The sequence below is a fragment of the Alosa pseudoharengus genome, unplaced genomic scaffold (genome assembly GCF_046254945.1).
Source record: "Alosa pseudoharengus isolate Yale_2024_CS ecotype anadromous, Long Island Sound unplaced genomic scaffold, YU_APseudo_1.1 YU_APseudo_1.1_scf_23, whole genome shotgun sequence".
Classification (NCBI taxonomy): Eukaryota; Metazoa; Chordata; class Actinopteri; order Clupeiformes; family Clupeidae; genus Alosa; species Alosa pseudoharengus.
Genome location: NW_027468685.1, coordinates 16,301,594 through 16,445,772, shown reverse-complemented (window position 1 = coordinate 16,445,772; position 144,179 = coordinate 16,301,594). Strand labels below are relative to the sequence as shown.

The window sequence follows — 144,179 nt, the reverse complement described above, 5'->3', positions numbered from 1 at the left end:
ATTAGTATTACCGGTACTAGTTGTTTCTTCAACCAGTTCCATGTGTATGCTTATGTGTAAGCATGTATGTATGTGTGTGTGTGTGTGTGTGTGTGTGTGTGAATATACCACAGCGGATGAAATGAAAGCTCCCTCAACTGGGTAGCTTTAATGTCAACACCTGGAAGACCAGATAGAAAAGAGGACAAAGAGCACTGACCACAATATTGATATTGGCTATTTCTTGCTGTAGCTGTCGATACCCTAATACCCCAGATCTTACCAGAACATGTTGGGAGTGTTACTGATTCTGTTACTTGTCTTAGGTCAGTGGCCCTCTCTCTCCACACTTAAGTTGTGTCTAGAATAACAATGGGGATTTGTGTTTCCCAGAACAGCAGAGTTGAAAAAGAAACAGGATGCTCCATTGATCTCGGCCATTAGTTAGTTAGTCTCTCTGAGCCCCGGGAGGATTTTTGCTGGGAGCTTCTTTTTCTGCATGGCTTCATTCCTGAGGGACATGACGGGGTCTTGGCAACCGAGATGGAACTCTTCTCTTCTTCCCCTCAATTCCCCTAATGCACGGAGTGGTCAGCGTACATGACCTTGACGCTCAGAAACCCTTAGAGAGAGAGAGAGAGAGAGAGAGAGAGAGAGAGAGAGAGAGAGAAAGAGATAGGCGGCCAGCTTGCGACACAATGGAGCCTGCTGATAGAAAGTGGGTGGTGATTTCTGACAATTGATCCTTATCCACCCCTAAAGTAAAGAGACACAGCAGGAACACCCATCACCCCCCCCCCCCACCACACACACACACACACACACACATACACACACACACAGCCCACCTGTCCATTTCTCATTGAGATTGAGCTTCTCAGTTCCACTCACACTCCGCCTTGGCAACATAACGGTGTCATGTGCACTGAATTTGAGGCGGTGTTCTCAGATGAAAGCACATTAAAAACGGGCGAGACAAGCACTTTGCTTGTCAGCAAAAATTCAGCACTAAAGGTGTAAGAGATCAATATTTTCTTTAACAAGTTAATGGAAAGTTTGACACCGGTGGATATTTTTTTGCTGTAATATTTGAGATGAATGATGATGGACTTAGACAAGGTGAATGGACCTGCACTGAAAGTTCTGGAACACCAAAACCTTTCAGGCTGAATTTGTTTCTGTCTGAGGACTAATGGTTAGGGAATCAGACTTGGGTTGATCCCTGACTAGTTAGAAATATATGGGTGGGAGGAATGATTGCACTCTCAGCACTCTCCCATATCCACATCCACAGATTAGGTGCCCTTGAGCAAGGTACCTAACCCCGAACTGCTCCCCAGCGGATCAAGGGCTGGCCACTGCTCCGGGTCTGTATGTGTGCTGCTAGTGTGTGTGCACTCATGGTGAGCTCGCTGCCTAGTATGTGTGTGTGTGTGTGTGTACACTACCCCTGGATGGGTTAAATGCAGAGGACAAATTTCCTTCAGGACAATAAAGTAACTTAAGAGAGGAGTTAGCTGGTTGGGTGACAGCTCAGGCTGTTTTGCTCTAGCAGAGGTCGGGAGAGATACAAGCGATGGATGATCTCATTAAATGTGCGGGCTACAGAGTATCATGACCCCTCACACTCACACAGATATAAATAACCCTGAGTGACTAGGATGAGGCTGGAGAAGAAGGTAATCGGTGACAGACAGTAAGCTGTTCTTCTGTATATTTCAAGTTTCAAGTCCCAGCGCAGGCAGTTCTGATGTCAAATTGAAAGATTAGTAGGTTGGAAATCATCAAGAAAATTCTCCTCCATATGCATCCATATACAGTAAATCAACAACACGATGACAATCTTTGTGTGTTTCCTGATTTTATCTCTACAACACTTATTTTCTGCCGGACAGATGGTGTTGAAAGTCTAATATAAAAATTCTCTGATAGCATCTTTCATAGGGAAGCGTGGTGTGACATGATTTATGAAAAGAGATTGTCGACACAGGAAAGTAATTCCCTTAACCATGACACCTCTTACAGGATGTAATAACCTGCTCATATAGATGCGGTGGTCAACCATAAGGATGCTTAGAGTGCATTTCTTGGCTGTTGTGATTCCATCACAGCCTTGAGATGTCTTAAGCAGGTTGAATACATTTGTGGATGCCTTGCCTTCTAGATCAAGAGAGCAGGGTGTAGTGTCCCTCTCCAGCAGATGGTTATCATCGACCCCTCACCTGTAGATATTAAATGAACCATCTTGCAGGAGAGGGAAGAAAAGCACCATTATTACAGTCAGTACAAAATTTGATGTATGAGCTGAGACATTCAAATTATATTAGCCTAAAGACAAGGAGAGGAAAATGAAAAAGATATGAAGGCTTTAAAACTGTAAAAAAATCCCCCTATACCTTTAAGGAAAACTGTTGAGTACTGCAGTTTACATAGAACAAATTTCAAACAGATGATAATGTTTTATGAAAGTATAAAGTTAAACAACACATTTAGAAGTGTTTGGATAGCTAAATTTCATGACAGAATTCAGAAATTTATTTACCAGGGTTAACATAATAACTCTTCATTAATTTCCATATGCTTCATTTCAACCCAAACACTGAAAAGGGCAATATGTGTTTAAATCAAATACTGTGTCCCAAAAAAAGTCTAAAAGTGAACTGTGTATTATTATTGTTTAGTATATATTATTACCCTTGCACCCAATACAGTGTAATTGAGTCCTTTTGGCTGTGTGTGTGTGTGTGTGTGTGTGTGTGTGTGTGTGTGTGTGTAAGTTTGTGTGTTTGTACATCCACTCACATAGGAGCAAAGGACTGTAGTCACCTGACTGCTTTTGTTATGTCTGTACATCTTATGCATATATATTATTTAGTTTGATTTAACAACTAAAGTCCCTTCTGTCTGTGTTGCCTGCTTTGACAGCTGTTTATCTTCCGGGCGGTGAAAGCAGAGGGGGTGGACTTCGTCCAGTGCGTGACCCACGGAAGCTTCCAGCACCGCTGGCAGGAGACGGCCTACAACATGTTTCACTTCGTCACCCTCTACGTCTTCCCACTGCTCGTCATGAGCTTCTGCTACACGCGCATCCTCATTGAGATCAACCGGCAGATGCATAAGAATAAGGCCACTAAAGGTACCGTAGTCAACGGGGTGGTGATCAATCTTCTCTGCTGGACACATGTGTCATGTTTTTGCGATGAAAGCGTTCATCCATCATGACGCACCCAGAAAAACAAAATCAATCAAGGTGTCATGAATGGGAATCGATTAAGTTGATTAGTTGACTCACTGCAAACCTGGGTTGAAAATATTCTCGCTTTATTGGGTGTGTATTGATTTAGAGGGCGTGGAGTAAGGTGTTGGTCATTATTCTTGTCTCTCTCTCTCTCTCACAGGAGGCGGAGAGCCCTGTCTGAGACGGAGTGGGACGGACATGATCCCCAAGGCGCGGATGAAGACCTTGAAGATGACCATCGTGATCGTGGCCTCCTTTGTGGTGTGCTGGACGCCCTACTACCTGCTGGGCATTTGGTACTGGTTCCAGCCACAGATGCTCCAGGTGACCCCGGAGTACGTGCACCATGCCCTCTTCGTCTTCGGCAACCTGAACACCTGCTGCGACCCGGTCATCTACAGTTTCTACACGCCGTCGTTTCGCGCTGACCTGGCGCGATTTTGGCGCAGGCGCCGCCAGAACGCCTCGCCGAAATCCTTGGACCACCTGTCGGGGCGCAGGGGCGGAGCCAGTGGGGAGGCGGAGTCAGACATGGCCAGTGGGGATCAACCGAGTGGAAACATGACCTAAAATGGCCCGAGAACTTCCCGTGTGGACGCCGCGGACTTCAGGTACAGGACACGTAGCCGTGTAGGACCAGTGTTGAACCAATGTTGGACCAGTGTGGGACATTCTCCACCATGAAATGCCTTGCAGCGTCTCCTGTCTTTGGGGATATCGTCTTGAGTAGGCCTGCTGCCTATTCATGTTATTCTCTTGCTGTAACAGACTGGATAATTCCATTGCCCTACATGTGTACTTTGCTTCTGACTTGCAGTAGTGACGATGTCTCATGCCATATGGCCTTCAAGATTACCTTACCTCAGTATTTAGTGAATGAATGAATGTTCACTGATGATCGCAAAACTGCTTGGGTCTCATTACTACCTATCAGGCTTTAATGAAATATTGCAGCCTCACATGCCTAAGACATGCTGAATATCAATCTCCAGTTGCCCATGTTCATATTCCAGTCATCAAGGTGAAAAACAAAATGGATGCCCTATTTAATACACTTGTTTACTCCTCAGAAAATGTTCCACATTCCAGACGCATGGAACATGCAACATAGCAGTTTCCAGTTGCCCATTTTCAGATTCCAGTCATCATATTGGTTGAATGACTTGGTTTCAATGTTACCCTATTTGATATGCCTATTTACTCCTCAGAGAATGTTCTACATTCTAGACGCATGACACAACGATCTGTAGAACAGTATAAAGCACAGTTTGTTGCTTGTCACCTTTTAGAATGTAATTTATTATGCTGTAGATCAATGTATATGGACACATTTATCTGGGTAACAATGACAGGTAAGTATCTCCTTTGAAAGTGTACATGTTTCAAAAGTGGTATTTAAAGCATTCAGGTACTTGCCAACAGAGCATATGCAGTGTTCTCTATGAGCTCTTGGTCTACATGCCAGTGAAATAATTTCTAGGTACTTGATGTTGAACTTGTTCAGACCTAGTTCAGATTGTGCAGTTTTTCCACCCAAACATGTTCAATTGTGTAAAAAATGATATGCATGTCTTTGACAGGAACTATGTTTTTAACCTATGGTGTTAAATGTGTGAAATTGCAGTCTATAGTGGTATTGGGTCATATCTGTGAGTAACTCTGAATGTAACTGCCATGTTGTTGTAGTAATATATATGAGTGAACAACTTCAAGAAACCAAGTGTTGGTTATCGTGTCATTTTTTCTATCGAAAAGAGGTTTTAAAGTTTACTGGCACACTATGGAGACATTGTTGTTACTAAAACATTACCACTCCATAGGCTTTGAGAAAAAGAGAGAGAGAGAGGGAGAGAGAAACAAACTTGCTTGAAGCAGTGAGCATGTAAGGTAGTCTTCAAACGTTATTATCTCCAGTGGAGCAGATGTTTAAGCTGGATCTGTGGTTTGTGAATAGGAGATCTCGTTAGACTACTAGAGGAATCCTGGGTAAGTCATTTGCAACTGCGGGGGCAGAGGAAGGGGCATTAATAATGAAACAACACAGATAGTGAAACCCCTGGAGCGCTGATGGAGGAAAAGAAAAAAATGACAAGAGAGAGAAGGAGAGAGAGAGAAAGAGAAAGAGGGAGACAAGGAAAAAGACAGAGTGAGAGTGAGGCAGTGAGGGGAAAAAAGAAGAGGCAACATGCTATTCCGAGCTTATTTCTATCTTATTTGCTGCTCTGATGTGCATCACCAGGTCTATAGGGAAATAAATCTCCAGCCCATCTCGCCAAAAATAAGTGTGTGTGTGTGTGTGTGTGCGTAAGTGCGTGTCTTTGTCTTTGTCTGTGAGTGGTGTGTGTGTGTGTGTGTGTGTGTGTGTGTGTGTGCGTGTGTGTGTGTGTGTGTGTGTGTGTGTGTGTGTGTGTGTGTGTGTGTGTGCGTGCGTGTGTTTGTGTGCGTGTGCGCGTGTGTGTGTGTGCATGTTTGTTTCTCTGTCAGCCAATCTTGTACAAATCACAGAGTGGTGGGTCCTTGTGTGAGGACAGGGCCGTGGATGGGCGTGACAGCTTGCATTGTGGCATCTCTGCTGAACTGCGACAGCGCTCTGGCAGGAGCCTGCATGGGAACCCTTATCTCAGAAGACCCTCACGTCACTGTCACAATGCGGCAAACACACACACTTGACAGGCACGCACACACACACACACACACACACACACACACACACACACACATTTCTTGCTTTCACACATATACACACTGACGCAGAGACAGCATATATAAACACACACTCAGCCACACATACACACACACACAGAGATCCTCTCCACCCACCTTTTGCATTTTGTATGCATGACGCTGGTGAAGCGCCTTCACTTGTGCATTACTCCCCCTTGTTGTCTTTGTAGATGAGCAGTTCATCACCTCCAATTATCTGGAAGAGAATAAGAACAATAATTCATTTCAATGAGATGGCCCTTACTTGGTTTATTAGACTGTGATGGGCCTTATTTGCAATTATAAGCTCCATTGAAAGCAAGGGGCAGTGTAGAGATACTGAAGTGTGCCTCCAACATTCATATTCAGAACACCTAAGAATTGCCCTTGAAAAGACATCTATTTTTAAAATCGATTTTACTTCATCTACTATGGTAAAGTGTGTATGTGTGTTTACATATTTCATCAAAGGTTATGGAAATTGTCACACATAGTGGCCTGTTAGTTGTCTTGGATGTAACAAATAATATGCATTGTAGCTGGACTGGCTGGTTGTTTTTAATATTGTGTGTAATACTGATATTCGTTTCATACCAACCAATTCATGTCATCCTAGTCACAACAGTCGGTAGATACAGCCAAAACATCCTTATTATTAGTAGTAGTGGATTATCTGAGTATAGTACAAAACTAACTAAAATTATAGTTTCACCACGCTTCTGGTAACAATCCAGTGCTACACAGGAGAGGACTAGGTCATGCAGTAAAAGGATCAAGGATCACTTTTCTACATTAAAATAAGCTAAACATCTGTGTGCTTCAGTGATCTTTTCCTTTCTACCAGCTGGAGTAGTGTTTGATAAATGGAATTGAATCTCACTACAATCTGCAGTACAGCAGTCCCAGAAGAGGTTAAATTGGTGTAGGCGCTCCATTACTAGTTAGCATTGTATAAGGAAAAATGCCTGTGTTTTCTGTTCACTTCTTAGTGAGATACTTATTGATTTCCATATTTTACATTCTCTGGTTCAATGCGCTGGTCAATGGCTGGAATATGCTTCTGTTGCTGTTTGTGTCTATTTTCCATGGTATGCCTCTGGAGTCCAAGGTCAGGGAAGTGTTTGGTTACCAAATCAATCTATGCAGATCCCCGCAAACACCTGGGAACTTGGCACAGTGGGGCGATTTTGAGGTGAAATTATTCGGATTGAGTCCCAATGTTGGACTTAGTTGGTTGATGACTGAGCTTCCATTCTTGGTTTCTTTGCCTCATGATTTCTCTTCTTTTTCTTGAACATCCTTTTAGCCAATTCATACTTATTCACCTGCATGAGAAATAGAAAGGGAATTGCCTACAGGAGACGTAAAACAGTGGCATTTTTGCTTTACATGTACATTAAACCCCGAGCACAATGATGATGTCAGGAGCACAGAACGTCAACACATTAATAATGAATCTTAAACTTTATGTCTGTCTGTCAATCTGCCTTATCTTGCTAATGCAGTGTTGTTTGTGTGTGTGTGTGTGTGTGTGTGTGTGTGTGATACTCTTTAGGCAAGCATGCGTCATCACATTACTTCTTTTTTTTCAGTGCAAACGTTACAACAGAAGCTATGATAAAAGCTTATTTGTGGTGTTGTTAAACTGTTACATAATTACAATTAAATTTGATTAGTTCTGTCTGTCAGCCTGAATAACCTATATGAGAAAAGGAAACACTCTATTGTGTAAGTTTTCCCATAAGATGCGTAACTGTATGATGGCTGTACTATGGTATAAACCCTTTAAATGTGATACCAAGAGACAGATGATGTAGAACTTGTTGTCCATCTTCAGAGATCTCCACCTCTTGGGTGAGTAATTAGCCAGCTGGTGGGGGGTGTTGAGTAATCTCCATCATCAGTCACAAAGGAACATCATACCTGCCAGACTGTCCCGGTGGGCACGTCTCGTAGCTTATTCTTTTATCTTGCGTCTGGGGAACAGTAGTCTGGAATTGTTCTTGAAACCTCTTTTATGAATACATTCTGTCTCATTTCAAGGAGGGGCTGCAGTGTTTGGATGGAACTTAGGCTACTAACTTACTGACTAAAAATCCGTCTAACTATTAGAGGGTTTCAAATGTTTTCATTGTAATGATATTAGCTTAGACTGTATTCAGAGTCTTGTATAGAAATGTACTTTTTTTACATCACACATAGTTGCACCATGGGGGTGAGCTCTGTTTCACATTCAAACTCAGCAGTTCAGCAGTTGGGATTTGATAATGAAAGTTCATTGCTAGCCTTTTCAATATGGATCCCTGAGGGTCCTGCTGCCTATCTGGCTGCTCTGATATTAATAGCATGCTCCTCACCACACAGCCTCTGTGTCAGCACACCCCAACCCCATTGCTTCAGCACCTCTGCTTCTGCCCTTTCCCACCTTTTATCATCATAACCTTCTTCTTCTTCTTCTTCTTCTTCTTCTTCTTCTTCTTCCATTCTACCCCACTCTGCAGTGGGAGGACCTGGGGGACACACAGCTCTTTTGAGTTTAGAGCCCCATCCCTTCACAGGCTCCTTCATCCTATTCAGTCACATTCTGTGCTGTGTGTATGGAACCAAATGTTAGGTCTTTGATCTGGTGTAAAAACAAACTGTGGTTGGGTGCAAATGGGCAGTAGATGCTACCAGGGAAAAGCTTGAAATTGCATCCGGTCAAAGCACTCTTTCAAGGCCACTGAAGCTCAGTTTTAGTCTCTGTATACACGGGTTTCCCGTTTACCAGCAAAACTAGATGCGCGCGCAGCCGTGGGGCAGAAGACGCTTGGTGGCTAAACGAAATAGTTGGCTGCTGTAAGCTACAATCGGATATTTTTGTATAGCCCTGTTGTTTCAATGATAATAACATCTCATTTCAGACTTTATTTCAGAGTTTGTTCATTTGCATTATTAATATAGGCCCTAACATCGTCTTTTGGTGTTTTTGGCGAAGACATGCATTCCGTTAGGGATATTGAACATACTGAACATTCTCTAACCATCATGATTTCGAATCGGTGCAGGTTTCAGCACAAAAACTCATTGTATTCTTTTCATGAAGAGCACTGCTCTATGCTGTTCTATGGTGCTTTCTACCTCTTAGTTGCGCACACATGTTTTCGTGACGTTGCATAGAAATCCATGTATAAGGCTTTTGTCTTTAACCACATGTGTTCTCTAAATCTTATAAAGATTGTTTTGATTTGACATGACAGAAAGCTATGTTGACACGTTGAGTTGCTGCTCTTTAGGGCCTTTGGAGCGTGTGTTTTCGCTGTTACGTGGGTGACACCAATCAAGCATTCTCACCTCTGGCTATATTTTTTCGGTGCATCGATCTGCAGGAGATCTTTCCCGAGTCTGCTTTCAATGCAAGGATTTGCAAGAATAACACTGCACATTCACATGCTCCCTAATTAAACTCTCACTAAAATCACTCACTCATTAAAAATTCCATATGTAAAAGCGTTGAAAGTGCATGGGAATTGATCCTGCCATGCCAGTAACCCAAGTTAAAGTCAGATGCACGAGGCCCAAAGGCAATAAATTATGAAGATGTATGCTTTGGTTAGAGAGAAAGACACATTTGTTCAAGAAGATAGAACATGTTGGCAACCATGTTGTTTTAACTCTTTCCACTATCCGCAGAACATTAAATAAACTATAAAAATGGTTCAATACATGTCGAGATATGAGATGTTCTTTCAGAATAAAATGAAACCCAAATGGATCACTTCTGAATGAGGAGAGTTGCTGAAGTTGGAGGTTGGAGTGTTGCCTCACAGCAGGTACACTCTATTCTCAGCTCTCTGTGACTTGTGTGAGTCATGAGCCTCCTCTGCGAGAGCCTGAACTGATAATGACTGAACAAATCATAATATGACAAAGTGTTACACCAGCATTCATTATGACCATGTATTTTACAAAAGAGGTGTCAAACAAATGTTCATATATAGGCTACAATATCTTCTTTTTCTATCTTTGTACATGTGTCATTAAATAGAATACTGGTCTGAAGATGATTGACAGAGTAGAGAGATGAGAGTGAGATGGAGAGAGAGCGAGAGACAGAAAAGAGAACAGGAGAGGTTGATGCAGTGAGGTCTCTGACTATGTAATTGATGATAAGGCTGTCTGTTGCAGTGAAGAGCTTTTCAACCTCAGAGGTGACTAGATGGTGCGCATCAACCTATCATGGATGGCTGAGACGAGAGCACACATAGACCATAATGATATATATTTATATATACAGCATTTTTGTTTAGCTCTTTGAAATTTGGGTAGGTGGTTTTACATTTATGGAAAAAGGGTTGTCTTAATTCTTCATATTTTTTACAGCATAGAAGAAAGTGCTCCTCTGTCTCAACCTTCCCTGCCTGGCAGTGACCACATGTTCTTTCTTCTTTTGGCATCCAGGTCTTTCTATGCCTACCAATTTCAAGGGTGTGGTCACTGAGCCTGTACTTGGTCAGGATTTGCCTCTGTTTTGTATCTCTGACAGAGATGAGATACTCTGCCAATTTATAATCTCTTTTTAGGGTTAGAATTTCATCCTACTTTGGCTTGTTGTTTGGTCCAATGTTCCAAATTATCTTCTTTTGCTTGTTTGATGATTTTATTGACACAAATTTGTAGTTTGGAAGCAGATGGTCTGAGCGTATTGTGTATTAGTTGTTGTTACTGAATTAGTTAGCTTCAGTACCAGCTGGCACAGGGGACTCTTTTCTGGGTTCAGTTCCTGGGTTTTTAATGCCTCAAACTGGAGAGTGTTTTTGGGACTAGATTTCAGGTGCATCTAGAATTTTAGGGATCATTTTTGAATAGGTATAGCCAATGGGTAAAGGCCTAATTCTGCTCTACATGCGTTGTTGGGTGTTTTAGTTTGAACTTTCAATACAGTTCGGCAGAATTCGGCATGTAGGGCTTCTGTAGGATGCTTGTCCCATGTAGTGTAGTTCTGCATACAGAGTGGACCCCAAACCTCACTTCCATATAGCGCAATAGGCTACATTATACTGTACTGTCAAATAGTTTGTACCAGATACTGACTGGTATATTTATATTGTAAAATTTGGATTTTATAGCATATGGGCTCTGCAGCCTTTTTCTTTTAGTGCATTAACTGCCGTGCTGAAGCTTCCTGATGCAGTAATGAACAGACATAGGTAAGTATACTGCATTGTGTGCTGTAGGACGGTGCTACCTAGGGTGAACATGTGTCTGTGTTCCTGACATCTCTCTCTCTTCCTGACATCTTCCTGACTCTCTCTCTCTCTCTCAAATTCAAAGGAGCTTTATTAGCATGACTGTTTGGGTGCAGTGTTGCCAAAGCCAGTGTTACAGATAACACAGTAGAATCACAAAAAAAGGAAATAGACATACAACAATGAGGGTAAACATGTGAACACAGAATAAACTCTCTCTCTCTCTCTGTCATTATTCACTCACCATCTCACCCACTCACTCATTCTCTACAGTATGTACAAATTGACAGGAAGAGCACACACACAAAATCAAGTATGCATTGACTGAATGGGATCCATCACAGAACAATCGGATGTGTTCGAATGAGGTTTCTATTATGAAGACTCTTCTGTACAAAGTCATAACACATGTTTGCTATGTGATGTGAGACTGTCACTTGAAGTTAGACAGTATTAGACATTATTTCACCATTGAGGCAAACTGCACTGTCTTTGATCAATACTGTTGCTATTGGGTATGTGAGATCATGTACTAGTGTGGTAAATATCAAACAGATGTCAAGCAAAGAGCAGACCAGTCAGCCTCACTCTAGAAGCGATGTTTGGTGGTGAATGCGAATGCAATACTCCAGCTCAGAGAGACTTCACAGAATGAAATTCTGTGGTTAATGGTCTCCAAGGTGCTGAGTGGCCCGTTTATCTGCTGCCTTTGTTATCTGCGCCATCCGAGCAGAGCCAAGCATCTTTAGTCTCAATTAGAGACTCTTTCTTTTCTCCCTCCTCATTATTTGTGTTAGTGCTAAGCAGACTCAGGGGAGACTGCAAAAACTCCTGCACTTCGCCTAGAAAGAGGCCTCCTTTGTTTGTTTCAACATGGTCATTTTCAACCACAACAAATTACTTTTTTTCCCCCATTTCTTCTAGTTTGGAAAGTCAGCTACTGAGATGCCAGAGCCAAGGACATTTTCTTGGACCACAAGCAACATGTTATTGATATTTATTGGCATCAGATGACATTAAGACCGCAATCAAGTATGGCTGTTTGAGATAGCAGACTATTTTTAGTAAGGTCGGCATGTTAGATATTGACTGATTGATAAGGCAGACTGATTGAGAGATATAAGCATAAAATCCTAATCAGAAAATCCCAACATGACACTCTATTCGACACTGTGATGACACTCTGCAGATGACAGACGAGGAAGCTAAAAGCAGCTGGGATGTGCTCTGAGCTCCATGGCAACTCTGGCGTGGCAACCTGATTATGAGCCGGTTAGCATATGCGCTGGTGCACCCCTCACAGCTGCAGAAGGGAAGAAAGTCACCTCTACAGCCTTTCACAGATGTGGCATTTGTGCCTAAGATGTAGAATGTCTAAATAGTAATAGTCTGATGAGAGAAAATGTTCCATTAGTGTGTTTGTGTGTGTGTGTGTGTGTGTGTGGCACATTATTAACAGATCTGCCTACCAGTAAAATCAGTTTCTTATCTTTTTATCTCGCACCTGGCCAGAGGGCAAGTATTGACTTTTTCGGATGATGATCTGATTTTTCCCATGCACCCTTCCCAAATGTGCTTTGTCTTCAGATTGCTGTGTAGCCGAATACCTGAAGACAAGGTCGTCAGTCTGCCCACGGTTTTGTCGATGCTCCCCTCACTCTCCATTCTTTTAGCTCATAATATCTTTTATGAAAGCACTCGGAACAGAGCAGTGAAAAAGAGTTTTGTGTCAGTGATAGTACCACAGAGACAAACTTTGAAATGGTTGAATGTGGGTTCTTCTGAAGGACACGCTGCATCTTTCAGAGCTACTGAAGAGTTCATATTTCTAGTTTATTTTCCTCTTCCATCTCTCTTCTATCCTCTCTGTCATGGGGAAACCTTTCCATCCTAACCAGGGTTGTAGTAGAGGCTAAACACAAGTAACCTCTGAAATTTCAGAAATAGAGTTTATCCACCTCTTATTAGAATTTATCCACCTCTCAAAAGAGTTTATTCACCAATTGCAACTTTTAACATTTAAAAATCACACTGTATTATCCTAATTCACAATATGTACACTCATCAACACTCTAGGAAGCATTTCATACCACTGGTATTGTTATAAACATTGCATAATAACCTCCACCATCATCAATGGTTCTTAATGCCTTTTTAAAAAATCTGATACCGCCTGGAGCAGTCTACCTTACCGTGATCACAGAATTCATAGTTTACCCACCTCTTATTTAACCACTATACCCCTGATCCTAACAGAGAAATATAAGTTTGCTTTCAGGAAAGAAATTACTGCAATATCCCAGAGATAGACCTTAGTGCTCTTCTACCCTCTAATGTAATATATTCCCAACAGTAAAGTAATGAACTCAAAGGCTAAGGAGAGTTGACATTACTCACACAAACTCACTTTCTTTGAGACTTTGTGTGACTATTGAGGTATTGATTTCATTTTTCAAGAAAAAGGGGACAGGCAATCTTTGTTAGGGGGCAGGTTTGTTTCAAAAGTAAAAATATGCTTTTGTTTGAAACATTTACCATTCCAAAACTCTGTCACAACTATGTTTACTTGATCTTGTGAAATGCCTTACATAAACTACTTTTTGACTGGCTAATAGTCTTTAGCTTGACAAATGACTGCAATTTCTTCATGATGAATGGTCACAATTACAGCATTGTGCAGTCAATAGAAACAGTGTACACAGTGTATACAGCTATTGAAATAGCAAATGTTATGATTTATTAACCAATGCTTAACATGGACCAAACTGATAGCAAATGGGGCAAGCACATCTCATAGGTTTCACAAAGTCATGAGAAGAACTGCTCTTACTCTGATTCAACTTAAAGAGTCTCTTCTCCACAGGTCTTACATTCACAGTCTGTTTTACTCAAGAACACTAGTCACAAGGTAATAGTAGGCCTAGCATTAATAAAATGCCCCATGCTGGTACCGGTAATACAAACATGCCTCCACACGCCCCCATGGAGTTCAATCTTGTGCTTTGGCAGTAGCTACTGGGGCTAGAATGCTAGTTATGCTAGCTATGCTATGCTAAAGTGTATGTGGCTCAATACAATTAATCATTCAGGAGAAGTCTGTAACCAGGGAGACCCATGCTGTAATAAAGGCATACCTTTGCATAACCTCCCTCTCTGAGCTCTCCACCTGGGTACTGCTCTAAACAACAATTCTAAGAAAACATTTCTTTTCAAAATATAAACAGGGTTGTCACGACAGGCCATACAGGAGGTTTTATGCGTTCACAACTATGATTCCACCTTAAAGGAACCAAACAAATGTGTTTTTCATGATCGAACGTGACATTTCATTTTGACATTTAGCCTACTTACTTCACATGGAATGGGCCAGACGCATAGATGACTTGAGCCTCATTCATCAATGCACATGATTAGAAAAAGAACCTATAGGTCTTTAGAGTCTCAGCACAGCTGTCAGGCTGAGGATCTCTGAATAGAGCCATTCCTCAGGAAAGTGCCACCTCCTGGCGTGTCAGGCCGATTAGGTTGAGCTATGGAGCAAATGCCAGCTCCCCCATTCTCAGCCTTTTCCCCTCTGTTCAGACCCCCACTTCCTATTCCATTAATTCCTTCTCGTTACACCCCCCCCCCTCCTGCACACACACACACACACACACACACACACACACACCCTAACCCTCCTTCCTCCTTTCATTCTGGACCATGTCCAATCTTAAGCCTTCTTGCCAATTACCCGTGTGGACTGTGGAGTCAGTGGAGTGAGTGAGAGCAGGTAAGGTCACGGTAACGAGAGGTTTTCTGCTCAACCCGCTGAAGGTGATTGATACCCTGCACAGCCTTTTCCTGGCTGCTGACGCCACTGGGGTTCAAAACATAACGGGTCTACAGAGCAGTGCCGTAGCCACGCTCACGCTGGTTTTACAATGACGTGCAAGTGTGTTTGTGTGTGTGAGAGAGAAATAGTATTGAGACTGGCAGGTTGACAAGGTCAGAGATAATTCTTGTGGAGAGATACTTCCATGTGTGTAGGGGAGTCTTTTGAACTGGCGGCCAACAGATGCGTTTTTCTTCATCTGACTACTCTCTTGACCTTTCGTGGCATACAATCACATGTCCTCCCAATTACAGCCTGCTTTTGAGTTTGACTGTGTCTCTCTTTGTGTTTATTTTACACTATGCCTCTTTTTTATTTTTTATTAAATAGGGCAATCAGATCCCCTTTGTCCTTATTCTCATGGCCAAGTGAAAGCCTTTGGTTTATCTCTTGCCTAATAGACTGGAACTGGTGATATGGGGGATAGTATTTGTAGGACATGTGAAAAAAAAACACAAATATAACCACAAAATCATGCATAAACTCATACACACACACTCACACACACACCACAAAATATTGAATTACAGTTTAATTTCTGTCAGCCTCCCATGACACAGCTCATTACATCAATTAGCAGAGGCTGGCGGCTGTCTGCGTGCGAAACACCTTGTGAATGTGGTTACCTGTGTATGATTAATGGATACAGCCGTCACTAATAGGTTTTCCAGTGAATAATACTGATATGTGGCGAGACAAACCTTGTTCTGGGACAGGGAGATGTCAGCTGTTGCTCTGTGTGCAGCTTTACATTTTGTATTATTTTTTAATGAATACTAAAATTGTCTGAGGAGTAGCTTATTTTAGTGACTCTGAGGAGTGATGTGCACAAACACCTTTACAATGTCCACAAGTTTTCCCTAATCACTTTTAAAATGTCAACTTTTCCACAAACACCCTTAGTACAGGAAACAAAGCCCCAAAAAGGCCTTAGTTATACCTCCACCCGAGGTAGAACAAAACACAACCATGTTTTTATATCTTTGATATGTCTAGTTTATGAAAGGGATTTTTTATATCTTTGATATGTCTAGTTTATGAAATGGATTGTTGTATACAAATATTTTACTGCACTATACTCGTTTTTTGGATGGTATTTCAATCCTCCCCAAAACCAGAAATTGTGAAAATTCTGGATACTGCAAAAAGGACATTATTTGCTTTGTCAAATGTATCTTTGGAAATAATTATCAGAAACTCACCAAATTTGGACTGTATGTCCACAGGTAGTTGTTTCATACAATTAAGTGCTAAAATATTTTTTTTTATCAGTATGTAGCATATACCCTTCAACATACATGGAATAAAGGCAGTAGTCTTTGTAGTGTCATGTTAGGACACAATTGTGTATGATGGTTGTTTTAAAGGATTTAACGTGTGCACTGGGCTATTTTAAAGAATTATCAGTCAATGTGGGTGCACATAAGGACACAAAACATGTCTGAACACACATGCATATGTTTAAATATGTTTATTTTAAATTGCTGTCAAACAATTGTTGTCCTACACACTTCGTCCCAGCCACCTTCATCTATGTCTTGCCTGCAGCATTTGCATCCTTCTGTTACAGTACCCTCCAGAATTATTGGCACTTGTAGTAAAGTTGGCTAACTTAATAATAAACTAATAATCTTTTGGTGATTTATTGTACTCTCACAATGAAAACAATGAGGAAAAATCCATCCTTGAAGGGAAGGGAATTTATTCTGAGAAAAATTAAAATCTCATAAAGAAATAAATGTTTTTAACGAAAACACATTGCTCACATTGCTTATTGGCACCCCTAGAAAAATATTATATACAAAACCTAACAGAAGCATTTTCCTATCTAATTTAACTTTCAGAAGTAGTTCATGACTTTCTTTTTCACTAAGGTTTAAAAATAAAGTGACACAGAGGCTAAATCCTCTAGTCATTTTTCAACATCGGAAAGACAAGACACATTTAAATAAAATGAAAGTGTGTTGACATGTGTAAGTCAGGGAATGTCTATAAAAACTTTGTCTAATCAACTGGAAATGTGACAAACATGCTTGGATTAAGACCCATGGTTATCTTGCCCCCACGTACAAGATAGGTAAAAAAATCCATAAGAACCACTGTTGGAGAGTTACAGAAAAAGGTATCATCTTGGGTCACCAAGTCCTCCAAAAAATCTTTAAAAGTGACCTCACTGCTAATAGATTATTTAGAGGGCATGCCAGATAAAAGCCTGTCCAGTCATTTAATTACCAATGTAAACGGCAGGAGTTACTGAATGGTACAGTGACTTTGTTTGGAAGTGTGGTCTATTTTCAGATTAAATGAAAATTGCGCTCTTTGGCTAGAAATACTTTAGGTGTGTTTGGCGTACATAGAAGAATGACTATACTAAAAAGAAACCCATCCCTAATGAGAATTATGGTGGAGGGGCTGTGCTATTGTGGGGTTGTTTTTATTCCCAAAGGCTTTGGGAACCTAATTAAGGTGCATTGTATCATGAACACCAAGAAAACCCTTTTCAAAGTTTCAAACATTTTTAAAGGAAATCTGTCAATCTCTGCCAAGACACTAAAATGGGTCATGACTAGTGGGTCATGATTGGATCATTCATCAGGTCAATGAACCAAAACAAACGTCCAGATCAAGACAAATATGGTTTACTGAACACAAAATCAAGCATTGCCATCTCAGTCTAAACTCCATCTAAACTCCATAAAAAAAACAGTGGGGTGAGTCAAAGAGAGAATGCACAAGTGTGGACCTAAGAATCTGGACGATTTGGGGAGAGTTTGTAAAGATAAATGGTTTTACAGTAAATCCCTTGCTTTGTATTTTCTAACTTTATGGGGTGTCATAGGAGAATGTTTTATTGGCAAAGGGAGGCTTAAGAAGGTATTACAAGCAGGGATTTTTTTACGAGATTTTCCTTTTTCACAAAATAAATTTTTCTTCCCTTCAACCTTAGGATGACAGCGTTTTAAAACCCAAATATGTATTGCACATGATGAAATAATCTACCAGGAACAGGTATATTTCTGCTACTCTTTTGTGAAAGGCCACCCAACTCATCTGAAAATGATTGGATCCACAAATAGCCCCTCATATTCGCCCCGACAGTCTGCATTACCCACTAATTGGAATGGCAAACATGTTTATTATTTAATGTGATGAATGAACATCAACAGTTACTGGAAATGTCCACCATAACAAACAGATGTGAATATGCAGTGGCATGCCAAGGTAATTAGTGATAAATATTATTACTGAATAATATGCTTTGCCTTTACAGCAAATAAGGAATGGTATCCAAATGTTATTGGTACAGATGGACCTTTGTGAGAATTAGACACTTGCGCTGTCTTAACTATAAGGGTTTCAGCTCAACTAAATGCCAGGAATATGCTTTTCTTAAGAAGTACCTGGATGTAGCCTATTGTTATGAAATAGTGTATGCCAGTGTATGCAGTTCACTATAGACCCTTTCATGGAATTTTCATTATCAGCATCATAGTTGGCCCCACAAGACTTCCTTTTTAACATTCCATATGTTATCTTAATGCAGAGGAAGTAGATTGGGGCCCAAATAGAATGTTCAAGCATTGTTTTTGTTTACCTTGTTGAAAGGGTCCATAGCAAAGCCCATTTCTTTTCCACTGTGGTGTGATGCTGCTGACACAAGAGAGCCCAACACGCTCGGCTGACTCATTTTAAAGGTACAAAGTCATAATCTTGTGGTAAGAAATGTGGTTGCTCCGAGTTGGAAGATTAACTGGATTGCCTGTTGGCCCTTTGGAAAATTTCCCAGAATGTGGCTTACCTCTGCACACCTCTAACTAACCTGCCTGTTACTGGGATTCATGATTTCACACCCCCCATCCCCAAGGACAGGATATACCCACCAAAGTGCACAGCTTTTCAGTTCTCTGTACTGCACACAGAGCAGGGGAATGTAGAAAAGACCTCTGTCAGCATTCAACACACATCTTTGAATTATGTTCAATGCCAATCAAGTACATGCAGCATCACAAAGGCAAACATTTATTTTTCTTCCATGACGTGTGTGTGTGTGTGTGCGTGTGCGTGAGAGGTGAGAGAGAGGGAGATAGAGATAGAATTTGACTGAGAGTACTTGTATGTTTTTGGTCATGTGTGTGTGTGTGTGTGTATGTCTGTGTGTGTGTGCGTGTGTGTGTGTGTGTGTGTGTGTGTGTGTGTGTACAGCTGAAAATGTTCATGCATGACTCTACAGCATGCCCCTGTCACCATAGGCCCCTTTGCTCCCCATTTCATCCTGCTGACAACAGCAGATTCAGCTCCCTCCACAGACCCAAGTCCTCCACCCCTCTCCCTCTCCTTCACTGCCACTGTCTCAGTGGCCTTAATAAGAGAAATGTGTTGTCCGCTGATAAATAATTAGTGTTATGCATGGCTCCCCAGGGGTGAAACAATCACCCTACACACATCCCTAGAGCCGGCAGCCAATGAGGGATAGACCTGTGGCAGTAACACCCTCATTTGCGCACAAAACACGTTACAGTACGTGGGAGGTGCAGAGCGCTGCAATATTTGAATGCTTAGTTATACTATGTGATGTTATACGGCGACGTATCACAGGTTGGCATGAATGATATATGAGTTCTGCACCCCAGGATTATGATCCCTGTGAAGTACCTCTGCAAGGTCACGGGTATGGGGGAAAGAGTAATGACCGTGCTTGTCCAAACATCACTTTGACTGAGTAAACTCCAGCAATGAGTGAATATCAGTTGTGGTTCTTTGCAAACTAATCAGGTTCATCGGCGGAATTACCATTTCAGTAGAGATGCTTTTCCAGCTGCCTGCTCCCATAAGTAGAAAATATGTGGAACTGCAAAGTGTATTTACTTTGAGAGAGAGAGAGAGAGAGTGGAGAAAGAGGCAATCTGGGCATGAGGTGGTGCAAGGAAAGGTTCAGTGCAAGGAAGCCAGGAAGATGATGATGAAAAGGAGAGAAGTAAGCAAGGAATGAAAGTGAGAAAAAAGGATATGTTCAGAGAGAAGGTATGAAAAAAAAAACCCACTGGCCGCTGTTGGAGACCGAGCCAGAGGGACAAGGTGTAAACACAGCCACAAGGCATCTTGGGAAGGCAGAGAGGAAAAAGATGGAGGGAACGAGGGAAGGAGAGAGGAAAGAAAAAAGAAAAGGATGAGTGAGCACTGGCATGGTGGGCAGCACAGAGGCAGGTCTCAGTAATGGCTCCTATTGACAGAAGTGGCAGCGGCTGCCTGCCAAATCCCAGTGCAAACATGGTGTTAATTAACACACCTGCTGCTCATTATCCAGGCTTCCCCGTCCTGTACCTAAAGAGGTGAGAGAAGAGAGAGGAGACAGGAGAGAAGGAGGGTAGGGGATACAGGACTGATGGACATCTTGTAAAGGGAAGCTAAAGAATATACAGGGGTCTGTGACAGCTGGGAATGGAAAATACATGCACACACACACACACACATTCACACAAAAACATGCATGCACGTATGCGCACACACAGAAAAACAATTTGAATACTCTCAAATACCCATACATTTATAACCCTCCCAACCCCACCCCCCCCCCATACTACCTCACATATCTTCCCCTCAACACCACACACACACACACACACGCACACACACACACACACACACACACAAATGACCCAGCCAGCCATGCTTTGTCAGCTGCAACACTGTACAACAAGGTCTGCCCTCACACCCACAGAAAAGCTACTTGCTATGTGCCACCTTCACTAACAGGTTCACTGGACATTCCCTCTCCCATTGGCACCAAATACAGCAGAAAGGCCAGTTCAGCACTCCCCCAATGACAGAGGCTGTGTTCTGGTCACACAGGCTGCTGCGGTCACTGGCTTCATTACACTGCTAAATGTCAGTCCCATCCCAAAGACTGGGAAAAGGTTAGGATGCAGTCCTCGGGCCTGTATGGGTGGATATGAGGCCACAGCTCCTGGCTACACGGCAAATCTCCTGCAGACAAAATTATTTTTAAAATTCATTATTCCAGATTATTGCACCAATGACAGGGTAAGTCACTGCAGCCACTATACTCAGAGATACCAGGCTTAGTTGGACTGGTGGATCTATGCACATTTATGGATTAAATACAATTTAGTGTCACACACTGATGCATTTAACGGCAAAAATCAATGTTATGATGTCATGTATTGCAGTCTTGGGGGTGACTATTGGCAAGTTTTATTGGTTTAAACACACAAATTATGGTATGGGAAATGGGCTACTGGCTTTATTGGCAACTTTAATTTCAACACGCTGACACGGTGAAGATTTTATAATTGAATCCCTTATGGATCACACAAATTATCTGCTAATGTGGGAACGAGACAGTAATTAATATAGTGACATTTTTATCGAAGTATTCAATTCTGCACCATCTTATCTGCCCAACCTTAATGCATAGCAGGTTGCGTCAACTTGTATATTCTTTCTAACATGAGCCCTGATGAGCACATGCTAATATGTTGCATCTAAGGAAGTAATGTGTTCTCCTTACTAATCAATAAGACATGGGCAGCCGTGGCCTACTGGTTAGCGCTTCGGTTGCCGGTTCGAACCCCGACCAGTAGGCACGTCTGAAGTGCCCTTGACGAAGGCACCTAACCTCTCACTGCTCCCTGAGCGCCGCTGTTGTTGCAGGCACCTCACTGATTAGTGTGTGCTTCACCTCACTGTGTGTTTACTGTGTGCTGAGTGTGTTTCACTAATTCACGGATTGGGATAAATGCAGAGACCAAATTTCTCTCACGGAACGCTCTAGAATCTTTGCTTGGGAAGGAGGGACGATATCTGAGTGTGCGTCTGGACCAATAACCCACTGAGAAGGAGACTGTGCTTAAAGCAAGGACAGGCTCAGACAACAGAAGGAAAGAGCACACATTCATGACAGAAAAAAGTTGTTTCCAGCACTCACTAATGGGAAGCCATTTTCTGAGGGATCAGTGCAATTACTCATTTTCAATACCTCATTTTCTGTTGGAGTCAGGAAGTTTTCTCCGAACGGTCTCTTCTGTCGTCAAGGGTGACTCAAGCTCAGCTTGTTACAATAGATAAAGTGCAGAGAATCTTTTGGGTGAAGCTCCCTCCTGAGTTTGTATCATCTGGGCAAGCTACTCTGTGTATTTGATTGTCTCCACTTGACAGGGCATTTAACAAGCAAATTAACAACAAAATTAGACTAATTTGAGGAAGTTTAATCTTTCTCTCATTATGGCAACATATGTTTTTATCTCTATAGCCCTTGTAGTCTGTAATGAATTCATCAAAATTATAGCCATCTGCACCTGTCTACTTTATTTTGGTAATTGTTATGCAGCTTAGAGTCATTACTGGCCCTTACCACCTCTGCTGGTCTGTTCAATTGGTAAATAAAAATGAAAACAGAAATAAAATGTGACCAATCACCTTGGTCTTTCATATCACTTCCCCTTAAGGAGGTGCACAGTTCTTCAAATATTTATTGTGGAGACCTGATAAAATTGAAGGACATGCTGAGACGATGTCCTCAACAATATAACTATTTCTCACGGCCCCACAGGTTCCTATGACAGATTCAATACCCTCCACAATTAAATACCCCAAACAATCTATTGAGCAACTCATTTGCCATCTCTGGGGAAAGCCTGGGAAAATGAAATCCTTGGACCACAATGGCTTTTTCACTTCACTTTATTCCTCATTGATGTCTGTGGAGAGATACTAAGGGTTGGGCAGCACGAACCAGCCAAGGCCAGATCTCACATTAACCCCCCCCCACACACACACACACACACACACTCACTTTTACTTCCTCTACCGCTGTGACGCAAACCAATCACACACGCATTAGTCTCAAGCCATTATGCCTCATGTCTGACTAATATATGGATCATTTGTTTGTTTATAGCAAACCTGTGTGGCAAACAACAGGCGGCCTCAGAGGCGATTCTAGAGTCTGTGGGGGCCCTACCGAAAAGTGCTATCACCATTATATCACCATTAGGTTATTATGTTAAATAATAAAAATACAAAAAGCGTATTAAAAAAATTCTTAGATTTTGACATGTATCTCACCACTGCAAGCTGGCAGCTCAACTTGACTTACATGTGTGTAGAGCAGACTGTCCTGAATCTGGCAATATTATTGCCATGGTGGAGGGATTCTCTGGGGCTGAGCAATTTACAGACATATGTGGCTGCACCTTAGAAAAAATAAAGGGCATTTTTTTAATTTAGTGATGAAAAAAATGACCTTTCTGTGCTCCATATCTGTGACTTGACCCGAGTTTGCGTGTTATCCTGTGTGTGCCTATGATGTATGCACTCATAATGATTCTCTACAACAGCTTTTTACTGCATTGCCATGAACAAAGTAGAGGCAAAAAGGGGTTTCTTTGTTGAACAAATTGGCATGCAATGTGAGACTTGAATTGAATGCCATGCAGGAATTTGCTAGGATATCATATCGGATTATGAACATGCTAGGAAATCATATCGGATTATGAACATGCTTTGCCATAGAGAAACACACAGATAGCGTTGGCTTATAAACATGCTTTGCCACAAAAACAGACAAAAACGTGGGGTAAGTCCAGCTATGAAGTTATTATTTTGCTGTCACTTTGTCTGTTTTATAACCCAGAAGGATGTACTTGGTATCGAATGATAGCTCTGTGTCTCCTCTTTCATCTGACATGCGTGGCATATCTATCCGATCACGGGTTTCAAACAAAAGTAATGGGTGTGCAGCGTTGGTTTGTGTACATGACGTTATTATTTTGTAGTCACTTCGTCTGTTTTTATAAGGCAGAAGGACCGTGGTACCAATGGATAGCCCTGTGTCTCCTCTTTCATCTGATATGCTTGCCATATCTATGCGATCACAGGTTCGCGGGTAATTCAAACGAGAGTAATGGGTGCGCAGGTGAACGCAGAGAAGTATAGACTGTAAGATGCAATTTGATTTAATTTCATGATTTTTTTTTCATACTTGATCGTATAGGCAAGTGCGTAGTCTCGTTGGAAAACCCCACTTCTGCTCTGTCACGCAATAGATGTTTCACCTTGCTGCGATGAACAGTTTCGGAGCAATGTAACAAAGAAGAAAGGGTGTTTTTTGACACACTTTGCGTCAATCGGATTCTAAAAATGTATGTATGCTTGGTCCTTACAGCTTCGCGATTAACATGTTATGGCTGAGCCCAAACAAAACGTTAACCATCTCCTTGCTTAACTAGTTGTAACTGTCGCTAGCTAGCTGAAGTTTACTGTCATATAGATGTAGCAAACCATGTTCAATCTTTCTGCCAATTAACATTAGCCTAGCCTACTATAACTTCATTGAGTAGGCTAAATGCCAAACTCCGATGTTCAGTCATCACTGCAGTGCACCCTCGATTAACGTTTACCACAGTAGCCCAAATATGTGCGGATTCCTTGAACTCTTTTGAACACAGATCCGCTGTTTATAAGGCCATAGCATAGGCCTACACATGTACAGATGTACAGCACGCAAAATATATAATTCAATCTCTATGGACGAAATTCTCGCTTGACCCACCGGCAAACGCGCTGAGACCAGGTCGGGGGCCCCCTAGCGGCTCGGGGCTCCAAGCAGTTGCCTGCCTCGCCTGTTGACAAGGTGCGCCTCTGGGCGGCCTCCATTAGAGTTAACATATGATGATGTCACGATGTGGCGAAAAATCCGGATCCACAGTAAAGTAACAGAATAACCTGTAGGCACACTCAAGAGACATCTAAAGTCTGTGAGTGTAAGTATAGTATAAAGACATCTTAGAGAAGGTGACGGAGAGAAAAAAAAGAGAGAGAGAGAGAGAGAGAGAGAGAGGATAAACTATGTTCAGTACATCACGAGACTGACAGAATAACTGAGAATAGGTGGCTGCTGTGGGCAAGGTTAAAGAAGAAGATGCAGACATGGTTGAGACAGACGTCCCAAAGGTATTCTCCATCAATAGCACACAAAGGCACACAAACAGGCAAAACAGAAACAAAGGACTAGAGCTCGAGAGAAAGACTTTCAGAGGTCACATTCGACCTGCTATAAACAGATGAACTGCACATCCACATTTGTATACACATATCTATTCATATGAATAGGCTTAATATGCATATGCATCCTGTACTGGTATGTGTTACAGGACATTACACTCATACTAGTTAAACAAGAAAATTACATAGACAGGAAATGACTCTTCACAGTAACAACCAACAATTATCTACCTCTGGAAACGGCACCAGATAATAATGGAGAATTCCAAGCAGCCAGCTTATGTTAACAGCCTGGTGATAAAGATTGGCAGAGAAACACAGAAAAGCCAGCCATGCTGACGTATGTCTACACCACTCTGGTTTTGTCTGCAGTCTCATTCACAATTAGCGCTGCCAATCGCTATGTGCGGCGTCCCTGATTAAAACATTTCAATTGAGTAGCTCCAGGCACCATCATTTCCCTGTGAGAGCAGCAAGAGGCTTAAACAACAGGGCAATTGCTTTAATTAGGTTTAAGTGCAAACTGATAAAAAAAAGAGTGAGTGTTCCTTGAATAGGCAGTGTGTGTGTGTGTGTGTGTGTGTGTGTGTGACATTCTCAATTAGTTTGAGTTTGTTTTTGCAACACTACCATTTTATCAGTACTTGTAAAATGTACATGTTTATGTGTGTATGCATGTTTGTGTATGTATGCACATGAAAGTGTGTGTGTGTGTGTGTGTGTGTGTGTGTGTGTGTGTGTGTGTGTGTGCATGTGCATGTATATCTCTGTGTGTGTGTGTGTGTGTGCACTGACATAACAGCTATCTATTCTATGCCTGCTGTAGGGCAAAAATACATAGTTGGCTCCCTTGTTGAGAGCAAGGCATCCAGCACTGGAGAATGTAACTCCAGCTGCTGAGCAGATCAATGCTGCAGTCACTGGTGTGTGTGTGTATGTGTGTGTGTGTGTGTGTGTGTGTCTGTGCATGTGTGGTCCTGACTGCAGCAATGCGGCAACAGACACTCTTTCATCACACTCTTTTGACTTCCAAACAGCGGAGGGTAGATACACACACTGAAGGCGCTAGTGAGCAGAGCAACACTGATTGCCTACTGGAGCAACAGAGCATCTCAGAGCAACAGTAATAGAAATATGAAATCTACTAGATAATGAGTTTTGACACCTCTATAACTCAAACACACCCCTTTGCTTAGGCTGAAACCATTGGGAATGGATGTATATTGAGATGTATACACAATAATACAATATGGAAGCTTTAGCAGTATAGTATAGCATCCAGCTCTCATCTCATAGTATAGCATCTAGCTCTCATCTCATCTCATAGTATAGCATCCAGCTCTCATCTCATAGTATAGCATCCAGCTCTCATCTCATCTCATAGTATAGCATCCAGCTCTCATCTGATCCAGCTCAAATTCTACCTATCCCTTTACTCGTCTCTGTGTCACCTTTCATTGACTGGTAGCGTGGCCAAAGGACTGTCTCCTTAGAAGGGGCTATGTTGCACAGATTGGGACGATAGGGACTTACATGGCACTGTTTCCATGGTAACAACTCACGTAGTGTGCCACTTGACACTTAGGTATGCTCATGTGTCTTCTCTTCTCAGGGCATAGCAAAGGGTGTGTGGCAAATAGCTCAGCTTTATATGTGCTTGTCTGTCTGTACACCTTGTGAAATTGTATAAGTGTAGGACTGTACATCGCGGGCCACGACCGTATCGTTGCACTGTCAGTGAAGGAGCTCCGCAACAATGCCACCTTTACTGCAATTCATCACAATGAAAAGATCAAGACAGACTGGTTCTCCCCCCCCCCACACGAACAGTGCGCTACATTGGAAACTGCCATAAATAATTTACCAAATACACCTGACATAGTTGTAATTAATGAACACACCAAAGCCATTACAATAATAGAAATTGTTTGCTCTTTCGATGCTTACATGGACATCTGCTATGCTTCAAAACTGTTAAAATATCAACCATGGTACAATGTTTTCAATAACTCTGGCTACTCCTGTAAAATCATTGCCCTCATTTTTGGTAGTTTAGGCCATGTGCACAAGATTAGTGTAAGAGGCCTGCAGATCTGCGGACTACATAAGAACAAGGCCAAGAAACTGACAAGATATTGCTCTGTATCAGCAGTAATTGGTAGCCTCTACATCAGGGCCGTAGTCACCATAGACATTGAGGGGGACGTGTCCCCCCCAATATTCAAATATGACCAAAATGTCCCCCCCAATATTCGGACATAGAAAAATAAAGAAAGAATAAAGCGCTATACTAGGCCTACAGGAAACCAACACGTATCTGAAATGTAATCAAACGTAAATAACGCACAAATTAGTGACCTATGGTTCCAGAGTAGCCTACACCCCTGAGTGGTTTGTCCTGGTGATTTTCCGTTTTTCGTTAGTGGCGTGCGCTATCAAAAGCTTCCATTTACTGCACCCTACTGCGGTAAGGTAGGGCTGTCAACAATATCGCAAAAGCTACCGGAACAATTTTGACAAAACTTCTTGGAAAGGTGTAGCACAGGCTAAAGAAATCCCATACATGTTTGGAGCCGATTAGACTGAAAGGGAACATGTTCCATATTGTAGCCTATTCTCGCAATGATAGCGAAAGTGAAACGTTTTATTTTAAATGATGAATTTGTGCAAGCCTGTGTCATTTCTTTCACGTCTTTCAACATCAATAATGCATTCATATGCTAGTAGTAATGCCAGAAATTACCGTGTAGGCCTCTTAGAAATGATTGTTGCATCTTGCATATTATTATGACCGCCGCGCAGCGAAGCGGCGGTCATATAGGTTTAGTCAGATTGGTTTTTTTTTTGTTTTTTTTTGTTTTTTTTCTTTTTCGCATGTCCAAATTTCTGTCAATGATTCCCGGGACACTGAAAGACCGGGGTAGACGAAACTTGGTGGGCATGTAACCCCATATGGATAGCATGGAACCATCGTTTTTCGTTTTGATCTGTAGCCCCCCCACTGGACTGCACCCCCCGAAAGGAGGGTAGGGCAGACACAGTTTTCTGTGAATATCTCGAGAACCGTAAGGTTTAGGAGGACCATTTTTTTTTTGTATGTTGATCTCAAGGGGCCATGTCAACCCATTCCATAACCACTCATTTCATGTATAGCGCCACCTAGTTCAACACAAAAAAGTAAAAATGAGGTGTTGTAATCGCAGGTATCTGTGACCTAACATAGTCAAAACTGCACGAAATTGGAAGTGTAGGATCATTATGACACCCTCTGAATGCACGCCAAGTTTCGTGGAATTCCGTTCATGGGGGGCCACACAATAAATTCATTTATGTTACTATACACCAACTGGCCTGTAGGTGGCCGGAGACAGTTTTCTGTGAATATCTCGAACCGTAGGGCCTAGGAGGTCCACCTTTTTTTTGTATGTTGATCTCAAGGGGCCATGTCAAACCATCCCATTACCACTTATTTCATGTATAGCGCCACCTAGTTAAAAATTAAAAAGCAAAAAATTAGGTGTTTTCATCACAATATCTCTGGCTGACATGGTCAAAACTGCACGAAATTGAAAGTGTAGGATCATTATGACACCCTCCGAATGCATGCCAAGTTTTGTGTACTTTCGTTCATGGGGGGCCTTACAATAAAACAATTTATGTGTACATTTAGTGACGTACACCAACAAGGATTCCCGGGACACTGAAAGACCGGGGTACACAAAACTTGGTGGGCATGTACCCCCACATGGATAGCATGGAACTGTCATTTTTCGTTTTGATCTGTAGCCCCCCCGCTGGACTGGACCCCCCGAAAGGAGGGTAGGCCAGACACAGTTCTCTGTGAATATCTTGAGAACTGCAGGGCCTAGGATGACCATTTTTTCCGTATATTTGCCTCCAGGGGTCATGTTAGCCCAGTTCATGTGCACACATGTGCACAAACAGATACACACACACACACACATTCACAGTAATCATGACACATACTCACACAGTAGACATATGTACGCTTCCATGCACAGGCACATACGCAGGCACGCACGCACACACACACACACACACACACACACACACCCACACACACACACTCACACACACACACACACCCACACACATAACATAAACATAACACAAACAATCAAGAATTTCTCATAATTATGAACAGGCAAGATGGAGGTGGGGTTGTATAAAATTAATTTTACATGTGAAATCTATGAACTAATCATGTTTTGGTACTTGTTGTCTAGCAGATACCAGTGAGAATTGAGTGTGGATAATGCAATTTAGTGAGACAGTTAGAATCATATAGGCCTTTCAGCGTGATTTCTTTTTGTGGAAAAAATGTGCTGGACTGGGCGGCGGTCATATTTTGTACCGCTCTGCGGTACATCTAGTTTAGATGTGCACTCAATCGCGCATCCATGCAGGCAAAACGTGATTAAATGTGGCGACGTTTACAATACGTGATAGTTAATGTGAATCGCGGGCAATAACCAAAGAAAGAAATTTGCACCTCCATTCACCAATTAAAGGCTGTAGTAGGCCTAGTGTTTCTACATGTTGGCACAAAACGTCATTTCTGTCAGAAGCCAGTCTATAATGCATACAGGGGTAACATGAGGTGAGTCAGACAGAAGAGGGGCCTGTCTTAGTAGCCTATTCCTGAATCCTGTCCCTTTCAAACTACGTTAAAATTGTGTGATTAGCCGCCAGCATAATAAAATCTAAATTAAAAGACAAAATCTTATTAGGCTCCAAACCTATGAGTCTAAGCCTTAGTTTAAAAAAATCTTCAGGTGTAAATAATAAGTCAAAGAACCACATTCTGTGTAATATAGAGGTTATCAAAAGATACTCTAGTTTGTAATTTCTTTTAAAGTATACATTTTGAACACAAATGGAGTCACAGGTCCATGGATGTACCAGTGAAGTTGCTTCTTCTCCACCCTTCTCTTTTCACAAAACTCACGGGGGGGGGGGGGGGCATTCTGTTTGGGGGTCCCTCAGACCCCAACACAAATTTGGTCCCCCCCAATGTTGACATCATGACTACGGCCTTGCTCTACATATGGAGGCATAGGTGCCACCTTTACCCCTAATGTGCATAATGGACTGGATATTGGCTGCTGTTGTACACCTTTCTATCACATTTGGATTATGCCATGATATATGCTTATCTTCTAATCCAAATAAAGAATTTAAATGTGTGTGTGAGTGTGCACATGTATGTGGTTGTGTGCTGTGTATGTGAGCTTGACCGAGCTTGACCGATCACACCATCTCCAAAACAATTGAAGATGTTTGCTCTCTATGTGGTGTGTGGGCTAAGACACACGGTACCCCTGGGACTGCTGGGTACATACACGCTGAATGAATGAACAGAGACATGCACCAGGTCTCCGTCACCTCCCCCTTTCAAAGCCACATTAACAGTCCCCACACAGGCTCCACACCCATCCCACATTAATACCCAATGACACTAATGGCTCGCGAAACAGCCCCGTAATTGCAATCAAGCCGTCAGAACGCGGAAGAGGGTGGCGGGAGGGCTTCGGATGGTAAATCGCAGCCACCCTGATGACCCTCATATATGTCCCATCATCCATCAAGACCCAATAACCTGATCAGGCCGTCCTTCAGTCACCTCAGAAGGAGGAAAGGAGGATTGGCCAGCCCTCTGTTGAGTCACCCTGCAATGCTCTCCAAGGCCTGGGGTCTTTGGATGTGTCAGTTGGCCAAGGACAATACCAGAGACTCAAAGCAGTTGGGAGGCGCTGACTTGTCTGTCATGTCAGTGGAGTCGTGCGTGAAATATGAAGCTGACCAGAAAGCAGATTACTGTTAACTCTCCTGTGTGCTGCTGAAGATTCGTAATGTCTCTCATACAAAATGTATTGTTTTTACTGAAGATGAAGGGCCATATCGTATGTCCGGCGGAAAGTGCGATGGAAGGCTTATTCTTATCTTACACCCAATAAAGTCAATATTTCGCCATGCGTTTCACTTTTATTAAACCTTGCATCCAGGGTATGATTCGTTCATTCACTTTTCCATTCTTGTGTTACTGTCCTTAGTTAAATAATTCGTTTATTTCACATTTCTTACATGTTTACATACATGCATTCATGACGCATTCATATACATATGCACTTTAAGTTTAGCTTTTAGTTCCCAGGGCCTTTTTGGAGTAAATACAGCCCCACAAAATCACAGACCCTCCACAATTTTTTTTGATTAGGCATGGGGTTATTTTCTGTATAGTTATTCTTCTATGCTAATTCCACCTGTGTTTCTTGCCAAAGAGCTCAATTTTCATTTAATCTGACAATAAACCATGATTCCAGACAAAGTCACTGTAGCATACACATTTACATTTGTAATTAAATAACAGGAAAGGCTTTTTACCTGTTATGCCATTAGCACTGAGGTCACTTTTGAGACTTGGTGACCCCAAGACGAGTTTTTTCTGTAACTCTTCAACAGTGGTTCTTGTTACTCCTCTCAAGTCGAAATCACGAAACCAAGTCGTTCTTTACTATTTACTGGCATTTATCACCCGGAGAGAAGAAATACTCTTTTCTGATTGGCTGGTGGGGTGGCTATTAATTCTGAATAACAGGACACCGTTCCATATCAATGCTTATGAATGGTCACTATAACAACCATAGTAGGACAACGGTTGCAGCGCTCTAGAATCTTTGGTTGCAGGCTTCCCAACAATGGAATCAACTGTAAACAAGCTAACTGTCCATGCTAAAGTTGTACAACAAGCTGAACTAGTGAGCTTCTTTTAAACAGAACCGCGTGTTTCCTTTGCTTTACAGTGGCAACCGGGTGATAAGCGGGATAACGGCCTTCGAGGTGTGTCCAGTTATACGGAATTAATGGACTCGGGCGGAGGCAACGTAAGTTACGCATGTAACTATGGATCTGTGAGACCGAGGGATGACCGTCACTACGGTATAAAAAAGGAATGATCACCTTCGTTCTGCCTATCACCGAGACCATATGTCAACAAAGTCATGCCCATGACCTCCGGAAGCAAAACGACTCGAGCTTGTAAATAGCGGAGATTGCTCCCGGTTCAGTCTCCTACCTTGAGCGCCTCAGGATGGTCCGAGCGACAAGGATAGTGACGGTCATCCCTCGGTCTCACAGATCCATAGTTACATGCGTAACTTACGATCTGTTTCGACCTCACTCTGACCGTCACTACGGTCTAAAAAAGGGATGACACATACCAAAATGTGTCTGACACATACCAAAAAGCTCTAAGCTAACCATTAAAACCTCGCTCGGTCACGGACATGAGGGCAGCGTCGCCAACCGGAGCTGGGCGAGTGACGTCCACCCTATAAAACCTGGTAAAAGTGCAAGGCGTCGCCCATGAAGCCGCTGCACAGATATCGCTTGCTGGTACCCCCTTAAGGGCAGCCCAAGACGTAGCCATACTCCTGGTGGAGTGAGCCCTTGTACCCGAAGGGACCGGCATTCCCAGAGCCCGGTAGGCATGGGAAATAACCTCAACCAGCCAATGCGACAGCCGCTGTTTGGAAAGCGGTAGTCCCTGCTTCGCCGCCCCATAACAGACAAAAAGTTGAGTGTGTTCCCTCCTCAACGACTGCGTACGGGCCAGATAAGCTCTCAAAGCCCTGACTGGGCACAGAGTGAGCAACTTGTCATGCTCTGCCTGTGAGGCAGCAGACGGCTGGAATTGGGTCAGCTCCAGAACCTGGTTGATAGACTGCTGACTTAGAACCTTAGGCAGGAAGGCTGGATTAGGCCAAAGTGACATGCCAGTGCCCCCTGCCTGCCACCTCAGGCGGTCTTCGCTGACGGAGAGGGCGCACAGCTCCCCGACGCGCCTGGCCGAACAAAGAGCCAGGAGAAAGCTAGTTTTCATAGACAAAGATCGCAGATCTGCATCTAAAATGGGCTCATACGGGCCTTCAATAAGTGACCTTAAAACAGTGGGCAAATCCCAGTTCGGTGCCCGCAAATGCGCACTGGACGCAACCAGCGGGCCCCTTATAAAAACTGACCAATCAGTGGATGCCTACCCAAGGGTCTGTCATCCGCACCCTGGTGAAAGGCTGAAATGGCCGAGGCATAAACCTTCACAGTACTGACCACCTTGCCTTGATCCAAATAAGACTGCAAGATGCACTTGTAGCACAGGGCAAACCGCTGGCTCAAGACCCAAGCTGGCACACCAATCCGAAAAGATCCTCCACCTGAGTGCATAGCAAGCTCTAGTAGAAGGAGCCCTGGCGTTGTTCAGAGTCTCCTGCACAGACTCAACTAGCTGTTCAATGACGGACTCTGCAGGGGCCAAACCCACAGGCGCAGGGCACCTGGGTCCGGATGCCAGATCTGCCCGTCTGCTTGGGACAGAAGATCCGCCCGGCAGGGTAACTGCCATGGCTGACCCTGCAGGAGCCGGAGAAGGTCTGGGAACCAAGGCCTCACCGGCCACCGTGGAGCAACCAGCAGAACTGTGTGTTGGCCCTCCCTGATCCTCCGCAGGACCTGAGGTACAAGAGGGGATGGAGGAAAAGCATACAACAAGCCTGTCGGCCAGTCTTGTGACAGAGCATCCAGGCCCAAACTGCCTCCCTGTCCCACGAGAGAGTACCACTCTGGGCAGTGAGTCGTTTCCGCCGACGCAAACAGGTCAACTTGTGCAGTACCATACTGAGCCCAGACCTGGCTGACCACCTCTGGGTTCAATCTCCATTCCCCCGGGAGTGGCCCGGTCCTCGAGAGAATGTCGGCCGCCCTGTTCTCCACGCTTGGAACGTGTACTGCCCTCACGGAAGCCAGACGCGGCCATGCCCATGACAGCAACTCCTCCGCCACCTGGAGGCACCGCCGGGACCTCGTGCCGCCTTGGTGATTGACATGATACACTGCCGAGGTGCTGCGGGGCGAGATGGATGGCCTTCAGCTCGAGGACGTTGATGTGCTCTGACGTCCAGGAGGGAGGCCACACGCCCCTCGCTGACAGCCCTTCCCAGCCAGCTCCCCAGCCTGTCAGAGAAGCGTCTGTCGAGATGACTTGCCTCTTGTGAGGAAGGCCCCCCAGTGGAACACCCTGGAGCAAGAACATCCGGTCCCTCCAAGGACGCAGGGCTCGGATGCAAGCAGGAGACACCCGCAACTTCACATGCCTGTCATCCCTCGGGTGGAGCTGAAAGGCATTGAACCAACACTGCAGGGGGCGTGCCTTCAGCAGGCCCAATGGCAGTACCGCAGCTGCCGCGGCCATTAAGCCCAACAGCCTCTGGACTTTGTGGGCGGTGACCAGTCTGCCCAGCCGAAAGCCTGTCAGAGCCTCGGTCAAGCTGTCTGCCCTCCGTGGAGTGAGAGACGCCGTCATGCTGACCGAGTTGAGGAGGACACCAAGGAAATCCGCCTGCTGGCGGGGCTGCAAATTGCTTTTTTTCCAGTTAACCGTGAAACCCAGGGCCTGGATATGGGTCAGAACTGCTTCGGTGTCGTGCACCACCTGCACCTGAGATGGGGCACAAATTAGCCAGTCGTCCAGGTACGGTAGGATCTTTAGGCCCTGGACCTGCAGGGGGGCTAGTGCGGCTGCCACCACGCGAGTAAAAATTCTGGGGGCCAGTGAAAGGCCAAATGGGAGGACCTGAAACTGGAACACCCTGCCTTGGAAGGCGAAGCGGAGGAAGGACCTGTGTGCTGGGCAGATAGGGACGTGGAAGTACGCGTCCTTTAGATCCAGATACATAAACCACTGCCCTTCCTGGATGGACCGAATCACTATTCCAGTGTGGACCATTTTGAATGGCAGCACCTTGAGGTACTGGTTCAAGGGCCTGAGGTCGAGGACCGGCCGGTAACCTCCGTCTTTTTTGGGCACAATAACATATTTGGAATAAAACCCAGTGTGCTGTGCGTGCGGCGGTACATCTGAGATGGCCCTTTTCAGAAGCAACTCCTGGACCTCCTTGACAAGCACGGAATTTAAAAGGGGGTCCTTCAGATGTCATCTTGACCCCTGAAAAACGTAGGGGGCTGCCGTCAAAACTGTAGGCGGTAACCGTGAGTCACCGTAGCCACAACCCAAGAGTCTCGCACAATCCCTTCCCAGGAGGTCCTGGACAGCTGGGATGGGCAATCGACGGGCAGCCCCGGATCCCTAGGCAGGACCGCCACCGCGGCCTGCACCTCTGCCTGCGCTTCGTCGAGGTCTTCGCTGTCCTCTGGGCCAGGGAGTTGGGGCTGAGGTCTGGTCTGGTGCACGAAAGCGCCGGTCCCGTGGGGCAGCATAGTTGATACTTACCTGTGGTGTTCGGGCGGGCTGCCACCGCCCATACTTACCTGATGCTGCCCTGTGGGGAACCGGAGCCCGCCTGTGGCACACACGCTGACCAGTTTATCTAGAAGCGCCAGCCTGTTCCACTCTGTCCAGCACCCCCTGGGAGTCTGGATGGAACACATGCCCAGGCACCACGGGGAGACCCAAAAGGTCTGTCCTGATGGCATCAGGGAGAGAGGTTTGGGCAAGCCACACCTGTCTACGGCACAACACCGCAGAGGCCATAGCACTCCCCACATCACGCGTCAGCTGGGAGTGGGCTGACAGTGCAGCATCCACCAGGGCCCTTGCATCATGGTCCTCCGGGCTCATCGTTTTTCGCAGAGCCGCCAGAGTGATAGCCAGGGCGTTGCCCATACGGGCTGCCCGTGCTGATGCGTCAAAGCAGTGAGTGATGAGACGATCCGTCTTGGCACACTCCTTACGCGGGCAGCGTGGATTGGGAGATGCATTGGCAGGCCCCAGGGAAGTCCAGGCGGCAATGGACTGCTCGACCGGTGGCATATCCCCCAGCCCCGAGTCAGCCGGATAGGCAGCCTTCGCCAGCTGACGGCAACCTGGATTGAATTGGGGGCGCTGTAGCGACTTACCCCATGCCGTCCGCAGCACCTTTGTGTAATCTCCTGCCACGGGTATACAGGGTGGTGGGCTGCTGTGCGAGACGCCTTCCCAGACGCCCCCAAGGGAAGCCATGTCTGGCATAGGGGCCTGAAGACCCAGGATCTTGGAGGAACTCAACACCCGTGACATCAAGGAGCCGACGGTGACCTCCCCCGGCACCGTGGATTCATCAGTTGGCTCCACCATGTCTGAATGTAGCTCATCCAAGAAGCCGTCCCCGCTTACGTCATCGATCGTAGAACGAGGGGCATGGAGCGACAGCACATCCACATCACCCAGATCAACATCCGCACCATGGCTCTCAGGCCTGGATGGGGAGAGACCTTCCTGGCCAGGGGGCAGAGAAGAGGATGACGTGCCCTGGAGACCCTCCAGCCAGTCCATCTTCCTAGCCAGAGTCTAGAGAGCTGAGAGAATCTGAAGCGACTCCGCGCCATTACCCTCGGTCACGGCAGCTGGAGCCGAGCGCTTAGCAGGTCCAGGGACCTCCACCTGATCATGCCTGGAAGGGGACTCATGTTGCCGTTTACGCTTGTGCGTATGCTTACGGCCATGCCTATGAGAGTGGGATGGTCGGTCGGGTGAGCGCCGCCTGTCCCGTCCACGCACGTGGCCACATGCCTGGTCAGCCCGGCGGAGCCGTTCCTCCCTAGGAAGGTCACAGGCTGCGCTGCAGGGGCTGTCAACATCCTCCAGGAGGTGGGCGGCCCCAAGGCAAGTGGGACACTCTCGATGCAAGCAGCAGCCCGTAAAGAGATACAGCAGTGGTGTAATACAGTACACGGGTGGCCTGAAGCAGTGTGCGGACACGCTTAGCAGGCTCACACTGGCCCAGCTAGCTGCGGACAGCAGCGATGGGGTACACAACAGATACACAAAGAAGGCGGCCACCAGTGCGCGAACGCACGCGCCGACGTACACCAGTGGACAACTGGAGAAAAGACACACAGCAGCCCGCACCTCGTGCAAGACTGCACCTAGCAGACACAAACAGCTAAACTTACCTTTTGCAAGTAGCCTAGCACACAACAACAAAGCTAACAAGAAGCACACAGTAACATTAGCGCCTAAGCGGCCGAGCACATACGCGCTGATCAGGCCCACACAGGTTCCGGCTGCCAGAGCAGTAAACAGAAATAATACAGTGGCCCACGCCGGTGTGCGAACGCACCCAGCAGGCTCACACCAAGCCCAACTAGCCGCGAACAGCCAGATAAGGTACACAGTAGTTAACAAACAACAACCCGGAAACCTGGCACACACAAAAGGAAAATAACACTGAAACGGCGGCCCGCAGCAGTGCGCGAACGCAGGCAGCAGGCTCACACTAGCCCCTCCGCCGTGCGGTATGGGGTGAACTCAGGAAAGGCGTCAACAAGTTAAACAAAGTTAAACGAAGTTTCCTGAAAAAAACACAGGTTACTGCCACATGCAGACTAATAAACACAGTCAAGCAAGAAAGCAGTGAAAGTAAGTACTCACGTATCACAGGTCTCAGATCAAGGTGAGAGACTGAACCGGGAGCAATCTCCGCTATTTACAAGCTCGAGTCGTTCTGCTTCCGGAGGTCATGGGCATGACTTTGTTGACATATGGTCTCGGTGATAGGCAGAACGAAGGTGATCATTCCTTTTTTAGACCGTAGTGACGGTCAGAGTGAGGTCGAAACAGATCTCCCCTCCGCTGCGCGTCGGGGAGTTTTTTGCCCCTCGCCCTCGTCCATTAATTCCGTATAACAGGACACCTCGGCGGCCGTTATCCCTTACTTATTTACACGTATGTACAAAGGCGTGCCGTGAGAACTAAACATACAGAAACAGAAATACATGAAAACATAAATTACATTCTCATAGAGACCACATACATAGCGTAAAAAACCTTACGATTACACAGACAAATACAACTTTGTCAAGCTAGCATTAACATCTATTAACACAAAATAACAGCAAGAAAGCAACTGTACCTCATTGGCCGCTTTTACTTGAGAGAAATAAACCAACGGGTCTTCACATCTTCATTAAACTTCATTTCCATGTACTGTATGAAATACACCAACTTTCTTGCATACTGTAGACGCTGTCACTCCCCGATGTGAGTCGCTACCCGATGTGAGTCACGCATGCTCAGATTGATAGGTTTTACGGCATAACGCCAAGGGATCCGACTGAAATCCATAAAATAATTCACTTTTCTGTTTCAAAAACGTTTTAGCTATCTAAGATTGTTTGGTTGCTAACGTTAGCAAACGCCATTCAAGTGACAGCCTTTGTTGTGCTTGATTGCTTACTTACTTGCCAGCAGTGAACAAACTTCATAATTTTTATTGATATTACAGAAGTCTCTCGCTAGCAGGCTACTTCAGCCTCTAATCTAGAACTGACATTAGAGATCATGCCGTGAAAATGTGATGCCTTACGCTAAATAATACATTACTGCTGTGTAGGCTAATGTCATTATTCTGTGGCTAACAGCACAGGTAGTGGCAAAGCATAGATATATACACTAGATGTCGCCTTCTGCTTCTCAGCATGCGTCAACACCGCCGCCATCTTTGTACAGGGATCTGAATCGCTAAACTAGTTCTCCTGTATTGTCAGCGTTACCTATTTAGCGACGTACGTCCCCAGCGATAGAAAACCTTTTTAGCGATTAGCGACAAATTTGGGAACTTCTCACAATGATGGCAGATCGGCTTCTTTGTTGTTGAAACGTAAGAAAATCACCTTTCTCATGGCTTTGTCATTTATGAATTCAGCTACATCTCGTTTGCCCATGGCACTGACCCATGATTATAAAAGTAACAACTGGCGTAGCCTATGTAGTAGCAGAGGTAAATGTTCTACAGATCTACAGCAACTTCTGGTGAGATTACAACTTACATGAGTAAACGAGACGAGGGGTATGTGGCCTCAACCAGAGCCTGTCTACGAAGAGCCTGTTTACTTTCATTGTATCGAACCTGGTTGCAGTTTACTCATTGTTCCTCTAGGGGCCGCCGCTAGCTAGTGCAGAATGAATGGGAGTCTATGGGGCTAGACGGGTAAAATGTATCTTTATTATCGTCTTAAGCTTAGTTTTCTGTAGACTCAACCATAAATACATGCCTGTCAGTTGGAACAACCCAAAAAATTAGATAATTGCTTGAGATTTTGACGATTTATGGTGATTTTATTTTCGCTAGATCTTTGCCCAGATTGACGCTAATGCATTATAGAGGAGTGGATCACTGAAGCAAGATGGCGTCTCGATTGACGCATTCGTTCCAATGAACAGCAGTAGTCAAGGCGACATCTAGTGTATATATCTATGGTGGCAAAGTAGCAAAGTGACGCATGCGCGACTCACATCCGGTAGCGACTCACATCGGGGAGTGACAACGCTCTCAAACTGCGTGGTCCAAACGGTACCAATCCCTTCAAAACAAAAGCCCTGACACTGTCTCTAGCTTCAGAACTTTGGTTCCGGCATGAGTCAGAACGCACTCCAGGCTTAGACTTAAAATTCCAATGAAATGAACACACAAATAATATGTATATATTTTAACATTAAATTGTTCTTACTTCTTAACTATTTATTGATGTATGTATTCATGAACTAATTTATTTGTATTTATATTTCTTAGCCTATTTATTTATTCAGCTGCCCTCTACTGCAACTACAGTTCTTATGGAGTGTTCTGCCTCTCTTACCATCCAACTCACTCTGTGTGGGGGCAAGATCAACATAGGTCTTTGTCCAAACAAATTTGTCACATTTCCAGGTGATTAGAACCTTTTAATTACTGTTTTAGCATTTTCAAGTTTTGATTCCCTGACTTACAAATGTCAACACACTTTCTTTTTTATTTAAATTTAAATTTAGCGTAGCCTATGCTCTTGTCTTTCCCATGTTGGGGATGTAACCTCTGTATCACTTTCATGTAAAGGCATGTAGGCCTAGGCTACTGCTGAAAGTTTACAGACAGTAGCTTATATTAACTTAAAGAAGTTGAATATAAATAGAAAAATGCTTCTGTTAAATTTTGCAATATTAGATGTTCTAGGGTTGCCAATATTTCTAGGTAATGTGTTTTTGTTAAACATACTGTAGGCCTATATGTCTTTCTTTTTGAAATCATGTTTCTTCTTCTCAGAATGCTTCCCTTCAGGTTGGATTGCTACTGCTGTCAGTGCATTGAATCCAATTCAGTTAACAAACCAGTTCAACCAGTCATATGAAAAAGTCAAACACACGTATGCACTTCTCGTGTCACAGAGGCTATCGAGTAAAGTCGCTGACGAATAAGGTCATTTAGCCTAGACTAAGGAATCGTCAAAGACAGGTTAGGCTAGTCCTAATACAGAATGAAATTAAGCTCAGCGGCATGGTTGTTTTTAAATGCAGTGATGGTAGCTAAGGTAAAACCCATAAGCTACATTTGCCAGATTTCGAGCTATCTTGGCGGTTTGCATGAATGCTGCGGACCACGGTGGATCTCTTACAACAGGACAAGTAAGTGTGTTTTGACTGCCTGTTACTTTAGTAGGCCTATGTAGGTCAAAGATTAGAGTGCAACCTGGCCGGAATTATTTTACACCTCACTCATTCATGTAGGGCAGCCAGAAATGAGTGCTATAATTAAGGTGTGCCTGGATGCAACCTGGAAATGTAAACACTTATCTTAGTGCTTATCAGTGTCTCAAAATTAACGTGATCGAGTAATGACAAAACCGCACGCTAAAATACGCTACTCGCATATAATTCACTGCACCATGATTCATTTCAAAACTTAAAGCAAGACCAAGAGTTTTTTGTACCTTAAAATAATGTTTCCAAATTCGTTTCAGTGGTTCATCAACTTGTAACAGGGTGAACGGCACTTCTGCATTTGCTTCGCAGCCCTCTGGGTCGTGCTATCTTGTCTTGTCTTGGTTTTGCTTTGGTTATTCGTTATGTTGGTTTTTGTTTAGCTTGTCTTGTCCTTTTGTTTGTGTAACTTTTATGTTTATTTAGTAGGGAGGTGGCTCTGGGGGGGGGGGGGTTATTGTAATCACATGTGCGGTGTTTCTGGTGTATTGCTTGTAGCTTTGCTGTGTGCCTTTGCTGTGTAACAGAGGAACCTTTTGATGCTTGCATGATATTGTTGTGGACTTCCATTCAGAATGTAACAGGGTGATACATAGGAAAGAGCCAAGGGGCAATCACAGTAGCCTAGCCTGACTACGCCACCCTGAGGCCTAATGCATCAGGGAATCTTTAAGAGATCGTAAGAGATCGTACCTCTAAACCGAGACAGCTCTTCCAGGTTCGTAATTACACAGAGGAGACATGAATTCCAGGAAAGCAAAGGATTTATTAATACACAAAAGGTTGGGCAGTGGAGATCTGAGGGTGGCAACTATGGAAGTCCACAGAAATATTATACATGTGTAACGGATGCCAGCTAGCTTAGCTGTGCTTGTGGAACGTTGGTAAAACCTCACTCCCCGACGCCTCAAGAGTGCTGCTGGCATGCAAGCCAGTAGCCTGGGCCAGAGCCATAGAGAGAAAGAGTTGCGACACTCTTTGATGTCACCGCCAGTGCAGTCACGTGGTTCGTGTAAACCGCTATAGTTCCAAAACATACGCTGGCTGTCATGTTCTTCTATGGGACAGACAGCAGCGATTGCGTTATTTAACGGTAAATATATATATATAAACATACACCCTACTACTTTTTCAGCTGTTATTGCATGATTAGATATTTGTTAATGTCAGTTTTGCATTTTGAGAGGCAGGGTGACAATGAAAAAGCTGTATATTACTTAGATACGTTTTACATTTTTGGAGGGAAAAGCTTATGTTCATGTTCGCATGGACAGAAGTACAGGCTAGAACGGCTCTAACTTAAGTTTTCTTTTCCATATCATTCATGTGATGACAGATGTCTCATGATTTTCATTTTATCGCAACTGGGCTGTATTATTGATTACCGTGATTTTGCTTATAAATTCCGATTCAGCCATTAGCTTACCTTCGTGGTAGCGTTAGGTCTGCCGTGGTCCATTCAGCATTCGCCTAGCAGCTAGCTCACTTCTGATAAGTGGTCACCCCCAGACCACAACGTGAAACATGATCATGTTAAGACTAAGAATATAATTTTAAGATTAAGCCATTCACATATTATCAAAAGCATTATGCTTATATGTTTGGGTCTATAGGTAAGTGCAGAGCTATTAAGCAATTAAGTTTGGGAAACAAATTAGTCACACTACTGTCTGAGTAATAAACATTTTAAAGCTCATTATGGCTTATGATAATTTTTTGTGTAAAATAATTTGTATTCCTACATGCAATCCAACAGCCCTTTCAAGGGTGTAATTAAACAAACCTTATTTCTACTAGCATCAGATACACAGTACTCAGCTGACTAGCTAACACCGCCAGGTTCAGCAGATACAACCTAAAAAAAACGTCCTTAATCAACCTTAATGATCCTAGTAATCTAACATCAATAATTTACTAAATAAAATATGTCAGAGATTCACTACTGAACTTCGTAATTTTTGGTGTAGCGATACCTTCTTCACAGCTCGCAAAATTGATAACTAAGTAGCAGGCAATGACTGAAAATCGGTTGTCTACCAAGTTAAGAAAATATATATAAATTGCACTGTGCACATACAAATAAATATAAGCATATGCACCATAAAGGGCCTATTTATATAATATACAGAGTTGACAATTCAAAAGAGGTAGCTATTTAATGAATTTACGCCTGGATATAACGTTAACGTTACCTTTACAGAGGGCGAAGTCAAGCTAACAAACTAGCAGGCAATCGGTGGTCTACCAAGATAAAACATATATATAATTACGCTGTGTACATACAAATAAAGATCAGTATTTGCATCATAAAGGGCCTCTGATAAAATATAAACAGTTGACAGTTCAAAAGAGGTAGCTATTTAATCAAATTACCCCTGGATATAACGTTACCTTCACAGAAGGCAAGTCAAGCTAACAAACTAGCAGGCAATCGGTCGTCTACCAAGATAAAATATATATATATAATTACGCTGTGTACATACAACAAAAGATCAGTATATGCATCATAAAGGGCCTATGCTACAATATAGATACTTGACAATTCAAAACAGGTAGCTATTTAATCAACTTATCTCAGAAGTTACTCGACAGTCAGCAATGGAAGTGAATGATGTCCAACGCCATAGAATGGCTTTTTGGAACTACGTGAGGCTGCATACCCAGGAAGTAGGCGGCAAAAAGCGTACAACGGAGTCCAATGGGAGTGTCGCAACTCTTTCTCTCTATGGCTCTGGCCTGGGCTATTGGCTCAATTGTTAGCGCGCTCTCCTCCCGATCCGAGGTGCTGCTGTTCGCGGGTTCGAGTCCGGGCGTCTGCAGGGCTGAATCGTGCAGGTTCAACACAACGCAGGTTACACATGCAAGCATAAAGAAAGGTTCACCTGTTACACAGCAAAGGCACACAGCAAAGTGATAGCAATAGCCTACACAAGACCACACGTGTGCTTAGAACCACCCTCAGAGCCACCTCCCAACTAAATAAACATAAAAGTTACACAAACAAAAGGACAAGAGAAGCAAAACAAAAACTAAACATAACAAATAAGCCAAGACAAGACAAGACAACCTAATAACCGCGTAAGTTTGCCAGATCGGGTAGCGGATCTGTAGTTCAATGGAATAAGACATAAAAAACTACAAATTTGACTTGCGTTTGATGTCGCAATACATCGTACTTTCAGAAATCATGCAACATATTCTACCTTGTCTGTGGACATTGTTATTTGCAAAGCCGGTGCTGGATAAACAAATAGCGTGCGTGCAACAGAGGAAAAGTTCTTTGGTGTTTCTTTAAATGTAGGGACCTGTCTGTCTAGCTTTGCTTGGCTCCTAAGGTGATGAATAAAGGTAGGCCATAGGTAAAGGGGGGGGGGGGGGTACATGAGATTGTTTTTTAGATGGTGACAGTTGTTGGAAACTAGCCTATACATCTGATAAAACATATAATTTCACTAAATCAGTGATTTATTACATTTGTGGGAAGTTAATGTAACAACTTTTTTACCTTCCCACTAATGTAATGACTATGACCTGTAGGCCTAAATGTAATAATTATTGGTTTATTAGGCCTACCTTGGTGGGAAATTATTACGTTGCTGGTTTATTACATTGGTGGGAAGTTATTACGTTGGTGGGTGCTACAAATGCTTCAACGTTATTTGATGTCAAAGTGACACCAAAATGAACAGGGGTCAATGGAATGCAAACTCCAAGCGGTCTACTCTTAGCCTCAGAGCCTCCTTTAGGGGGTACACTTTCAGAACATTAGTCTACCCCCTTGCTCAAAATTCAGTTCGGCAACACATGATGTTGGCCATTCAAAGTAAATAAGTTCTGGTAACAGAGAGGGGCCATGTGAGCCCACTGTAAGGTCACATCCAAAATGCCAATAACAGGACATTCACAAGAATGGACATTTCACAATAACACATTTGGCCACTTGCTCGTATAGTGTTCTAGTTCTACACTACTGTAGGCCTACATCACAATCCACTAAAATCTCCTTAATTCATAGCAGTCATTACATTTTCAGGAAGTGAATGCAGGCATCTGATAAATTCATGTGATGTGTCCGATTAGTTGAGCCATATCGCTGATATGTCTTGACCTATTATTTATATCAGTTTACTGAACCATGCCATCTTTTACCGGACTTTGGTAAAAAGAGGTCTTGGAAGTGAGCTGTAGTGTGATGTTTTTATCCGCAGGTCTGGAGATGGCTGTAAGCAACAAACTACTTGGCCAGCATTTGGCATCCTCCATAATCTTGAAAACGGTGACCAGACACATGGAATACCCGAACCCTAAGAAACCCCTGGTCCTCTCTCTGCACGGTTTGCCGGGCACTGGGAAGAGTTTTGTGAGCCGTTTGATCCCTGAGAGCATCTACAACAATGGAATGCAGAGTAAATTTGTGCACCTGTTTACAGCCACATTAGATTTTCCCTACAAGGAATATCTGAAAACTTACAAAGTAAGGCAGTCAAGCAAGTTTGCCTTACTTTTGACTTACCTTTGCATCTGTCCTAACATTCTTTTTGAGTGCTCTCAGTATTTCTGACATTCATGTCCAAATGTATTTACCAAAACAAAATGATGGCAATGTTATTTTTGATAGGATCAGCTACAGCAAAGGGTGAAAGGGGCCGTTACAGAGTGTCCAAACTCCATGTTCATTTTTGATGAGATGGACAAAATGCCAGCAAACCTGATTGACAGCATCATGCCATACCTGGACTACCAAGAGAATATTGATGGGGTGTCTTATCGTCAGGCCATCTTCATTTTCCTAAGGTGTGTTAAACTTCCTCTATACCTAGTATGGTTTCTCCCACAGTAGATGTGTACTCTACACAGAGACTTTCTAATGAGGAGACACAGCACTCAAAGAAGAAATGCATGGGATTCATTCTTAATGGCAATATGGCAGTTGTCTACACACACTGTATATCCCACCCCTTCCTGTATGCCTCCCCATTGACTTGAATAGGAAAATAGCTGCCTGATAACTGCCTAAAGACTTTGGTAGGGGATTAAGAACATTGATTACTGTAACTTGATTTGCTGTTTTTGTTTTTTCTGAGAACATATCAGTTCTGATTTATCAGTCTTGTTTTACTGATAGGCACGGTAATTGCTTTGCAAGGATATGCATTGGCTGTCCAGCCAAGCCTGGAACCATGAACGAACTTTAGGGGAGTTCCAGGAACTTCCTCCATAATCATTGACTATACATCTTTAAGACTTTTTTGGCTTAAATATGTGTGATTTGTGCGACTCGCATATCTTGTATCTATGTGTGTATACAGCAATTCAGGGGGGATGGGTATTGCCAAGGTGGCCCTGGACTTCTGGAAAATGGGTCGTAAGAGAGAGGAGATCAATCTGATGGATTTGGAGAAGGATCTTACTCTCTCAATCTTCGACAATGAAAAGAGTGAGTCACAGATATGGAACCCTGATTAAACTTTTTTACCAGATGTACTTCATAGGTGTCCCGAAATACAGAATTAATAGCCACCTTACCAGCAAATCAGAAAACAATATTTCTTGTCTCTGGGGATAAAGGCATTTAATTCACCAGCTAATGTTAGCCATCCCTCAATCTATTTGTTTGTTTAGCCTTTTGGACTTGTACAACCCCAAATCAGAAAAAGTTGGGACGTTGTGTTACATTCTGTAAAAACAGAATGTAATAATCTGCAAATCTCTGAAACTCATATTTAGTTGCAAAGAGGACACAGACAACATCTTAAATGTTGAAAATGACAAATATGACTATTTAATGGAAAATAAATGTTAATTTTGAATTTGACCCCAGCAACATGTTTCAAAAAAAGTTGGGACAGGGGTAACAAAATGCTGGAAAAATTGTGTAATGATAAAGAAAACAAATAAAGAAATGTTCCACAACTATTAAGGGTAACTAGCAACACAATTGGGCTGAAAAAGAGCATCCCAGAGAGGCAAGTATTTGGGAAGTTCATTGTCTACAGGACATAATTAAAACATTCAGAGAATCCAGAAAAATCTTTGCAAACAAGAGATAGAACTGAAAAACAATATTGGATGGCCATGGTCTTTTGCACCTCAGATGGCGCTGCATCAATACGGAGCCCGGGAGAGCTGGTCGTGATAATTTGTGAGCACGTTTTCCTTTAATTGAACCCTCGAAAAAATAAAACATGAGCACGTTTTCCTTTAATTGAGCCCTCGAATTAATAAAACGTGACCCCGTTGTAGGCCTAATTTGAGCTCTTGAAATATGTATTTCGTGCTCACATTTAGTAATTCCTGACATTTTCTCACCGCTCGCTGTGCTGTGGTGGCAACTTCGTGTTACCTTGGCATGGACTAGGCCTACAGCTGTCTGCGACAGTTCATATTGGTAATGTGATGATAACCGTAGCTAATTAAAGCCTTTAGGTGGTCAGGATGGTTTATAGCAGAATTCTACTCTTTGTAGCAGGGGCACCTGTGGTGTCAACCGCCAGCTATGGAGACCCACAATGGGGAAATTCTACTAGGCTACACGGGCTCTGTTGTAATGACCGATTTCCACTACCTCTTGGATTGTTGACTAAAGCCTACGTTAACTGTGAGGTCTAGAAGTAATCGAAGCACACACAGCGACAAGCTCCCAAACAATTACAACACGTAGACCTACTGCTGTTGGTACAAAGGCTACTGCGTATTAGTAGTAGCCTAATACCCACCCAATACAAGAAGGTTCCCTCTAGCGCCCGATGGGCCTCATATAACCCACCCGCACACCGATATGATGCACACAACGAGGTAAGCTTTGATACGGACTATGAAACGGGAGACATAAACAGTAGCGTTCACGATGCTCAGCTTCTCAGGCTATGTAGCCCAGCTCACACCGTTCGAGATAAACACCACAGCTCTGCATAAACTTGGACCTTAAAGGGGTGGTTCAGGATTTTGGACATAGGACCTCATTTCCAAGTAAGCAAGTGTGATATTTATCAGTGGAGACCGTTTTCAACACGTTTCATTCAGTCCTTCTAATTGCAGAGTTCGCAGGTGCTAGGCTAGCGCAAGTCAACGGTATGTGCTAGCCTGCCACTAAAAACAGTCTTACCCACTCCAAAGTACACCCGAGGCAAACAAATTATAACGCCAGACTATCGATGTAAATGTCTGTATTGATAGTGTTATTTCTAACGTTATTCTATCCTTGCATTTCAACGATCGCATTACATTTTGATGGACTAGTTTCTTAGCAGCGGCGGAATTATACTTCTCCGGTTAGTAGTACTGCGCCGAAAAGTAAACAATAAAGCGCACTCCAATGGGGATACCTAGTAGTAGCCTTGGTAATAGCAGTCCGCCGCTGAGTTGCAAAATGACTACTAACAACTTCAGGGACCAAAGTATAACTATTGCAACGCGATGCAAGGGTAGTTGTATTTCTTACACTATTCTATCAACACAGACATTTACATCGATTGTCTGGAATTTGCCTCAGGTGTAGTTTAGAGTGGGTAAGACTGTCTTTAGTGGCAGGCTAGCACATACCGTTGACTTGCGCTAGCCTAGCACCTGCGAACTCTGCAATTAGAAGGACTGGATGAAACGTGTTGAAAACGGTCTCCACTGATAAATATCACACTTGCTTACTTGGAAATGAGGTCTTATGTCCAAAATCCTGAACCACCCCTTTAACAAACACTCAAAACTTCGGCAAACATTCAGCTGGACGAAGATGGCAAGGGGCTTGTGCAAACACACACAATCATCTGCTCTCCCACCTATAGCCTACCTAACAGGCTATATCCAGGTGCACTGCAATCAATGAGATTCCCCCTACGTCACTACAAGCGACACACCTCCCGGCATCATTCCCGGGGATACCCCTTGACACCACACTACATTTTTGTGCACACAATTTAATTTCTTCGAGCCCACGTTTTAATTATTCGTGGGTGCGTTTTAGTAGATCGAGATCTCGAATATACTATAACGTGCTCATGTTTACATGTGTCAAGACAATATTGAGTGCACGTTTTACAAATTGTGGCCACGTTTAAGTAGATCGTGCACACAATGTTCTATGACCATGTTCACAAATTGTGCTCTCGTTTTAATAAATCGTGCCCTCGTTTTAGTAAATGGTGCACTCGTTTAATAAATTGTGCCCTCGTTTTGCTTAAAAGAGCACAATATAATAAATTGCGCACACGATTTAGTAAACTGAGCGCACAATTTAGTAAAACGAGCGTACGATTTAGTAAAACGAGTGCACAATATAGTTAAACGTGAGCACAATTTAGTAAAACGAGCGCACAATGTAGTAAAACGAGCGCACATTCTCTCAACATGCAAAACATTTTGCGATGACACCTCTAGGGCTCCGTACATCAAAACCCGACCTGTTTCTGTAAAGAAAATCATTGTATGGGCTCAGGAAAACCTCTGATCAGAGGCGCAGCTTGTCAATAGGCAAACCAAGCAACTGCTTGGAGCCCCGAGCCGCTAGGGGGCCCCCGACCTGGTCTCAGTGCGTTTGCCGGTGGGTCAAGCGAGAATTTCGTCCATAGTGATTGAATGATGGATTTTGCGTGCTCCTACCCTATTGTACAAACAGTACGTGCATATGTAGGCCCTATGCTATGGCCTTATGAACAGCGGATCTGTGTTCAAAAAAGTTCAAAGAATCCGCACATATTTAGGCAACTGTGGTAAACGTCAATCGAGGGTGCAGTGATGACGGATCATCGGATTTTGGCATTTAGCCTACTCAATGAAGTTATAGTAGGCTAATGTTAATTGGCAGAAAGATTGAACATGGTTTGCTAAATCTATACGACAGTAGGCCTAAACTTCAGCTAGCTAGCGGCAGTTACAACTAGTCAAGCAAGGAGCCGATTGACAAAGTGCGTCAAAAACACACACCCTTTCTTCTTTGTTACATTGCTCCGGAACTGTTCATTGCAGCGAGATAAATGTGCATTGCGTGACAGAGCAGAAGTGGGGCTTTCCAACAAGACTACGCACTTGTCTGTACGACCAAGTATGAAAAGAAAATCATGAAATTAAATCAAATAGCATCATATTTACAGTCTATACTTCTCTTCTACGTTCACCTGCTCACCCTACTCTCGTTTGAATTACTCGCAAACCCGTGATCGCATAGATATGGCAAGCATATCAGATGAAAGAGGAGACACAGGGCTATCCATTGGTACCATCCTCGATCCTTGGTATCGATCCTTTTGGCTTATAAAAACAGACGAAGTGACTGCAAAATAATAACGTCATGTACACAAACCAACGCTGCACACCCATTAGGCTACTCTCGTTTGAATTACTCGCGGACCCGTGATCGGATAGATATGCCACGCACGTCAGATGAAAGAGGAGACACAGAGCTATCATTTGATATCAAGTAGGCCTACATCCTTCTGGGTTATAAAACAGACGAAGTTACAGCAAAATAATAACTTCATATAGCTGGACTTACCCCACGTTTACGATTTTTTGTCTGTTTTTGTGGCAAAGCATGTTTATAATCCAACGCTTTCGTGTGTTTCTCTATGGCAAAGCATGTTCATAATCCGGTTTTGAGATCCTAGCAAATTCCTGCATGGCATCCAATTCAAGGCTCACATTGCATCCCAATTTGTTCAACAAAGAAACCCCTTTTTTGCCTCTACTTTGTTCATGGCAATGCAGTAAAAATATGTTGTAGAGAATCATTATGAGTGCATACACCATGCACTTAAAAAAATATTTTAGAGATACATGTCAAAATATAAGAATTTTTATAATACGCTTTTTGTATTTTTATTATTTAACATAATAACCTAATGGTGATATAACATAATGGTGATAACACTTGTCGGTAGGGCCCCCTTGGAATTTTTGCTTGGGGCCCCCACAGACTCTAGAATCGCCTCTGCCTCTGATAACCATTGGCTGTGTGCACAGTTTGATACTCAATTCAAAAATGTTTAACCATGCAACTGCCAAGATTGTATTGAAACATGATACAGAAAGTACTACCATCTTATTTGGGCCTGAGCCTACAGTATGGCCTGAGTTTGTTTAAAATGGACTAAGGTAACATGGAAAAAGGTCCTGTGGTTAGACCAATCAAAATTTGCCATTATTTTTGGAAATCATGGACTCATCTGGGCTAAAGAGGAGAGGGTTCAGTTCGAAACCCAACATCTATGACGCTGTGGAGGTGCATTAATGCCTACGGCATGGGCATCTTGCACATCTGGTTATTTCAGAAAATACTGCCAAAATGAATTCTGCACATATTTAAACAGTTTCTCCATACAGGAAGAGTCCAGGTGCTAAAATGGTCTGTCTGCAGTCCACACTTGTCAAATTAGGTGTATCATGGAATGAAAAACATGACTAAGAATACCCCATATGTTGAGCAACTGAAATCCTAAATCGGGCAGCATGGGACAACATTTCATTCTCAAAACTCTAGCAACTGGTCTCATCAGTTCCTACAAGTTTTGCTGTGGTAAAGCAGCACAGTGGTAAATATTCCCTGTCCCAACTTTTTTGAAACATGTTACTGGCATGAAATTCAAAATGAACATATATTTACCATGAAATAGTACAAATTTCCCTTTTCAACATTTCATATGTTGTCTTTGTCCTTTTTGCTGCTAAATATGGGTTTTACGAGACTTGTATATTATCACATTCTGTTTTTATTTACATTTTACACAATGTCCCAACTTTTTCTTATTTGGGGTTTTAGGTATGAAGGGCTAATGAAAACACTGCAATAGGTATAGGTGACACAAACATTCTGCCTTTACCCACGGCAAGTTTCATGTAGAAGCTGTTTAAGGGCAACTAGCTAAACAGCTAAGATTCACCCATTTTCTTACAAAACCATCTACTCTAAAGAGAATGCATGGGGAGTGGGGACTGACTCTAAAAAGGGGGTTTCATAACATTTCATTATGCTGAGCTATGTTATGCTGGCCATGCTGTCTGGCTTATAGGCCTATTGTGGTCTCTATAAGTTATTTTAGTGACACGTTCTTATTTTACTGTACCCCAAAACATTTTGACTTGCATGGCACCCCTGGAGTGAATTGAAAATGTCCACTCCAAAGTATTACATGTTTGCTCAGTTGAACTGTCTGACTTATATCTCAGTGCCATGACCAGGTCTTTGTGTCCTTTACGTACCTGTTTTTGTCTTCTGCATTGTCTGTTTCTCACTGTTGTGATGGAGGATCTGTTGACTTTTCTCTTCGTCATATTGCCCTGTGTGCTATAGGTGGTCTGTGGCGTTCTAGTATGATGAGTGAGCATCTGGTGGACTTCTATGTGCCTTTCCTGCCTCTGGAGCATAAGCACCTGGTTCAGTGTATTTTTGCTGAGATGGCCGCCAGAGGCTTGAGGCAAGACCAGGATGTGGCGGAGAGAATGGCCAATGACTATATCTTCTTTCCCAACGAAGAGTACATCTTTTCTCTGCAGGACTGCAAGATGGTCCCCAGACGTTTGGATTATTACTTGTTGTAACACTTCAAGGAAGTGTTCATTCTAACCCCTTGGTGATATATGCAAATGCTGAGCAATGTGACAACTTCCAATCCAAGTGAAGGGCATGTGACATACATTGCTAGTGGAGCTAATAGAGAGCAGTATTTATAAAACTAATAGGTTGAAAGTAATTGTAGGTGAATAATTACTTAATATTGATCTTAGACTGGCGAACTTCAGGAAAAACTCAGGAATCAGGTTTATTATGTTACAAGCTGAGAGAGAGTACAAAAAAGGTCTATGGTCTATGTAGGCCTAGCCCAGGCCTGAGGCCTAGGTTGGCCTGTAGCCAACTTATCCTCTCTTCCGCTACATCCTTAGTCCAAGTCTAGAAAATCTGATCTGACAAACATTGCAGTTTAGTTACTTTTAAATGTTTTTAAACAAATAACAAAATGGCGCCAAGAACAATCCAACTTGGTTGGCTCTTCACTTGGTATCAGACACACCTACTCACACCCACTTCACACCTATATGAATAGCATGAGGAGAGATATCTTATATATCAGAAATATCACTTATAGAATGTTCCAAACATTCTCACAATCACATCATTACAATCCTTGTAATGAGACTATCAAAATGATACCAGACATGAATACATTTACATTTCATGATACATGGATAAATTATATCAAGGTAGCATCCTTTGTCTTGTGTAAGTGAAAGGCCTTAAACCAGCACATTAGCATTCCATTGGGGGAGGGGATGGGGTCTTTGTTTAAAACCATGAAGGGTTACATGGCTAACTAAAAGTAGTCTTGAAGTTAAATTATTATCCATAGATTTTATTGCTATCAAGGTTCAGTATTGTTCAAAACTCAATGTAGAGAATAAGAGAGACACTGATTTCGAACCTCTTCAATTCAATCCAGTTGTACAATTAGAATAATACTTCTGTCAGTCAAGTACAGTATATACATCTGTAGCTAGCTGGTAATTGTGCATGACCTTACCTTTTAAATCAACATATGTGAGCTTCACATATCTGGCAACACATATCTGACATAGCCCCTGACATAACTGGTCTCTTTAAATGAACTACAGAATTGAAACTACATGTTCTATGTGTGATGATTGTCGAATGCATTTCCACTAGAATGACAGCTCTTTCTTTATACAGACAATGACTCTTGCAAGCCACACTGTACTGGGCTTTTGGCCAGTAGACACACACACACACACACACACACACACACACGTGACACCTGTTAAACTCAACTCACGCATGACATTTACTGATGGTAAAATGAAAATACACCCAAAGCTGAAAATCCTTGACAGGAGGGATATGAAACTAGCTGTCAGAGCAAGGCCTACGTGACTACATGCACAGTCTATGTGACAGTATGCACAAAATGAAAGCAGTCATAGAACCACAGCCTTCCTATTTGTGTGTGTGTGTGCACGTGTGAAAAAGACTGTATATCTTGTCACTATTCCTCTAACTCAACTAACTTACAGTTACGTGACTACATGAGACTATGTGACCGCATGCACAAATTCAAATGAAGGTAGACATAGAACAACCGCCTTCCTATTTGTGTGGAAATAGGCTGGTCTAGTCCACTGAAATGTTTCCACACTATTAACAAATCTGTACAGAAAACAGTACATATAGCCTTACCACATTTACATTTTTTCATTTAGCAGACGCCTCTATCCAAAGTGACAAAGGGCCATTTTCATCAGAGCAACTCGGCACAGTGGCCGACAGGTGCAAACAACCTGCTATTTATGACAACACATGCAAATCGAAAACACTTACCAAGAGACAAAACACAAGCAACTTAAGCAAACATCTTCATCAATTTTACAACAACACAAACTGCATACCTATCATTCTGCAGGTGGACTAAAACATTTTGCACTTTAGCAAGGGGTGAGTGTGACCTTACTTTAGACAGTCTTGACTAATTTTTATATACAAAATTCAGTCAGTCAATCAACCAAGTTATTTAGTAAATACACTTTACAAATGAATCTTAAATTTCATCTTACATTCATTATGGTATTTCATTTAGAAATGAAAAATTCAGGAAAAAGAAAATATATCAAGGGCTCTAGTACTCCCCCCTCCCCCCAGTTTGACGTCCCTGTCAATGGGCCAATAATACTTTTTTAAACAAGGCCAAAGTTAGATCAGATATATTTGAGCTTTTTATAGGCACAGTCTCAAAACTTTTTTAATACATAGAAACATGTGTCCACAGGTGGGCGCACAACATGCTCACCTTAAATCAAAACTATGCAACAATTGACTTATTTTTAAGATATGATAGCTTCAGCGAAAGTTCTACTAGGAAGACTCGTAGTGTAGCTTTACTCCTCCCATGCTTACATGGAGCCAATCATAGCTTTGCCTACTTTTCGGGAAAGCCCTGCAATCTGATCATTCACTCATTCAATCAGCGCTAGCCTATAGGAATTCAGTGGGCTCTTTAAATATGTTCCACCTAACACTGCTTTTGCTTCTCAGTACGCCGACTTTGACGTCCCCTCCACCTCCCCTCCAGCCTCCTCTGCCAGCAGTCCACGTCCACCGGGCATGGTCTGCCTACCACATCATCTTCCTTCAGCCACCGCCACCAGTTGGTCCCCGTCTCGTCGTGGGGGGGTAGGCTCCCTGCCCCTGCCTTCATCCATCGGCAGGAGACGAGATCCGCTCATCGCTGGACGGATCCAAGACGGGGCCTACGCCAAAGACCGTTACCTATTCAGGACTCTATCATGCTTGTATCCAAGCCGTTCCTTTACTAATTAAATTGTCAACTGATTCTATTCTGTCTACTGAGTCTTTCTGGTAGAAATATTTTCCTTAGCAACATGGCATAATTTTAGAAATCATCTTGACATGACAATGTCATAAGATAAACACGCCTGCTGTTCCCACTGTAGCTGTTCAAGCTATGTACAGTGTATTTCTGTGGTTTCAACCCATATGGAAATGTAAGAAAAATGATAAGACAGCTCTTGTTTTTTCCCTTTCAAAGTTCTGTTGGAAAATTGTATATTTTCCAAACGATATTTGATAATGAAGAGGGAAAAAATGCCATTCTTGATTTTTAATGACTACATATAGGCTACTATTACACTAATACATTCCTTTTGACAAGGGTCAAAATCTCCAGAAATGTCATTCTTTCACCAATGTAGATGGAGTCCTGTGGAGCTTCTGATTTTTATTAAGGGACAATATTGTGTGGACAATAAGATTGTGTATTACATCTGATCAAAATGGGAAACAAATAGTAATAAAGCTTAAGATCCCAGGTAAAAAAGTAGTATACTTTAGTGTGTTAGAAATATGATTAAAGTACATGAAGTATAAAGCAAGTATGCTTACACGTTTTGTACTTTATGTAAAGTATGTTTAATGTGTACTTTTAGAAAGTATACTTCAAAGTAGATGTTATTAAGTTCAACTTCAGTGTACTAAAATTAGATATACTTATTGTGCAATATTCAAAGTGTTTCTGTAATGTACTTTTTAAAAGTGTACTTTGTTGTTAGTGTATTTGAAATGGTAAAGAAGTTTATTTAGTTTAAGAGTATTAAATTGCTAATACTTAGAGTTGTAATATAGTGTACTTATGGAAAGTATATTTTTTGGTAGGCCTAATACATTGTTTGTATAGTTTTATAGTCATAGTATTAAGTTCAACTTCAGTGTACTAAAATTAAATATACTTATTGTGCAATATTCAAAGTGTTTTGTAATGTAGTTTTTAAAAGTGTACTTTGTTGTTAGTGTATTGTAAATGGTAAAGAAGTTTATTTAGTTTAAGTGTATTAAATTGCTAATACTTAGAGTTGTAATATAGTGTACTTATGGAAAGTATATATTTTTGGTAGGCCTAATACATTGTTTGTATAGTTTCATAGTCATCTCACCTTTAATAAAATACTAATGTGTGTAGCTTTTAGGCCTGATATGTCAGCCGCATGGATGGCAATGTGCAATAACCTAGCCTAGAGACATACTGATCTATCAGTTTTGGTCATCAAATAATATTTTTTCTTTTGTTGATTTTGTGTCTTAGTAAGGTAGTAGCCTATACGTTTGTGATGTAGTAGAGGTTGTGAGAGGATGAATGTGGCATTTTGTTAAATTTATAGGCAACACAGTTAAATGTATAGGCAGTCCAGTTGACCAATAACATGGCTGTTTGAATTTGAAATGGAGTGGGCGGATCTGTGCAGCTTTCGAGCAAAACGTGGTATGAGCAAACATTAACGTTATTTCATACAGTTTATGCTTGTAACTTTATTTGCAAGACAGATGGACTGTAGAGACCAGAAAATGCATACGTTTACGGTCCGTATAAGGTTACAGGTTTGTCCAAATTAAAGATACCATAAATTCTAGTCATGCCAGAGACGTTGGTCCTACAGAGCCAGAAGGACTCGTCATATGAGATAACAAGGACTGAAGCCAGTTGGATCTAAAGTTATTCGTTATCAGGTGAGTCCCAAAGCATATTGTTAAATGATTCTGATGTCGCTTACTCTTTATGGCCTTCGGTAGTCTTTGGAGAAGTTAAATTGATGGCTTAGCAATCTTTCAAGAGTTTGTTTTTATCCTTGGTAGTACAAGCTAGCAATGCCAGATCACGTTAGCTAATTTAGCTAACGTTAACGTCATATACGTCGACCAGATCCCTATCAAGAAGAAAACTACATTAGCCTGCTTTGTGTTTGTGGGATTATTGACAAGCGTTGGCTAGCACTAACGTTAGACAAACTATGATGGAAGAAAGTGTGTTCTTTATTAAGCAACGTTTGCCTAAAGTTCACCAATGTTCTTTAATATTATGTGTGGTGTAGGCTAAGTTAACTCACAGAAAGGAGGATAGTGCTAGGCTAGTCACACTTACATTCATTAGGCATGCTAATGACATTGTAGCTGTTTTTTTCTTTAATCGTGGAGACATCTTTTAAAATGAGTCTACAGGACAAATTACAGATAGATAGATAGATAGATACATACTTTATTGATCCCCAGGGGAAATTCAAGCATGCAATTACATGCATTTTATGAAGTAGAACGTTTTTTTCCACTGTAAGGATCCTAATTACCAGGCTGATGATAATCTTTTCAGTCATATATTGACTCTTGATCAACTACTAAGTGTGGGCCTATTGTGGGCCTACTGTCACATGTTGCTGCTACAACAACTTTTGATTATATCTCTAACCTTTGCCTTTTCCACAGGATAAACTAACTAGGAAGCAGGAAATGTAATTAATGTGTACCTTGTCATGTCTTGATTAATGCACTCTCACTACAACAATGGTCTCAAGTCTCATCAAAGTACTCTCAAATCAGATGACCTCCAATCATGTGATCCATATCAATGTAACTAACCACAAACTAGGTAGTATTTAAGTGAGGTTCACAGAGCATTCTGGGAGCTATTCTGTAGTCAGAATCTCCCGCACCACTAAGGTGTGTAGTCATCATCCTCTGAGCTGGTATGGTCATTCTCTGATTGTTTCATATGGTTTCCTAAATGTTCCTTTAACCTGTTCTCGTAGTTTTCACATTATTCATTTAGATGTACCTTCTATAATGTATTGGATGAATAGCTTGTATCTGACAAATAAATTGTTATGTTCTGACCCGCATAGCCTTTCTATTGTACTTGTTAGTCCAGAGTAGCAGTTTAGGTAACGTTACTAGCATAATGGACGGTTGGGATTAGTTATCACCGCCGTAGAAACTAAATCAGCTGGGAGCTGGCATGTTATTATGAAATGACCAAGCATTACACAGCGGTGGACAGTTTGTCAGCGATGGTCCTAGATTGGTCGCGAAAACCTAGCACAGCCTGACCCCCTGTAGCATAGGAATTTGCTTGACTGTCTAGCACGCTGGTGAGTATAGCAGTCCGGATCAGCATGTAACCTCTGACCACTTCCAGACCAAATACGTGTTATGTTTAGGAACCGCCCGAATTAATCGGCAGTTGGAGGAGACCTATAGTATATATTCCTAAGCTTGAGCGCGTGTCACAAGAAAACGAGTTAGGCATTCTCATTAACAATATGTATTGTGGGCGTATCAACCCACTAAGGATAGCAATGTTACATTGAACCGAAACTTTTCCAATACTGAGCGGAGTCAGATTTATTAGGTTTAACAGGGGTTTATAATCAATTGATATATTTCCAACAGCGCGCGGACAGCTTCACGATTTCCTTCGACCACTCCCAGTTCCCTCATTGGTCCTGACGAGTGACGTCATTACACCACCATTGATATTAGAGGGGGAATTAAACCTGGTGTTCTACCAAGTTAGTGCTATGAAGCTTAGGCTACATGATTGATATTATGCCTTGGTTTATGCGATAGATTTTTTTTATTTTTTATTATTTGTGTTTGACAGAGCATTCAAGTTCATTTCATGGTAGTGTTTGTAATTTACCTAGTTTTAATCTGTAGCCTAACTATGTTTTTACAGGTGTTCCTGGACAGTTTTGAAACCGAGATGTCTGAACGCCTCAAATAATCAGCAGTAAAGGTAAATATTCTTCATCCAGGACCTTATCCCATTACTCTTAAAGCATAACTCAAGCCAAAATGCAACCTAGGGTCTTTTTGTGAATGTACCTGAGTCAAACTTTCGTTTGAAAGCATAATTAAGTCAGAAGCGCCACCATTAAGCTTGACTGTATTGTCGTTTCTGGGTCAAATGCCATTTTGAATGGGAGTCGTAGGGGCAGAACTATTTTGATACATGATGATTTTGATTCATGCATCAAAATAGTAGGCTAGAGCCCCTACGACTCCCATTTAAAATGCCATTTGACCCGAAAACGATAATACGGTTGTATTGGAAACAAAGGAATCTAAGGTAATCAAATGCAGAAAACAGGGTGGTTGCACTCATATCGGTGCCAAGGTGCACAACGTTTTAAAGAAAGACTACCTGGCCAGGTCTACCCATACCAGGATGGCAAACAGATGGTGTCAATACCTATTTGACCCATAAAAAGTAAATGTCAAATAGGTACAGATAATCTGTATTAATCTCATAATTGCCAATGGATTTCTGTGTAAAATATTGTTTATCTTGTAAAATGTTTTCCATCTTCTTTCTGTTCACAGACAACAGAGACAAATTCTCTAATACCAAGGTCAATGCATTTGACTGCTGTCCAGCCCCGGGTTGCCACCGAAAACTTTATGCATCTTGGACTGGAAGATGGTGTGCTAGTAAGGAAGCTAGCTACCACAGCTTTTGCCACCACATCTCAGTATTGGGAGGGAAGTTCACTCACTGCACAACTCTACCAGCTGTACCTTTCCTCCTCAGCCATGATCCGTAACCACCATGGTTTTCTTTCTGGGCCAAAAGACTGCAAACAAATAAGCAATAAATGATCATGCATTACACATTTAGCCATGTTAGACTGTTAAGTTGTTGGCTGTAGGCTGGGTGTCCAGTAAACAATTTCAAGCTTAGAGGGCAAATTCTCTCACCTAGGAGGGTAAACAACTTTTGTTTTTCATGAAATCTCATTGAATTGATGGTCTACCAATGAGGCTGTAGAGTATCGCGACACAATAGTGGCAAAAAGCACTTGCGCGATGAAACATGCATTCGGGTGTATTATATTATATATTATTTCACACACGTAGATATTAAATGTGTGCGCGCAAATTCTCTCTGCGCGTGCGCACTCAGAGGAAACTGCTCCCCAAGCAAGGAAAAAAATGCTGCGAGCGAGGAGGAATCTGACCAGCGCTCCAAACAGCCACTCGAAAAATCTATGCATGTGAAATAATATAATACGGGCAAATGCATGTTTTATCGCGTTACCACATCCAACTTGAAAAGATATGCTCAAGAGATCCATAACTTTCAGAAAAATGTTTTACTTTTGTTATGGATGAATGTTATGTTTTGTTTTCATTCATGTCAATAAAATGTTTTTCTCATAATCAAAGTGTAATTTGTCATGTAACAGAATAGGTAGGAGAGTACTAATAGTACAATTTTAAAGCACACTAATATTATACTTAAATTGCATGCCTTTATAATGCTTAAAGTATCTTAAGACTACTTTTATTAACATAACTGCAAACTTTCAAGGCACTTATTGTAGTCAGGAAGTACATTTGAAGTTAATTTAAAATATTACAGAAGCATGCCAAATGAATAGAAATGAGGATGATAAGAGTGTATTCAAAATACACTACTACACTATTATTAGTTATATTGTAATGCCTTTTAAGTTGGTATTAAGTTGCACTTAATACATAATTCAATACACTTAATTACACTTGGATTTGACGAAAAAAGTACAAACGGTACTTAGTACACTTTCAAAAAGTATACTTTTAATAGTTTTTTTTTTTACCTGGGATATATTTGTTAATACTAATGTTTCTATTATTGATGAAACATGTCCTTCATTAATATGTTAACGCTTATATGAAAGTGAAAGTTAAGCTATTTTGTAAATGCACAATGGCAAATATTTGCAATTTGGTTTTATTTGGACTGAATGAATGGACCTGAACTGACAATTGATTTCCTCATCAAAATGTTCACCAATAGCCAATGGTAGTAGTCATTTGCCATTGTATACTGATCTGTAGCACATAGAAGAAAACAATATATTTGTCCTCTACCGCTACAGCGCCCGTACCACATTTGGGTCCAAGTGTCCACGGGGACTCGGGTTCGAAAATGAACGAACAAAAAAAATACCGCTATGTAAAAACAAAAGAAGCAAGAGATGTAGGCCTATAAGGCTGACCAGGCTTAGAGCTGATTATATGGTTATATGACATCTAAAGTTAAATGAAATAGCTCACTACTGCATATGTTGGCACATTCAGGTATTCTTACGATCAGCCATCTAGATGACTTTCAACTAGTCAACTTTATCAAATCAAAACTATTGTGTGGTTATATACACAAACAGTGAGGGGTTATGATAATAAAGGATGGAGGAGGACAACATCAATGTGCTGGGAATGCTTATCAGAATATGAATATTAAAACAGGGTGCCAAAATAGTGTCTGTCTGCTAAAAGTCTTATATGTTCTTTGCAGACATCCCAACCTGCAAAAAGTAATGTCAGACCGGGACTGGCCTACATCCATGGGATGCCTGTGTTGAATCTCACCGTCACGCAGCCGTAGTGCTTCTCTTCAGTTATGCATAAAAGAAAATGGCAAAACGCTGTTGGATCTTCGGAGGAAAGTGGTCGATTTGCTATTAATTATGTTGCATTAGCCTGCAATTATAGCCTAATACAATAAAAGTCTGGGCACACACACAGCAGTGGGTAAGCTACTTATTCTTTCTCAATTCTCTCTCAGCCTACTACAAGTAGGCTAATGTTACATAGCCCACGTTATTGGCGTATGAACACAATAATTAGACTCGTTTGTTTCACTTCGACTTGGTTGTATTGGTTCGTCAGGCCATTTCCGCACTCATAGCCTAGATTTGCGGAAATGGCCTGACGAACCACTTCAACCAAGTCGAAAGTGAAACAAACTTATGCATTTCACGCGAAGCCTGTCCACAGAGGCTATCAAGTGGCCTATTAATACATAATGAAATTAAGATCAGCGTTATGGTTGTTTTTAAATGCAATAATGATAGCTAAGGTAAAACCCATTAACTTTCCAAAAAGCTACACTTGCCAGTTATCAAGCTCGCTTACCGGCTTACCATTTTATACTCCACGTGAATGCTGCGGACAAAGATGGATCTCTTACAACAAGACAAGTAAGCGTGTGTTTCTTACAATTGCCAACCTGGCAGGCTTAACTTGACTAAAAACTTATAAAGGCCAACACACTTTCATTGTATTCCTTTTTCTCAGAATAAATTTGCTTCCCTTCAAGGTTGTACCATTGTTTTGATTGTGAGTTAACGATAAATCACCAAAATATGATTTTAATACCTGTTTTAGTGAACTTTATCTGAGGTGCCAGTAATTGTGGAGAGCCCTGTATCTGTTATGTTTAGTTAGAGGTTGCATCAGCCTCCTCACATCTGTTTGTTCTCTTATCAGTTAACCGAACCATACCATCTTGACTTTATGGCTCTGTAAAAAAAGGAGGACTTGAAAGTGAACTGTAGTAGGCCTATGATGTTGACTTTATTCATGCAGGTCTGGAGATGGCTTTAAGCAGCAAACTATTTGGCCAGCATTTGGCATCTCCCATAATCCTGAAAACGGTGACTAGACACATGGAAAACCCAAACTCCGAGACACCTCTGGTCCTCTCTCTGCACGGCTTAACAGGCACTGGGAAGAGTTTTGTGAGCCGCTTGATCGCTGAGAGCATCTACCACAATGGAATGCGGAGTAAATTTGTACACCTGTTCATAACCACAGAACATTTTCCCCACAAGGCACATCTGGAAACTTACAAAGTAAGGCAGTCAGCCTTACCTTTCCAACTGTCCTAACACTTGGCATTCAGCTGTCCTAACATACATGACATTCATGTCCAAATGTATACCAAAGCAAAGTGATGGAAATTTTCTTTTTGATAGGATCAGCTAAAGCAGTGGGTGAAGGGGAACGTTTCAGAGTGTCCAAGCTCCATGTTCATTTTTGATGAGATGGACAAAATGCAAACAGACCTGATCGACAGCATCAAGCCATACCTGGACTACCACGGGACTATTGATGGGGTTTCATATGGTCAAGCCATCTTCATTTTCCTCAGGTGTGAGACATTCCTTTTTGCCTGGCATGGTTTCACCCACAGTACTCCACACAAAGTTGTCTTGTGGAAGATCAATGATTTCAAACAAGGTCAACAGTGTTGTAAGAAAATCATTTAACGAGAGTTTTACGATATTATGTTTTTTGAGAACATATCAGTTCTGACTTTTCAATATTGTCTGCATGCAAGTACTTACAGTACATCTTGTATCTATATATCTATGTGTGTAGATATCTATGTGTGTATATATCTATGTGTGCGCAGCAATTCAGGGGGGACGGAGATTGCCAAGAAGGCCCTGGACTTCTGGAAGACAGGTCGGAACAGAGAGGAGATTAACCTGATGGATTTGGAGAAAGATCTTACTCTTTCAGTCTTCAACAACGAAAAGAGTGAGTCACACTTTATTTAGCTGGATTTCTTATATTTTCATATTATTATTTTTTTTGATACTTTTGTGTTCCTAAAATTATGTCATAGATCATAGTTGAAATAGTAACTCACCTGCACCTGGCTATTTCACTATGGTATCGGTTTCTTCATGTACACACACTCACGCAGAACTCTGAGGTTGTTGTGCATGTCAGGGTAGGAGAAGGAGTAGCGGTGTGTTGCGGAAGTCAGTATCAGTCCTCTTTCAAATGTGTGTGAAAATGAAAGGCAATTAATACACACTCACTCACATTTGAGTTACTAGTGCAGTGCCAATTGAAACATGCTATTACTGTAGAAAACCTGTAGCCCAATTACATGCCCGCAGGTAGGCCTGCTTTAAAAAAAATAGGATGATAGGGAAAAACAGAATTCCAGTATTAGAATACCAGAATTCCAATATTCAATAATGCTTATTATTGAATATTATATTATAATAAATGTGCAATAAGCAGAATTTAAGCATGGCTACATGTGACATTTCTTACAGATCAAAATGACATAAGCCTAACAGCTGTTTTGAATAGGCTAAAATATGTTTAGCCTATTGAATAACTTAATGATAGAGAAGACAATTATGAATCAGTGAAATGATACATCATCACATGATATTTGCAACGATGTGACTCAAAAACTGGTCTGATTATGCTGATTATGCTTCCATGTGTGGCATTCTCAATTGTCCTGAAATTCAGGACCTTGCAGTCGGAATTGTCGTTTGTTTATTCAAAGTTTGAAGACTGTCCAAAGTAGCCTAGGCTATTTGAAGTGTCAGTTTATTGTACATCATGTTTTACATGGTTTTGAATAGTCACTGCATACCTGTGTTTGTTGGCCGTAGTTGCAATATCCGCTGACTGATTTTAACACAAGCAAACCGCATTCAGGGAGTCTTTATTGTTGAGGTAAGACATGATAATCACAATCACCCACACATCTTGCAATTACTTAACTTTTTACCTGCGGATTCAATTCTGCCAAATTTGGTTTATTCTCTCTGGTAGCCTGCAGTGCTGTGTGAGTGAGAGAGGGAGTGGCTACAGTAGAGCGGCGAAAGCCAATGATGTGTTTCTTTTACTGAAATATTTAATGCATATCATTTGTACTGTAAGTAGATAAGCTGTTTACACTTACGTCATGGCATATACGCTCATAAGATCATCGCCCCACCCATTCCATTCCAATGTAATACAGTTTACTCAGTTGAACCCTTTCTGACAATGTCAGTGCCATGGCCAGGTCTTTGATACTGTGTTTTTTACTGCCCTGTTTTTATCCCCTGCATTGTCTGTTTTTATCACTGTGTTGTGATGGAGGATCTATATTGACTTTTCTCTCCGTCATGTTTACCTGTGTGCTATAGATGGTCTGTGGCGGTCTAGTGTGATTAGTGAGAAACTGGTGGACTTCTATGTGCCTTTCCTGCCTCTGGAGCACAAGCACCTGGTTCAGTGTGGTCTTGCTGAGATGGTCGCCAGAGGCTTGAAGCCAGACCAGGGTGTGGTGGAGAGAATGGCCAAAGAATATTCCTTCTTCCCAGACGAAGAGCGCATCTTTTCTAATCAGGGCTGCAAGATGGTCTCCAAGCGATTGGATATTTACTTGTAACACTTCTGGGAGGTGTTCATTCTAACCCCTTGGTCACATCAACTACAGAAGACAGAGGCAAAGTGACCAGCTGCCATTCATTTTTAAACATCAGAGTCAGCGTTTTACAAGGTACTGTGTACTGTGCTTCTGTGGTATCATTCCATGAAAATGTAAGAAAAGCCTCAGAACACATCGGCAGTGTTTTGGTTACAATATTGGTATTGCAAAAGGTGGTATTTAGCATATTAGTAGGCTTTGTTCCACAACAACTGGGCAATTGATGGTGTTTGTATGTTTTTTGCATACCCTCTAGGTAGGTAAGTAGTGCTGTATTTTTAGATGAAAAGTTCATAAAGGTCATTTAAAAAGAATCAAAACAATGTTGCTGAAGAAAGCTGTATTTTGTCAAAAATAGCTTATGATGATATATCCAGACAAACTGGGCATCATCATCAAATTCAATACCTCCATTTCTGGACATCAGTAACTCCTTATGTGATTCTGGTTTTTACAAACCATACAGAGCCATGTTACTTTTTAATGTGGGTTAGAACAGGCTCCCCAGGCCTTCTCTCTGTGTATCCTACTTTTAACTTCATGATGTTGAATATGTTACAGTTGGTGCTATTGGACAATTCATGCAAATGTCTCCCACCACAGTTACAGATACCTCACTTAGTTTAATGATGGCATACAATAATGATTAGATAACTCTTGTTTTTTCCCATGCTAAGTTCCATTTGCAAATTGTATATTTTCCTAACACTATTTCTCAATGAAGAGAAAAAAACACATTCTTGATATTTATGACTGCAGTAAGTATACTATTTTCCTTTTGAGAAATAGGGTCAGCATATCCTGAAAATGAATTTGTTCACCTTTGGTGTTTCAATATGTAACTTTTATTTTTATTTTATTATTATTTTATTTTATTATTATTATATTTTATAATTATTATTATTTAAGTGCAATATTGTATGGATGATAGGATTACTGATTACTGTAGTGTTACATTTGCTCAAAATGGAAAATGCATAGTAATAAATGCTTAACGTGAATTTACTAAAGCTTGATGTTTCTGTGATTATTGATGTAATATGTCCTTTACTAACGTAAAAGTGAAGTAAAGTGAAAGTAAAGCAATCATTACAGTACCCTATTTTGTAAATGCCCAATGGCAAATATTTTAAAATTGGTTTGTATTTGGTCATTTTTCTGTTCTGTCAATGGATTTGTATAATATATGCTTTTATGCAGACCTGTGTAGGCCGGCCTATAATACACTTCATGTATGCGCACACCCATGGCATCAGAGAGGCATTGATATGTCCATATAATGAGGTGGGCACAAACTAGTGTCAAGCTTGTCGAGACTGGCCAGCGCCTGATGAAAAGAGAATGAGCTGGCCATGATTGGTGGTCCAATTACCGTGAAAATGGACACAGGGTGTCCAGATCCATCAGCCATTCCAACAGTGCCCAGTCTGCATTCATCCATCAGACAGGCTCATTTGCACAGGACAGTCACTGTGATAAACTCTGAAACCATTCCTTCTCTTCGCGAGATGGAGTGGTGTGTCTTTATAAACTCAAATAGAGACATGATCCTGCCCAGGACTCACTAACTCCCTCTCCACCAAATCATGATATCCCTTGCATATCATACCGTCAGGGTTGAGCCCAGTTGAAGGTCTTCTAAGCGATGTCACACGGTTTCTGAGATATAACATTTTTGTCACATGGAGCAAACATTTCCTCACAATTCACGCTAGCTGCCTCTCCACTGAATACACTGTAAAAAAAAAACGCAGTCTCTGTTGACAGCCCAGGCTCCAAAAATGGCAACAAAAACAGCCTGGTGCAGCCTGGACCATGAAACATAACAAACCTTTCCAGCCATTTATGACGAGATGCGCATTCAGGACAGTTTCAGTTGAACAGGAGGGAGGGGGAGAGATGGGCGAGCTAGCTCTCTGTTTTGTTTGAACATCAACAGAAGTGACGTTACCCAACGTCGCTTAGAGCACCTTTAATGCAGTCTGATGTTATGAGGTCCCGTGGCCTCTGCATGTGAATGCCTATGCTGACTCACCAAGGAGTTCCTTGAGGGGAATACGAAGAGGCCTCGCATAAATGAAGTGTGTGATTCATTTCATTCAAGTTAGGACCAAAAGTAGGCATAATTTCACCCAATATGTTATTGGTGGGGTCCAGCGCACAGCGAGTACTTGCCACTGTAGTCAATCTGCTTTTCAATAGTTTCAAGTCCCACAAGAAAGGAGGGGAAGAGCAATTGAACTGTTTCAGCATCAATGTCTCTTCAGAGCTTGGATCCTTTTTTCACGGATGTTTTGCCAACACACACACGCATTTTCTATCAGCTCTGCTAACTGTCTACATGACATAGTTAGAATGTATGGTGCTGGTCCAATATCAACATGCTTGGAGAAGAAATATATATTTCCTGTCCTCCAGACAGATCTGTGATGGATTAGTGGGTTGGAAAAATGCCGATTTGGCTCTTACCTTGACCCTCCTTGTGCCCGTTCAGGATTTCATCAGGTCACAAACAAGCTCTGATTGTTTACCTCTTCTTGTCAAATCCTTTTAATCCTGGTTCCAGCCCATGACATGGGCTGCTCACAACAGTTTGGTCTATACTCAACAGGAGCTTTGTTGGCAAACAGCAACATCTAAAATGATGTAATGTCCAACTGATTGAAAGAAATGGCATTTTACATGATACATGACCTAATATGCTACCTCTCAAAATGCTAAGATGTTCTTGCTCCCAGATTTGTTGAGATGTTAAAAGTCCATATTGGATAATGGATATTTTGAATTGTAATTGCTCATGCAATCTCACTTTTTTCTTCTTACTGAATTAACTATTTAAGCAATTCATTTAACTAATTTACTGTCTGGAAGGATGCAACACAGCCATAATAGATCCACACGCAAACACATCGCACACAGTCTCTAGTTAATTGTTTTTTTATTTGGTTTCAGGCGCCATGGAATCTGGAGAATATAAAAACACAGAAAGTGAAGATACAGACATGTGTTCAGCCCTTTAAAACGCAAGCTGTTGCCATCGGAGACCAAGCAGCCAAATTAAATTAAAGACATTTTTACTTGACCAGACTTAATGATGAAACTCTGTGTGTGCCATGTATGGCCTTGGAAGAAAAATAAATAATTCAGATAGTAAAAAATAAATTTGAATGTACTGCCCATTCAATTTAGACATTTAGTCACAGTTGCTTATTAACTGATGTGTGTGTGGGGGAAAATATGGCAGATCACCTTTCCCTCTTAATTAAATGATAAAGCCAGAAAGCTTTTAATATGCAGTGGAGAATGTGGAGAGGGTCTTGGAGAAGGGCAGAGATTTACTCGATTGATCAGGCTTTTGGCAAGTAGAATTTCCAGAAAGAGCATCCACAGCATTTCACCTTCCTCTCCTTTTCGAGCGATGACCAGCATCTCAATCAACGTCCGGCAGCAAATAAGCTGCAAATATCACATTAATATGGCAGTTATACTTGGCAACTTAATGTCCGAGCTCTACAGAGAATGATGCACAGCCTGACACAGGAAAATGCCATAGCTGTTTTTTAATGGATGCCGTAAAGTGGCAGCTCCTATGCCTCTGCATCTTGACTTGGCAAGGCTGAAAAAATTGATGGTGGTGATTTCTGTTAATTTTAACCAAATATATTAAACTTAAACAGCTTAAACAACTATTTTTTGAAGTCGACATTTGAACTGTATCAGTATTGGCTCCCTAAAAATTCAAAACAGTTGAACTATCTGAGATAAACAGTACATGTGCAATGATAGTGTATAAATATAATAGATAAAAAAAATTAAAAAAAACAAACACCTGGTGAAATAATGGCAGCTGCTTGGTCTCTTCTGTCAGCTCATTTTGATCCACAAAAACACACAATGCCTACGTATCCCATCTTTCACAATTTTTTGGTCTGAGAGACAGGTGCGTATCCCTGCCTCAAAGAAAGGTTTAAAGCTTTTCAGGTTCATGGGACACACAGACATACACAGATTGGGTATGTTTGAGAACTAAATATTTAAAGCAGGTATTAAAGCATTGCTGTTGCTCTGTCATTGGTTCAAGCCTTTAGTTTCTAATTCTCTATCATTTTTTTCTTTCTTTTTTTCTACCTGATGGGTCAAGACGTCAAAAGAATATGGCTCAATATACTGAAGCCTGTATAGAACATGGATGTCCTTGGTACTGTGCTACTGTGTAGGCTACTCTATAATGGATGTTCTCCCTTTCCTTTCTCTAAGTCAATGTATTGGGGTCAATAAGGGATTGCAACCTAGGCTAGAGAATGAATGAAACAATATTCCTGTGAAGGTACAGGAGGTAGATGTTTCTAAAGACAAAAGATTACAGTTTACTGTAACATTCGGTTAACATGCTCAACTAAAAGGATGGAAGTCAGGATTTGTTGACGTTTTGAACCATATATCATCTTACGCAAGACCCACCGTGAGTTTAACTTTCCTATAGAACATTTGCACATTATTCTAATACTGCTTCAAAATAAGATGCCAGACCATAAACAAGAGTGTGAACATAAAACAACAGAAAACAACAACAATAATAACATTAATTATAATAATAATAATCATAACGTTTAAAAAAATGAACATCTTCATTTTGGCAACATTGCCTGCACATAGCAGGAAGAACATAACATTATGCTGGGTAAAAGGAGAAAACATAAGAGACACGTTCTGCAAACATATCCAGCAAACAAAGTTGTGTAATTTCTGAATAATGAGCAAGCTAAGGTTTACCACTACTAAGATTCACACTAGAGGGAAGGGGAGATAAAAACAAATCCAAACAATTTCCCATGTTACAAACGTCCTTCTTCTCTCTCTCTGTCTTTTGGTATATCACAGCCACCAAACACTGTTTCTGTCTCAATAATCTCAGACTGGAGTCACGTCTTTGACTCGTTTCAACTGTATCTTTTTGGTTAAACCTTTAACACTCATCTCGGTTCTGTAGGTTGACCTTGTGGACAGTGGAGCTTTTCAAGGAACACCTCTTTCGGTTCTGCTTTTGGTTGGCCTAGACCATGAAAGCCCCTTCACAGTACAATTCTTTGGTGCCAAGACCATCATCTTGGCAAAGAGCTTTAGATCGTATGACCAATCTCTTACAACAGAGGGAAAAGGAAAGTTAAACCAGATAAAGCACAGGAGGCTTTTCTGATACTCTTGAACATAATATTCTTTGGCTCATCTAGTCGTCTGACTATGATGAAATGTTTCTTTGCACAAATGGTTTTGCTTCTGTAAGGTTCCGTCAAGCTTCCACTGTCCCAAGGACAAACCAACTGTCAGCCAATCACAGAGCACACACACACCTATACATTCTCACCTCACTCTGTGCTTTGGTCAAGAGAAAGTGGTACAAAAGATAAAGACTATGAATGTTAAAATATGTAGAAGGTATTTGGTCACATTATTATTTCATCTAAGTTTTTTGGCAATAATTCTACTGTCATATCTTTCATTATTCACATAGAAAATCTCCTTGAAAATATATCCCATTTTCATTTTGGTTAATCTTTTTAAAGTTAAATCGTAAATTCAAAGCAAATGTGACAGTTCCATATCAAAAGAGGTGAGCCGTGGTTAATCACTAACCTGTGTTATTCAACTGTTAGTCAGCAAATCCCTAGAAATCTGCATGTAACAATTGGCTTTGGTTCAGGAAAAGCATTTCTCATGGTGGCTACCCCTTAAAACAGGAACTATGAGAAACTGAAATGAGAATGACGTTAAGTACATCTCAAAAGAATGCTAGGAAAAAGAAACAGAACGAAAACCATCTTAACATTTTACATCTTTGGATACCATTCAGCTTGGTTTTCATATAAAAAACGTATTTTTTTGGATAGGCTGTCAAGTATTGGAAGCCAGCCGTGTCCGTGCACGTCCGTGGCAGGAGTCACAGTGACGTACGTACAAATATCAGTCTCCCAGGTAACCCTGAAACACGGTCAGCCATCAGCTCGCGCCCAGTCATTCCCACGGCAACCGATTTGGCATCTGGAGAGCAGACCTTTTTTTTGGGACTCGGCTCAGAAAGATCACCTGTTGGGTGTAGACAACAAAAGCCACCCGGTATACCTCAGTGGGATGGGCTCTTCAAAAGTTGCAGGGTATTTTGGTATCAGAAGATCTCCTGAAGGATTCCACAGAAAGGCCAAGAGCATCACCATAAGGCAAAAATATCAAGTCATGGAAACACTCGTATAGGTCCATACTTTCCATAAAAAAATCCTCCCGTGGAAGACGTTAAAGCAGAGGAGAGAGGAGGTATCCGTCCATCCCAGCACTAGACATGGCATAGGCATCACTTTTTTTGGCAGAATCTGTTGTGCCAGCAGTCTATGGGCTTTTTTTAAAAAAGAAAGAAAAGCACAGTGCCTTCTCAGACTTGTGCCTTCATTTTTTGGTAGCCTAAAGACAAAAAAACTGGCAGTCAGACAACAACCGTGAGAAAAAAAAAATATTCTGCGTGAGAGAGACATCCATCCATGGCACATATTTGGATAAGGCAGACAGAAGAATATCGGAGGAGGAGGAGGTCAACAGGGGTGATGGACGGCTGCTGTGGACATTCTGAGCCCAGGGTCCCACTCTCCATGGCAGTCAACCTGATGGGCTACTGAGCATGGGCATCGGCACTGGCTGGCACGGAACACTGGCTGTGGCACTCTGAGTAGGGGGGTAGGAGGGTAAGTAGGAGAGGAGGGGGCACGGGGGAATTTGGGAAGGGAGGGCATAGGGAGCTTGGCGTGAAGAGAAAGGAAGGGTTATTTTCAGGGTTTTCTTTTTGGCTGAGGTAGGCTTGCTCAAACAGCAGCAGGCAAACATTGGTCTCAACTATGGCTCGGACATTCTGAGGTAGCTATCTTTGGAGGTATTGTATGGAACTTTGGGGAAGGACTCGAGCCAGAAGGCGGGAAAGGTGTGGGGGAAAGGACTCTTTTTTTAAGGGGCTTTTAGGCGTAAACGGTTGCCTCTACGGTTCCTCCGAGTTGGCCTGCCTCGAGGCTAACACGGTGAAAAGCAACAATCAACTCTATCAGACTCACACTTTTCGCAAGGCTACAGTCAAAGGCCGCATTGTGTATCTGTTGGTATTGCAGAGCTAAGGCCAAACACATGAGGAGACAGTCAAACAAGCACCTGTCCCCAACTTCTGAAATCTATACATTTTCTAACTCCCTAGTACGTCTGAATATTTGGCTCCAACTAGGGTTTAACCATCGTAGTGCAAGAGTGGTACATAATATTATCACAGGACACCATTGCATTGAAGGGAAAGTTTTGGTTAAAGCAGAAAGTCCTATGGTAATATTACATAGCTTTTCTCAGTATTCAACGGCACTGTGCTGTCCTCTTCTTCACAGCACAGCATATGGGAAATAACATTTTCAGTAACCGAGCATCACACGTGTCACGGTCATGTTAATATCTCCTAAGGCGAACATTCAGCGCTAACATACATGGACAAGAGCACACATGGCAGGCAGATCATAAAGGCTTTGTAAAGCTTTGGTTTAAAGAGAGGTTGCTCATAGGGAGAGGGGGGTAGACACCAATGTTTTAAGTTTTTTTTTTGTGATGGGAGTCTAATGAAGCTTAGAGAAGAAGACCTCAAAGTCATCATTAAACTCAGCCTGTGGCAGCGGTCATATCAATCCCCTCTACTTTAGCAGCAGTTTTTGGTTACGGACAGTTAGACGTGGCTAACATTGACAGACTTTAAGGGGGGGGGGGTGTAGGGCTTAGGTGGGCAGGCCATGTGGAGGAACCATAGGTGAAGGGAGGGGAGGGGAGGCAAACCGTTTTAAGGGATGAGGGTATGGGGTTAGTGCTAGCCAGTGCCCGTGCCTGCGCCAGGCAGGTTAGATGGGTGCTGCTCGATGAGAACGTGACACTGCCCTGGGCGAGTTGCTGGAGCACCTCCTTGGCTGGTGGGGTCACGACCCTGCGGAGATCAGAAGAGATGTGGTCAGAGACATGAAGAGGGTTTTTTAATCAATCATCAAGTCGATCAATCGCTTCCTGCTCTCAAGTGCCAATCAGCTTGTTCAGACTCAGCTCTCAATCTCAACATTAGCTGTTTTGCCATACACTGATTTCTGCCGCTGGTCCTGTAGTGATCAATCACCAAATTGGTCTGAGGTAACATCTCATTTAGGGGCAAATGGAGGGCTTGGAGGCCATCAGGCTGAGATGGAGAAACTGTCAGGGCTTCATTGATTAAAGGCATGAGTAAGAGCCATAAAGGTCAAATCTATATAGAAAGACTGATGTGCTATGTGCAACAGGTTCTCCAGTTACTCTATTTCACAAACGTGCAATAAATTCAAAAGTGTACGTAAGTGTCGTTTTAAAAGTTGCATTTGATTCCTTATAAACTCAAGTAACCTGTGTGATTTGTGATCTGAACTATAGGAACTAAAAAACCTTCTAGTAGTCATGTTTAATCAGATCAGATGATCAAATCAGGCCAGTCTTTTGAAGGATTGCTCATACTTACAGGCTCCATGTGTATCTGGGTTTAGGTGTGTGTGTGTGTGTGTGTGTGTGTATGTCTGCCTATATTTACCTGAGGCACTAACTCAATGGCTTCAGCCGGTCGGGTCACCCCTGGTTTGGGTACCCCGTTATTCTGAGTGTGGTGTCCACCATCGCCCCCCCGTGGCACTGACCAACTGTCCTGGGTCCCCTTCCTACAGAAGAAACTGGAGACAGGATCCATGCTCTCACAATTGGAAAATCATACCCATTGCAAGGGTTCTACAAACTCTACTGAAAATGCCTCACAAAAAATATTTATTTTCATACTGAAAATTCCCTCTGTCTTGTTTATAGTATGACTCATTGCTTCAATCTCATAACCATGCTCTGCATGAGTCATATGTTTGAATTGCATTGTTAAATTAAAATTGGGTAAACTTGAGAGAAAATTAGTTTATGCCAGGATGGTTCAGAGTGACTAAGAAAGTGCAGTGATGTCTATTTTCACAAAAACCCTTTCTATGGACAGGTGCCGCAAATTAGCAGCATAGCTATAGCTATAAACACTATAATACAGCAACAGACAGTTGTTCTCAGTTTGTCTTTGCATATGGTATCTAATACTATCGAATAAATAAGTAAATACATTTTAAAGAAAGAGTGATTTTGAGTCAGAGATGCCTCTTACCTGCGCCGGTATCCAAACATGAGGAAGAGCACACAGAAGATGATGCAGGCCATGCCAATGTGAATGCCCACCACAATGCCACCCATGGAGCCTTCCATGCCCTGTCTGCAGTTGCACTGGGTCTCTCCTTCTGCACCAAACACACACACACACACACACACACACACACACAAACACACACACACACACACACACACACACACACACACACACACACACGAGATGATCATTCACTGACACTGTGTGGTGCAGAGTCACAATGAGGAATGCATCACTAAGTACAGGATAGGACAAATTAAATGACCTCCCCTGTCATAAGAAAGAAATTACGGTGAGTGTGATTATATGCATGCACGAACACCCACAGAGACATATGCTCTCATGCACACACACACAGACACACACACACACACATACACACACATGCAATGCCATGCAACGTATCTATTTTTAAAACTCTTGTGACTCCAGCTGTGGATGGCGCCTCCTCTGCACTAAATCACTCCCTCACACCCAATTTCAGGCGTTACTGTACGACTCTCTGCTGTCTCCAGCCCCAGGCAGACTCTCACCACTGCTAGTCTTGGCACTGGTCCCATCCTCTGCCAGAGACACCAGCCTCTTGGAGCAGTCGCTCTCCCCGTTGCCGTTGTAGGCCGCCAGCTTCACCTCGTACACAGCACCTCGCTCTGCAAGAGACGCACAAAAAGAGGAGTTATTCAATGAGAACGGGGGGGGGGGGTCCTCCATAATAGATTCACATCACGTACGGCCAGGTATGAAGTGAGGAGATATTGAGCCTGTGGTACAAAGCGCAGTGGACAGGGGACTATTGATTCGTTTGGATGACACTGAACAAAGTTTGAATTATTTTTATTTTTTTTGTTGCTGTCATGTCTCACCTCTAGAGTCCATCTACCTTCCTCTCTCCCTTTGTGCTCGTATCTGGCTCTTCCCACACAAGCACTTCCATCAGTGTACTTTCTTTCTATTTCTTTCTCTCTTTCTCTCTCCTTCTTTCTCTGACTCTTTGAAACTTACTCTGTCACTGTTCAAAACTTACTTCAAAGCATCTCTCTGAATGCTAATTTAGATGTTTATCCTTCCTAGCTGGCTCAGCTACATAGCATCTGCTCAGGTTCTGCTTTTTATACTAAATGCCACGGACAGTAATCCAAGCAATTTGTATTGGCATTCTAGAGCTTAAATGAGCTTTAACAGTTAAATGGAAGACAGTACACATATGAATGCAAATGAAAACAGACTGGTATTTGTTGGGATATTCAAAAGATGGGAATAAGACACAATATATTTAAGAGAGGAGGACGAGGGAGACATTATGATCAGCTCTCCATGCCAGTCACATCCTGGCATCTGACAGAGGCCAAAAGACAGGATTATTGAGCAGCAGCACAGTGCAAACAAACAGAAGCTCCCAGTCTCCAGGCCACACAAGCAGAGAATCCTCTGCTCCTTACCCATCACTCAAATACCCTTGTCCTGCTATATTCAAGATGTCTGCATAAACCTGGGCTGTAAAGGCTATAATGAACTGCCATCTTGTCATCATCATCACATAAAAGAACCATATGCAACATGACACAGCATGTTTCCTTCCTTTCTGTCAGTGAATGAGAAGCACTACAAAAGGTAAAGTATTAAAAATTATATGTGTATAATAAATGGGCAAAAGCTAATAGTATTTTATTATTTGTATAACATTGAGAATGTAATAGCCTATTCAGATCAATTTAATCAGTCATACACAGACTCAATTACCACACCACAAATTAACAGCATGCCCGCTCTCACCTAGATGGGTGATGGTGTGGGCATTGGCGTGGCAAGGCATCTGCAGAGGCCCCTGAAACTCTCCATGGGGGACCCTGCGGTAGGACAGTCGGAAGCCCTCGGCCTTGCCAGCCTTACTGGGCAGCTCCCACAGCACCTGCACCGCAGTGGAGTTCAGCACCTTTGTGAAGAAGGTTGGCGTATTGGGCACTGTAAATTACACACAGAGAGAGGGGGACAAAGAGAGGGAGAGAAAGAGGGAGAGAAAGAGAAAGAGAGCGAGGGGGGTGGAGGGATCAAATGGGATGGATTGTTAATTCTCTCATCTTCATAATAAATTTCTTTCATCATGACAAAAACCGCAAGCACACTGCTAGAATGGGTATTTAACAAAGCAGAGAAGAAGATATTAGCTCACTAAAGAAATGAGAGTAGACTGTCATTACAATAAAACTGCTAGCAGAATAGGCGCACAAATATTACATACATATTAAAACATTAAATGCTAAAGGGGTCATAATAGAACAATAATTCTTAATCACTGCATGCAATTAGTCAACAATAAATTAAATACAATTAGTCTAGGAAGTGAAATGTGGACTTTGGACTTTAAGTGCTGAGGATGCATTATCCATAGTCTTTGATTGAGTTCATCTCCATCTAATGTGGTGCTGTAGAAAGGGCAGTGCACGGCTCCCTACCTCCCCCTAGTGTTGTAGCCAGCACAGTGCTGGACGCTGAGCTGGCCCCCAGAGCAGAGTAGGCCTTCAGGTAGATGGAGTAGGTGGTGGCAGGGTCCAGGTCTGTCAGGTCATGCTGGTAGGTGGTCTTGCTGATAGCCTCCTGGAGCTCCTTGCTGTCTGGCTCTGAAAATGGATCCCACATCATACATGTCACACTGCTGCATGTACATTAACAGCTGTCGGCATGGCAATGACTCATGATGTCATGATGTTGTTTCAGATGTAAAGCACGTTGAGCTGCATGTGTATGTGTGCATCTGTGTATGAAAGGTGCTATACAAATAAAGCTTATTATTATTATTATTATTATTATTATTATTATTATTATTATGAACTAACAACCTTTTGAGAGGTACACACTAACGCTACAACACAACAGTAGACCCAGTTTAGAAACCAGACATTGTAGTATTACTCTGGGATATACTATATCTGCAAGATGGGCTTAAAAAACTATTTTTCCAACATCTAATGACCTATTATCATATCATCATCAATAACAGAATCAAACTCTTACATGGAGGCTATTTTACTGCATACTGCCATATTGCTTTGTGGACCAATGGCTTTTGATCATAGCAACACTTACCACAGATCTTACGGATGTGCAGCACATATCCGATGATGCCATCTGTGACCTCAGCAGGCGGCTGCGTCCAGGACACCTGCAGCGAGGCGCTGGAGAGCGCCGTGGCCTTGAGGCCAGCCGGGGCGTCGGGCAGCTCCTTGGCCAGAGAGACCGCCAGCCGTGCACTCGCCTGGTTGGTGCCGGCGCTGTTCTCGGCGATGCACTGGTAGATCGCCTCATCCTCAGAGGTGATGCGAGTCAAGGCAAGGGTGCTGAAGCAACAGAAGAAATGTGTTTTAAAAAGGAAAAGGGCTAAAAACAATGTGTTTAAACTTTGTGTTTCCTCTTGCACCCGGGAAATGGGGATACATATTGAAATGTACATGTCAGTGTCCTATGATTTACAATCTATTTTTTATGATGCAATAAATACATTTAATGCTCCATATGTTTCAAATGACTTCAACAGATATCCGGCTTTGAGAGAAACTGAGAGAAATAGAGCCAGAGCCGTATAGATCTGTCATAGACTGCCACCCTGTGGTCAAATGTAGGTATTGCTTTAAAGAGAAGAATGTCATTGTTACCTACAATATCACTTCCCATACCTCCAACAGTGATCCAAGCAAAGAAAATGCTATCTCGCCAAGGCTATTTTAACAACTGCTTGTTCCCCAAAACAGATGGTAAATGTGCCTCTAATCAAGTTGAGTATTTTCATATATGTGGTCATATCACTATACATATCAGTAAATTCCTCTGTGAATAAGCTTGGCTTGAGTAGTGAAGGTCATAAACAGTATCAGCTCTTCACCTGTTGTTGTTGGTGAGTTTGACATTGTCACCAGGAGTCAGAATCTTGCCATTCTTCAGCCAAATAAGGTGAGGCTCAGGGACACCCTGGGCCACACAGGAGAACACAGCGCTGCCACCTAGTGGTTTAGACACAGACTGCGGCCACTGCAGAAACTCAGGAGGAGCTGAGGAAAGAAAGGGGGAAAATTAAAGAAATTTGAATTAGCCAACACCATTGAAGGCAAGCTGCTGTTGCAATATCTATGTTGCACCATAGGTGGCACTGTAGAGCATAGATAGCATTAATGGTAATGACCATGGACAGCATCAACATGACAATATGGACCATGGCAGATGGATTTCAGAGTGACCACTGATGCAAGGTTACAACTTTATTCATTGCTCCCTCTAACATGTGTGACTTTTGAAACTGAAATGAAAAACTAAAAGAACAGTAGTGGAGTCCACTGGTTTCACTGGCACTGTTTAGTAGCTTTTGAAATCAGTATCACTTGGAGTAGAAGTGTTATTACAAAGGGTCATTTTGGAGCCAAACTACAAATAAAGTCTCTTCCATTCACTGAAAGCAAAACCTGAGGCCCTTCATCTCTCGCCAGAAAACACCACAAAATCATCTTTTATCTTTTGCAGCTTGAACTTCACCCCTGGTCCCTTAATAAGCCCAGTCTGTCTCCTCCAGTGACCCATCCTCCAACCTCGTCTGTCCCCTTCCCCTTCCCCTCCCCTCTCCTCGCCTCTGCCAGAGCGGGGACAGATGCCGGCTCAACGTTCCGCATGACACTCCATCAACAGCCGCACAATGGCCGTGCATATATGTAGAGCCCCCTCTGTCCCCCCCTTGTTCCCCGATCCCCTCGCATCTCATTGATCTATTGACACGATCCCAAACCACCACCAACCACAAGCACAGCAACCCCCCCCCCATACCTCTCCTATCCCTGAACCCTGGGAAGATGGGGGTTTTTGGAAGGGATGGATTGGTGTGGCGGTGGTGGGACGTGTGGGGAGAGGTCAAGAGTCGTATGAAGAACGGCCAATTTCAATAGGGGTTCATTAATCAATGCAGGCAAAGATATTTAGGCCCGGCTTCACGGTCCCCTAGTCCACAAGGCCCAATTTCTTTGAGGACACGACACAAAATATGGATCGTCCCGATCCATAATTGAGGAAGGTCATTAGAGAGATGGCTTTAGGGACGGTTCCTGTGTCTTGTGTTTGGTGGTTGGGGTTGATTGTGTGCTAGATTGGGTTTTATAGGGCCAACAGAATGAGAAGACACTGCAGGGTGTATTTGTCATTTACAAGTGCTGAGCTGTTAAAAATGTGGTCACATTCAGACAACATGGAGATTTGTGTTCTCATTGGAAATGAAGGAATGACACATTAAAACACTAAATCAAATCATTACTGCAGCTGTTGATCTTGATGTTGTTGACGATGATAATGGCAATAATGTTGTTGGACTATGTTTAAAAGATTTCCCCCAAAATAGTTAGCCACATAAGGCCAAGGCTGGTATAGCACATAGATAGTGCACACATGTTGTTATTGGCTTATGTGTGCCTATGGAGGGGTCCGTTAGAGTGAGAATGCACTTGAACATGTAAATGAGTGGGAGCTGCTCCTGTGAGCCAGAGCTGGCTGGGTTTAGGGTTTAGGGTTAGGATGAGGAGGAGGAGGAGTAGGGAGGGGCCAGGCATAGGAGGCCATTGTCAGACTGAATTAAACTGGGGGTCACCTCAGCTCCCCAAACCTTTGAATGGACATCTGAAACTCAAAACGTGTGTGTGTGTGTGTGTGTGTGTGTGTGTGTGTGTGTGTGTGTGTGTGTGTGTGTGGTGTTATCAATCTCCTCTACTCAAAACATAAATGCTAGTCCGATTTGCTATTCACTATCTCACCAGTCACACCTAGCATTCAGAAGATCACACTAATCAGGATGCCAGTGTAAGAGCCATAGAGAGAAATAATAAGTTATCAGCTGTTCAGAATGAAGCTGTGCTCTCTTTGTCCCTTTTCTAATAACAGAGGACAAAGAAGAGAATATGAGAACTAATGGAAATAAATGATCATATTTTCAATTATGTACATGCAAACCATAGCACCACACTCCATGTAAGCCATAGACCATGTTTGTCCTTATTGTGGAACAACAGGACACAGAGGGTTTGTGTCTGTTTACAGACCAGAGCGATATGGCAAACATGATAATCCCTCATGTGCGATGTATGCACATGCCACATGCATTCTCGCCTCTGGATTAGGTTTCTTCTGATTGAGGGGAGGCTAAAAATAGAAGCACTGCATCACGCCATAAAGCACATCCATGTTTGGTTCACAGAGAGTTCAGCTGCATGCAATACCTCTCCTGTTACAGCCCATGCCAATGCCTGCCATTAGAAGAAGCCTTTTCTTTTTTATAAGAAATAAGGAAACACAATCAGGACAAAGAAGAGAAGCATCCACAGAGACAGAGAGAAGGAGAGAGAGTGTGTGTGTGTTTGTGAAAGAGAGGGAGAGAGAGAGAGAGAGAGAGAGAGAGTGTGTGTGTGTGTGTTGTATGAGTGTGTGTGTGCTGTATGAGTGTGTGTGAGAGTATGTGTGTGTGTGTGTGTGTGTGTGTGTATGTATGTGAGAGACAAAAAGGGTATGTGTGTGTTTGTGTGAGGGTGTGAGGGAGAGAGAAAGAGAGAGAGAAAGTGTGTGTGTGTATGTGTGTGTGTGTGTGTGTGTGTGTGTGTGTGTGTGTGTGTGTGTGTGTGTGTGTGTGTGTGTGTGTGAGGGAGAGAGAAAGCTCCAGTGGGGATTGCTGTCTTGTCCAGTCCCTCAACTGATTGCCTGTCTAACTGCATCCCCGGATCAAACTGTCAGGCCTGCTGTCCATACATCAGCCAGGCAATACCAGTGTATTGATCAGTTATTCTTTGGACAGGGTCTTAGATCTGACCTTGAGTGTGATAGGACAGGTCACCACGTTTGCATTTTAGACATTTGTGCAGGGCTTCGCTGTGTTAAACAGGCAAATAAAGTATTGATGTATGGTGTATGTATGTATGTATGTATGTATGTATGTATGTATGTATGTATGGCCTTCTGTGAGTGAAAGCTTAGATCTGTATCTGCATGTCTTCGCAACATTTAAAAAACTGCTTTGATGTTATATGCAAAACATGTGAACTGCATGTCAATCAGGACTAGGGTATGACACACACACACACACGTGTTTAATAGTGGTACTTCAGGTTGTCAGACTCACTCACTGACATCTCTGCTATATTTTTTGACACCCATGAATAATTTCTGTGAAGCAGTCCCTGACAGCTATTTGATGAATTCTGACACATTTAGTAAAAAATGCTTTTTTTTTGCCCCAGCTGCTTGTGATGTGTGAACCCCCCTATCTGTGCTGCTGTGACAGCTGTGTGATCTGCATCTTAAAGGCCTGGCAGCATGATATATCCCTCCTCACATTTTTCATATGAAAATGTTTCACAGCGGAAAAAAGAGAACATTGAAATAAGGGGAGTCTGTGAAGACAGAGAGAAAGGAGGTGGCGGGGGGAGGGGGGGTCCTTTCAGTAAAGTGCAGGCAGCACACACAATGGCCCTCGACCCACCCAACACAACATTGGCTGACCACCAGCTGTGACGAGAACAACTGCCCCCCCCCTTTCTGACGTTGTGGAAACAACAAACGGAGGCCTGGGGGTATGAGAGGGATACGGGGATAGGGTTGGCGGGTGGAGGGGAGTGTGTGTGTGTGTGTGTGTGTGTGTGTGTGTGTGTGTGTGTGTGTGTGTTGTGTGTGTGTGTGTTGTGTGTGTGTGTGGAGTTCAGGGGGGGGGGGGGCTCTGTCATCTCTCTCACTGGGGACCTATCAATTAAGTCAGACTCCTCCCCTTTCGCTCTCTCTCATATCCCTGTCCGTCAATCGGGCTCCACCCTCTCTCCAGGGCAGCCCACTGGGGCAGGTGTCAAAGGTGAGGAGCCAGGGGTCAGGGGTCATCCTTCACTCCCCCACCGTGACCCTCAGCCACCAACACCCCCCCCCCCACACACACACACACACACACACACACACAGACCAACTCTATTCTCCTCCGTCACCCTCTCCTCTCGCCTCTATTGTCTTCTGACCAAGTCTGCATCTGTTCCCTGCACCGGCCGGCGAAACAAAGCTGGTGACAAAAAGTGACCATGTCCTGCCTAGTTCAAGGCCAGAGGGAAGATGCATATGTATGTGTGTGCCTGTCTAAGGGTGAAGTGCAAGGTTGTGAGAAACAGTGGACCTCTCTAGACCTCTGGTAGCACATGCATTATGCACACACACTACAACAATACAGGCCCGACACAAGATGACCGACACAAACCAAGGCCATCAGCACCCAACAAGGCCCGCAGTCTGGCCTCTGCTAACCTCACAGTGGACATGAGACAGATGGGAAACAACGTCCACTGGACTTAGTTTTGAACTTGGCTTTAGGTTTGTCACACTTCACACTGCAAAGTGATACTCTGAAATCGGATGGATTCCCACAGGCCCATGTAATAACAATATGGAGCATGTGCAGTGCTACAGTATGGACCATATGACACATGAGGTCACAGCATGCAGTGCCATGCAACTACAGCAGCCATTTCTTAAAGTTTACTGTGGAGGGCTATTCGTTAACACTGACTGGCAAAAGCACACGTGCAAGGAAGCTTTCAAGCAAAGGAGCAAGACGCTGATATCAGCTTTGCTGATGCAGGGCTAACTGAGCTGTGAAGATGAAATTTGTGTGAGATTTTTGGGATGGGTCAAAGCTGATGCGTGGTAATTCTATCATATTGTCTGTGATGAAAGATATTGGATGCAAAACTAAACCAAATGACTTCTATTAAATGTGAAGATTTGGGAAGGGGGGTGCCCTCAACAATCGACCAGTATTTTTTTTCTTTGTTTCTCTCACTACCCCCCAAAATAAGTCAATCAATAAATTAATGAATACATTAAAGATTGGCTCCCCAAAAGTGTTCAGAGTCAATCCACTTGTGAAAGACAGATAGGGTAAGGTATTGATTGATCAGGTCAAAAGCCCCACACAGGGGGAAGAGGGTGGAGGAAAACCCAGCTGGGTGCCAAATTTAATGATCGAACAGAAAAACGGAAACACAGGTCCATTAAAGTGCCCACGGCTCTAAAACCTTGACCCTCTATCACTGATAGAGTGTGTGCTTGTTTCAGATGAGGAACCGAACTAAACTGAACTTGATCAGGCGCTTAAAGATTGTGTAATATCATTGACTCATTTACAAAACACTGTACCTTTTGTCTGTACTGTTTGTCAGGACATGGCAATCCAACCTTTAACAGAGCCACAGCCAACCATCTTTCCCAAATGCAAACTCATTCTGCTAACATTCAATAATCATGCTATTCTGGCTCTACAACAGAAATAATGTTGAACACCAAACACAAGGCATGACCCTTGAGAAATGAGACCAATCTAAGAGCTACACTAAACCAACATTACCATTTGTTTGTGTTTTTGTTTGTTTATGTTAGGCTGAGGAGGGGACAAGCTCACCCCACAAGATATCCAATCAAACTGAGCTAATGACACACATAAAAAATGAGAGAAATACATGTATGGACGGTTGCTGCATGATGGATGTGCAATGTCATCAGATGGATAGGGGACACCTCCACATCATCAAAACTACCCCCCCCCCCCACCTACACCCCCCTACCCCACCCAACCCTGACCAGATGGAGGCCTCCCTCACTGGTAATTAGAAAACACAGGCAGTCAGGGGTCTCACACCAAGGTGTTTGGGGGTGGGGGTGATTTGGAGGGGGGGGGGGGGGGGGGGGGTATTGACTTCTCTTTCAAGCCCCCCTGACCAATCACCATCCAGGACACAGGTCCAAATCCGATATTTTATTTCTCCTTGGTTGGCCAAAGGCCCAACACCCACCCATTCTCATTAAGGCCCACTTCTACATCTCAGCTGACCAGACCTCTCGCCTCCCCTCACATCATAAACAGTAAACACACACACACACACACACACACACACACACACACACACACACACACACACACACACACACACACACACACACACACACACTCATGTCCACTGCCATGTTTGTCTGTGTCATGGACTGCCAGCTGTCAACAAAGGGGACAGGGACAGATTGGGGACAGGGACCTCTCTCAGTCATCAGGGGGTAGCAGAGAGCATTGCTAGAAAGCTCACTCTGACTGGTCAGGTGAGAGGTTATATTTTGATGCTGTGAACCAACTACCATCAGAAAATAAGAAAAATAGATTGGTCAACTCATAGTCACTATGTTTTGTTGCTTGACCACAACTGCTAAAATATTTCAACAGCGTCAGACAAATCGTCCCCTTAGAATTATAAGGTGCTATCTGGCATTTTTGTCAAAACTGAGTTATTGGCATATTCATAATTTTTATTCTGAAGGTGAAGTGAAGTGTTTCTTGTAGTTGTTTACATGTAGGGCATTATATCTAAAGTGGTTTGTTCCGTTTATCAGTAAAACTCTATGGAATTCTAAGACTTTGAAGCTCAATATAACTACTCAGAACGTAGATAGAACCTTATAATTCTAAGGAGACGAAATGGCCATGTTGTGATCATCTCATTCCACTGATGCCACTGAAGACTTTTTTTTACAGCATCCTGAATCTGCATTACAGCTAGGAATTACTCTTCTGTAATGGATGACAGAAGAAGTTCAGTCTGGCTCAGTGAGCTGTGAGTTAACACATTTCAATGCGCTGCTGTGACAGGTGTTGTGAGAATTTCTAAAAGGATTTTTTAAAACAAAGGTGGAAATTACAAATTTAAGTGTAAGTCATCCCCTGTGTTTTGGCAAATTAGATGCAGTTGCTCATTATCATCATCATCATCATCATCATCATTTCCTGAATCGGAGAGTATAATTACTGAGTCAAAACATGTGGTTAAACACATGGATGGAGCAGAGAGCGTGTCTGAGTGTTTTTCTGAGTTTTCTCTTCCTCAGGGTGTGTTTCCCAAAACCATAGTTGCTAACCTGTTAGCAACTTGGTTGGTTGGCAATGGGAAATTGCATTGCAACCAACAAAGTTGCTTACTTAGTTAGCAACTATGGTTTTGGGAAACATGCCCCAGAGCGTTTCCACTCTTTACTTGTAGTGGATGTGGGTGTAGAAGTGGCTGTCCCTTACCTTGCACCACCAGTCGGCCCAGTGCCGTACGCCTCATCCTGGTACCGGGGCGGTTAGCAGCGCACACGTACACACCAGAGTGCTGGAGAGACACGTCGGAGATCATCAGGTTCCCCGTGCCCAGCACCTGGATGCCCTCCACACCAATAGAGCGACCATCTAGAGAACACACACACACACACACACACACACACACACACACACACATGCATGCATGTGTTGACATAGGACAAGACAGGCATTAATATGGTTAGGAAGGTTCTGTTGGTCTGTAAGGTTCTATGATCATTTAAAAGGAAGAGGTCCTGTAGCTCATTTGACTCTTGTACCATCCAGGCAGTATTGACAAAAACCTGCTGGTGCAGTGAGTATTTGGTTGTACCATTTACCGTAATGTTTTAAAAAAGAGTTTTGTTTCACTATGTGTGTCAATTGAGTTGTGTGTAAAATGGGCGTCAAGATGATGTGTGTGTGATGTGTGAAGTGTCTTTGTTATTTGTAACTGTGTGTCAAAATGGATGAGGGATTGTCTACTGCAAACCAAATAGTCCAATAGCTACCAATAAAGTAACCTGATCCTGAGTGTGGCTGTTTGCTTTGATGTGGCCTGTTTTCCTTAGTCTTACCCAGCCTGCTCCAGGACACTATGGGCCGAGGGTTGCCAGTGGCAATGCATTCCAAGATTGCTGTCTCGTGGACGTTGATGGTAAGGTTCTGAGGACCTGACAAAATCACTGGCTCTTTGTACACACGGGGAGGACCACCTGAGAGAAAGAGAGACATAGTCCACTTTATTAGTGTCTTGAAACAAATACAGACAAGCATAAACATACATATATTTTAAAAGCAGCACCATATCTGAGACACTGACTCAGTCAGCAATACCACGCGTCCCAGGTCATGCAGGAAACTCGGTGTCTTTGTGCACTTTGATTTGTTTTTGTTTGTTTGTGGTTGTCTGTCTCGTCCTAACATGTTGTCTATTTATTGTGTGTTATAATTATTCTAATTATTGTATGTCATGCACATTGAGACCAAAGCAAATTCCTTGTATGTGAAAACCTACTTGGCAATAAACCTAATTCTGATTCTGATTCTGGAAATTTGCATGCAGGAGACAGGCTCTTACCTGTGACGTTGAACTGGGCCTCGTGGCTATAACGCGTGTTGGCGATGTTGGTGGCCACACAGCGGAAGAGGCCGGCATCGGAACGCCGCACTCCTGTAACCTGCAAGATGCCCATGGGCAGCAGAGTGTACCTGCACACAGAGAAGAACACACGTCAGTGAGTGTGTGTGTGTGTGTGTGTGTGTGTGTGTGTGTGTGTGTGTGTGTGTGTGTTTAAAAAAATGTAAAAATGTATAAAGCCAGTTGACAGTTCCCTGCTCCCAGACCACGTAATCAAATAGGCATGCATCCATGAATAACCTCATGTGTGTGTGTTTATGGACTGTGTCTGTGCATGTGTGTGTGTGCACGCATTTCTGTAGGATGAGTGAGTGAATGAATGTCCTTGTGTACATTTTGTGATTGGAGTGTGTGTGTACATGAAAACCAGGCTTTACCTGCTGTCCTTGGTGTTGACGGACACGCGGTCTCTCTCCCAGGTGATGTTAGCCTCGGGGATCCCGTTGACTTGGCACTGGAAGCGAGCCACTCCACCCTCGTTCACGGACATGGACTCCGGGTGAGTGTGGAACTTCGGCAGGGCTGTGGAGAGGAGACAGAAGGGGGATGAGACAGTTGGACACAGAGAGAGAGAGAGAGAGAGATCTTTCTCTGAGAGAGTCCATGGCTATGACAGCCTATAAGGATACAGAAACCTTCTAGCCCTCTACCCTACAAGGATAGGAAAAGCATATGACTCACTCCTGATTCACTATAAACATTTAAGGGATGGTATACCTTTTGTGGAGTTTACCTTTTGTGGGGTTTAGAAATGGACACTTACTTAAGGCGTCTTTAGCAAAGGCCATTTCACACATTTTCTTATTTAGAATTATACTGACTTTGTTTTGGAAACGTAATGAATCCCTGATGAAACAATGAGCACTACATTAGGCCAAGAGGGAAGTTCAAAGGCACCACTATGAAACTAGACTGCAGAACTGATTTCATGTTTGTAAACAGTCAAGCATCTTCAAGCGTCTTAAATCAATTGTGTCTCATCGTGTTACTCAAAATCATCTGTCTCCATTTGATTTGTCTGAAGAGGGCACTGCTTTTGTTTACGTTCGAATGAGCAGCGGGGTGAACCAGCTGAGAACACTGTGTCCAAAGAGCTGGTCATTCCTTTAATCAATAAATGGGTGTGAGTGGAGAGGGCTCTCCCAGAGCTGTGTGTGTGTGTGTGTGTGTGTGTGTGTGTATGTGTGTGTGTGTGTGTGTTGGGCTCTGGGCTCTCCCAATGTGAGTGCATCGCCATGGCAACCCCCTTGCCTTGAGGGAGCAACACCTTGTGACGGCCATAATTCTGCCTGATTACCCACAAACCCCTCTGGTTTTACTGGACAAGGGCAGCAGGGGAACTGGGGAGGAAATTCTCTCTCTCTCTCTCTCTCTCTCTCTCTCTCTCTCTTTTTCTCTCTCTCTCTCTGTCCATCTTCCTATTTGTCTTATGTGCTTGCTACCATAGTGACTAAGGAACATTCAGAATATTTCCTTTCCCATTTCTAGGAATAGAGAGATAAACGTATCTCTCTAAAGGTTGCCATGTATCTCCACCGGGTGGACACTGTGGAGCAACATCAGTTACACCAGATTCTAAAGCTTGTTTTGATGGAAGCTGGACACCCTGTGGTGCAGTGCTGTGGAGAGGATCAAAGTGGTTTTCCCAGGTTTGTACGAAAGGGCAAGTTGTGTTACAATAGTGTGTCCAAGTGAGAGGGAGGCAAAGCCTACAGTCGGTAGGACATTATATACTGATAAGAGATGTGTACGTGTTCTTCAGTGAATGTTTTGTTTTCTATGGCTATGATTAAACTGTGATATGTTGTGTGATATATATATATATGTATTTGTGAGTGAGTGAGTGAGTGTGTGTGTGTGTGTGTGCGTGTGTGTGTGTGAGTGAGTGAGTGAGTGAGTGAGTGAGTGAGTGTGTGTGTGTGTGTGTGTGTGTGTGTGTGTGTGTGTGTGTGTGTGTGTGTGTGTGTGTGTGTGTTTGTTATAGAGACCGTGTGAGAGATAGAGAGATAGTGTGACAGTTAGAGAGAACTAGATATTATATGTTTATGTATGTGTGTGTGTGTGTGAACAAGAGTGTGCAAGTATCAATGAGAATGAGAGAGAAAGACTCAGAGCATGTACTATATTACTTAATCATGACTCAGCCCTTCTTATGCTCCCCTAATCATGACTAAAGGCCTATTCACACCAAGAACGATAACGATAACTATAACCATAACGTTAACGATAAAAGCGCTCACACTGAACAACGATAAACAAAGTCTCTCCTTGTGTTAATGAATGTGACGGTTAAAAATCAATGGGTTTTGATTGGCTATTAGCTTTTTATCGTTCTGAAAATCGCTCTGAAAGTGATCCCCAACGATATTGCTCTTCATGTCGTTATCGTTATAGTTTATGTGTGAACGTTGTCATTCATATTAACGAGAACGATATTTATTTATAGCTATCGTTATCGTTCTTGGTGTGAATGGGCCTTTAGCCCTTCTCATGTACTATACTTAATCATGACACAGCCCTTATCATGCCCCCCTAAACTCCACACTTACATGCCAGCTTCACGTGGGCCTTGCGGCTGACCAGCATGCCGAAGTGGTTCTGGGCAGCACAGTGGTAGTCCCCAGCATCAGTGGCATCCCCGTCTCGCCTCTTCTGGAAGCTTGGGATGAGGAGGGTTCCGTTGGGCATGAGCCGGGCTCGGGCGCCAGGACCCGTGGGCACCGGAACGCCGTTCTTGCGCCACGTCACAGTGATGGGGCCCTCGCCCTCGACTTGGCAGTTCAGCATCAGGGGTTTTTCACGCACGGCGATGACATCATTGGGTTCTAATAGGAAGGCCAACTCTGAAGCATTGCACAGATCTGTGTAGGGAGAGGGAGAAAAACAAACAAGAGGATTGGTTAGGAAAGAGTGATGGGTATGTTTTACATAGGTTTACCTGATGTAATAGAACTTCTTATTCTGCAGACATGACTATAATGGAACGTCACACAGGTGATGATGATAATATTCACAAATGTGCTCATCATCATCATCATCCGTATGATCCTTCTTGTCATTAGTTTGACCCTAGATAATCTTTATCTCCAGCACCACCTGCGTCATCATAATTGTTGATATGATTTTCATCTTCATCTTCCTTTTTACCATAATCATTATGAAGGTCCATCCTTATGTTGATGATGGTGATTCTAACAATGGTGTAAGTGAATGATACAACTATTTCATACTAAAACACAAAGTACACATGTATGTTCAATGATGTCTGTAGACCCATAGCTCTTGTATTACTTCAGCGCTGCGGCCCGGACATCTGTTGTTGTATAGAACTGCTTTACTCTCTCAAAACATTTTGTCAGCATGCTGATGAAGGGACATGGCCCACAATAGAGTTACGCCACTCAGGATGACCCCTCAGGGCAAACTTTTTTCAGGTCCGAACTGCACTTGACATTCAATCCCCTCGGACAGATTGATGGCTATGTTAGTTCCATATCCATAGTAAAAAAAGAGAAAAATCTACCCCACCTCCTCCAAGCCCATCCTGACTAACCCCTCCGAACCTGACCACAATGGGACCGAATGCAGAGCAGCCACTGAGCCTAACAGAGGCCGGGACAATGCTGGAGATCTGCCTGAAGAGCAGTTAGGGTTATGGGGGTCAGGCCAAAGGACCCTCCATTGAATCAGGCCGCCGTCGATAACAATGGAGTTGTGACGACACTGAGATCCCGCTGTCTTTCTCCCCACTCTCCCCAACACCCACCTCCCCCCTGAAAAAAAAAATGTCCCATCAACCACTGGGGTCCTTCACCATCTCTTCCCCAAAAACTGGGGCCATCTGCCCCCCCCCTCCCGTCCCTGTTTAATCATCCCCCCGCCTCCTCTCCTCTCCATTCTCTCTGGTGCTGGGGTGACTTTCCCATGCCACCGCCTCACCCTGGTCCTGTGTCAATGTCGACCCCGCCGACACGGGCCATCTACCCGCTTTTCATGAGCGGCATGGGGGGGGGGTGGGGGGTGGAGGGAGGGTGTCCCCCAGATTTGGGGACGACCCCTCTGCCCCATCTTGACCCAGACTGATAGCCGTTCCCCTTCTCCCAGCTGCCGTGGGTTGTGTGGGGGACACAGATTTGCCTGAGGTGCTGATGGAGTCCTGCTCTTGAACTTGCACTATGGATGCAAAGCAGGATCTGGCCAGCGGACTGCACCTGCTCTAGGCACCCCCCCCCCCCCCCACATGATTGTCCAGTCCACTACAATACATGACTCCTGCCCTTGACTCTGGCCACACTTGGGACAAAGGTTTATGAGAATATCCCGGTGAAGCCTGAACCTGAACTCCTGATCTTGCTCTGTCTACCACTGAACAAGCAGCTGACTCATTCTTACTGCACACATCACAGCCCTTCATCTCATATGAGTTCCATGATATGATATCCCTTACGGTTTCTGATGAGAGGACTGCTACACTCACTGTGTGTGCCATACATACACCTACTGCATGTTTGACTTCAGCAGCATCTCACATGACACCATCATCACAAACCCAGCTGACAGTGAGGCCACATGGTGCTCTCAGTCTCTTTCCATCAGTAGCCTCTATGTTACTCCCAAGACCAATTTAGGTGCCCCCGAGTTCACCCTCTCCTGGATCCGTCTATGTAACATGAGCGCCTTCTACAATGTCATTATGGGAAAGACTATATACATTTCACAGTTTTTCTCTCTCTTTTTCTCTCCTCTCTGACTGGTCACAACACCTCTCCATCTCTCCCAGTGTTTCCCCCCCTCTCTCTTCACACTGGTCCACTCTAAGGATTATGGGCTATTCTCTGTTTGCTCCCCCCAAGTAATGAGGTCACATCCAGCAGATGCAGAAGGGGGAGACAGCCCTGGCTCAGCTGTGCAGTGTTAGTTAGGTTTCACTGCCTACCCAGCCCCCTTTCCGTCCTCCTCAAGTTCCCTTTCTCAGGTCCACCAGCAAACCGTATGGGTGTTAATGTAATTCAGTGGTCCCTTATGGGAGAGGGAAGGTTACATCACAAGCTGCAGCCATGGCTCCCATATATTGAACACATGGCACATGGCCTGGGAAGGTTAATATTAGGGACCTTGAGCACAGAATATGTGGTTGAGGATGCTTGTGTGAGGATTAGGAAAACACTCATCCTCCCAATCCAATGAAAAGTTACTTGATAATAAAAAAAGATAACTAAGATAAATAACTAAGAAAAAACGACTTCATTCATGCAAACATTATAAGGTATATATATGCGCTTGTTTGATGATTCTGACTTCATTCCACTCTGTTGAAACTCCAGGCTTCAAGTGCAATGATGAATGCTTCACTTCCTACTGAGATAGACATTTGGCCCTGATTTCCAATATCTTCAGTTAATCTCTTGACCATTTACACCTCAATGTCCACGAATGTATATACAGTATATATAAATCCCAATGTATCTACCCTTTGGAAAATATTGATTTTAGTTTGTTTTATTAAGACTGCATGTATTGCGGCTGCTCAGAGTAGATTCTCTAGTCCCTTGCTGCTCCATGGCTCAGTGTCTGTGACAACAGTGGGTGCTTCAGTGAGCCTTTATATGATCCATTATTTTTTGATGTATCAACAAAGGGCTTCTGCTATGAGCTGCCTCCATTTGTATCTCCTTCCAAGCATTCACTGCCTCTTAATCTGAGTTGTTTAGATGACAAGCGCCTTATATATCAAAAGTAGCATCCATAGTATGGCTAATCTGGTGTGTGTGTGTGTGTGTGTGTGTGTGTGTGTGTGTGTGTGTGTCTAAGTGATTACCCAACCTGATTAAAGAAGCCTTTTGAAGTATATCCAGATGTATTATCTGGCTTAGTTTAGAGACTATGGAGGATGCTAATGGCCTATTCAAATCTATGTGTCCTGCATGGTTGTGTGATTGAGTGCTCAAGTTCAGGGATGAATTCAGCATCAGTAAAAAAAGGGGAGGGGGGGTCATAAATTAGCTTTTTTCTTTTTGAGAGGTGGGGAGATTTGAATGGGCTTGTCCAGCTCAGCAGGAGCCCCCTTCACCCAGCCTCATCTTTAAGTCTGTGACCCTGCACCTTCTGGAGGTCATGGGAGAGTTGGCGAAGGGTGGAGGAAGGCTTTGGAAGAGCAGCCTGGCCCTGGTCACCCAAACTGTCACCTCTCCATCCCCCCAACACTTTATTCTGGGCCATTGTCCCCACTGAGCTTGGCTCTGAACTTCAGGGTATTGTTAAGCTCAAAAACTCATTGTCATCCACCCCAGCCCCCAACTAGTGAGACTGAAAGACTTCTGGAGAACACGGGATAAGGCAAACATAAGCAAATCCCTTCATTGAGTGTTCCAGAATTTCTCTATTTGCCTCATGGCAAGCAAAAGGCTGATCACTGATAAGATGAGAATGTGAATGTGAATCTTCAACTCAGCTTTTCCCACCCACTAATGTGCCAGAGAAGCTTAACATCTACAAATACAGATTGAAGATAGTGTTAGAATACAAGGAGGCACTGCAAGCTATAAGCAAGCAGTGCACAAGAGTTAATGTAACCTCACTGCTTTGGAGATTATATTACCTATAAATGCTGGCTTAACAATGATATATACTGCCATTGAACCATCAGAACCAACAATTGGTCCTACATATTTTATTATTATTTACATGTGTAATTCTATATTAATGTATAAGTTTCAAATCTATAAACATCTAAAAAGTCATTTCGTCTCATTCCTCTTCTCTTCCCTATTATTATATCCATTACAACGCTCCTGCTTAACAATGAGCGACTGTGAACTTTGGGGGTGGGGACTGGAACGAGCTGAATGGGAAAAGAGGAGTCTCCGGGCGGGTGTGAATCCGAGTGCCCTGCGGCTGCGCCTTTTGTCTCCGTAATGGGAGTTAAACTCACCCTCCTCCCTACTACTGCCGCCTCCTTCTCTCTTATCCGAGAAGCGCTTATGCAAACACGCTGCGGTAGATGCCGCAGGGGGCGCCGAAAGTCTTTTGTTTAACAATTGATTGTCATTAGTGGGCATATGCCAAGTTCAAAGTTGTGTCTGTAAACATGCTACCGTTTCCGACTGTGAAACAAACGCGTGCCACCTCTGTGACTCCGCCTATTGGTTTTAACGAGGCTTAATTAAGCTATCACTTCCGTTAAGCTTTTTTCAGCGTTTTGTGAATTTAAGTTGGTGGTCTATGCTAATTCAATGCGCAATTGATAATTGCAAGATACGTTACGATGTTCTTTATTAGGTCATTTATTTAATCTAATCATACCATGTAAGCCTTTTTGGAATTAAACTATTGACCACTATGGACAGATTGCTATCAGCCATAAAAAGCCTCTTGGTCTTTAGCAAAAGTGACCATTGATTAGATTGTTTCTGATGGTCAAACAGCCAGGTTTTATAGAGCATGCCAAACCTGGGGTCGGATCAATATGCAATAATCTCCAATTGCAGGGGGAAGGACACCACATGGCTTCCACTCCTGTCTTTAATTACAAGGATGAGGACCAGTGGGGTGACACAGAATTCCATTAATGCAATCACATAATGAGCCACCACATCCTATATGGACCACATAAGTCATGTCATGCCACCAAACTTCCAACCTGCCATTTATGACTGAGAGTGTGGACAGCAAGCAACTCTATATATATTACATTACGGATCTTGATGATGTTCAAAAAGCGTAATGAAAACTAGGAAGAACTCAATCCCCAACTTTTCATTTGTCTGTGACTGAATTGATGATACTCTGAACTGAAGTGAAGAGTATCAGGCCTCTGCTTTCTATAGCAACCACAGGCACCTTTGGGAAATGTAAAAGTGTGTGCCACAGAGTGTAACATGGGCTCCCAGTTTTCAGTCTTAGCTGTACTGCTATAGCATGCTTATGTAGCTGTTGCATTATGTGTGGACAGATCAGCTAAATTACTTCTAATGTGTGCTGCAGTATCTGATTGTACTGTAATAACTAAGCCTAGCTCTCTAGTGGACATTTGTTCTGCTGGCTTTGATCTTTGGGGCTTCCATTATTTACTCACTTATAGGATTTGCAATCTGTGAGGATATAAAGCCGTTAATGGCTGTTATCTTTAATTACTCCAATACCATAAAGGTTACCTTAAAGGTTTAATCACCATGGGAACATGTTTTTTTTGTTTTAATTAAAATAACGGATGCTTTGGGCCACAGGCGGACATGGAAGCCCATCGAGTTGGGATTGAGTAAACAGCTCCGCTCGATCAATCACCCGCTCTACCGGGTAGTATTGATAAACACCCACACAAACTGTGATATTTCAGGTGGGCTTGATACACACACTGACTTTGAATGTCGCGGTGCATCACTGTCCACAGTAGCCACTCACTGAGTATCATTCAGGACTTAAGGCTGCTGATTGGTGACCAACTGTTTTTCCCGAAGCCTGAATCCCTGAATGTGTGCTTTATTGCTTCTCAGCAAGCTGAATCATAAGGGAATTAGGCATAGTATGGATCTGAGGCAATAATTTCTATATTTGCTAGGAACAACCATAATATCACGTTTAAGTCCACTGGGTGGGCCTCAAGATGAGACTGTTCTTGCTATATAAACAATCCCCTCAGGCATCTCTCTGGCCTGTAAAACACTTGGTTTAATAAAGAATATTAGCTAATAAATAATAAACTAACACTGTAAAATCGATAAACTCTGTGACACAGTCACAGACATCTGAACAGCTTCTTCCTCAAGACAGTGGGAAGGTGCTCTTCTTCTATGCGTGGTCAAATGAGTCCCATGATATGGAGGATTTGCAAGGGAGGACAAAATTGTCATGGCTAATTTCAAGAGAAAGCCATAGCCTGGCAGTTTCTCAACATCTCCCACAGTCACACCAGATTGGTCTTCGAGAAGTGGACCTGTTTGCTTGGCAGTTATGGAACTCAAACTGAACTGTAAAGTGGTCTTATCAGAGGAAACCAGGCCTCCCCCAAAATGTAAGATCCACTATGTATGACTCGTATGGTCCATCAGTATAAGTCACCATGTGAAAATTACAGTTGGGATATATAGGGGGATTTCATGCTTACTGCTTTCAGAACCTTAACCAAGGACATGATTCCTGGTAGAAGTTTAAATGACACCTTGCACCTTGCGGCGAGTTAAATTTCCCCCAGGATTCCTCCAAGCCAACCAAAACTGTTTCATTTGGATTAGGCCCAACATATTCATGCTGTGCTCAGGCCATCGCTTTGGCCCTATAATTGTACTTTCAGCAGGGGCACTATACTCCCCATGGCCCATAAGCCAGGCTGGAATAGAGACATCGCCCACCCATCTCTACTTGATCACGCACCAGCCAGGCTCAGGCCCCTTTTGTGCCGGGTTAGATTAAGTCCGAGGGGTGTCTTGTCAGGCTTAGTGGTGTGTCCTATCGCTGCGTGGACAGGGTGGGACGGGACCTGGAGCCATGACTGGGGAGGAAGTGTGTGTGTGTGTGTGTGTGTGTGTGTGTGTGTGTGTGGACACGGTCACGGGCAACCAGCTGCAGGGTGGGGTGGGTTCCCCTGACAAACACTTGGTCACACACACACACAGTGTCCCTCTCGCACACACACAGCCTCCTTAATAAGGTTTCAATCTGGCCAGCCTAGCAGAAAGGCACGGGCAGTGTTATGGAGATGAGGGTGTGAGGGTCAGGTCAGTAAAAGAGGGTGGGGGTGCGTTGCCGGCCATTGTTTCCTCCGCACTCATTTTTTTTTGGTTGTGCTGTCCCTCCCTCCCCTCCCTTTCCTTGGACTGCTATGGTGGTGAGCAGGAGGGGGACTCTAAGGGTTAATGCCCTGCAAGGTCAATGTGGCCCCCCCTTATTCCCCTAAAGGTCACCAGCGCCTGGTCTGAGGGGCCGTCTCCGGTCTGCTGTGGTGGGAAGGCCACTGCCAGGCCCACTCCCTTCTGTTATACTTTTTCACGACCCTGTTTATTTTTTTGGAGGAGGGGAGAATGTGAATTTCATTTGCGAGTCAAGGCCCATATGTACACCCAGGACCAGCTTGCAGACTGATGTTAAGATAATGTTTACGAAAGCAAAAAACTAAGACTAAAACTAAGACTTGTCTAAGTACAATGATTATTTTTGACCAGGTGATAAAGGATGAAAACTAATCCAAAGTGCTATGCCTTTTTATGAAGCACGTGCACATAGTTTAAAAGTTCTATGCTGGTGGTGTGTACCTTCATCCTAAAGGATTACATGACCCTAAAATACTTTTGAGATTTCAAGCTATTAAAATATCAGTCTTGTTTTTCAAAAGTGCAAGAGCTACACATTACTTTGGATCAGAAGACTAACCTACAGAATCACAGTTTAAAACGGCATGAAACTTGAATTACATTCAGCTATTGTGTTTGTCAGGCCAGTATGTTTTATTAGTGAGTAAGTGGGGTAGGCTCAAATGTAGTCATATTTAATGTCTAATATTTTGCCATTTCTTATACCATAATTGGACCTGTAAATATATGGCAAATATGCAACACTAAAGTTGCTGTAAGGAGACACACGAGGAAAGGCCTTGCGCAATGTCGTATTTGCATACACATGCTAAATAGCCTAATTAATTCGGTCTCAGGCTTAAAGATTCCTGTGGACCACAGCAGGAATAAACATTTCGGGACAATTGCAGACAAGAAGTGGAAACATGGCCTTGTTTTTCGTACTATTAGTTCGTTTACTTTAAATTACTAATTACAAAAGACATGCCAGCTTAGATCAGAAAAGGATGCTGACGATGCACCTGTCTCTAGATTAATTCAAGTCTACCCCTTCCAGTTAAACCTTATAAGATTTTGTTTTGTGTTAATTAAAGGGTTGCAAATGTAAAAGAGGGATGCTTCTCTCAGCAATCCAACATAGGCCTGTGCCATTAACTGTGGTCCTGATGTGTTCTTCGGTTCTCCTTGTTCTGAAATAAAACGTGTTAGCACAACATCCAAGCTGTTCCAGGTGAATATATGGCATGCCAAACAAGAAATGAACGATTTCCTTAGTTGTGAGGCCTTGATACAAAGAAAACATTACCTCAAAGCATCGATGTTAAGCCCCCTAACAATATCTAAACTTTAGAATAGTGCAATGACATACAGTGTAAGCCCACAAAGTCTCTACAATGTCACAGTAAATTGTAGTTTTCCCATGGCGTAAAACTTTATGGCGCGCGTTATTAAACTGTAATAAGGTCTCCACGTGATTGTTTTAACAATACATCAGTGTACCTCTTCAGTAACTATCTTTGCCATCATGTCAATATTAGAATGGGATGGATACACTGTGATTTCATACCAGGGGCCATGAAATCGTAAATCTATGATAGCAGGTCATTCTTCTGTCTGAACAATAAACAACATAACATGGACCTGCAATTAAAGGCTATCTAAACAGAAACATCACGACCACAAGTCCCTGTGTTCCACTAAGGAAACATTATTTCCCTGAACTGTTTGTGTTGTGTAATAGGCTGCGGATAAAAATGATAATTCAACAGTGTAAAATCAAGCTTCTTGAACACCATACACTACACTGGGCTACGACAAATTTCAAACAACAATCTAATTTATCAAATAAAATAACAGAGAAATTCAACAGCACTTACAGGAACAGATGGATAGTAGAAAGACTATTAGAATCCGAGGCTTCATTTTAACGCACTGGCTCCTCTTTTCCAGAGAAATGACAGTCTTCACTTTGCAGGTGTCCTCCTCGTCGACACAAAATAAAAACAATTAGGGAGGTAAACTATTCCAAACGATTTAGGAAACTCCTGCGTTCTCTTCTTTTCGAAAATAGATCTATATAAACTTATGAAAACATTTCTACTGTTTCTGTTAGGGACTCCTTGTCCAGCCTTTACTAGGGTAGGCTACTTGTCACGTTCAAAGCCACTTTCAGAATACTGGCTGTGGTTATTCAGGACCTACGGAAAGGATAGCGGTCATTAGTTATTCAGCCGCGTATTGTTGTCCCTGCTGACACCCTTGGTCAGTGAATGGACACTGATACAACAGCTTTCGCCGGCACTCGCAGGTTGGTCCCTGACGAACCAATCACAAGTCCACGGACACCCAAGGGGAGGTGCGACTTGCCTCCCAGGCATGATTGATATTCATTTGAGCGGAGACCGGGGGACCATTGCTTCGCATCGCTCCCAGTGGTTTGGTGTCACTCACACGCATGACACAAAATCACAGCGGACAGCTGCGGCCACCCCGAAGTGTAGCGAGTGGTCAGTAAACCATATGTCATTTCAGGATACAGTTGTCCCGCGACAAAACGCGGGAGAACTGGCCCAAAATCAACAGTGAAATGGAGTGTAGGCTACAAACTTGTTAATCAACACGCCCCAAACCATTAATTTTCAGATTATCGCAGTCATGCAGACCTGTAGCTCAAATATAGGCTACAATGTATTTTACAACTCTGGCCAATTCCAATTCCACTTTATACTAACATGCAAAACTCAGTGCAGATCTCTGCATTGCATGCAGGCCAATAACATTAGATTAGGCCTTCACACTAGAATTGCTTCCCAAATTTGAAAGGTCTTTGACCTGCTGCTCTAAAGGGCTGTGCATCAGTTTGGCTGGCATCCAGACTAGCACCGTTTTACAACTGACTGCCAATTTCATTTCAGATTTTTAAAGGTATCTCTGATTTGCTATTGTCACAGCTCTTGGTATTTCTCACACTTTTAAGTTATGAAATGTCTATGTCTCTCAGGAAAAACACACTTCCAGACACCTGTCCGTGTCCATCTTGACAGACAGAAATACACTACACACAAGCATAGATTTTGTGATACTATAATTTTCTGACAAGCTGTCATGCCTGTCATTGGGTTATATTGATTTACTTTCTCTTACTATTTACTATTGTCACTTTCAATTGTTGAACCAGTGGAACAAATATGTACAAAATGTACAAAGTATAGGCCCACATACTGGACACTGGTTTACAAAGACTATTTAATCAATTCCAAGAATGTTGTTTTTGATGGACCTATAATTTCATGTTTTCCCACACACACAAAATCCATTTCATAAGTTGCCCTCTGGCTTTGATGTTCAAGATCAAGTGTTTTCATCCTGTGTGGTCAGAAATATATGCATAGACCTCCCACAACCAAACACCATTCTTAACACATCAAACTCCCTCAATTAGCAAACATTAACATATGCATAGCGACATCAGGGGACAACAAAGGCCTAATGGGATGCTTGTGGTTTCAGAGGCCGCTTTAAAAAAGACTTGACTGCAATGGCATTGGCACATTTGAACCAATATGGCTGAAATCCCATTTGGTCTGTGTACAAAAACAAGGCTGTTTATGTAAAGCATAGGACTAAAACAACAAGCTGCTCATTCAATGGGCATAGAAAAGTCACACGCAAACGGTCAGAAAGGTTTCATAGGGTGTTTTGTCAGGGAACTGGTAAACAAGATCTACAGGGTGCACAAAATAAAGCAAATGCTCTTTGGAATTCATTGGAATGAGAGAGTAAATAGCAGAAAGAGGAAGACCAACTGCCTTTACCAATATTTGTCTTTTTCTGGTGTTCACTATGTGCTCTCTGTGTTACACTAATTCACGGATGGGGTAAATGCAGAGACCAAATTCCTTGTATACACAAGTATACCTTGCCTATAAACCTGATTTACAAAACAAGGCACACGAGTTTAGGCTGAAGACATAATAATGCCACAAGTTCAAGTTTACTACCACTCATCATGACCATCATCAGTTTGGCACAGAGTGATACCTCGTGTTGTGTTGAAGAGGCCAAAAGGACATTGTGTTATCATTTTTAAAATGCTGTGTATAAATTATTATTGATACTGAAAACGCCAAGGCACACACCGACTTTAGAGAGGCAGCCGTGGCCTACTGGTTAGCGCTTCGGACTTGTAACCGAAGGGTTGCCGGTTCGAACCCCGACCAGTAGGCATGGCTGAAGTGCCCTTGAGCAAGGCACCTAACCCCTCACTGCTCCCCGAGCGCCGCTGTTGTTTCAGGCAGCTTACTGTGCCGGGATTAGTGTGTGCTTCACATGTGTTCACTGTTTGCTGAGTGTGTTTCACTAATTCACAGATTGGGATAAATGCAGAGACCAAATTTCCCTCACGGGATCAAAAGAGTATATATACTTAGTTATACTTATAGTTACTGATTCATTTTCTATACAGAGCTGTATAATGAGCTGAGACCACAGTGATGGGCATATGCTCACATGTTGGCTGAGCGGCGTAGTAGATCTGTAGTCTACTAGGCTATATAACAACCACTTTATGACTACCCAAAACCGTTTTAATTAAGAAGCAGTGAAATTGATTCATTTTCATTGGGCTTCTAAAAATCCCTCGGCACATTTGCAGTAACACATTTTTATATTTTAACAGAAGTGATCCATTTTACCTTGACTCTTTCATAAGGCGTTAATGAAACCTCTACCGGTGTGCATGTTTTGGCATTTGTCTTCCAAGTCATTGTCTATGCTGTCTGCTTGTCATCATTCTGTGGGAATACTTCTTGACAGCAGGCCCTGAAAGGCTTGTAGGTAAAAGTAAAATGAATTCAGCAAAATATATGGAAATTCTGGAGGACAATCTGATTCAGTCTGCAAGAGAACTATGACTTGGGAGAAGATTTACTGTGACAATGAGCCGAAGCCTACAGGGAAAACTACACAGAAATGGTTTAAAGACAACAATGTTCTGGAGTGGCAGCAGGGATGGATTACTGAACGGGCCTACTGGGCCCAGGCCCAGGGGCCCAAGGGGTCAGGGGGCCCTGAAGCCCAAGCCTTTGCATGGAATCATTGCCTCAATATCAACAAATCAGGATGTAGGCTATGAATCTGATGGAATTTAGTATTGTCCATCTCCAAAATGCACCAGAATACAGGAAATCACATCAAACAAATTAAAAAAATTCTGGGGGAGGACCCGCAAACCCCCCCTCCCACATATACGAAACTGAGTGGGGGGCCCTTAATACATCTGGGCCCAGGGGCCCGAAAGTTCATAATCCGCCCATGAGTGGCAGAGTCAAAGCCCAGACCTCAATCCTTTAAAAAATCACCTGATCTCCTTCCAACCTGGCAGAGCTTGAGCTGTTCTGCAAAGAGAAATTGAGTAAAATTGCAGTATCCAGATGTGCAAGCCTAATTGAGACCTATCTTCGCAGACTCCACTCCATGTTTTAATTACGACCAAAGGTCTACTCAATGCTGACTTGAAGGGGGTGAATATTTATGCAATCGTTTTTTTTGCAGTATATATTTTTAATTAATTAACATTACTTTATAATCTGCTTTCACTTTGACATTAAAGAGGGGATTTTTGTCAGTTATTGTAAAAAGGCCAAATTAAAGTGATCAATATTCCATTTATAAAATCAGTAAAAGTGGAAATATCCAAGGGGGGTGAATACTTTTTATAGTCACTGTATGTAAACTATACTTGCTGTACAACTGTGAATAATAATCCTTGTTTACTGTAAGGTACTGTACGGTTTTCTAGGCAAGAATGACTGAGTTTTTTCATGGTTTTTACTTATCAGCATACATCTTAAAGTGCATCAGTCTTCAGTCCCATCACTTAGTCCATTTTGGTGGAGTCACACAATGTCATGAACATTCATTCTGTAGAGACATTCTTCATGTTTTCTAAGTACATTTCTCATGTGTGAATAATATTATAACGTTCATAAATACTGTAAGTGATAAAATGATGTGAACTGTAAGTAGGATATTAGGCGTATAGCTATGCACCCTTCTCACAAAACTGATCATGGCCATTGTTTAGCGTTTGTTAGAATATGAATGGGGGATGTTTTTGCCAAGCTTTGACCGGACTTTCCTCCCAAAAAGATTTCTGAAGTTTCTGAAGCATGGGATGGAATTTGTTGAGATGTTTTCTGCCATGATGCCAGCCACACATCTTTAGAGAAAAGTTTCTATAGGCCACTAATCTCTAGGAAGATTTAGGATCGGAGCTCACTGTAGCAGGCTCGCTTTGAAGGCCTGTGTGTCTGTGTGTGAACGGGGTGTGTGTAGTAGGGAGGCTTAGCATTTAGAAAATAAAGATTCACTGGGGCACAGATTTTTCTCGGGGTTTTGGGTTTTGAAGAGGCTGGGAACTGGCAGAAAATGGGCTTTTGCCTCCGAGTTTGTGTTGGCAGCGTGCCCATCGCAATGGAACCATTTAACGGGCCTAAACAGTGCCAGGGACTGGGAGCATGAAGGACTATGTTAAGTGATCTGAGGCTGTCGTCACCCTACGAGCCGGGCCCTCTGATCCCATTAGTTCCACAATGGCCTCACAGTTAACCGTGGCAACAATCACAAGGCTAATCCAAGCTAGCATTCAGGCCCTCACGCCATGTTTCACACCATAGCTTTCACAAGCTGTTGACTCTATTATGAATTCAAAGACGGAAAAAAGAGGGGAGAGACACCAGAGATGGAGGGACAGTGAAGACAGACTGATGGAAAGAGCAAAACAGGAAGGGAAGTTTGAAAACTTTTAAACAGTGGCAGAAGTTGTAGGCCTAAACATAACAGATATGCCTATAAGAGTTTGGTCATTAATAACATAAACATTTGTTAAGGCAGTTTTAAATTGTGCTTAGTTATTAATCTTCCTTATCAGTGATTGAACGAAAAACAACATTTGTGAGGGTAAAATGGAATTTAACCTGCTTTTGCTTTGACACGTGTTTCTATAAGATTTTAAACCAGAGAGGGTTGAAGCGGAGGATCTTTGCTTAAACCTTTTGAATTAAAATTGAATCTTCTGTTAGAGCTGAACTAGTTCATGATTTTCTTCTTCTTACAAATCATGTGCTGTGTGCCGATAGAAATGTTCTTAACCTAGTTTTAAATGTCCTTAGTTTCTAAACCTAATGTTCCAACTCATTGGACTGAAAGATACAATGATACAATATAAGGACACTAAGTGAAAACAAGTCTTGTTTTCACTTAGTGTCCTTATATTGTATCATTGTATCTTTCAGTCCAATGAGTTGGAACATTAGTGATTGTCTCTTTGGTGCACAGACTTTGTCTCTGTATCCAGATTGCCTGATGCATATGAGACCTCTCTGCAATGAATAAACAAGGACAAACTTTATCTTAAACTCTCAGTATTTATAGATCTCTAAGTAAAATTTCTTTCACACACTACAGTAAAAAGTCAGACAGTAGATATGGCTTCTGGAGAGCCTGTTATATTATCTACGGTCCTCATAATGTTTTTCATAATCAGCAGGTTGGCAGCTATACAGAGGAAAACAGAGGAATTGTAATTGAGCATTTCAGCCCAGCTGGGAGTAATGGGATGATGATCCAGATTAACATCTCAGCAAGCATGGCAAAGATAGCAGTTCAAAAGCTCATGATCAAGGTCAGATCTGGACTTCAACTGAAGTTCGGGCAGCCAAGTACAAGTAGTTCACTGGCTTAGCAGTTGAGAGAAATGTAATGGAAAAATAGCACACACACAGATTTCCAATAAGCCTCCCATTACAACGCAGTGTCTAGGTCAAAGCTTACACTTTTTGGCCAAATTTGACATTTTTCTCATAGCCTCGTTCTCAGCTTGAAAATCTCTGCTTCTGATTTGTTATGGAGAAAGTGTGAAATAGTATTAAACCAGTACTGACACGATATAAGCATGTTTACAGCACAAGTCCAGACACATTACTTGTTACATCATGTTTAACATTAACTGACACAGCACATGGTTATATGATCTGCCCAATCAGATTTCACTGTGAAATGTGAGTGTGCCTCAAAGGTGTTCCTCTGTCAGCGTCCATATTTGATGGGATGTGGGAAAACCCATCATATGGTGAAATAAAACATCTTAGATTACTGCTCCATTTTTACCACCTTCGGTGAAATTTCACTGATTTAAGATTATGATACATGCTTTTGCTTGCTTCTCATTTTGCAAATTTGTAAAGTGTACTTGTAATTGTGTAAAGTGAAACACATACCGGTTCAGTAGTTATCCATTACTTAAGTTTCTTTGAGAAGATGAGAGAAGTGTAAAGAAGGGTAAACATCAGTGCAGCTCAGTACCTGGTTCCTTCCACACACACCGTTGGGAATTGTGGCCAAATAGTGCAGTGTTCGTTTCATCAGACCAGATGATTTTACCTCTCATGGTCTGATAGTCGTTCAGGTGTTTTTTTGGCAAACTCCCAGCAAAAAATGACCTCCATCTGTCCACTCTACCATAGGCCTGATTGGAGTGCTGCACTGATGTTTGTCCTTTACGCTTCTCTCATCCTCTTTTCAAAGGAACTCAAAGGATCTCATTCATAGTGACCATTGGGTTCTTTGTTACCTGTCTGACCAAGTTCCTTCATCCCGGATTACTCAGTTTGGCTGAGCGGCCAGATCTAGGAAGACTGTTGGTTGTTCTATACTTTTCCATTTGAGAATGATGGAGGCTACAATGCTCTTGGGTACTTTCAATGCTGCAGAAATGTTCTTGTATCCTTGCCCAGATCTGTGTCTTCACACAACCCTGTCTCGCAGGGCTACGGACAATTCTCTCGACCTTGTGGCTTGGTTTTCACTCTGACATACACTATCAACTGTGAGACCTTATATAAAGAGATGTGTGCCTCTCCTAATAATGTCCAGTGAATTCATTTAGGCACAGATGGACTCCAATCAAGTTGTAGAAGCATCTTAAGGACCATTGATGCACCAGAGCTCAATTGCAAGTGTCATAACAAAGGGTCTGAATACTTAGTAAATGAAATATTTAAGTCATAACACTCCAAACACCTACTATTTTGTGGAGTCTGACTTAAAAGGGTCTGAAAACTTTCCGGTTGCACTGTACATGATTTATCATGTTAAAAATGAAGAGAAAACAGACCCATGACCAGTACTGAAACAGAAACTTCCTTATCAGACATCAAACTCCAGTTCACAGACCAGATAGGCCTCTCTATTATTCAACAGAGGGAAGATGATACTTTCAAAAATATTATAACATGACTCAGGGCTACTCATGACAAGTGTTATACAATCTAACAAAAATGTTCCAAAAGAAAAAGCTTCATGTAGCCTAAATGCTTGGGAAACGAATTATTGAAGACCCACCAATTCCATTCTACTAGTACTACGTGGTGGAGATTGAGAGAACCCAAAAAGTATCAAACTTCCATGTACCATGGTGTTAGTGCATTCTGACATTGTAAACGTTATTGATGAAGAGTGAAACGCAGTTTGCAGTAAAGCTACTATTCATTGGTTACATTTGGGTGCCCCCTCTGTCCTTTGGTGCCCTACGCAAAGTGCGTGATGCGCGTGGTGGGAGCGGTGGCACTGCCAGGCTACACAATCTTTTTCTGCATTTCTAACCCTTTATTCTCTTTAATTCAAGTTCACAGCTCAAAGCTGTCATGCACTAGAAGAACATAGTTTGTGTTTTATCAAGAATAAAAAAGATTAGCGTGGCACCACTTTAGATGTTTCATTAAATGACTTGTGCTATTTCGCGAGGCATAGTGAGATCTTTCGGTTTCGCACACAAAGTGCACTAACTATTATGTTCTTCATATCCTTGTCTCTGACAAGCTAAAAATAATGAGCGTAGGCTTATGTCCATCCCGCAGATAGAGTCCGACTTTGAGTCTGCTGCAGCCACAGTCATCTTCAACCAGTATCAGGAGATACGTTCTACTATTTTGCGCGGATTTTTTCTCGTCTGTTGTTCTCGCGGTGGTGTTTGCAAATATGTATCAAAACAAAACAACCGCTTAATTTTGGGTTAAAATGCATTGTAACGCGCGTTACTGAAGTTTGTACCGAGTAAATATTACCCAATTTTTTTTTGTAATGCCTTACATTACCGCGTTACCGCAAACAGCAATATATTACAGTAATTACATTACTTTTGTAACGCATTACTCCCAACACTGATAACAACCCTGTGCGAGGTCAGCTCCCGTAATCCTGCCCAGTCTCACGCGTCTCACACATCCTCAGGAGACAAAAGAGGGGCACACTTACACTGACAGGACTGACAGGGACGAATCTCACCCCCACAGATCAATACTCCCCCATTGCCTGCTGGGAGGCCTTAAACTACAGACAGCTCCAGACCTGATAATAGAGGAATAAAATAGGAGGACATGTGAAATACTGAAAGCAACATGATGTAAAAATTTGGGGTTTACCACTGATCTATAAAGTTCTTTATAGATCAGTGGGGTTTACCCATTGGCGTCAATTTTCAATGTAATGGGTAGGCTACACCTTTAGTGTAATTTGCTTTTGTGTCAATTTTTTAAAATGATGATAAAGGCATACTCAGTGTGTTGACAAGTGACACGGCATACACCATACCATACAACAAACACCGTACATACATTGTGCAGTACTTGGTGTGATAGAGACGCCATTCCCACCATTATAAATAACATCAAAAAGTTACATCAAAGAGTTTGAAGCCACTATTTTAAAGAGATGAATGAATGAATGAATGAATGAATGAATGAATGAATGAATGAATGGAAAATAAGTAAGTAAATAAATAAATAAATAAATACATCCATCCATTCATTGCATTCATGTATTTATTTATTTGTTTTCCATCCATTCATTTATTCATCTCTTTAAAATAGTGGCTTCAAACTCTTTGATGATATACATACATACATACAAAAACAAAAGTGTCTCTTTAATGGCAAAGATAAGTGGTGGAATTATTTCTTATTACGCAGAGCAAACAGCTTTACCGTTCACACATTAGCTGTAGACTGGCTTTTAACTGAATACATGATCCGGACCATATCCTGAATTGATGCTAGGCCAGGGGTGGGCAAACTGCGGCCCGCGGGCCGGATCCGGCCCGCCAAGCACTTTCATCCGGCCCGCCGAGCATTTCATTTAGTTATCAGGCTGCTCGCTATTTTTTTCCTGCGATAGAGACGACGTTGGTTAGCTTTACTGCAAACTGCTTTTCACTCTCCTTAGATAACGTTTACAATGTCAATGTCAAAACATCATGTTAAATAGAGATAACATCATGTTAAACTAAGTTAACTCTTAGTTATCTCCTTTGCAGCAGATCTAACGTGAACATTATGCAATCCATTTAATTGGGAACGCGTCTGCACTCACGAGAGGGAGAGAGAGCCGCAGGTTCCAGCTGGCTTGTGATTGTTGATAATTGATATCTCCTTATAAGAAAGTTTTAAAAGGAAATCATGAAGGCAACAGTAGTTCCCACTACTGACCATTTAAAAACTGTGAGAGGGCCCAGCCGTATGTACAGCACTAGCCATAGCGGAGCAGGCAGAAGATAATTGAGAAATAAACGTGAATTAAAGCGACTGTCTTAAAGCGACAGTGCACAATTTATACATTTGTTAAACAGCATAAAATTAGCAGTATTTTTAAGCAATTCATATTTTAAAGCAAATACTTCTCATACTAAATTATAGGCTATAAAAAAAATATTTTTTTATGCGTGTGTCGTGGGGGGGGTGGGGGGGGGGGGGTGGGGGTGTTTGTTGTGCGGCCCGCCGGCCAATTTTCAAAACCCAATGTGGCCCTTGAGCCAAAAAGTTTGCCCACCCCTGTGCTAGGCCATATTTTTTATTATAGCCTAGATATATTGTTGTGACTACCTGATCTAGTGAATCGGAGTCCTAATAATTCTACTCTGGTCTATCTTGACAAAAGAATGAGAGGTTTTGGATTAGCCTATGTTTTGGATGATTAGATAGATTTGATTACAAAGTAACTGATTGTAAATCAAGGTCTGGCCTATGTTACAGCCTACCGCTTAGAAATGGTACTAAAACGCAAGCTGTGACAATTTTAGAAGGCATCCTACCTTTCGTCTAAAAAGGTAGAAGTGCTCCCTCTACTGGGTAGCCTACGTCTTAGCTTTGCGAAAGCAGGTTTTAGGAGAAAGGTTTCGCTCAGTTGAATGATGATCCATCCAGTGAGTGATCATATAGTTAATAATAGACCTATGCCTTTTTGTATAGGCCTATGTATAATCTGCTCAGTATTTATAGCATAGCTCCATGATATGCAATTATGATTTGTGTGTGTAGGCTATCTTTCAATAAAGCGATGCTAAATGTTGTCGACTTGCAATTGCATGAGGTGTCTGAACATAATGCCTAGGCCTTTTCTAATGACCCAAAAAGAAAGCCGCCTGTTTGTAGTTGCTGTGTATCCTACTCATTTTATAAAGTAGGCTACAGTGTGATACTCATGTAAATCTACTACCAAAAGCAATCAATAATCGTGGCGGCAGGTGTGGATTGCAGATAGGCCTACGCAACAATGAAGCTATTTTAGAATTCCAGAAGGATTTTCGGAGATCTTGCATAGCGAGAAATAAAACAATAGCCTACTACGAGTTGTTTCATGATGAGTGGTCGATTTGGAAGAGTGCGGAGCCCATCCAGCTGTAGATGGGGACGTGAGGCAAGTCGTCACGCAGTGACATATGTATCCTGCTCTGTGTATATTTTTGACATAGGTCTATATAAGACTCTTTCACTGTATTTTTCCAATAAAAGGGCGAAACAACTGGGCCTACTTGCGCGAAACGCGAGAGAGGTCGCTCCAGAACCAGACGCCGTCTGGTAAGTTGAGAGATTTAATTTTAACACTCAATTAAAGGTAGCCTACTCCAAAGTTTTAACATTAGAAATATTTAGGACTTTAAACGAATCAAGCGAAATGCAAATGAAGGATCTCAATGCCATGCCATTGCGCCTAGACGATCCATGTGACAGAAAACTCCAGACTGAACAAATTCAAGATCTTTGGCAGCGACGCCCGGAGGCGAGCCAATGAGGATGTTATGCAGGAGATGGCCGTGCAGATCGTTCACCTGGCTGACTTGAACTTACAAGATCGTAATCAACCCTCCCCTGAGAGGACAAGGAGAAATTCAGTGGCATAGACTGGTCACAGAAAAATAAGTTTGGATCAGACTTCATTTAACGTAAATATAACATCAATACAAGATACTGACAACACAAAAAATGTGTTCTTTCTTTTACATCGTTTATTGTGATGCTTTGAAATTTAGCAAAACCTACTTATCTGCCGTATAAATCAACATAAAAACACACTTAATACAAAATCCACATTTTATTCATATGAAAATACTTCAAAGCACAAAAACATCATACACATTATACAACTCTAAAAATGTACACCAACAGATACATATATACAGAGAGCAGCACAATCAAGTTCACTATAAAATGGTGACTCAAAAAAGCCACTCAAGTTCATCCTCTCATCATTTTGTCCTTATTATTTCTTGTGTGGCAAAGCGGATGATTTCATTGAAATCAAACTGAATGTACTTCCTCCAGTACCGACGGTCCCTGCCATAAATCTGGGCAGGATAGCATGGGCTCCCTAAGACATATAAAATAGAAAAGCAATTAGATTAGATACCATCAAAATGGAGACACTCAGTCTCCAGCATTATGGCACATGGCACTCAAGGATGGAAAACCACAAAGAATAGACACATATCAACATTTCCATTTTCCCCTCCTCCCGAAGCTTACCAATTCCATGAAATATCCTTGCCACTGCCCTTCCAGAGAACTTCTCGTCGCTGCGATTGGCCAGGAAACCTCGGATGTCGGCACGAATCTGGCCCTCCCAATCTTTCATCTGATGAAGGACAGATAAATGAAATAGACAAAAATAAATTAAAACACATAAATTAAAGAAGACAACAAATAATGTTCACAATGTTTTCTCTGGCACCCTGTCATTTCAACATTTCATTACTAGTTTAGCGGTTTTATAGTTTAATAGTTTCAAGGCTCCTTGACCAAATGACAAGCTTAAGCTACATTTACAGTACGTCTCTGTACTCACACACACACACACACACACACACACACACACACACACACACACACACACACACACACACACACACACACACACACACACACACACACACACACACACACACAGCGTACCTTGAATTTGTTAAGCGAGTTGTCCTCTTCGTCCTCATCCTGCTGGAACTCTTTGCTCAGGTCCAGATCTCTCCTCTTGTCGAAGTACTCACTCAGCAGCTCTTTGAGTTTCAGGCTCCTCTCCTCGTCCAGCTCATCCATGCAGAAGCTGCAGTTCCGGTATGCAACACTAGAAGGACAAATGTAAGGTGTTACATAAAAAAAGATTAAAAATTAAATGTTTTTTACTCAGCATTTTAGAGTTAAGAGAAGTTCCCCAGAAAACTGATCTCAATTATGTAATTGTTGTGACAGCCTTCTAGAGAGAATAACTCCAAAGTAATAATACATTAACCATACTAGCACATTACCATATAGCTATTATAGGAACCTGTAGTACTACCATCAGTATACAATCACAGTATTACTACTACCAGTGTAATAGTATAGCATCACTCCCCATTTAGAGCCTTCAAGCATTGGCGAGCTGACCTGCGAAAGGCTTTGAAACAGGCTTTGAGTTGGTAGAGTTGTGTCCTCTCCTGGGCCACCACACGCCCGTGCAGGAACGCACACACCTGGTCCATCTCGTCCGGGCTTAGGTCACCGTAGGAACGGAAGTAGAAGGACAGGCTGCTGAACTCGACATGGATGCCAGTCCTCCCTGTGCCACCAAACGACCCTGAGGCAGAAAGTGACCCGTTTAAAAGCTAATACTATGTAGAAATAACTAATAAAACTCATATTGTATGAACATGTAATGAAACTAATATTGTATCAACAACTAATGCTCACACTCAATGATAGAAAATTAGTAACTTTTTTCCTTCACTGAAACATGAATAGATATGCTTTCCCCATCTCATGTGGACATACACACAGTAATACATGGTCTGTCTGACTGACTGACTGACTGACTGACTGACCAGAGCCCCACTGGAGCTGCCGCAGTCCTTTCTTGACCAGGTACAACTGCCAGCCCATGGTGTCGGCCAGCTCCACCACGTCGAAGTCCAGCGAGCTGCAGCTCTCCACGCGCTCCCCTGCCATCCTCATCCGCGCCAGGGCCACCGCGATGGGGGGACAGCTAGCAGCAACACAGCACAGGGCAGAGTTACACAGGGGGAGACAAACAAACAAACACCAGCTCACAGGGGCAAACACACACACACACACACCACACACCACACACACACCACACACAAAAAATGTGAATGTTGCTATTGCTGTGATGATCTACCAATTAATTCAACTGAAAAAAAAATAAACATTTTAGTAAACAATTGAGTGATAACAGTAAGACAGAAGAGGTCACTGACTTTACATCAACATTCCTGACACACAACAAGGTAATCAAACAGAAATACACATCACATACTGTACACACACATAACCACACAAATGAGCACTGCAGTTCTGTACATTTTGGTGAGTTTGCGCAGCTGTTGGGAGCCTCCATAGCACTGCAGGTTGCAGTGGGAGAGGGTCGGGTGGAGCAGCTCCACCCAGCGCTGAGGGTGCAGCTCCAGGTAGCACAGCAGCGTCTCCAGACCTGTGAATACAAATAGGGTCGACCTCGGGCTTACAACTTTAAAAACAGAGACGCAAGAAAGGCTAAAGCAGAAGGACGAAACTTTGCCTGCCTAGAATCAGGTCATTTGGGCACCGGGTGTATGTACCTCCAACCCTTAAAGGGGAAATCCGAGTTTTCACAAAGATCTCCGTTTCTCACCAAGTACTGTCGGTATGAAACAAAAGGAAAACAATGCTCAAGTTGCAAAATCACCTTCTTCGGTGATGTCCAGGGCCTCTACCGTGTCCTGCATTGGGATAGCCCTCTCGTGGGTGTGACAGACTCTCTCTGTGACGGTCAGTTCCTTCTCTCCCTCAGTTGTCTCGAACTTGCCATCTCCAAACTCCTCCTTGCTCTCCTCTTCAGGCATCTCTGCCATGTCCTTGTGGTCAGTGTGAGAGATGGTCTGTTGGGGTTGGGCTGTTGTTGCTGTGCTTGGCGGGAGACTCTGCTCCTCTCTGCCGGTGGTCTGGCCAGGTGTCTCCTCCATGGGCATATCTTCAGGTGCCTCTGTCTCTCTCTGCTGCCCTTGCCCATCTTGGGTTTCTTCACAAGCGTCCATCATCTCAAGCATCTCGTCATCGTCCACTTCCATGGCCTTCCGGAAGAAAACACAGATTTAGCTATTTGTTTGAAAGGATGTGCCTTCCCAGTCTTCGTTTGAGGTTCTAACCCTAAATGATTTAAGATTCCAAGCTAACTACCCAAATGTAATGAGGTTGCACACATGGTCTTTATAGAACTGGACTCATCTCTAGTTCACCTGTTTATTTTTGGCCAAGTCAAAAACAAACATGTCAATATTTCGAAATGTTGGCATGTTTGTTTTTGTGTGCAACCTCATTACCTTTGGGTGGTTAGTTTGAAAACACAGATTTAATTGGAGTGACAAAGGATTAATTGTGAGTTCTTACTTGTTCTTATTCACTCAATTGTCACCACAAGGCACAAGGAGGATAGGTAAGATAAGGTGAATTCTGATGAACATGAAAATGAAATGAACAGGGAATAAAAAGTGAACACAGATCAATAAGGGGCAGGGAGACCTTAGCCATTTCCTGATGCTTCTGATGAATCTGTCTGCACTTGCAAGGTGGGAACACCTTCTGTACGAGCTTCTTCACAGTGATGTAGTCCACAGTGTCTGAGTAGATGTGCCTTCGCAGCTCATGCAGGTCCCCACCCTAAATAGGGAGTAGAGGTCAACAATCTAGTGTCAGAGCAGTCAGTTACGATATTGAAGCAAAGCACTAACACATCAAATATATGACATTTTCTTGGTTTCACACTGTTGAAGGAGCATTCAGTATTTTAACAATACACTGCTAAAAATGCTAAAAACATAGCACTGAAACGTGCGATTCTCAGTGCAGACTTCAATTATAAATTCTTCAGCTGAGGTCTGACCTCGGGGTCTAGGAAGAGGTGACAGTGGGCAGGCTCGCTGTCTCGTCCGGCGCGCCCAATCTCCTGCACGTAGCTCTCGAAGCTCTTGGGCATGTTGTAGTGGATGATGCCGCGCACGTCGGACTTGTCCAGGCCCATGCCGAAGGCCACGGTGGCCACCACCACCCGCAGCTCGCCGCACATGAAGTTGTTCTGGACGCGGCGTCTCTCTGAAGCGGACATTCCTGCGTGGTAGGACTCGGCGATCCACTTCAGCGGCTTGCGGATCTTCTTCCTGGCTGTAGAGGCACAGCGAGGGCAAAGGGACACAAAGATGAAGCATGAAAGTTCATTTTTCTCGCATTCTACTCTTGGTTATCAGTACACTGACCCATTACAGCAATAATTGCAAATATATGGATATTATATATCCACATATTCATAAATCCATACATTTGCAGAGGATAAGCTCAAATTTCTAAATTCCTTTAAAAGTAACATTAGTTCACATTACTGTTATACATGTCATATAATTTCTCTGTCACTGTTCGATAAAATGATTTAGATCATTCATGTATTATCTGGAGTCCCTGTAAATTGAACCTATCTTTCTTATCCTACTTATTACACTTATTGATTAACAATAAATAATACAATCCATATCATGTGGCGGACCAACATGTACCCAAAGCTTTCTTCTTCCTGCCCACAGGATTGTCCTCCACCTCTTTACGGGGGACGGCGGGCTCCTTGACTGTCACCCCCTGCAGGCAGGTGCGCAGAAGTGCCGAGATGCGTGTGGTCTCCTCCCGCCTGGTGCAGTAGACGATGATGGACTCCAGCGCCCCAAAACGCTCACCCTTCAGCAGAGTCACCAGGGCCTAGGGGGAGGGGAAGAGAATGCCACAGCCGTGAGCCATGCAGGCAGGTGATGATCAGACTTGGCAGGTAAACCAGCATATCCATTTATAGAAATACCCCTAAAATATATCCAAATGTTATGGCCAGTTGTAAGGCATTGTTGATTTCATACTGTGCAAAATCTTCTCGTCCATCTATAATGGAGCACCTGGACCAGTGCAGTTGTATTCTCCCCCAGAGACACGGGTTCAAGGCTGGGTGGAGTAATTATTCACTCCATTCGCTACACACACTACACTACCTTGATGATTAAATATATGACCAATGCAAACATTTCAAATTACTGTAAATATTCTCTCTCAATGAATAAAGACTATAAAAGTACTATGGGATGCACCTGATCCTTATCTCGGTCCATGGAGACAGACAGCTGCAGGTTGTGTGGCACGGCAGCGGAGCGCACGGCGATGCCATCCTGGTCTGTGATGTCCAGATGCTGTGCGATGTCCAGGGCCGTGGAGAGAGTGGCCGTGGCCGTCAGACCCAGCAGACAGCGAACCCCCAGACGGTCCCTCAGCACCTACAGACCACAAAGATCAAAGAGAGTTGGAATGAGTTGGAATGATTTATCTTAATAATAAAACCAATAATAAAAACAACAACATTTATAATAATAATAATACTAATAATAATAATAATATCTTAATAATGAAATATAAATGTAAAAATAATAGTATGAATAATTAATGTAAATATAGAGGCCTATTGACTAAGTGGGCATCTATTATGTTCGATTCATATTAATACAAATGCTACAACATGTACACAGTTACACTATAGAGAGAGTATGGAGGTAGTGATTGTAAATAGGAAAGCTTTGATTGGTTAAAATGTCTTTGTCACCATTATTGAACACCTCTATCTGCCTTTAAATGAGGTGAAACTGTTCGGACAGGGTTATAGTAAAATAGTCTTTTGGCACTGCTTTACAGACACTGACCTCAGTCCAGTATTATTCTCTTTACCTTGCACAGTCGGAGGTAGCAGGGCCTGAAGTTGTGGGACCACTCGGACACGCAGTGGGCCTCGTCGATGCAGGCAAACGCCACTGGGGGGAGCTGGTCAGCTGGGGGCAGGCAGCCTGCGCCTGAGTGGCCCCCACCCACCAGCGCCTCGGGGGAGAGCAGCAGCACATGCACCTGGCCTGCCTTCACCTGTGGGGTAGTTTACGTCTTGGTTTAGATATCACGGTTCACTGCACTGTTTTTGCTTGATCTAATATAAGTCAATGGAAGCTTTTTAGAGTAGGACAGTACAGCTTGCACATCATGATATGTACTTGTATTTCGTCCAGGTCAGTCAGCTGTAAGGTTTCTAATATAACTAATATAACTGCATTAATAATATAACAAATAATTGTATATAATAAAATGCAGACAAATAATGGTTACATTGGTTAACTCTGACTTCCCTGATATTTTGAAAGAACTTTTTTTTACTATTATCAGTAAAGAAGGAAAGTTTACCTACCTTTTCTATGGCAGTTTCCCTCTGTTTCCTTGACATGTTAGAGTGAATGGCAGCAGCCTTGAGATTGGGAGGCAACCCTGACAGCTTGAAGAAGACAAGAAAAAAAATTAAACATATGTTAAAAATAAATAAATTGGTTTCTGAGAAAGCATGATCCCTACCTTAGCCTCAGAATTCATCTTAATCAAACCACCAACCCCACCTCTTTGGAATACTTTTCAACAAACTCTAAAAATCTATTCCGACTCCCCCCCCCCACACACACAAAGACATGTTAATTATTATTATATTTTTTTACCTATTTTAATAATTTCATTAATATCTAATTTGTTTTATTTGTGACTATCATCATTGAAAATGAGGGCTTTCCATCCTCAGTGAATTTCCAAAAAATGACATAAAGGTTGAATCCATACCTGATCATCCATGAGGGAGACCAGAGGAGAGACCACAAGTGTGATGCAGTTGGACCTCTGGGCATAGAGATACGCTGGGAGCTGGTAGCACAGGGATTTGCCCATCCCAGTAGACAACACCACAAGCGTAGACAGGCCTGAAACATTAGCACAGGTGAATCATACAGTAATTTGCTGTGTATTAGCCGCATTGTGTATAAACCGCAGGACAGTGTTTTATGCCAGTTAAAAGAAACAAAACCATATTAATACCATATTAACTGCCCAAGTGTATTAACCTCGTAGCTGAAGAAATTTAGCAAAATCAATGTATAAGCTGCAGCTAATAGTTGGGAAATTACAGTATGATTGATGCATGACTCCACAGTCCACTCACTATGAACAGCTCTCCGCACTATTAAAGGAAAAGAGTAGCGATCAGAAAGTAACCTGAGAGAGTTAATATATTTACCAGATAGGATTCGCATTATGGCCACCTCCTGTCCGGGCCTGAAGGATTTGTATCCAAAGTCCCTGAGGGCCTCCAAGACTTCCTCTGGAGCAGCTGTGAAGAGGTGGATATATACATCCTCAATATACACACACTCATGCCACGGAGACACAAACAAAATCTACATTTGTGGGTGTGTGTGTGGGTTGGCCTGTTGATTGATTGGCCGGTTTGAATGAATTGATTCTAAGGTAATGAAATCATTTGAGCAATACAGCATTAGGTCATCCAATCTGAATTCATTTTGCTGCACAGTATTTAATGAGAAAACAGAAAACACAAAATAAATGTGTGTAAATGTGTGTCTGCATAGCTGTATCATGCTGGCACCACTGATCTATGATTGTGATTTGTATGAGGATGTGTCTAATAAACATGTGGAATACCTCTGACTTTGCCATCCTCATTGAGGCCGTAGAGGGGCTCCATTGGAGGCGGTGGGGGAGGCCGCTCATAGTCCGGTCTGATCACGTTCAGCAGGACCTCTTCCTGCTTGTCCTCCTGGTCATCTGCATCATCCCCCACATTCGGTGGTGGGGGTGCTACCACTATATGCGAGGACCCAAAATAACGTAAAGACGTGGCCTTCAACAGACTTGAGCAGACAGATTTCATTACTCAAACACTTGAGCCCTTTGGTCATTAATTTGCCCTTCCTTGGTGTGAGAATATCAATAGTTGATGAGCGTAAGATTTTATTTTCAAGATCTTGTTTATTCAACATTTGTGGAGTTACAATGTGCATTTCAAATGGCTGGGCTGAAGAAATATGCACTGTCTCTGCACCACGTAGTTCATAAAAGTTGCATTCCAAACCACAGTATTCCTCCAAGACATTATGAGCTATGCCTAGTACGGACACGCATTAACTTGAAATCCTATACGGATTTGTATTTGCATGTTGCGACATCGGCGCGAAAAGTTATTTCGATCAGGGCCTTCTGTGCAATATCAATGGCCATACAGAGTGTGTGCGGTGAAGGAGAGGGGGAGGGATAGCATGAGCACTTTGACCTTCTGGCACGAGGGGCGAGCCCATGACATCATGGCCAGACAGTCGGGGAGCTGGTAAGCTCATCTAGTCCCCCGACCACAGGCCTAATGCGGTCTTGGCTTTGGCCCGCTTCTGCGGAATCACTTCTGCACTGGACATCGTCCGCGTGTGGGGCGAGATTTCCAAAAAACGCTGTGAAAATGAGCCCGGTAGAGCGTGCCCTCGGGAATTGGGCGGCTGTATGCGGCGGTAAGAGCAGGACCAGGAGCAGCAAGCGAGCGACAGCCGGCGGCCGCTGCTCCTCCTCCCTCAACCCCCTTACCGCCCCAGCACCCTCCCCGACTCGTACTTCAATTCATGCGAGACGCCACTTGCGGTTGAGCGAGACCTTAAGTATCCAGAGAGGGCTAAAGAGCTGGTCGGACTTATGTGGTTTGATCTTGCGCTGATCAGGTCCTCGCGCGTCATTTGCAGACTTTCTCTTTCTTTCTTTTTTTTCTTCTTTCCTTTCCTTTTGTGGAATGAAGGGCTTTGACGTTTCCAGTCGGCTTGGCTATGCTACGGCACAAGTCACCATTGAAATCCATTATTTTCAAGTCAGACATATAAACTTTCCGGCGATAAACCCCTGCCAATGGATCAACGGCTCGGGCTGCCAAGGGAAGAAGTACCCTATGCGACAGCAGAAAACCAGGAGGGTCAGCACGTCAAGAAAGGCCTCAGGCCTGATGGGGATTGTATTATCCGAGCAAAATGGTGACAGAAAATGATTGGGTGTGCGTGTGTGTGGGGAAAAGGGTCAAGACTGTGCTCAACCGCAGTAGGGCACTCCGACCAGAAGACGTGCAGAACACTCTCTCTCTCAGCAGCACGTGACGAGAGGTCACGGTCACTGACTCACCTATGGGCTCCGAACGCAGAGTTCCAGTCGCCCGGGCAACCTCCTCCAGGGTGGGCAGCTCGAATGGCTCCTCTTCCTCCGGAGTCGCACCGTCAGCGGCGCCACTGTCCACCGCAGGAGCCGGAGCTGGGGGGGGATTCACAGGGGCATTAACAGCAAAGAAGCAGGCATTCCTCATGTCTTGCTGTACAACATGGCAATACACTTATGGGAGCGCAGAGCATAATTCACTAGTTAGGGGAGGCATTGGAATTGATTCTCCGGCCAAGAACGGACAGAATTGTCTGGTTGGTTAAAAACACTGGCGACTGTCATGTGCATGTAAGCGAAGTGATGTCTAGCTGTGAGAGAGCATACATTTAATGGGTGAATAGACTTGCTGAGCATTAAATCTAAGATTTAGGCCTCAAGACCATTTTTGCCTTTTGCAAGCTCAGCATGGGTCATGTGATTGATGTGAAAGCCGTATGGTATCTGGAATCATTGGGGTTGTCAAAAACCAAGACTACTTCACTAGGTGGCATAAGAGACGGATTTCCTACGGTCATATGGTAATGCCTGTCCTTACCTCTACCCATGCAGTTCATAGCCCAGTGGCCTGTGCCGCCACACTTAAAGCATGTATCTCCTTGGCGATTGAAACCGCTAAAGCCTCCCCGGCCTCGGCCTCCACCTCGAAATCCGGGCCCTCCAAAGCGCTCGCCCTTCAGCTGGAATTTCTGCATGTACATCTGAAATGACACCACTCACATAAGCAACCACCACTCTCTCCATCTCGCCTTTGACTCTTGTCATACATCATAGACACCAAAATACACAGAGGTGTCACTCTTGAAACAGGTGTGAAACAACTACTTACTATTTATTATATATATATATATATATATATATATATATATATAAAAAAAAATTTTTAATTCACTGTTTTTGTTCACCTGTTTACGAAGTCCAGCCCCCCTTAAGGCATATCCTTTGACATGAGACTTTTTCTTCAAGTTGATTTTCACAAAGTTGGCGTCTGTATTTTTGGTGCCTCTGGTAGTGTGGAGAAAGAACACAAGAAATACAGTTTATAAATAGGAAAAGTGGCCTTACTGTGTCTCATAGGAATGGGGGAGGTCATCACTCAGAATGAATAAAGGGGTACTAAATAAAATGACTAAGTGCTGGAGATGTCTGAGGGCCTAACAGGCATGGCAAATTGAGCCATCCGTGACTGAAACTCATCACACTCCCACAGCATTTTTCACCTGGCCGTCACTGAGGAGCCGTTCCAAGATCCGTGATCACACGGATCACGCGGAGCGTCAGTTACTGAGTGAGACGAAACACTCGAGCGGTCAACCCCCCAAAAAAAGAAACACACCTTGGCCTCATGGTGTTCTTCACCCTGGAGGAGGAGGAGGCGGCCCGTGCGTCCTCCTCGTCCACCTCCCCCAGCAGGTTCTCCTGGGGGGGCTTCTGCTTTAGCGCTTTCTTCTTCTCCTCCTCCTCCTGCTGCTCCTCGGGGTCGCTGCCGTCTCCTCCGCTTCCTCTGGCCTTCTGTTTCCGCCCACGTGGAGCCCTGGCTTTTTTGGGGCTGTCTGAAGCGCTCGTCGTCTCTCCCTTTTTGGTCGTCCTCCTCCTCTTCTTGGCTGTGCCCTTCTTTTCATCTCCTTCGTCTCCTGGTTTCTGTTCCCCGTCTCCTTTTCCCTCCTCCTCCTCCTCTCCTCCGTCGTCGTCGTCCCTCGGCCTCTTTCGGCCCTTTCTTTGCGGCCCCTTCTTCGACCTCGGTTTCTTACCTTGCTCCTTCGCCTGCTCAGTCTCTTCCTCCTCCTCCTCCTCCTCTTCCTCCTGTCTTTTCCTGGCTCGCGCCCGGGGCTTCTTGGCGGCGCCGGTGCCACTGGCCCGCTCCGCTCTGACCCGCTCCGCTCCTTCTGCTCCTCCGAGACCAGGTCTGGTTTCTCCATCCCCATCTCCTTCTCCTCCTCCTCCATCATTGGGCCTTAATGAGGAGCCGTGGCCCTCGGCCCAGAGACAGGCAGCTCCGACCGGAGACGTTACGCCACCCATCTGTGGCCTGTCGTCTGGAGGCCGCGGACGGGCTGGGGCGTTCCTGGCCGCTCCGTCTCCCGCGGGAGCCGGTTTATTCGGGCTGGCACAGGCCGGCGTCAACTCGGCCGCGGCGGCCGCACGAGGCGATGGAGCGTGGCCACTGCTCGACTCGCCAGAATTCTCCTCCTCCTTCTTCTTCTTCTCCACGTTGCCTGCGACCGGCCGCTCACTGTCGTCCATTTCGTCAAACACCTGACAGCGCTGCAGCCAGCCGTGGTCCACAGACAACAGACGCTTGCTCACCGACTGGCGCAGCTGCTGGGCTCTCTGTGCCAGGCTGGCGGAGGCACCAGGCGTAGTAGGGCACCGTGCTTTGGACGGGGTGAAGGCTGGTGGAGACATGAAAGGCTCATATGGCTCCTCGTTCAAGCCTGTGCTGGCCGTTTGCACAGGCGTGGCACTGGGGTCTGGGCACGTGTTGGCTGGTTTGGGAAGAGGCAGTTCAACATTTGCAGTTACTGCTGGGGGACACGATTCCTCCTGGCTATCCTTCCACGTTTTCAGTGGTGTTCTCCGGGGAGTGAGGGACTTTTTCAAGGTCACCGGTCTGTCCTGGAAAATTTCAGATTGACAGCAGTATATGAATCCTAGTTTCCCATTTATTTTTGAAATTGCATAGTACTACACAATATCCTTGATTAACCCTGTTCATAATCTTAATACACTTCATTTAATTTGAAATGACCTTTATGTTAATATTTTTTTACATATGCAAGTTAGTAAAAAACAATATATTCAATAATAATTCTACATATAAAACTGAAATATATTGATATGGTGCAGTGCCAAACTATATACTACAATAATAGTTTTTGGAAGGAACAGACCATTTGTTTATATTACTTAAAAACAGAATATTGAAAGCAATGTATTTTACCTTGGTCAAAGAACCAAGATTTAATTTTAGCTTCATGCCAAAGTACTGAGCAGAGGCCTGCAAAGATTCCTTTTCTTTTGGGGTGAGCTTCGGAGGAGCAACAGGCATGTTCTTGCGGCTCAGGTGGGATCCCCAGCAGTCTGGTTCCTGCACAGACACATGAAAAATCCCAAACTCCTTCACATCAATATTAAGAAAACTTGACATCTTAAAATAATATATTACATAACAGATACCACAAGGCCCTGTGGTGGGAGCACAAGACGGATATTGTGGAACTCACCTTGGCTGTGATGTTGGTCTCTGGGGTTTGTGTTGGTACTTCATGTTTACTAGTATTGTTCTCTTTAGCTTCTTTCAAGGTACGATATTCTTTGTAGAGCTCTATTGGGCAAATGACATAAGGTAAGCTAAATGACATGCTTGTGGACCTATCATGATCTATTTAAACAACAAGTTAGATTTGTCTTTAAGCTTTCTGATAAACAAAATTACCATACCCATAATAAGACAACTTACTTTTAGTCTCCTCAGGGGCTTTGTCAATGTCATCCTAAAAAAAAAAAAAGATTCAAGAAAATCTCAAAGGAAACAAAGACCGCACACGTTAATGCTAGAGTTCATGATTGTGCATAGCCAAGAACAGTAACGTTAGACATTCTCTGGTAACAGTAAGCGTCAAACATGAGGCTGGCTAGCTGGTTGGTTGGCTAAACCATTATGTCTATGGGCTAAACTGTATTATTACACAGGCCTGACTTACCTTGTTGGGTTTTCGCTTTTGTTCCTGTAAAAATGCGCGCTCCCAGTCTTTAAGAAGAATTTTGACATCATTGTATCTGTCTGACATTTTTAAACCGAACCTAAGATATCGGAATAACTAGAAAATCCAAAGTTAACTTTGCTACCAGATCAATGGTGTTTTGTTGCGATGTGGTTGCTTGAATCCTGCATATTAGACCACTGTCCTCCTTCGGAACTTTTCACCCAGATATGATAAATTCCCGATAGCAGGGATTCATTTTAGATCAACAATCATAGAATGCTAAAGTCTTCTTTTAGCTTGTGTTGTGGTGGCTGTCATTTCGTGAGGCGTAAAATAAAGAATCTCTTACAACTTTAGCGCGCAGGAAGTGTCATTACACAAATAACCAATCGTAGATGAGATATGACAACCATGTCCAATGAACTACCACGCTGTGGAACCACCCATTTACTTTTCGTTCCCCGGTCGTATGAACTCTCTGTGCACACTTTTTTTCAGTACATATTCGCAACGATTTGTTCTAAGTCAACATTTCAGGGAGAATGCAGCAATACGCTGAACACACACATTCTCCTATTTTTTTATTTCAATCTGAAATCAGCAGAGACAACGCGGAAATTGTTCCAGTCAGTGTAATTCAATTGGTCAACACGCATGTCACTCCAAAAACACGGAACTGCGTAATGATACTTTTCGCATGCTCTCCACAGCGTGGATCGGAGGACAGCAAGGTAAGCAGCATGTTTTCAATTTTTGTTGACGTCTATATGGATATCTTTTGTGTTTAACAGAGTATAAAGTAATATAAGCTTTTGTAATTACTTTTTTGTGATTATCATTATTATGCTTCAGAAATAGAGGAGGATCTAGCTAGCATGTCCCAGTCTACTCAGCTGATGGGAGCTAGCTAACTTGGTGTTTAGAGAAAGTGGGAGAGCATTATGTCCAGTATTCCTATGCACCTACTTCATGACCCTGTATGATATCTGTACTATGTTCCCAAACATGGATAATGTAAGGCGCCTGGGTTGATATCAGCCTGGATGTCTCTTGACTCTGCCACTGTCACTGTCTGATCATCTATCCTTTGCCATGATCTGTTATGTACTTAACCCTCTTGTTGTGTTGCTCCATGACTTTGTTAGCACAGGGAATATGAACACACAAACCCAATTTGGAATCATTATCATAACAGTTGGGTGTTTTATTTAACTTTAAAACACCAATGTGTATTCCCAGTCAAAATAACCAGCCTTGAATGAATGAAATGAATGGGTGAGAAAATGGACAGTGTATAAAATTGAGTCCAGGCACATACCATACCTGTTGATCAGATTAACTGTATGTGTGCTTCTGTAAACACACACACACACACACACACACTTTGCTTCTATGCCAGCCCCCCCTGGAACCTTTCCCCAATAGTATCTTACCCTTTCTGACTTGCATGAGCTCAGGTCAGTGAGGCCTGCAGGCCATAAATAGCAAATGGAAGTTCAAAACTGGTAATATCCAATAGAACTTAAGTTGATACAAAGGTCTATCACAACATTAGATGATATGTGTTACTATGGATTTATAACAAATTATAATGCAGCGGTCATTTTTGACCAGGAACACAAAACTAGTAAACATGAAACGGACACGGAGGGTGAAACTCTGGGTAATTGTCAAGTCAGAGACGCATATTCTGAAGTGCCTTGTGCTTCGTGTGTGCCTCTCCTGTACATCCCAAATAAACTCTGTATTATTGATTGTACTTCTTCTATGTGACTGGATCTCGTGTCTCACTCCATTTTTACCAACAGTGTTAACAGGAATTACACTTTATTTAATACAGTATTATGTTCTGTGTACATCAGCATTTTTTATTCTGTAAAAAGAAAAAAACATCACTTACACATTGAGTAGAATGTTTACTGCTGGGTCCCAGCAGTCTCACCTGAACTGTTGAATTGGCCCTGTCGCATCAAACTGATATTTCTTGTATCATAGCCTCATCAGAAAGTGTTTATATGTGATTGTTTTCCTTTGCAGAAGGAAATCTTGTGTGAAGTTGTGCCTTGAGAGAACTTGCCTAATTGTGGCCAAGATGCTGGATAACAGCGAGGCCAAGGAACTCCTGGGGTTTTTGACGTTGGAGATGAGAGCTGATGTTAAAAGTCAGGCTACCGAATATATCTTGGGTCTCACAGCAAACAGGGAAGGCTGCCGCTACCTCAGGACCAAACCAGACTTTCTCAAAGCGCTCCTCACATTAACAGTGGATAAGTCATTGGCCATAGCCAAGGACTGCTACCATGCTCTTGTCAACCTTTCAGCTGACGAGACACTGCATGAGCCATTGGTCAAAGAGGCAGATATTTTACCTACGCTTTTCCAAAACCTGCTTGATCCAGGATACATGCTCTCAGACCGTATCTGCACCATCCTCACCAACCTCTCCCGACACGAGAAGACGTGTAAACAGATGTTCCGGTTTCTGCAGGAGCAAGACATTGGCCTGGCCAAAATAGTGGAGATCTTCTGCACAGAGGGGTTCAACAAGTCGGCCTCTCTGCATTATCTGGGCCCCCTCCTGTCTAACCTGACTCAGCTGCCTGAAACCAGGCAGTTCATCCTGGACAAGGAAAGGTATGTTGACCTGAGACAGGGTGAAGTGGTGTCCTTCTTTGTTACATTCGGAGTTGATCGGAAGAGGTGTGACATCCTCTGAGCTCTGATAATACACTGCTGCTTGGAAGTTTGTGAACCTTACAGATAAGATCATTATATTCATAAAAATATCAAAATAACTTTAGTAAATCCGTATTTAAACCAATTTGTATGGCAGACATCTCAGATATTCCAGTTTTCCTCAGCTGGGCTGACTATGGGTCATGCATAATGATCATGACCCAAAGCATTTCAACAAGACAAGGAATGGCAGAGGAAAAACTAAATTGGTAAAGTTATAATCCAGACCTAAATTTGGTTCTATAAGGAAGAGTGGACAAAAATGGCCCAAAGCCGTTACGAGACAGTGATTTGTTGCTATAAGAGGATGCTTGATTGTAGTATTTTTCTTATTTGTTGAGTTTTGTTTTTGTTAAAGCAACACCCTGCAGTTCTTTTACCTTAACATAACCCATTCTGATGATATGTTGACTTATGATATGGAGAATGAAGTCACTGCCATTGCTAATGCGAACTCATAACATTTGATATTGCACTATGTAACATTGTTGATTGGGAATCGTGACCCGTTTAGTCGGTTTTTTAAAGGGGTACCATCTTGGCGTTAAATGGTGTTGAATATTGCCGCCAAGGGGTATAGATATCAATTCTTCCATCATGTTGCTTTAAATTAACCACTTTTGATGAATTATCAAATATATTATATTCTTTGAAGTGACCCATCCAGTTTCTCTGACCCGTTAGTCCTGGACTGTGAGCACCGAAAAGGCTTGAGCGCAAGTGACACCCGTCTTACATATTATGTTCTTTGTTTGTGTCCATTTGAAATGTTTGCATTACAAATTGAGGTTTTAAATGTACATGTTATAAGGTTCTTTTTGATATTGGTTACAATAATGAGCATAACCATTACGTTTACAAACCTTTCAAGCGGCACTAGTTTTGTATTACTCTGATGATTTAAAGTGGAATTGTTCTCAGCTCAAGTGACCCTTGAGGTATCGATGGTAGTACACATTTGATGAAGGCCTTATTAGTATGGATAATAAGCATATCAAGGCCTAATGGAAATGTCGGCTATGTTTGACTCAGATGTGTGGTCCAGAGGCTGCTTCCCTACACTCAGTATGAAGAATCAACAGTTCGTCGTGGTGGAGTCATAGGCACACTGAGAAACTGTTGCTTTGATTACAGTAAGATACATTTCTCCTTATCTCACTGTGCTTTTCTTAGAAGTAGCTTTGCTTAATGTGACTAACAGAGTTGATTAGCCTACTTATTTAGTTTAGGCCAATTGGATGTGTTCAAGTCTGTTCTTTGACTGTGGTTGATGTTGTTCACCATTATTCAAGTCCCTTCTGTTGGTTATCTACAGTACACCATGAGTGGTTACTCAGCGATGAAGTGGACATACTGCCCTTTCTGCTGCTGCCGTTGGCTGGGCCTGAAGAGCTGTCTGAGGAAGAGAACGAAGGTACAGCAACACGATGAGAGTATGATGGACTATGAAGACAATGCACTGATGAGAGAGATTGCATCAGATGCCAAGTAGCAGTATGTTAGCTTATATCAGAGGTCCTCAATAGGCGGACCTCGGTCCGGGTACGGACCCTGACGTGATCCTATCCGGACCCGGACCATAATTATTGAGATTTTCACTGAAGATTTCAAAGCTGCACTAAATGTTTTGTAGGCTATAACAATAAGAGCATTAACTTCAGTAGCTTCAGGAACCACCATCTCGCTCGCTGCTACTCAGCCAATCAAATCTGTGCATTCTGATAAAGTTGAGTCAGTGAGTGAAGTTAGGCCTAGGGCTACTAAGGTGAAGAGACTGATAGCCTAACAGGGAAAACGAAAGAGGAGAGGAGACGGGACGAGAAACAATCAGATGAATATGTAAGTTAGCAATAAGTAAGTTATTTCAAATCATGGATTGCTTAAAGAGGAGAAAATTAGAAAGCGAGAACAGAGCTTTTAATAACGCTGGACTGACTCTTATTACATGTTTATATTCTGAGACAGTAGCTATTATTAAAAACGCCAATTTGAAGCACCACTACTAGACAAAGCATATATTTTGAGCAAGCATAGGGTAGGCTAGACCTACCCATTCAACAGTGAACTGAGACCACAGAATATTTACGATTTGTGAGGACAATATGATATGATTGATCCACCACAATCTTAACTATCTATCTATCTATCTATACACACATGTTAAACATTATGAAGCTCTGGACCTTTGCTTGAGGAAATTTTCCGTAAATGGACCTCGCTGAAGTTATATTGAATACCCCTGACCTATATTTTATACCTACAGTATATACATATATACCGTTTGTTAAATCTGTTGGTTGGCTTTTGGAGCAAATATTATTGTTTTTCACCATCCACTGGTGGCACAAATGTTGACGAACACAAAAGAAAACCTTTCCTGCTAGTAACAATTTTCTGTTATAAAGCTAAATATGCTGTAAAAAAGTAAAAGGAATCGATTTCTGACTGATTTGTCTTGGACATTGTATCCCAACGGATTTCAGTTGAATAAGCTAATCAATGTTCTCAATGGCAGACGTGTTTTTAATACGAAAGTCTTGCTATTTCCACCTTGAATCATGAGGCAGTAATATGTACTGTAGGTGTGCAACAGACAGTTGGATGACAAATGTCAGGGAATACCGTTTTATGCGCAGTAGGGGGCAGTGTTTGTTTTTGTCATGGGAGGCAAATTGGAGTTCTAGTGGTAGGTGACTTTGAGTGTGTTTCACCACACTGAGTGTTACAAAACAAGACTCAAAATGGGAGTAATATCAGAATTTTTGCAGTTGAATGGAAAGAGTCGAGGACGTCATCAAGGCTGGAAGTCGTGAATTTGTGCCATGTCCAGCTTGGGACAGTGCTCAAAGGCTGCGGTCTTATAAACTAGTTTGAAATTCTTCATTCGTGTTGGGTTTTATGGCCGTGTGGAACATGCCTACAGTAACCACACTTTATAATTAGCAGCTTGAGTGTCTGGAGGGAAACCAATCTAATAAAGCGATGGTAGGTCTCACGGGGCCTCCTTAATACCAGTCCGCACTCAAAACTGTTGCAGGACTGGTTCAGACCCCCAGAAATGACGAATTATGAGGACTGATACACACACACACACACCACATATAAAGAGAGGGAGCAAACAGTAATGTCCAAAATCCTATCATTCACACAAACCATGACGTCTGTGTATCTGTAGGGTTGCCAATAGACTTGCAGTACCTGCCAGAGGACAAGAGGAGAGAAGAGGATCCAGACATTCGGAAGATGCTCGTCGAAACCCTGATGCTTGTGAGTTCACTCACTGCCATACATAATAAAAATCTAAAATTCTACAATTGGCAGCACACTTGCTGTCATTACATACAACATAAAAAACATCTCCCTCTGTTTATGTCAGTTCAATACCAAAGGCATCACCTTACATAACCCACTGACCTCATAAAAATATCTGAGGTTGTAGGTGTGTCTGCATGTCACACACTAAAATGCTGTGTTGTTTTTTTCTTCTTCTTTGGTTCCAGCTGACTGCAACAAAGGGAGGGAGGCAGATTCTTAAGAACAAGAACGTCTACCCAATCATGAGGGAGTACCACACATGGGAGAAGGAACCTCAAAATGAAGCAGCCATCGAGAAACTTATCCAGGTACAAATTAATCCATGTTTAAATGAACAGCCCCCCTCTGTAGGTAGTCAATTTCACCCATTCGCATTAAAACATAAAATTCAAATAAAGTTTTATGGATGGAGCAGCCCTATTCATTTCAACGCAATTTGCCGCTATTTTTTTTTGCACACTCCCAGTATCATTATCCCACCTCAATGAATCAAGGGAAACGCCTAGCCATGTGAGTTTTCATGTCAGCTGTTGTGCTTGGTGAGACACCAGGCAAATGAATTCCAGAAACACCATACACAGATTTACGGTCTCTGTTTAAAAAAAAAAGAAAGAACGAAGGAAAAAAAAAAAGCAAAACAAAAAAGAAATGGATGCTCTAAATTTGTGGAAAAAGTCTGGTCCTTTCCCTGTGGTATGGTGGCAGTCATGTAAGGGGGGGCGGGGGGCAAGGGGTGTGTGGAGGGGGAGAGCGACTCAGTGGAAAAGATGTGACAGTGTCCCACATTAAACTCTCGATCTTCTCCATAACATCTGGGAGATCCCTTTTGAACCATGGTCCAGCGGCAGAGCCTCACTCGACAAACCTCACCCAGCCGTTTAAATCGGGGCCATAAAACTGTAAATCTGCAAGCTCAAATTTGAATCTTAATATTTATCTAGGACTAATAGGATTTTTAATATGCTGAAATATTGTGAATAACAAGCCCATAACCTCCATTATATTACTGGAATACTTACTTACTTTTCCATGTTGCCGAGTTTTGTAATTTGGTCGTCTTGAAAGAAAAAGTTCCACTGCTTGCTATATATTGACTGGAATATCATCAAAGTACAGTGGCTTCATTATAAGCAATATACTGTAAGTTAATCCTCTGTCTCAAATCCTAAATTACATCCAATTAAATGTTGTATATTGTTTTTTCCCTTGAATCTGGATCAGCCAGAATTTTACCTTTGTGTGTCCTAGTGTAATGTTTGCTTATTTTTATTTTAATAGGTGCTTATTGGCGATGAACCAGAGAGTGGGATGGAGAACCTGATGGAGGTGGAGATCCCTGAAGACGTGGAGAAGAAATTCGAGGAACTGGATGCCAAGGAACAAGAGCAGATTGAAAAAGAGCAACAGGAACTCAAAGCAGAGGCAGAAAAGAACGAGCCCAAAAGCGAAGCTTCAGAAGGACCGCAGAGATGATCGAATTTATCCTAAATATTGCATCAAGAATCAGTTGTATGACAAAGTATGACAAACTATGATAACAGTTGTTTTGATGAACTGTGGAATATTCGTTTGTCTAAAGATGACACATCATGGACACTTTTAATGGTATGTAACGGCAGACCGGAAACCAGAGGTTAAGTAAAATAATGTATTTTCTAAATACAAACTGTCTTGTATCTGGAGTCCTCTCAATGTCTCTGCTCACTCTACAGTCACAAAGGCATGTCTGTTTCGAGGGCAGATCCTAGAATCCCGTAGTGGGGATTTTCATGGGAGTTCGGGGCGGCCTCGTGCTCTGGGGCAGCCTCTCTGAGGGCTTGTACAGCTGCTTGTGATTGCCAAGCTCGTGAGGAGGCATGTGGCCGGGCTTGCGGAAGTTGGGCAGGTTGTGGAAGGGCTTGGGCATCATGGGCGGCCGAGGCCGGGCGAAGAAGAGCTGGTTGGGGTTGCTGACCTGGTCCACTGTGGGCCTCTTTAGGAGACGGTAGGGGCTTTCCATGCTGGCCGCCGGCTCCTCTTTCCGGTCCTCTCTCTTCGGCAGGGTCCAACGGCTATCTGCGCTGCTGGCCCCCAGACGGCGGCCGCCCGGGACCCTAGGGGGCCCCTCGGCAAGGGTGGTGTTGCTCCGTGTGAAAGGCGTGGTCCCGGGGATCGGTGTGCCAGGTCCCGACTGACAAGTGCGGCCTGTCTTGGCCGTGGGAGACGCTAGGAAAGAAACACAATTTTCCATGCAGTTTGGCAGACTCAGGCAAAGCACTTGTCATCACGGTATTGTTTCTTGCCTCACATTACATGTGACAGGTCTGAAAGAGGGATATGAGGTGTCTAATGCAGCCTAGCACGCTATATTTTTTGGAGCGCTAGAGGAGAAAAAGCCCTAAGACCTCACCATTCCGGAACTTGTTCTCTGGAGTCTTGCTCCTGTCTGTGATGTCGCTCTTTGTTACACGCAGCTTGCACGGAAGGTCAGTTGTGGAAGGGGGAGACATCCACGGGTGCCGGCTGATCTGGTCAAGAGGCAGCCGGGCTGAGGGGTGCCACTGCAGCAGTCTCACGATCAGATCCTGACAGGCTGCAGAGAGGATGAGGTCAAAGATCTTAACCTTTGTTGTCATATTCAATATGTACTCAGGTGTACATGTGATGGTGATGTGCCGAGTTTGAATTTTCAAAAAAAAAAAAAAAAAAAGACAATGATGTACACAATCCACTACACAAACTTAAGGTCAATAAGGTCAATCATGAAGGTCAGCTGAGCGACCACAAACAGCAGTTAGTTATGCAATACACATCGCTTAAAACTTGTAATGTTGCATAACGACATACAACTGCGTGTGACAGGTGTTGGATGAGTTACACTCTCCTACTCCTTTGGTTTCAAAATGGGTCCAACTTTGATGCTCTAGTTTGAATATGAACATCTTGGGCAAATTCCGTGAAGCCACAAGTTGAAAATATTGACAAGGGTGAGGCCAGCAAAGAATGTATTGGCTCATAGAGTAGGCCTAGCATCAGGGTTTACAAAAAGAAAAGCTGCCGTTTCAATTTTAAAGCCAAACATTTGATGAATAACAGCAGCACAGCATAACAGCAGCATTCTACAATGTATCTGCCAATAGTGGAGTAGTGCTCTATATGCTCTCCTCCAAGGAAGAGATGGGTATCCTATTACTTATCCTACAGACCGTATATAGCATTGGGGAAAAGATACAACGCACCATGGCCCAGTAAAGACCCAGTGAAGGAATTAGGACTAAGAGGAGAAACAGGCTTAATGTGGTAATAATATGGTTGGAAGACGTTAAGACCTAATCAAACAGAAGGGAGACAACCACTGTCTCTGATGCCGAAGTAGATATTAGTAACAGTAGCGATCCCCATTTTCTCTTATGGCACAAAGCCACCAACAGCAAATCAGTTAATAAAACATCACATAGCAATGTGATATCATGTTAGCCTTATAATCTACTGTGCATATGGTTTGGTAGAATACTTCCTCAAACTCTAAAAAGCACTTCATTCATTTAAGTTCATTCACTTGCTTTGCACAGGTCTGTTTGATGACTAATGCTTAGGTGTCACATCAGTGAGGTTACCTGAGGAGACCGGTGTGTGGAAAGGCAACTCCTTCCTGAACAGCTGAACCAGTTTCCTGGGGTTCTTCTCTTGGTACGGTAGCTTCCCGGTTACCATTGCATACAGAATCACCCCTCTGAAGGTGAACACATTGGGGGCAAAAAAGAATGGGATGAAACCATACACTGGATCAAAACAATGTGCTTCAGAATATACAGATGAATGTAATTAATGACTAGTTAATACAATGTACTAATTAATTACAATGTCATGACAAGCTGTAGGTTAGAGTTCTTAACTCATAACAACTTTTAACAAATTACATTGAAGGTCTCTTAATCAAGTTGATCTAGAAACTGAGATTGAATCATTAAATGTTAATGGAGGAATTTGCATTCAGAGCCAGAGTGAAATTCAGCGAGTCCACTCACAAGCTCCACAGGTCAGCCATCTCTCCATTGTACTTTTGGGACATTAGAATCTCTGGAGCCGTGTAGGCCACAGAGCCACAGAATGTGCTCATCAACACCTTGTTGTCTCTGTAGCTGTTTGCAAAGCCAAAATCTGCCAAGACACATGGCAAACAGATGCAAGATCTGTATGTGTTTGCTGGCTCAGAGTAGTTAAGTCATTAAGTTTATTAAACATTTATTAACAGAGATACTACTGTACCAGACCCTCAACACTCAGCATCAAACCTCTTCCTGACAAATGCAAAGCATAGAACAAGATAATTAGATGTATATCAACCTGTCAGTTTGACAAAGCCTCCCTCATCCAGAAGTATATTTTCACATTTCAGATCTCTGCAGGGGATGAAAGAGATTTCAAAGTGTGTCTATTAAGATCAGGGTTGTGCAAAATTCAGAATTGAATTGTGAATGACTCCTAAATTACAATTTGAATTTGAATTGAGGTCAAAAACAGGATCTAGAACTACAAATTTGAATTAAAGGATATAGAATTGAAATTAAATGTGTAGTGTAGCATTTAATAATGAAGCTTTACAGTAATCCAAACCACATTTATATTGGGTAACTTGGGTAATGGGTAATAGTAAACAATTACGGTACATTTCCAAAGTAACCTTCCCAACACTGAATGTATGTGGGATTCAACACATTCTTTCTGTTGTCTGACTGTGGAATTTATTTGAATTGCCATGAATGTAATTCCACTTCCTGTAATTCAAATTCAAATTTTACTTCCTGTGGGGCAGAGCCAATTCAATTCAAATTCCATTTCAAGAACTGACAATTCTAAAATTCTGAATTTTGCACAAGCCTGATTAAAATTTGCACCATCACTAGTAAGATTCTAGTATCAATAGTAGGCTAATTTCTGTTAGACAAATAATGTCAGGATAGAGACGCCGTCATCATCCCAAAGCATGGGACGGTACCTGTGCACAATGTGGCTACTGTGGCAGTGCTTGACAGCGCTGACAATCTGCTGGAAGATGCCGCGTGCCTCCTCCTCCGACAGGCCGGGGGTGCCCTTGCTCTGGGACACGGCGTTGATGTGCTCCAGAAGGTCTCCGCGCAGGGCCAGCTCCAGCACCAGATACACTCGCTTCAGTGTGTGGAACATGTCATACAGCTGGATCTGAAAGGACACGGGGGGGGCAAGACTTGTGTGGAAATGGAATGCAGCTGGATGCAGACGGTGTTTACTGTTAAACCACAATGTGTACTGTATGACAGGGGTTGGATGCTGTGGTGTACGCTGTCAAGTTTTAGTTCAGATGAGAGAACAGCCGTATTCTCCCCCTGCGGAAACTACATCCAAGTCAGTGGTGATCATACCCACACATCTGTATAAACTGATGGAACAACTGGCTCAGATCAGGACAAGAATCAGCAGCTATCTGGTCCCACAACAGAGGGACAGCATGCAGTGACACAACACATGGCACGCAGCTGAGTTTTTGCTGACAGACACTTTTCATGTGGGAGAAAAGGAAAGTGGAATGGGTAGGCTACTGAAAACCCCCAAAGTCCTTTAAATCTTTAAAAGTGATTCATATGTGACAACTGTGGACGGAATAGCCACAAACAACATGATCATCAGCTACCAAGTCATGAGTGTCACTCAGTGACTTACCACACTGGGATGTTGGTATGTAGCATTCAATGCATGGATTTCTCTGTGAAGAAACTTTTGGGAGTACTCAGGCAGTGACTGATTTATGGAGATTATCTTGATAGCCACCTTGAAGAATAATTAAATAAATGTTTGTCATCTTACAGATAGGGCCTAACATATAAGCATTACTTTTAACCTTGAGAGTAAACAAATAAATATCATCATGAAAGCATGAAAAATAATACTGTAGTACACCAGTCTCATGTGCTTTACCATGTTGTGGTTTTTGCTCCTGAGGTCATTGGAAAGCTTATAGTTTTGACAAATCTTGCTTGGAGTTGCATATCCCAAGTAAACTTTGGAGAAGGCACCCGTCCCGATTCTCTTTGAGGAAAGAAGATAACCATTCTTTCTGCACTCGTAGGCTTTCTCCTGCAAGGACGGTTTTGTTTCCCTCACCTTTGAACTCCGCATATCTAAATTATTCCGCACATCACTGCTTAATATTTACGCATAGCAGGCCTATATACTGTATAGGTCAATGTATTTTTCCTTTACATCTAATGTAGCCTAAATCATTAATCAAAGTTTTAAACGATGTAATGTTAAAGCTGGTCTCCACAGAATCAACAAGCGATTTTAGAATGTAGGCCCTTGATTTCGTGACGTACGGTTCTGTTGGGCGTTCATAATCAGAACCTGATCAAGGAGTAGAATGGAACAGTATAAAACGCGGCATGGAAAATAACTTTGCTTGCAAAATTTCTTTCGATTAGGCCTTAAAAATCAAATAGCAGGTTATGGTCATGACAGTTTAGTATAGCCTACCGATATAATCTGTCTAAATTATTTTAACCATGAAACTGGCCCAATAGAATAGGGTGAAATACTACTCGTACTTTGTCACCTCCTACTGGACGAGGGCTGGAAAAATTCATAATTTCACATTTTTAGAGCCAGGCTGTTCGCAAGAAAAGGAAATTGACCGGTTGTGATATATTGCGGTTATTAGATTTAATTACATCTGCAAACGTCCCAGTACAGATTAAATTTCCCCATTAGATCTCAAATCTATATGATGTATAAGACAGAGCTTCCGTGTGTGGTTACATAATATCATAGTAAAAACAATCATGTGGCACTCAGACCAGACTTTTGCGTGATAAGAAAACACCAAGCCGTGGTTTGCGGCAAGATGTAATTCTGAGTACAAAAGGGAAGCGTGGGCGGTGAGAAGGTAGGAGTTCGCGGCATGCCATCACTCTCTCTGCCTCCTATTTTCCTTGGCCTAGACACGGGGGCGAAAATGGCCATTTCTGTTAGTGTATGGCGGTCAGCGTCAACGTTGGAGCACTTAAACGGGAAACTGACAGGTATACTTAATCTTAAAACCCTCAAGTAAAGCAGTGATCCCTGGGGATCACATTTTCCACGATCAGAGCATGGCCACAGTTACCTGGTCGAGATGTTGAACCAGTGGCTGGTGAAACTATTTTGTTTTGATTATTTCATTTGAATAAAAGTGGTCTGGAACTGTACAACGCCAATTATCGAACAGCTGCGCTGAAGACGGAGGTGAGGGGGTGGTGTTGAGTTCTCTAGGGTCGCATGTGGTTCTCTGTGGAATTTTATGATTTAAAGTGATTCTGAGTTTACCTTAGGGCTGCTATCAGGCTCTGCGCACCGGAGGCTCAATGCATGTTATGGAGGTATATTCCCACTCTAGTCCCATGTCAGTGCGTCTCCACATCTCACTCCAAAAGCAATTAGAGCCCTTCCTGTGGATGAGAGATTGGGCTGCTTTCGTTGGCCCTTCACGGCCATTCGTCGAGTCTCTCTCTTGCTTGCTCCAAACATCTCACCCCGTAGAGAGTGAAAAAGGAGAACAGAGGAGATTTTAACAAAAAGACGGCCTGTCGTCAGACCCCATTATTCTGAAGTTGTCGAGAATGACCACTAAAGCAAATTGACTGAAGAGGCCATGGCTCTCCCCTCCAGTCCAGATGATCTAGACATCACTACTGCAGCCAGGCAGGGTAGTGTCCAGACAGGAGAAGAAGGGGGACATTTGTTACGTCCTTTTTCGTTCATGTAAAGCAAATTCCACTAGCACATCCAAGGTCACGGGCTGATGGCTGTCGGTAATGAAAGGAAGAATACAAGGGCGTCACTGGGATCACAACTCGGGGCGCACAGCACGCACCACTGTCTGGCCACACCAGCAATCTAAAGAAAACAGTTGGGGAAACATTAATGATGTGAATTGAAGTCTTCATTTTTTCCTCACTTGAGAGTTATGGGGCTTGGGTTTAAAAAGCAAGATTTGGCAGCTCAAATCTGACTATCATCATAGGGGAGTGAGAGCTTGCTCCCTCTCTCTCTCTTTCCAAAGTCATAACCTGTCAACAATACCCGATTCCTATAAGGAGAGACTAACATAGAATTAAAACGCGTTCCTCCACTTCTCCCCAGGGAAGGACTTCTAGGTCTTTAAAGGTGCTATCAAGAATTCATAATGATTGGCCATTTTGGCAGAGGTTTGCTTTAAAACTCAGCACTTAGAAGAAAACACCTCTTTCTTTGTTTCTTGTTTCAAAGACCCTCCCAAGACACATGCAATCATACTATCTTGGCTGAGACAGTTGATTAACAGACTAATTGGGTAGTTAGTCTGTGCCAGAGATTCTGGGTTGTCCTCAGGCCATGTACTTCAACTGATGGCTGCCGTGAAATTAGGAGAAAGGCAGGCCTATGGACCCCACCTTCAAGGATTTGTTGGCTGTAAAAGGAACCTTTCATATTTACCTTATTTGGACCAGCCCAACAATCCTTAAAGCACTAGTTTCTATGAGAAAAAAAATGTTATTCTAGTAGACAGAGTATACAATTAAACTGATTTATATGACTGTGTGTTAAATGGCATTCAGTTACAATGAATATGATGTTATGTCCTTGTTAGACAAGGTATTGCCAGATTGTTAACAGTTTTATTTAATTCAAGGCTGTATCTAAAAATATTTTTGGGGGAAGGAAACATCAGGGCAGAAGCTTCAATCTGAAGACTACAAGGTCCCCCAAATGTCAACCATTAAGCTCAAACCAATTTACTCGCAGCTGCCATGGGCAGTATGAATTATTCTGACACGTCTACATTGAGTCATTGGCAAATTTGACGGCAGAGCCTCAGTTTTCATTAAGGCCTCCGGTGTGGAGGACGAAGCTGAGAGAGAGAGAGAGAGAGAGAGCATGCAAGAGAGAGAAAGAGAGAGGCTCAAGTCTGAACAGGTGGTAAGAGTATTAACCAGGAAGCAGTCGGAAACCAGATGGACACACGCCACTGCAAACAATCTCCTGCACTCCGTGCAGCAGGACAGCGCAAACGAGGAAGAATAACAAATTACCTGGAAAAAAGGGAAGTCGCGTTACTTACACCTTACTTACACAAATAGAGCAATTGCTGTCTTCGAACCACTGGACTAATGAGGAAAGTGCTATTGGGATCATTACGATATCTCTGATTTCATTTGATAGGAAACAACTCCCAACTCATCAAAGGTCAGGTTTTACATAGCCAAACCTCAGAGGTGCAGAAGTCACTGGGAGGTCAACCATACACACACACACACACACACACACACACACAGGCAACTAAAAATACTGGTGCTCTGGCATGGTTAGTGGTTCCGCAGGCTGCGCCCAGCCTACAACAGGAGGGACCGGCGGCAATCCCCAGAGTGGTGACCCAATTTGCTCCTCCAGAACAACTTTCCAAATATTTACTTAGGAAAAGATAAATAGAAACTGAAACAGGCAACCCAGTAGCTGCCCCAGAGTCAAAAAGGTGGCCTTAAAGGACAACTGTGGTCTTATAACAACCTTGGGTCTATTTTTGCATGATAACAAGTGTAAACTTTAGGTGGGGATCAATTTGAGTAAGACCAGAATATACATTTACAACTAAACAGGATGTTGCATAGCTTTGAGGGCAGCATTGCTACACCAAAGTAAATCACTCATTCAAGCCATTAGTCACATAAAGCCACTAGTCTCAAAAAATCATTACACATCTATGTTACTATGGAGAGGGTCTCTCCAGACAAGCTGAAATATTTGTACCTTTATGTGTAAAGAAAGGCTATAAAAAGGACTGTTTGTGCAGTCATTACCTTATTATTATTCTGGTCGCTGCCATCTTGCAAGGAGAAGTCCGTAGTCGGCATAGTTCGTAATCCGTATAGTCACCAAGTTACCACATGTATTACAAGCTACTGACCGTGGATACAAAAGGAGGAGATTTGGGTAACTGACTTGCACAGACGTTCTTCTCACAAGGTGGTGGTGACTGAAATAATAGTAAGGTAATGCACTGACTGAATCAATTCAATTGTACAATTGTTATCATCCAAAAATAAACCCAAGGTTGTTATCAGACCGGGGCTATGATACGCATGACAGTGACTATGATGATGATGATGATGGTTACAATAATACTGTCCAGAATTCTCTCCAGGCTGCAGAGTTTCTCCAAGTTTATTTTAAATGAACCCTCCAAGCACCATTTCTTTCCTTTCCTTTCCACCCTCCTTTTTTATTCTTGGAAAAATGGATTTCCAAATTGAGCACCCCTGATGGTGGGAGCGCGCTGAGCACTGTAACGGGTGATATACTTCTGAATTCTCATTCACCTTCTCATGAGTTTCTGACCTAAATCTGACACGTTTCATATCATAAACCCCCGCGTCCATAAATCAGGGTAACACCAGTGTTTGGGCCTTGAGATTGGAGCTCCTGTTTCTCCCTGAGTCGGCGAACAGCCGTTGCCAAATGGCTCGGCTAGCTACCTCTGGCCAAACGGGGCTGGGTGCACCACTGCCTCGACTTTTTAAGATACCTCACTTTACTGCACCGTTTTACTGCCTAATTGGGCTTTCTCTTATTGACCAAAGCGAAATATGCCTGTTTTAACAGCTGTTAACTACAATTCGACATCTCTGGAGTGTAGTCAACATTCAAAAAAAAAAAATAAAATGAAAAAGAGCTCGATCCACCCTCCCCTCCAATGGCCACCCTCTCCTCCGCAGTAATGTCAGTGAGAATCTTGCCAGTTTGTAAATCAGTAGAGTTGATCCTAAAAAGTTTTATGCTGCGTCATAAGCTATGACTCCGGCAGCTGGTAGTCAGTGGCATTGACCCCTTTTCGTTCGGTTCAGACCCCCTTCATCTCACAGACTGTGCACTCAGACAATGTGAACTAATATTTTCATTACAGTGCACTTAATTGCCAGTTTAATAGCCAAAAGCACTAAGTCATTCTCTCTCCCGAGGAAAAGGAAAAAGACAACTGTTGGTTGTTGTTTTTTTCAATGACTTAAATATTGGTTACTTCAGGTCCAAAGTATGTAGCATTGCGGAAACCTTTGTCTCGACCCGTGAGTAAAGAAAGAGACAGAACTGACAGGGATGGAGTTCGATTTCATTGTTTTACATTCATGGCAAACACCAGATATTTTACAAGAGGCTACTGCGGGTTGCATCCTGTCAGACAGACAGGCAGTTTATTTATTTATATTGCAGGTTGGCCTCCTCTGCAGAAGTAAGATGATGGTGGTGGTGGTGGTGTGTGTGTGTGTGTGTGTGTGGGGGGGGGGGTGTGGAGTCGGAGCAGGCAGAATCTGTGGAATAGAAACCATATGTGTATTTGCATACGTCTAACTCCTGTGTCACATTGGTTTGAAGGGAACTGCCTGTTCTCACTGGCATCGGCTTCAGTGTAAACACCAGTGATGTAGCTCACGCAAGGCTACCTGGCTACGCTTGGCGGAGAGGGTGGTGTTGGTGGTGGTGTGACTTTTTTAACCCTGTCAGGTCAACAAGTGCACGAGGGCTTCAGAGGTTGATAGAGATGAATAGAAGGTGCTAAGCGTGAATAGAAGGTGCTAAGCGGAGTGGGGGGTCAAGGTCAAGGTCAAGGTGAGGGCAAACACTGAGTAATTTGCGTTATTGTGCCCTGAAGGGCCGTAGAGCGGTCGTGGTCCCCGGCGTGTGACGTTGAATGCTGGTCTGGACTCTGCGGCTTTTTCTTCTTCCACTCTTTAAACAGCATCCGATCCGTTAGCGGGGGATTGGGGGGGGGGGGGGGGGTAGGTCGAATGGGAGATTTAAGTTGAGGGGAGAGCGAGAGAGAGAAAGAGAGTGGGAGAGAGAGAGAGACTGCCAGCCGCATATCCCTTTTCACCCCCCGGAATCAAAACAGTCCAGACCAGACAAGACCGAGGTTCCCGAGACAGCGCAAAACAAGCCCCCTGATCTCACTGGCTTGATCGGCAACCAAGTCTGACCGAGCCTGCAGATCCTCCTCTGGTCTCGTCTCGTCTGGTTTGGTCTGGCCAAGGTGACGTCTGATCCCCTGACCCTGATTTTAGGGGGTGCTGAGAGGAGAGGAGAGGCCACACGTGCCCCCAGACGCAGACAGAGAGCACACACACTCATGCTTTCACCATTACCCCCCCGGGGGCGGAGTGAGCTAACACACCTTGATGGATCTGCAACGTTAAGGACAGTGACACTTTTAAACGGTGTGTGTGACTCTGTGTGTGTGCGCCTGAGAACTAGGAGAGTATGCATTGTGTATCCATGTGTGTGCTTGAGTGTGTGTGTGTGTGTGTGTGTGTGTATGTATGTGTGCATTTGGGGGGGTGGGGTTGTGTTCTAAAACCATCTGCCTCCCATTTAGTGCGTATAGCCTTGAACTGGACCACCTCAAGTGTGATACTCTCTTTAAGTGTTCTCCCGAGGAGACCCAAGCTGGGCCGGTTTCAGCAGAGTCTCGCTTCTCTCTTAAGGTGGCCGGATTGATTGCATTTGATATGAACTGTATTTCGTTCAGCCATACATTGGGTGTTAGATTTCTCCCTCCCCCCTCCTCAAAAGAAGAAAAAACCCTTTATGACTGCCATAAATTTATATAATTGTTGAGGTTTCGCCTTTGTTTTCGAGTAGATCCGGGGATGATTTATAGGTATTCTCATTTTTTCTTTTCTTTTTTTTTGCGCAGGGAAATGATTAAGTCAGTGAGCGTGGGACAATGCAACCGACACTTTTTCACCTGCGATTAACCTAGTCACAGTGCATAAGGAAACACAGCAAGAAATGCAAACCTAATGCCGTCTAGGAGAGCCAGTCTCCCAGTCTCCATTAAAGCAGCATCATTCAAAAGAGACAGGGTGGGTGGGAATTATTTATGGCTGGTGCTTAGTTATTTACACATACAATTCATCATCAGTTAACAAGCACTCATCAGCCATCAGCCACTGTCATTTTATGTCCTTGTATTATCCTGAGTAGCTATTTACATGCCTCTGGTAGGCTTATCAGTATTTAGGATCCTTGCATCTGACTGTGAGTAATAACATTACCATGGATGAAAAAGGGCTTCTTGTGTTAATTAAGAAACCACTGACGAGGAAATAATTGGAAAGCACCGGCGAGGCTAATGAAGAAATGAGGGGTTATTGGATGTTTCAGGGCGAGCCTGTCATTACCTCGCTAACTCCCGAGTCATGAGGGGGATGAACATGGGAGCTTTGCGGAGGCTGTGTGAGGTCATGACAGGAGCGCACAGATGTGGCGGACCGCCGCGGAGAGGAATGTCCCCATCTCGTCTGGGTCACTCTCTTTCCTTCCACCACCCCCCACCCCCCCTTTATTTTCTCTCTTTCCTCATTTGTCATCCACCCACCTACCCTCCGTTTCCAGAGGCTGTTAAAACACTGTGGTGCCCGATGACAATGAGGTGAGGCGGGAGACCCCACTGTGACATCAGAGCGGGCCAGCCCACTTCCTGTCCTCAGCCTTCCGGCGTGGCGTAGTGTGGTGCGGCGCGCGGCACGGCGACCCCTCAGCGATGACGGAGCGAAACGAGTCGCCCGTTCTCAGTCGGCCCTGTAATTACAGCTCTGTCTCAAATCAGCGCTCGGCTCTGCGCACTCACGCTCGCTCGCCTCTGGCGAGGGCCTAATGCACAACAGATGAGCGGAGTCGGGCCTGTGAACGTGCTCGGGCCGTGGGGGAGAGCCCACCGAATCGCGACCGGTCCCTTCCCAGACCGGGCCATCCAACACCAAGGTGGAGTGATGTGATGGGCTGGGGGGAGGGGTGTATTTTGGGACGTGTGTTTGGGGGAGGGGGGGGGGGGGGTGTAAGGGGGGGAACAGGTTGCCGGTTAGACGGGGAGAGCGATCTGCTCAGAGCGTCCATTAACTTGTTTTCTTACCGGCGAGAGAGCCATGGTCCAACAAACACATGGTTCATTTTCAGTGATCCGCGCGGTGCGCCCCCGGGGCCATAACCCTTGATTGACACAAGGTCCGCCCGCTCCAGGTTGTCTGCTGCAGGGTGGGGGGGGGGGTCAGGGCTGGGGGTTGAGCAGCCGCCATAGCGATGGAGTGGAGCAAAAAAAAAAGAGAGAGGGAGAGAAACACAAACAAACAGAAACAGTGGCATCGTAAAACGGTTTCCTGTCCTCGGAGCGGAGCCCCTCCACATAGAACATTGAGAATCACGGAGCGGCGAGCTTCGGGGAGCTCACTCACTCTTCAGGGGGCCTGGCCACAGAATGCAGGGCTTTTAGCATCATCACCTACAACAACAAGCAGAGCCAGGGCGAGAAGAGAGGGAAGAGAGTCTGTGTGTGAGAGAGAGACTGACAGAGAGACCGAGAGAGAGAGAGAGAGAGAGAGAGGTAATAGACAGACAGAGTGGAATAGAGGAGAAAGGGAGAAAGAGAGAGACGAGTCAGACAGTGAGTAGACGGAGAGGTCATAGAAAGCGTGAAAGAGGGGAGAGAGAGTGAATGAGGGGAGATAGGGAGAGAGAGAGAGAGTAAAACAGGGGAGACAGAGAGGTCAGAGAAAGAGTGAAAGGGGAGACAGGGAGAAAGAGAAAGAGAGAGAGAAAGAGAGAGGGAGAGATAGGTGGAAGGTGTAACCTCTCAGTCTGGCCTGCTGTCTGGAGATGAGTGATGCTCTGTGTGTTTAAGAAATACCAGGATTTCTGCTGGTGCGATCCACTTAAAGGCTAGCTTAGGGATCACATTGCCCCGTTCTCCCATCTCTCTCTCCCCCACCTCCACCTAACCCCCCTCCCTCTCCCCCCTCCTCAGACCCCCTTTCCCCGCTCGCCCCCTCGGCTTCCTGGAGGGAGTGTACTTTCTGAACGCTGTCCAGGTAAGGATTTAGGGGCTCAGATTTACGACCCAGGGGGGACCCCACAGCTGGGGTGAGGATTAACAGAGGGCCTGAGCAGGAAGGTTTGGGGGGCAAATAAATCAGGGGGTCTAAAAAACTGAGGGAGGGAGAGAGAGAGAGGGAACAGAGGGATGGTGGAAAGGAATAGAGAGAGAAAGAGAGAGAGAGAACTGATAGCACAAGGAAAGGACAGGACAAAGAGTGATGAGAGGAGAGAAGAAACATCGGTAGTTTTGCTGAAGATCTAGGAAACGTCTAGGAAATCGTGGGGATGAGTCAACATCACAAACTACTATATCAGTTTATTTGCGCACATTTGTTCAGAAGAACAAGAAGGAACTGTTTCACACAGCTGGATTTAGCTACAAAGTCACTCTTGACTTTGAGGTTCCACTTAATTTTAATACCTGACTTGCCATCTTGGGCTCATGTTTTGTCAGTCCATGCCTTTGGGCTTTGTGTGTGTTTCTAAATATGGCAAATCTCTTTTGGCCCGTAACTGAAGCTGAATGGGAAATGACATCAAGTTGGTTGGTCATCATTCTTGCACTGTCTCAAAATGTGTCCTCAAATAGTCAAGGTCATGGTGTCTCAGACCACAGATTATGACTGTGGCATAGGGCCTGAGGGACATCACACACACACCCACACACAGCCTATGACTAGGGTTGTGTGTTGGAGAGTTAACTTTCTGTCTCTCTCAAACACAAACACACACACACACACACGCAAAGTTACAGCATGTGATGTCTGCTGTGCCGGACAGTTAACTGCCTCCGCGAGCACACACACACACACACATGTCCGCACACACACACGCACACGCACAGTCTGCT

At 43.1% G+C, this 144,179-nt stretch overlaps 7 protein-coding genes across 11 annotated transcripts in view; 4 read left to right on the top strand and 3 right to left on the bottom strand.

Moving 5' to 3' along the window:
- The window catches only part of gnrhr1 (gonadotropin releasing hormone receptor 1), a 4,416-nt gene extending 629 nt beyond the window's left edge, over positions 1-3,787 (top strand). The window contains exons 2-3 of the mRNA XM_076301889.1: positions 2,905-3,115; positions 3,381-3,787. Coding sequence (XP_076158004.1) covers positions 2,905-3,115; positions 3,381-3,787 — 618 coding nt within the window. The remainder of the gene's footprint in view (positions 1-2,904; positions 3,116-3,380) is intronic.
- Positions 3,788-40,223: 36,436 nt separating this feature from the next.
- Positions 40,224-54,905, top strand: LOC143140734 (torsin-1A-like). Of its 3 annotated transcripts, XR_012990682.1 has the most exons (6): positions 40,225-40,499; positions 44,783-45,048; positions 45,193-45,368; positions 45,884-46,011; positions 51,856-53,841; positions 54,604-54,905. XR_012990682.1 is itself a non-coding variant. In XM_076301806.1 (5 exons), the coding sequence occupies exons 1-5, from the start codon at positions 40,462-40,464 to the stop codon at positions 52,101-52,103; spliced, it is 876 nt and encodes a 291-aa protein (XP_076157921.1). In that variant the 5' UTR covers positions 40,224-40,461; the 3' UTR covers positions 52,104-54,905. The 3 variants fall into 3 exon arrangements, 2 of the variants coding, with proteins under 2 accessions (XP_076157921.1, XP_076157920.1); XM_076301806.1 differs by having other exon boundaries at positions 40,224-40,499; positions 44,763-45,048; positions 51,856-54,905; XM_076301805.1 differs by having other exon boundaries at positions 51,856-54,905.
- A 6,720-nt stretch (positions 54,906-61,625) lies between these two features.
- LOC143140733 (torsin-1B-like) lies at positions 61,626-65,919 on the top strand. 3 transcript variants are annotated; one of them, XM_076301804.1, is made up of 6 exons: positions 61,626-61,877; positions 62,266-62,531; positions 62,655-62,830; positions 63,095-63,222; positions 64,104-64,167; positions 64,626-64,714. In XM_076301804.1, the coding sequence occupies exons 1-5, from the start codon at positions 61,703-61,705 to the stop codon at positions 64,121-64,123; spliced, it is 765 nt and encodes a 254-aa protein (XP_076157919.1). In that variant the 5' UTR covers positions 61,626-61,702; the 3' UTR covers positions 64,124-64,167; positions 64,626-64,714. The 3 variants fall into 3 exon arrangements, with proteins under 3 accessions (XP_076157919.1, XP_076157917.1, XP_076157918.1); XM_076301802.1 differs by lacking the exon at positions 64,104-64,167 and having other exon boundaries at positions 64,626-65,919; XM_076301803.1 differs by lacking the exon at positions 64,104-64,167 and having other exon boundaries at positions 62,238-62,531; positions 64,626-65,919.
- A 6,866-nt stretch (positions 65,920-72,785) lies between these two features.
- LOC143140790 (immunoglobulin superfamily DCC subclass member 3) lies at positions 72,786-92,671 on the bottom strand. The gene is made up of 14 exons (XM_076301885.1): positions 92,548-92,671; positions 89,002-89,313; positions 86,830-86,974; positions 86,393-86,523; positions 85,890-86,027; positions 85,264-85,422; positions 78,040-78,205; positions 77,247-77,497; positions 76,616-76,780; positions 75,936-76,124; positions 74,696-74,812; positions 74,124-74,250; positions 73,524-73,659; positions 72,786-72,899 (listed from the first exon to the last, which is right to left on the bottom strand). Exons 1-14 carry the CDS (start codon positions 92,669-92,671, stop codon positions 72,786-72,788), a joined length of 2,274 nt encoding a protein of 757 aa, XP_076158000.1.
- Positions 92,672-109,643: 16,972 nt separating this feature from the next.
- On the bottom strand, positions 109,644-122,698 carry recql4 (RecQ helicase-like 4). Its single transcript, XM_076301801.1, has 24 exons — positions 122,384-122,698; positions 122,140-122,173; positions 121,904-122,004; positions 121,621-121,767; positions 120,016-121,295; positions 119,585-119,684; positions 119,218-119,380; positions 118,650-118,775; positions 117,141-117,302; positions 116,716-116,808; positions 116,265-116,401; positions 115,849-115,932; positions 115,344-115,532; positions 114,716-114,898; positions 114,143-114,338; positions 113,479-113,756; positions 113,118-113,255; positions 112,285-112,669; positions 111,921-112,050; positions 111,425-111,585; positions 110,991-111,180; positions 110,520-110,688; positions 110,094-110,202; positions 109,644-109,938 (listed from the first exon to the last, which is right to left on the bottom strand). Exons 1-24 carry the CDS (start codon positions 122,468-122,470, stop codon positions 109,817-109,819), a joined length of 4,764 nt encoding a protein of 1,587 aa, XP_076157916.1. The 5' UTR covers positions 122,471-122,698; the 3' UTR covers positions 109,644-109,816.
- Positions 122,699-122,906: 208 nt separating this feature from the next.
- Positions 122,907-130,135, top strand: hgh1 (HGH1 cochaperone). Its single transcript, XM_076300965.1, has 7 exons — positions 122,907-123,117; positions 124,424-125,020; positions 126,155-126,255; positions 126,438-126,536; positions 128,298-128,389; positions 128,623-128,745; positions 129,716-130,135. The coding sequence occupies exons 2-7, from the start codon at positions 124,479-124,481 to the stop codon at positions 129,908-129,910; spliced, it is 1,152 nt and encodes a 383-aa protein (XP_076157080.1). The 5' UTR covers positions 122,907-123,117; positions 124,424-124,478; the 3' UTR covers positions 129,911-130,135.
- Positions 130,136-130,181: 46 nt separating this feature from the next.
- On the bottom strand, positions 130,182-134,572 carry LOC143140789 (testis-specific serine/threonine-protein kinase 5-like). Its single transcript, XM_076301884.1, has 8 exons — positions 134,372-134,572; positions 134,117-134,224; positions 133,416-133,618; positions 132,764-132,819; positions 132,445-132,577; positions 132,034-132,149; positions 130,827-131,009; positions 130,182-130,642 (listed from the first exon to the last, which is right to left on the bottom strand). The coding sequence occupies exons 1-8, from the start codon at positions 134,570-134,572 to the stop codon at positions 130,182-130,184; spliced, it is 1,461 nt and encodes a 486-aa protein (XP_076157999.1).
- Positions 134,573-144,179: the final 9,607 nt, after the last annotated feature.

Coding starts and splice junctions, on each gene's coding strand:
- LOC143140734 (XM_076301805.1), top strand. CDS start 40,352: ATGAAATTAAGCTCAGCGGCATGGTTGTTTTTAAATGCAGTGATGGTA. Junction 40,500..44,782: donor GATCTCTTACAACAGGACAA/GTAAGTGTGTTT, acceptor TTTTATCCGCAG/GTCTGGAGATGGCTGTAAGC. Junction 45,369..45,883: donor GCCATCTTCATTTTCCTAAG/GTGTGTTAAACT, acceptor GTGTGTATACAG/CAATTCAGGGGGGATGGGTA.
- LOC143140733 (XM_076301802.1), top strand. CDS start 61,703: ATGAAATTAAGATCAGCGTTATGGTTGTTTTTAAATGCAATAATGATA. Junction 62,532..62,654: donor CACATCTGGAAACTTACAAA/GTAAGGCAGTCA, acceptor TCTTTTTGATAG/GATCAGCTAAAGCAGTGGGT. Junction 63,223..64,625: donor AGTCTTCAACAACGAAAAGA/GTGAGTCACACT, acceptor TGTGTGCTATAG/ATGGTCTGTGGCGGTCTAGT.
- LOC143140790 (XM_076301885.1), bottom strand. CDS start 92,671: ATGGCCCAGAATAAAGTGTTGGGGGGATGGAGAGGTGACAGTTTGGGT. Junction 86,975..89,001: donor GGCCCACGTGAAGCTGGCAT/GTAAGTGTGGAG, acceptor TCCTCTCCACAG/CCCTGCCGAAGTTCCACACT. Junction 72,900..73,523: donor CCATTGAGTTAGTGCCTCAG/GTAAATATAGGC, acceptor TGATCTCCGCAG/GGTCGTGACCCCACCAGCCA.
- recql4 (XM_076301801.1), bottom strand. CDS start 122,470: ATGTCAGACAGATACAATGATGTCAAAATTCTTCTTAAAGACTGGGAG. Junction 119,685..120,015: donor AAGAACACCATGAGGCCAAG/GTGTGTTTCTTT, acceptor CCACACTACCAG/AGGCACCAAAAATACAGACG. Junction 114,899..115,343: donor GCTACCTCCGACTGTGCAAG/GTAAAGAGAATA, acceptor TGTGGTCTGTAG/GTGCTGAGGGACCGTCTGGG.
- hgh1 (XM_076300965.1), top strand. CDS start 124,479: ATGCTGGATAACAGCGAGGCCAAGGAACTCCTGGGGTTTTTGACGTTG. Junction 125,021..126,154: donor TTCATCCTGGACAAGGAAAG/GTATGTTGACCT, acceptor TGTTTGACTCAG/ATGTGTGGTCCAGAGGCTGC. Junction 128,390..128,622: donor TCGTCGAAACCCTGATGCTT/GTGAGTTCACTC, acceptor CTTTGGTTCCAG/CTGACTGCAACAAAGGGAGG.
- LOC143140789 (XM_076301884.1), bottom strand. CDS start 134,572: ATGCGGAGTTCAAAGGTGAGGGAAACAAAACCGTCCTTGCAGGAGAAA. Junction 133,619..134,116: donor CATACCAACATCCCAGTGTG/GTAAGTCACTGA, acceptor GTGTCCTTTCAG/ATCCAGCTGTATGACATGTT. Junction 130,643..130,826: donor AGAGAACAAGTTCCGGAATG/GTGAGGTCTTAG, acceptor TTTCTTTCCTAG/CGTCTCCCACGGCCAAGACA.